Source organism: Bufo gargarizans, chromosome 3 (assembly GCF_014858855.1).
Source record: "Bufo gargarizans isolate SCDJY-AF-19 chromosome 3, ASM1485885v1, whole genome shotgun sequence".
Classification (NCBI taxonomy): domain Eukaryota; kingdom Metazoa; phylum Chordata; class Amphibia; order Anura; family Bufonidae; genus Bufo; species Bufo gargarizans.
In genome coordinates, this window is record NC_058082.1 from 604592192 (window position 1) to 604736370 (window position 144179).

Below are 144179 nucleotides of genomic sequence, written 5' to 3' on the forward strand. Positions count from 1 at the left end.
GGGGTGTTTCTGTAAACTACAGAATCAGGGCCATAAATAATGAGTTTTGTTTGGCTGTTAACCCTTGCTTTGTAACTGGAAAAAAAATATTAAAATGGAAAATCTGCCAAAAAAGTGAAATTTTGAAATTGTATCTCTATTTTCCATTAAATCTTGTGCAACACCTAAAGGGTTAACAAAGTTTGTAAAATCAGTTTTGAATACCTTGAGAGGTGTAGTTTCTTAGATGGGGTCACTTTTATGGAGTTTCTACTCTAGGGGTGCATCAGGGGGGCTTCAAATGGGACATGGTGTCAAAAAAACTGTCCAGCAAAATCTGGCTTCCAAAAACCATACGGCGCACCTTTCACTCTACGCCCCGCTGTGTGGCCGTACAGTAGTTTACGGCCACATATTGGGTGTTTCTGTAAACGGCAGAGTCAGGGCAATAAAGATACAGTCTTGTTTGGCTGTTAACCCTTGCTTTGTTAGTGGAAAAAATGGGTTAAAATGGAAAATTAGGCAAAAAAATGAAATTCTCAAATTTCATCCCCATTTGCCAATAACTCTTGTGCAACACCTAAAGGGTTAACTGAAGTTTGTAAAATCAGTTTTAAATACCTTGAGGGGTGTAGTTTCTTAGATGGGGTCACTTTTATGGAGTTTCTACTCTAGGGGTGCATCAGGGGGCTTCAAATGGGACATGGTGTCAAAAAAACTGTCCAGCAAAATCTGGCTTCCAAAAACCATACGGCGCACCTTTCACTCTACGCCCCGCTGTGTGGCCGTACAGTAGTTTACGGCCACATATGGGGTGTTTCTGTAAACGGCAGAGTCAGGGCAATAAAGATACAGTCTTGTTTGGCTGTTAACCCTTGCTTTGTTAGTGGAAAAAATGGGTTAAAATGGAAAATTAGGCAAAAAAATGAAATTCTCAAATTTCATCCCCATTTGCCAATAACTCTTGTGCAACACCTAAAGGGTTAACGGAGTTTGTAAAATCAGTTTTGAATACCTTGAGGGGTGTAGTTTATAGAATGGGGTCATTTTTGGGCGGTTTCTATTATGTAAGCCTCGCAAAGTGACTTCAGAGCTGTAGTGGTCCCTAAAAATTGGGTTTTTGTAAATTTCTGAAAAATTTCAAGATTTGCTTCTAAACTTCTAAGCCTTGTAACATCCCCAAAAAATAAAATATCATTCCCAAAATAATTCAAACATGAAGTAGACATATGGGGAATGTTAAGTCATCACAATTTTTGGGGGTATTACTATGTATTACAGAAGTAGAGAAACTGAAACTTTGAAATTTGCTAATTTTTCCAAATTTTGGGTAAATTAGGTATTTTATTATGCAAAAAAATTAATTTTTTTGACTTTATTTTACCAGTGTCATGAAGTACAATATGTGACGAAAAAACAATCTCAGAATGGCCTGTATAAGTAAAAGCGTTTTAAAGTTATCAGCACTTAAAGTGACACTGGTCAGATTTGCAAAAAATGGCCTGGTCCTTAAGGTGAAAATGAGCCTGGTCCTTAAGGGGTTAAACATGACAATGAGTTCACTGTACTAAAATGGCCCCCACAGTCACCAGATCTCAACCCAATAGAGCATCTTTGGGAAGTGGTGGAACGGGAGCTTCGTGCCCTGGATGTGCATGCCTCAAATCTCCATCAACTGCAAGATGCTATCCTATCAATATGGGCCAACATTTCTAAAGAATGCTATCAGCACCTTGTTGAATAAATGCCACGTAGAATTAAAGCAGTTCTGAAGGCAAAAGGGGGTCCAACACCGTATTAGTATGGTGTTCCTAATAATTCTTTAGGTGAGTGTATATGCAATTACAAAATTATTCAGATCCCTGTGCTGGTTTGAAAACTGTAGAATATTTTTCATGGGAAAACCCTTTTTAGGCAATTACATGAGCATGTCAATTAAAAATCATATACATTTTGGGGAAAAAAATCTTAAATTCTACCGTATTAATCAATCCTAAATAATCTTATTCTGCTTTAGATCCTATTTTCATGTATCCTGGAAGATAGAAAAATGAGCGTGTGCGCTATAAATTTTTTTTTCATGATTTTTAAATAAAGTAAAGAGCTTCATTGCATCTTCAATACTTTTTCGTCTGCTAGAAAGAATTATTTTTCTGTTAGACTTTATCATCATTAATTCTCATTTTTGGTGAATTTTGTTTGTATAGATTTATACTCCCTCTTCTAACTGAGCAATCATTTACAAAATTATTGGAGATTGCTCTTCAGGTCAGCGTGGCAGTCTATTGATCTAACACATTAAGATGATAAGGTTGAATCTGAAGGTTCAATACTACAGTAGTACAGGAACCAAGCCTCTTTCCAACATGAGAATTAAATTGCAACAGAAGTAGGAGTGAGCAATTAATAATATGACATTAAAACAGAAAATGGCTTATATGTTGCGCTATTTAAAAATGTTACTGGATTGCCCAAGAGAAAATATCGCAGAGATCCACATGAAACAAATGACACATTTATCTGCTAAGGAATGTTTTATAGATACTATGTGCCATCTTAGCAGTAGATTATCTCTTGCTGAGATCAGCTCGATAGTGGTATTATTTATTGTAGCAGGAGAAAGGTAAGAAAAAAAATGCAGTAGGACTACTGTTGATTGAGCACCAAAGTGCTCGGGTGTTCGGGTGCTCGGGTCGAACACCTCGGGATGCTCGGGTGCTCTACTGAGCACCCGAGCACAATGGAAATCAATGGAAGAATCCGAGCATTAAACCAGGCACCCCCTGCTCTGAAAAGGGGAGGGTGTCTGGTTTATAGGAAAAGGTCAGAAATTGATGAAAACACCACCAAAATAGTTCAGGAACAGCATTGGGGGGGATGTCGGAATGCATCTAGGACTCCCGGGTCGCTGCTGGGAATGATGTTGTCCGAGTAGTACGCCACTTTTACAGACTGACATTAATACGCACAAAACCGAAGATAAAATCGATTTTAGAGGAAACATTGTTAGAAAACATTCTTTCCTGTATATTTACTTGTATATAAAGGGCAAGTGATGCCAAAAATTACAAGGAAAAGGCACTCCGATACAACCTGTATATCACACAATTAAAGGCTTCATTCACATTGTGATACAATTGTTCAGGTAGTGGGACTCATATACTCATAAAGCCTATGCACTAAGTGAAAAGGCTTCCAAAAATTACATGGAACCGGCACTCCAATACACCCTTAATTACACATAAAGGAGGGCATCATACACACATGATTGATGGCCTGCTGGTGACCCTCAAAAACATTAGGAGCAAGGGCCTGCTGGTGACCCTCTAAAACTTTACAGGCGAGGGTCTGCTGCAGACCTGACTCTCTAAAACATTAGGGACGAGTGCCTGCTGCTGATCTGAGCATCGAAAAAATTATGGGCGAGTGCCTGCTGCTAAGCTGACCATTGAAAAAAATATGGGCGAGAGCCTGCTGGTGAGCTCACCCTGTAAAACAGTATGGTTGAGGGCCTGCTGGTGAGCTGACCTTCAAAAACATTATATGCGAGGGCCTGCAGGTGAGCTGACTCTCTAACAGATTGTAGGTGAGGGCCTGCTGGTGAGCTGACCCTCTAAAACATTAGATGCGAGTGCCTGCAGGTGAGCTGACCCTCTAAAAGATTGTAGGGGAGGGCGTGCTGGTGAGCTGACCCTCTAAAACATTACATGCGAGGGCCTGCAGGTGAGCTGACTCTCTACAACATTAGAAGCGACAGTAGACTAATAAGCATGTTGATATTATGGAAGAGGAGGACGAGAAAAGGAAGATTGAACCATATACCCTTTTTTGTTTTGGAAGGGGTGCATGGGAATACAGTGTATTCAGTACATTATAGAAAACACATTTAACCTGTTGGGGACACATGACGTACCGGTATGTCATGATGCCCTGGTACTTAAGGAAGGACACATAAAGTATCGGCACATCATATGCATTTACGATCACCGCCACGCGGCGGGCGGTGTTTGGAACTGGGTGCCTGCTGAAATCAATCAGCAGGCACCCTGGGACAATGCGGGGGGGGGGGGGTCCTGTGACCCCCCCCCCCCCCCCCGTATTGGCGATCACAGCAAAACGCAGGTTAATTCAGACCTGCGGTTTGCTGCGTTTCTGGGTTATTCGGGTCTGTGGTGCAATAATACACCCCCAATCACAATCCTGCGATCCTGAGAGGTGATGGTGACATCACCTCTCAGGATCTCTTCTGATTGGCTGCAGGGCGGGAGGGAGGTTTAAACTTACTGCAGCTCAGCCTCCTCTTCCTTTCTGTGTCCGGAGCCCATGGAGAGAGGTGCCTGCATCAGATCTGTGCCCAGCAACCCCCATCTCTGCCCAGCAACCCCCTTCTGACAGATCACAGTGCCATCTGGCACTAAAAGGTACATAGGGACAGGATAGGGAAAGGTTAGATTAGGCAGGGATATTCAGGGAAAGTTTAGGGGGGGAAAACAAAAAAAAAGTTTAACTGTTGCATCACCCTGATCGGGTGTCTGGGGTCCATCGAACAGCTGTGTGACCCTAGACCCCCCAGGGGTGCTGCAGCTTGGGTTAACAGGCAATCAAAACTTATTATTTATTACCCTGATTCTGAAGTTTACAGAAACCCCCCTATATGTGGTCGTAAACTGCTGTATGACCCAACGGCAGGGCGCAGAAGGAAAGGAACGCCATATGGTTTCTGGAGGCCAGATTTTGATGGTCTTTTTTTTTGGGCACCATGTCCAATTTGAAGAACCCCCTGATGCACCCCTAGAGTAGAAACTCCATATAAGTAACCCCTTCTAAGAAACTACACCCCTCAAGGTATTCAAAACTTACTAACTTTATTCACCCTTTAGGTGTTCCTCAACAGTTTATGGCAAATGGAGATGACATTTCAGAATTTCTATTTTTGGTAACCTTGTCTCACAAAAATGTAATATAGAGCAACCATTCATATGTACCCTATAAATAGTCCCAACAAAACTGCCACCTTATCCCGTAGTTTCCAAAATGGGGTCACTATTATGGAGTTTCTACTCTAGGGGTGCATCAGGGGGGCTTTAAATGGGACATGGTGTAAATAAACCAGTCCAGCAAAATCTGCCTTCCAAAAACCACACGGTGCTCCTTTCCCTCTACGCCCTGCCGTGTGCTCGTACATTAGTTTACGACCACATATGGGGTGTTTCTATAAAATACTGAATCAGGCCAATAAATATTGAGTTTTGTTTGGCTGTTAACCCTTGCTTTGTTACTGGAAAAAATGGATTAAAATGGGAAATTTGCCAAAAATTTGAAATTCTGAAATGTCATCTTTATTTGCCAATAACTCTTGTGGAACACCTAAAGGGTTAACAAAGTTTGTAAAATCAGTTTTAAATACCTTGATGGGTGTAGTTTCCATTTTTAGGTGGTTTATATTATGTAAGCTTCACAAAGTGACTTCAGACCTGAACTGGTCCTTAAAAAGTGGGTTTTGGAAAATTTCTGAAAAATTTCAAGATTTGCTTCTAAACTTCTAAGCCTTGTAACGTCCCCAAAAAATAAAATGTAATTTCCAAAATGATCCAAACATGAAGTAGACATATGGGGAATGTAAATTAATAACTATTTTTGGAGGTATTACTATGTATTATAGAAGTAAAGAAATTGAAACTTGGAAATTTGCAAATTTTTCCAAATTTTGGGTAAATTAGTTGTTTTTAATAAATAAAAATGATTTTTTTTACTCCATTTTATAAGTGTCACGAAGTACAATATGTGATGAAAAAACAATCTCAGAATGGCCTGGATAAGTAAAAGCATTTTAAAGTTATTCACACATAAAGTGACACTGGTCAGATTAGCAAAAAATGTCCTGGTCCTTAAGGTGAAAATGAGTCTGGTCCATAAGGGGTCAAAGTACCTTTATGTTCTGCCGCTTTCCTCTGGTGGAGTAGAGAAGTCAGGGGCAATCTAGGCCTTGTTCATTTTTAATAAAGTCAACCTGTCAGCATTTTCAGATGACAGACGGATGCGCTTTTCAGTTATTATGCTCCCAACAGCACTAAATACCCGTTCTGACAAAACTCTGGCGGCAGGGCAGGCCAGCACCTCCAAGGCGTAGAGTGCCAGTTCATGCTACGTGTCCAGCTTGGACACTCAGTAGTTATGGCACAGAGGGATTATTGAGGATGCTGACATGGTCTGCTACGTACTTCTTCACCATCTTTCACATTCTTTCCCTTCTTGTGACACTAGGCCACGCGTCAGGGTGAGGGTGCTGGCGGGGTGTCATGAAACTGTCCCAGGCTTTGGAGAGTGTTGCCCTGACTCTGTTGGAACTGCTGTGTGTTTCCCTCGTCTCCCCTACTGAGTTGCCCAAGGAACTACGGACTTTGCTGCCAGCATTGCCAGCTAGAAATATTTGGAGACATTTTTTCACAAGGACCTTCTGGTATTGCACCATTTTGCTTGTCCTCTCCACCACAGGAATGAGAGATGAGAAGTTCTCTTTGTAGCTGGGGTTGAGAAGGGTGAACAACCAGTAGTCTGTGTTGTCAAAAATGCGTAAAACTGCATGGGTAATGGGAAAGGCAGCCTAACATAAAGTCAGCCATGAGTGCCAGAGTCCCAACAGGCAAGACTTCGTTGTCGTCTTCAGGGGGATGACTCTCAATCTCCTCATCCTCTTCCTCCTCTTCTGCTCATCCATGCTGAATAGATGGAATTAAACTTCCATAGATAATACCCTTTGTAGCGGAGGCAACCATCTCCTGCTCCTCCTCCTCCTCCTCATCATCCAATTTGCCTGAGAAGACGAAATTAGGGTGGTCTGGCTATAACACTGTGTAATGTCTTCCCCTGTTTCCACCTCTTCCACATGCAAAGTGTCGGCCTTAATAGTGAGCAGCGAGCGTTTGAGTAGACAGAAGTGGAATGGTGACGCAGATAATAGCGTTATCGCTGCTCACCATCTGTGTTAAATCCTCAGCATTGCGTAAAACCTCATAGAGGTCAGACATCCATGCCGACTACTCGCTTGTGAAAAGCGGAAGCTAACTGGAAAGGCGACAACCATGTTGCAGCTGGTATTCCACTACAGTCCTCTGCTGCTGACAAAGCCTGGCCAACATGTGGAACGTCGAGTTCCAGCGTGTGCTCATGTCACACAACAGTCGGTGAGCTGGCATTTGTAATCGCTGCTACAACATTGATAGACCGGCGGAAGCTGTCAATGACATGCGGAAATGGGCACACAGGCGGCGCACCTTCACCAGTAGCTCAGGCAAATTGGGGTAGGTTTTGAGAAACCACTGAACCACTAAGTTGAAGTCATGGGCTAGGCATAGGATGTGTGTGAGCTTCCCGAGCTCCAAAGCCACCACCAAGTTACAGTCATTATCAGACACAACCATGCCGGGTTCTAGGTTGTGTGGCGACAGCCAGAGCTCAGTCTGTTCTCTTATCCCCTGCCACAGCTCTGTGGCGGTGTGCTGTTTGTCACCTAAGCAGATCAGCTTAAGCACAGCCTGTTGACGCTTTCCCACTGCAGTGCTACACTGCTTCCAGCTACCGACTGATGGCTGACTGGTGCTGCAAGAGAATAATTCTTAGGCGGAAGTGGAGGAGGAGGCGGAGGAGGAGAAGTGGGGGTTGGAGCCACTAACGTAGGTGGTGGCAAAAACCCTGATGGAATTAGGGCCTGCAATCCTTGGCGTCGGTAGCACGTGTGCCATCACAGGGTATGACTCGCTTCCGGCCTCCACAACGCTCACCCAGTGTGCCATCAGGGAAATGTAGCATCCCTGGTCGAAAGTGGTTAAGTGGAACTTATCAGTAACTGCGTTGGTCAGGGCACGGGTGATGTTACAGGACACATGCTGGTGTAAGGCGGACACGGCACACCGTGATAAAAAGTGGTGTCTGGGGACTTGCGTAATGAGGGACGGCCGCTGACATCTGTCCACAAGCCTAAATGGCAACATTTCCAGGGCCAGTAATTTGGAAAGTTGTGCATTTAGTGCTATGGCCTGTGGGTGGGTGGCTGGGTATTTGCGCTTGCGTTCAAATGCCTGGGGTAAGGACATTTGTATGCTGCGCTCGGACATGGAAGTGGATGTGGTCGCTGATGGTGCTTGCGAAGGTCCAGGTGCAGGGTGGAAGGCATCCGGGCCTGCACCTTTAACAGGGATTGGCCAACACGTAACACAGCGGAAGAGGAGGCAGTGGTGTGACCTGCAGACACAGATTATGGACCCGGGCGTTCGGCCCACCTGTAAAGGTGCTTTGATGCCATGTGGCGGATCATGCTGGTGGTGAGGTTTCTAGTGTTCGCATCCCTGCAAATTTTTGTATGGCACAGGTTGCAAATTACAATTCTTTTGCTGTCTGCATTTTCAGCAAAAAAGCTACACAGGAGATGTACCCCAGTAAGGTGACTTTTCTTGTTTTGTAGAGATCACTTCTCATTTTATTATTATCAGGGGCAGGTTTATGGATCTTCCAACCTGTTCCAAATGGACCACAAAAGGGACAAAGCTTGTGCAAATGTGCCTCAAAGTCAACAATTATAGGGGTAGTCTGACTTCAGCACATGACATTTATCATGTATTGTGATTGTCCATATTGCTTCCTTTGCTGGCTTGATTTTCAGTATACACTGCTCATTTCCAGCAGTTATGCCCACCCTGTAATCCAGCAGCGGTGGCCGTGCTTGCACACCATAGGAAAAAACACTGGCCTCTCTGGTGGCTGAAACCATGGAAGTACGCATAAGAACACACGTGGAGTAGCTCCTGTCCTGGCCACCTCGAATTTACACTGCAGCGGTGACCATAATCCCTGGCTAAAAGCAGTGTATAAAGTAATAGAAAAATAAATCGAGTCTGTAAAGGAAGCAATATGGACAATCACAATACATTAGTAAGTGCTTTGTTGGAACTATGTCTATATGATAAATGCCATTAACTGAAGTCAGACGGCCCTTTTAACCCCCTTTGTGCACAATACTGCTTAGGTCATGAGGCAGAGCTAAAAATATTTTGTAAATGGGGATTGACATTTTTGAAAGTGAGGGTATGCAAATAAATGTAATGTTGCAAATAACACTGAATGACATCATAAACAATAGGTCATGACAGCTTACTTCCTACCCCTCCCAGCACCTTTACCTTGACATATCTTACAAAGCATGCCCACAAAATCCTCCCATAGATGTCAACACATTATTTATGAAACAAAAATAAACATCTCAGGAGGCTCACAGGGTATGAGTCTGTTCCCTGGCTTAAGTAAATGTCAAAATGGAATATCACAGAGGCTCAGGTAAGTGAAAGTCTATCTCCGGGTGCAGACTTGAAAGTTGCAAACAGGCAAATAGTGCCTTAAAAAAGTCCTTTAAGGAAAGTGGGACAAAATAAGCGAGGATTAGTCCTTTTTTCTGTATCGCTGAAACTCCAGATAAGTTAAGGGTGTCCTCAACGTTGAATTAACAGAGCTGTAAATTAACTTCTCGGCTGCTGGAGCAGGACATCTCTGTAATGGACTGGTGGCTGTCCTCTTGTAATCCTGTCGGATCTACGAAGCGGCTGAGGCTCTTCAGACCTTGATTCAAGGGAACTTGAGGTTTCCTGAGTTGCAATAACTTCAGCTTCTGGTTGAAGTGTTGGGGTGTTGGTTTTAGCAGGCACTAAGATGTTGATCCATGGAGTTAAGAACCATTGCAAAGGATCAGAGGCTAATAATGTTTTTCCCAAGGACTGTATTGGTCCCTCTGGCTCAGTTGGTTTTTCCAGTTCTGGCTCAATGGGTTGAATGTCTTCTGGAACAGCTTCTTCTTGCAAGGTTTCTACTGGAGTGTCTTCTTTACAACACAATCTTAGGCGATTTCGATGTACTACCCGGGGTTTGTCCTCTTAGGTAATCTCATACGTATACTTGAGAAAGAAGATATCCAGCACCTCGATTTTTCGTGCTTAAACAATGTTTATTCCATAAACCAAGTGTACAGCGGTAAAATCCTCAGAGTACAAGCCCCAATACGGTATACGCGTTTCAAACCCAGTGGTTCTTAATCATGACCTTCACAATAAATTTCTGAGGAAGCATATATATATAGGAGGGAACACAAAAAATCCCTCCCCCTTAAATCAGCTGGGTGGTGCAAACCATCCCAGGTGTTACAATCAAAGTGCTGACAGAAATTTAAATGCACAAAACAAATTTAAAATCTAACATGAGCCACTATGAACAGACATTTTATGACATTAAACCCAGCAAAAGAATGAGCAGTAACAGAACATTAATAATAAATATATAGGTAGGCAAATAAACACAGTTATAAATGAGTAGCAAAAAAAAAAAAAAAAAGCTCCATCTGAACATTCGTCAATACTTGCTGGCTGTAATCGACTATTGTTCATTCAGGCTATACAGTGATTTTTTTTTATTATTTTTTAGTGTTGCAACATGGTGTAGTTATTTAATGACTATTAATAAATATACATGAGTTCTTTTCTCAAATTTAGTCCTGCAGGACTTCTGGAATTCAGTTTTAGAATCCAGAAGGCTTCTCTTTGGTTTACAAGTTTTTTGAAGTCTCCACTAGAGTTGAGCGAACACCTGGATGTTCGGGTTCGAGAAGTTCGGCCGAACATCCCGGAAATGTTCGGGTTCGGGATCCGAACCCGACCCGAACTTCGTCCCGAACCCGAACCCCATTGAAGTCAATGGGGACCCGAACTTTTCGGCACTAAAAAGGCTGTAAAACAGCCCAGGAAAGAGCTAGAGGGCTGCAAAAGGCAGCAACATGTAGGTAAATCCCCTGCAAACAAATGTGGATAGGGAAATGAATTAAAATAAAAATTAAATAAATAAAAATTAACCAAAATCAATTGGAGAGAGGTTCCATAGCAGAGAATCTGGCTTCCCGTCACCCACCACTGGAACAGTCCATTCTCAGATATTTAGGCCCCGGCACCCAGGCAGAGGAGAGAGGTCCCGTAACAGAGAATCTGTCTTCATGTCAGCAGAGAATTAGTCTGCATGTCATAGCAGAGAATGAGGCTTCACGTCAGCCACCACTGCAACAGTCCATTGGCATATATTTAGGCCCAGCACCCAGGCAGAGGAGAGAGGTCCCGTAACAGACAATCTGGCTTCATGTCAGCAGAGAATCAGTCTGCATGTCATAGCAGAGAATCAGGCTTCACGTCACCCACCACTGCAACAGTCCATTGTCATAAATTTAGGCCCAGCACTAGTGTTGAGCGGCATGTCCCATATTCGAATTCGCGAAATTTTGTGAATATTCGAAAGAATATTCGTAAAATATTCGCGATTATTCAAATTCGTTATTATTTCGCATATGCGATAATTCGAATTTTCGCATCGCATAATACATATGCTATGCAAAATTCACATGTGCGCTAATGAAATCGCCTTACGAAGATTCGCAACTCAATTCAATCACTAATGTATGAATGCAATGCCCTTTGCCTCTGTTCTGGGACAAGTGTAGATATTCGCATGTGCGCTAATAAAATCGCCTTACGAAGATTCGCACCTCAATCACTTTCTAGGGAATGTGAGACTTTTGGGAATCAATCGAGATACAGTGGGGGGTGATGACAGTAGTTGACAGAGTACAGATCAATGTAATCTGTAAGGTGGAAAGTAAAATAAAAAATACGAATTTTCGTTAATCGAATTTTACGAAGTTCTACGTATTCGCGAATATGGTGCTATACTATATGAATGCACAGGCCTTTGCCTCTCTGTTCTGGGGACAAGTGTAGATATTTGCATTTGCGTTAATAAAATCGCCTTACGAAGATTCGCAGCTCAATTCAATCACTAATGTATGAATGCAAAGCCCTTTGCCTCTGTTCTGGGACAAGTGTAGATATTCGCATGTGCGCTAATAAAATCGCCTTACGAAGATTCGCAACTCAATTCACTAATGTATGAATGCAAAGCCCTTTGCCTCTGTTCTGGGACGTGCCGATATTCGCATGTGCGCTAATAAAATCGCCTTACGAAGATTCGCGCCTCAATCACTTTCTAGGCAATGTGAGTAAGATCTGAGCTGTTGGACCTTTGGGAAACAATCAATTATATGTGTACTGTAATTTTGTGGGGGGGGGGGAAAAAAACAAAAAACGAATATTCGTTTTTACGAATATATAGCACTATATTCGAAATATTCGCGAAATCGCGAAGTTGCGATATTCGCGAAAAAAATTTGCTTTTCGAATATTCGCGCTCAACACTACCCAGCACCCAGGCAGAGGAGAGAGGTCCCGTAACAGACAATCTGGCTTCATGTCAGCAGAGAATCAGTCTGCATGTCATAGCAGAGAATGAGGCTTCACGTCAGCCACCACTGCAACAGTCCATTGGCATATATTTAGGCCCAGCACCCAGGCAGAGGAGGGAGGTCCCGTAACAGAGAATCTGTCTTCATGTCAGCAGAGAATTAGTCTGCATGTCATAGCAGAGAATGAGGCTTCACGTCAGCCACCACTGCAACAGTCCATTGGCATATATTTAGGCCCAGCACACACACAGGCAGAGGAGAGAGGTCCCGTAACAGAGAATCTGGCTTCATGTCAGCAGAGAATTAGTCTGCATGTCATAGCAGAGAATGAGGCTTCACGTCAGCCACCACTGCAACAGTCCATTGGCATATATTTAGGCCCAGCACACACACAGGCAGAGGAGAGAGGTCCCGTAACAGAGAATCTGGCTTCATGTCAGCAGAGAATCAGTCTGCATGTCATAGCAGAGAATGAGGCTTCACGTCAGCCACCACTGCAACAGTCCATTGGCATATATTTAGGCCCAGCACCCAGGCAGAGGAGGGAGGTCCCGTAACAGAGAATCTGTCTTCATGTCAGCAGAGAATTAGTCTGCATGTCATAGCAGAGAATGAGGCTTCACGTCAGCCACCACTGCAACAGTCCATTGGCATATATTTAGGCCCAGCACCCAGGCAGAGGAGGGAGGTCCCGTAACAGAGAATCTGTCTTCATGTCAGCAGAGAATTAGTCTGCATGTCATAGCAGAGAATGAGGCTTCACGTCAGCCACCACTGCAACAGTCCATTGGCATATATTTAGGCCCAGCACACACACAGGCAGAGGAGAGAGGTCCCGTAACAGAGAATCTGGCTTCATGTCAGCAGAGAATCAGTCTGCATGTCATAGCAGAGAATGAGGCTTCACGTCAGCCACCACTGCAACAGTCCATTGGCATATATTTAGGCCCAGCACCCAGGCAGAGGAGGGAGGTCCCGTAACAGAGAATCTGTCTTCATGTCAGCAGAGAATTAGTCTGCATGTCATAGCAGAGAATGAGGCTTCACGTCAGCCACCACTGCAACAGTCCATTGGCATATATTTAGGCCCAGCACCCAGGCAGAGGAGGGAGGTCCCGTAACAGAGAATCTGTCTTCATGTCAGCAGAGAATTAGTCTGCATGTCATAGCAGAGAATGAGGCTTCACGTCAGCCACCACTGCAACAGTCCATTGGCATATATTTAGGCCCAGCACACACACAGGCAGAGGAGAGAGGTCCCGTAACAGAGAATCTGGCTTCATGTCAGCAGAGAATCAGTCTGCATGTCATAGCAGAGAATGAGGCTTCACGTCAGCCACCACTGCAACAGTCCATTGGCATATATTTAGGCCCAGCACACACACAGGCAGAGGAGAGAGGTCCCGTAACAGAGGATCTGGCTTCATGTCAGCAGAGAATCAGTCTGCATGTCATAGCAGAGAATGAGGCTTCACGTCAGCCACCACTGCAACAGTCCATTGGCATATATTTAGGCCCAGCACACACACAGGCAGAGGAGAGAGGTCCCGTAACAGAGGATCTGGCTTCATGTCAGCAGAGAATCAGTCTGCATGTCATAGCAGAGAATCAGGCTTCACGTCAGCCACCACTGCAACAGTCCATTGTCATAAATTTAGGCCCAGCACCCAGGCAGAGGAGAGAGGTCCCGTAACAGAGAATCTGGCTTCATGTCAGCAGAGAATCAGTCTTCATATCATAGCAGAGAATCAGGTTTCACGTCACCCACCACTGTTAGAGTCAATTTTCATAAATTTAGGCCCAGAACCCAGGCAGAGGAGAAAGGTCCCGTAACAGACAATCTGGCTTCATGTCAGCAGAGAATCAGTCTTCATATCATAGCAGAGAATCAGGCTTCACGTCACCCACCACTGCAACAGTCCATTGGCATATATTTAGGCCTAGCACACAGGCAGAGCAGAGAGGTCCCGTAACAGACAATCTGGCTTCATGACAGCAGAGAATCAGTCTGCATGTCATAGCAGAGAATCAGGCTTCACGTCAGCCACCACTGCAACAGTCCATTGTCATAAATTTAGGCCCAGCACCCAGGCAGAGGAGAGAGGTCCCGTAACAGAGGATCTGGCTTCATGTCAGCAGAGAATCAGTCTGCATGTCATAGCAGAGAATGAGGCTTCACGTCAGCCACCACTGCAACAGTCCATTGTCATAAATTTAGGCCCAGCACCCAGGCAGAGGAGAGAGGTCCCGTAAAAGAGGATCTGGCTTCATGTCAGCAGAGAATCAGTCTGCATGTCATAGCAGAGAATGAGGCTTCACGTCAGCCACCACTGCAACAGTCCATTGTCATAAATTTAGGCCCAGCACCCAGGCAGAGGAGAGAGGTCCCGTAACAGAGGATCTGGCTTCATGTCAGCAGAGAATCAGTCTGCATGTCATAGCAGAGAATGAGGCTTCACGTCAGCCACCACTGCAACAGTCCATTGTCATAAATTTAGGCCCAGCACCCAGGCAGAGGAGAGAGGTCCCGTAACAGAGGATCTGGCTTCATGTCAGCAGAGAATCAGTCTGCATGTCATAGCAGAGAATGAGGCTTCACGTCAGCCACCACTGCAACAGTCCATTGTCATAAATTTAGGCCCAGCACCCAGGCAGAGGAGAGAGGTCCCGTAACAGACAATCTGGCTTCATGTCAGCAGAGAATTAGTCTGCATGTCATAGCAGAGAATGAGGCTTCACGTCAGCCACCACTGCAACAGTCCATTGGCATATATTTAGGCCTAGCACACAGGCAGAGGAGAGAGGTCCCGTAACAGACAATCTGGCTTCATGTCAGCAGAGAATCAGTCTGCATGTCATAGCAGAGAATGAGGCTTCACGTCACCCACCACTGCAACAGTCCATTGGCATATATTTAGGCCTAGCACACAGGCAGAGCAGAGAGGTCCCGTAACAGACAATCTGGCTTCATGACAGCAGAGAATCAGTCTGCATGTCATAGCAGAGAATGAGGCTTCACGTCACCCACCACTGCAACAGTCCATTGGCATATATTTAGGCCTAGCACACAGGCAGAGCAGAGAGGTCCCGTAACAGACAATCTGGCTTCATGTCAGCAGAGAATCAGTCTGCATGTCATAGCAGAGAATCAGGCTTCACGTCAGCCACCACTGCAACAGTCCATTGGCATATATTTAGGCCTAGCACACAGGCAGAGGAGAGAGGTCCCGTAACAGACAATCTGGCTTCATGTCAGCAGAGAATCAGTCTGCATGTCATAGCAGAGAATGAGGCTTCACGTCACCCACCACTGCAACAGTCCATTGGCATATATTTAGGCCTAGCACACAGGCAGAGCAGAGAGGTCCCGTAACAGACAATCTGGCTTCATGACAGCAGAGAATCAGTCTGCATGTCATAGCAGAGAATGAGGCTTCACGTCAGCCACCACTGCAACAGTCCATTGGCATATATTTAGGCCTAGCACACAGGCAGAGCAGAGAGGTCCCGTAACAGACAATCTGGCTTCATGTCAGCAGAGAATCAGTCTGCATGTCATAGCAGAGAATCAGGCTTCACGTCAGCCACCACTGCAACAGTCCATTGTCATAAATTTAGGCCCAGCACCCAGGCAGAGGAGAGAGGTCCCGTAACAGACAATCTGGCTTCATGTCAGCAGAGAATTAGTCTGCATGTCATAGCAGAGAATCAGGCTTCATGTCAGCCACCACTGCAACAGTCCATTGGCATATATTTAGGCCTAGCACACAGGCAGAGGAGAGGTTCATTCAACTTTGGGTAGCCTCGCAATATAATGGTAAAATGAAAATAAAAATAGGATTGAATGAGGAAGTGCCCTGGAGTCCAATAATATATGGTTATGGGGAGGTAGTTAATGTCTAATCTGGACAAGGGACGGACAGGTCCTGTGGGATCCATGCCTGGTTCATTTTTATGAACGTCAGCTTGTCCACATTGGCTGTAGACAGGCGGCTGCGTTTGTCTGTAATGACGCCCCCTGCCGTGCTGAATACACGTTCAGACAAAACGCTGGCTGCCGGGCAGGCCAGCACCTCCAAGGCATAAAAGGCTAGCTCTGGCCACGTGGACAATTTAGAGACCCAGAAGTTGAATGGGGCCGAACCATCAGTCAGTACGTGGAGGGGTGTGCACACGTACTGTTCCACCATGTTAGTGAAATGTTGCCTCCTGCTAACACGTTGCGTATCAGGTGGTGGTGCAGTTAGCTGTGGCGTGTTGACAAAAGTTTTCCACATCTCTGCCATGCTAACCCTGCCCTCAGAGGAGCTGGCCGTGACACAGCTGCCTTGGCGACCTCTTGCTCCTCCTCTGCCTTGGCCTTGGGCTTCCACTTGTTCCCCTGTGACATTTGGGAATGCTCTCAGTAGCGCGTCTACCAACGTGCGCTTGTACTCGCGCATCTTCCTATCACGCTCCAGTGCAGGAAGTAAGGTGGGCACATTGTCTTTGTAGCGTGGATCCAGCAGGGTGGCAACCCAGTAGTCCGCACAGGTTAAAATGTGGGCAACTCTGCTGTCGTTGCGCAGGCACTGCAGCATGTAGTCGCTCATGTGTGCCAGGCTGCCCAGGGGTAAGGACAAGCTGTCCTCTGTGGGAGGCGTATCGTCATCGTCCTGCCTTTCCCCCCAGCCACGCACCAGTGATGGACCCGAGCTGCGTTGGGTGCCACCCCGCTGTGACCATGCTTCATCCTCATCCTCCTCCACCTCCTCCTCATCCTCGTCCTCCTCGTCCTCCAGTAGTGGGCCCTGGCTGGCCACATTTGTACCTGGCCTCTGCTGTTGCCAAAAACCTCCCTCTGAGTCACTTCGAAGAGACTGGCCTGAAAGTGCTAAAAATGACCCCTCTTCCTCCTCCTCCTCCTCCTCCTGGGCCACCTCCTCTTCCATCATCGCCCTAAGTGTTTTCTCAAGGAGACATAGAAGTGGTATTGTAACGCTGATAACGGTGTCATCGCCACTGGCCATGTTGGTGGAGTACTCGAAACAGCGCAACAGGGCACACAGGTCTCGCATGGAGGCCCAGTCATTGGTGGTGAAGTGGTGCTGTTCTGTAGTGCGACTGACCCGTGCGTGCTGCAGCTGAAACTCCACTATGGCCTGCTGCTGCTCGCACAGTCTGTCCAGCATGTGCAAGGTGGAGTTCCACCTGGTGGGCACGTCGCATATGAGGCGGTGAGCGGGAAGGCCGAAGTTACGCTGTAGCGCAGACAGGCGAGCAGCAGCAGGATGTGAACGCCGGAAGCGCGAACAGACGGCCCGCACTTTATGCAGCAGCTCTGACATGTCGGGGTAGTTGTGAATGAACTTCTGCACCACCAAATTCAGCACATGCGCCAAGCAAGGGATGTGCGTCAAATTGGCTAGTCCCAGAGCTGCAACGAGATTTCGCCCATTATCACACACCACCAGGCCGGGCTTGAGGCTCACCGGCAGCAACCACTCGTCGGTCTGTTGTTCTATACCCCGCCACAACTCCTGTGCGGTGTGGGGCCTGTCCCCCAAACATATGAGTTTCAGAATGGCCTGCTGACGTTTACCCCGGGCTGTGCTGAAGTTGGTGGTGAAGGTGTGTGGCTGACTGGATGAGCAGGTGGAAGAAGAGGAGGAGGAAGCCGAGAAGGAGGAGGTGGCAACAGGAGGCAAAGAATGTTGCCCTGCGATCCTTGGCGGCGGAAGGACGTGCGCCAAACAGCTCTCCGCCTGGGGCCCAGCTGCCACTACATTTACCCAGTGTGCAGTTAGGGAGATATAGCGTCCCTGGCCGTGCTTACTGGTCCACGTATCTGTGGTTAGGTGGACCTTGCCACAGATGGCGTTGCGCAGTGCACACTTGATTTTATCGGATACTTGGTTGTGCAGGGAAGGCACGGCTCTCTTGGAGAAGTAGTGCCGGCTGGGAACAACATACTGTGGGACAGCAAGCGACATGAGCTGTTTGAAGCTGTCTGTGTCCACCAGCCTAAATGACAGCATTTCATAGGCCAGTAGTTTAGAAATGCTGGCATTCAGGGCCAGGGATCGAGGGTGGCTAGGTGGGAATTTACGCTTTCTATCAAATGTTTGTGAGATGGAGAGCTGAACGCTGGCGTGTGACATGGTTGAGACGCTTGGTGACGGAGGTGGTGGTGGTGGTGTTGGTGGTACATCCCCTGTTTGCTGGGCGGCAGGTGCCAACGTTCCTCCAGAGGCGGAGGAAGAGGCCGAGGCGGCAGCAGCAGAATAGGCCGAGGCGGCAGCAGCAGAAGAGGTAGCAGGGGGAGCCTGAGTGACTTCCTTGGTTTTAAGGTGTTTACTCCACTGCAGTTCATGCTTTGCATGCAGGTGCCTGGTCATGCAGGTTGTGCTCAGGTTCAGAACGTTAATGCCTCGCTTCAGGCTCTGATGGCACAGCGTGCAAACCACTCGGGTCTTGTCGTCAGCACATTGTTTGAAGAAGTGCCATGCCAGGGAACTCCTTGAAGCTGCCTTTGGGGTGCTCGGTCCCAGATGGCGGCGGTCAGTAGCAGGCGGAGTCTCTTGGCGGCGGGTGTTCTGCTTTTGCCCACTGCTCCCTCTTTTGCTACGCTGTTGGCTCGGTCTCACCACTGCCTCTTCCTCCGAACTGTGAAAGTCAGTGGCACGACCTTCATTCCATGTGGGGTCTAGGACCTCATCGTCCCCTGCATCGTCTTCCACCCAGTCTTGATCCCTGACCTCCTGTTCAGTCTGCACACTGCAGAAAGACGCAGCAGTTGGCACCTGTGTTTCGTCATCATCAGAGACATGCTGAGGTGGTATTCCCATGTCCTCATCATCAGGAAACATAAGTGGTTGTGCGTCAGTGCATTCTATGTCTTTCACCGCTGGGGAAGGGCTAGGTGGATGCCCTTGGGAAACCCTGCCAGCGGAGTCTTCAAACAGCATAAGAGACTGCTGCATAACTTGAGGCTGAGACAGTTTCCCTGGTATGCATGGGGGTGATGTGACAGACTGATGGGGTTGGTTTTCAGGCGCCATCTGTGCGCTTTCTGCAGAAGACTGGGTGGGAGATAATGTGAACGTGCTGGATCCACTGTCGGCCACCCAATTGACTAATGCCTGTACCTGCTCAGGCCTTACCATCCTTAGAACGGCATTGGGCCCCACCATATATCGCTGTAAATTCTGGCGGCTACTGGGACCTGAGGTAGTTGGTACACTAGGACGTGTGGATGTGGCAGAACGGCCACGTCCTCTCCCAGCACCAGAGGGTCCACTAACACCACCACGACCATGTCCACGTCCGCGTCCCTTACTAGATGTTTTTCTCATTGTTATGGTTCACCACAACAACAAATATATTATTTGGCCCAATGTATTGTATTCAAATTCAGCGGGATATAAATTTGAGGCCTAGTATTTAGGCGCTGGGTGACCGGTATGGATTTAGTGACAGAATTAGACTTGGAAATGCACAGAAGCGTGTGTGTGAAGTTATTCTGAATGACCCTATGTGCACCTTCAATATGATCTACCCTTTTAGGGATAGATTTCAAATAGCTCTGATATAGCAGAAACGACTAAATTATGAAATTGCTAAATTGGGAATTGTATTTCAACCCAGAACAAAAAATGTGCTTTGACGGACACTAAATAACTTTCCCAGCCACAACACGACAGCGGTAACGAGAGATTTAGCGGGATATAAATTTGAGGCCTAGTATTTAGGCGCTGGGTGACAGGTATGGGTTTAGTGACAGAATTAGATTTGGAAATGCACAGTAGCGGGTGTGTGAAGTTATTCTGAATGACCCTATGTGCACCTTGAATATTATATACCCTTTTAGGGATAGATTTCAAATAGCTCTGATATAGCAGAAACCACTAAATTATGAAATTGCTAAATTGGGAATTGTATTTCAACCCAGAACAAGAAATGTGCTTGAACGGACACTAAATAACTCGCCCAGCTACAGCACTAGGGACAGATTTAGCGGGATATAAATTTGAGGCCTAGTATTTAGGCGCTGGGTGACAGGTATGGGTTTAGTGCCAGAATTAGACTTGGAAATACACAGTAGCGGGTGTGTGTGAAGTTATTCTGAATGACCCAATGTGCACCTTGAATATTATATACCCTTTTAGGGATAGATTTCAAATAGCTCTGATATAGCAGAAACCACTAAATTATGAAATTGCTAAATTGGGAATTGTATTTCAACCCAGAACAAGAAATGTGCTTGAACGGACACTAAATAACTCGCCCAGCTACAGCACTAGGGACAGATTTAGCGGGATATAAATTTGAGGCCTAGTATTTAGGCGCTGGGTGACAGGTATGGGTTTAGTGCCAGAATTAGACTTGGAAATACACAGTAGCGGGTGTGTGTGAAGTTATTCTGAATGACCCAATGTGCACCTTGAATATTATATACCCTTTTAGGGATAGATTTCAAATAGCTCTGATATAGCAGAAACCACTAAATTATGAAATTGCTAAATTGGGAATTGTATTTCAACCCAGAACAAGAAATGTGCTTGAACGGACACTAAATAACTCGCCCAGCTACAGCACTAAGGACAGATTTAGCGGGATATAAATTTGAGGCCTAGTATTTAGGCGCTGGGTGACAGGTATGGGTTTAGTGCCAGAATTAGACTTGGAAATACACAGTAGCGGGTGTGTGTGAAGTTATTCTGAATGACCCAATGTGCACCTTGAATATTATATACCCTTTTAGGGATAGATTTCAAATAGCTCTGATATAGCAGAAACCACTAAATTATGAAATTGCTAAATTGGGAATTGTATTTCAACCCAGAACAAGAAATGTGCTTGAACGGACACTAAATAACTCGCCCAGCTACAGCACTAAGGACAGATTTAGCGGGATATAAATTTGAGGCCTAGTATTTAGGCGCTGGGTGACAGGTATGGGTTTAGTGCCAGAATTAGACTTGGAAATACACAGTAGCGGGTGTGTGTGAAGTTATTCTGAATGACCCAATGTGCACCTTGAATATTATATACCCTTTTAGGGATAGATTTCAAATAGCTCTGATATAGCAGAAACCACTAAATTATGAAATTGCTAAATTGGGAATTGTATTTCAACCCAGAACAAGAAATGTGCTTGAACGGACACTAAATAACTCGCCCAGCTACAGCACTAGGGACAGATTTAGCGGGATATAAATTTGAGGCCTAGTATTTAGGCGCTGGGTGACAGGTATGGGTTTAGTGCCAGAATTAGACTTGGAAATACACAGTAGCGGGTGTGTGTGAAGTTATTCTGAATGACCCAATGTGCACCTTGAATATTATATACCCTTTTAGGGATAGATTTCAAATAGCTCTGATATAGCAGAAACCACTAAATTATGAAATTGCTAAATTGGGAATTGTATTTCAACCCAGAACAAGAAATGTGCTTGAACGGACACTAAATAACTCGCCCAGCTACAGCACTAGGGACAGATTTAGCGGGATATAAATTTGAGGCCTAGTATTTAGGCGCTGGGTGACAGGTATGGGTTTAGTGCCAGAATTAGACTTGGAAATACACAGTAGCGGGTGTGTGTGAAGTTATTCTGAATGACCCAATGTGCACCTTGAATATTATATACCCTTTTAGGGATAGATTTCAAATAGCTCTGATATAGCAGAAACCACTAAATTATGAAATTGCTAAATTGGGAATTGTATTTCAACCCAGAACAAGAAATGTGCTTGAACGGACACTAAATAACTCGCCCAGCTACAGCACTAGGGACAGATTTAGCGGGATATAAATTTGAGGCCTAGTATTTAGGCGCTGGGTGACAGGTATGGGTTTAGTGCCAGAATTAGACTTGGAAATACACAGTAGCGGGTGTGTGTGAAGTTATTCTGAATGACCCAATGTGCACCTTGAATATTATATACCCTTTTAGGGATAGATTTCAAATAGCTCTGATATAGCAGAAACCACTAAATTATGAAATTGCTAAATTGGGAATTGTATTTCAACCCAGAACAAGAAATGTGCTTGAACGGACACTAAATAACTCGCCCAGCTACAGCACTAGGGACAGATTTAGCGGGATATAAATTTGAGGCCTAGTATTTAGGCGCTGGGTGACAGGTATGGGTTTAGTGCCAGAATTAGACTTGGAAATACACAGTAGCGGGTGTGTGTGAAGTTATTCTGAATGACCCAATGTGCACCTTGAATATTATATACCCTTTTAGGGATAGATTTCAAATAGCTCTGATATAGCAGAAACCACTAAATTATGAAATTGCTAAATTGGGAATTGTATTTCAACCCAGAACAAGAAATGTGCTTGAACGGACACTAAATAACTCGCCCAGCTACAGCACTAAGGACAGATTTAGCGGGATATAAATTTGAGGCCTAGTATTTAGGCGCTGGGTGACAGGTATGGGTTTAGTGCCAGAATTAGACTTGGAAATACACAGTAGCGGGTGTGTGTGAAGTTATTCTGAATGACCCAATGTGCACCTTGAATATTATATACCCTTTTAGGGATAGATTTCAAATAGCTCTGATATAGCAGAAACCACTAAATTATGAAATTGCTAAATTGGGAATTGTATTTCAACCCAGAACAAGAAATGTGCTTGAACGGACACTAAATAACTCGCCCAGCTACAGCACTAAGGACAGATTTAGCGGGATATAAATTTGAGGCCTAGTATTTAGGCGCTGGGTGACAGGTATGGGTTTAGTGCCAGAATTAGACTTGGAAATACACAGTAGCGGGTGTGTGTGAAGTTATTCTGAATGACCCAATGTGCACCTTGAATATTATATACCCTTTTAGGGATAGATTTCAAATAGCTCTGATATAGCAGAAACCACTAAATTATGAAATTGCTAAATTGGGAATTGTATTTCAACCCAGAACAAGAAATGTGCTTGAACGGACACTAAATAACTCGCCCAGCTACAGCACTAAGGACAGATTTAGCGGGATATAAATTTGAGGCCTAGTATTTAGGCGCTGGGTGACAGGTATGGGTTTAGTGCCAGAATTAGACTTGGAAATACACAGTAGCGGGTGTGTGTGAAGTTATTCTGAATGACCCAATGTGCACCTTGAATATTATATACCCTTTTAGGGATAGATTTCAAATAGCTCTGATATAGCAGAAACCACTAAATTATGAAATTGCTAAATTGGGAATTGTATTTCAACCCAGAACAAGAAATGTGCTTGAACGGACACTAAATAACTCGCCCAGCTACAGCACTAGGGACAGATTTAGCGGGATATAAATTTGAGGCCTAGTATTTAGGCGCTGGGTGACAGGTATGGGTTTAGTGCCAGAATTAGACTTGGAAATACACAGTAGCGGGTGTGTGTGAAGTTATTCTGAATGACCCAATGTGCACCTTGAATATTATATACCCTTTTAGGGATAGATTTCAAATAGCTCTGATATAGCAGAAACCACTAAATTATGAAATTGCTAAATTGGGAATTGTATTTCAACCCAGAACAAGAAATGTGCTTGAACGGACACTAAATAACTCGCCCAGCTACAGCACTAAGGACAGATTTAGCGGGATATAAATTTGAGGCCTAGTATTTAGGCGCTGGGTGACAGGTATGGGTTTAGTGCCAGAATTAGACTTGGAAATACACAGTAGCGGGTGTGTGTGAAGTTATTCTGAATGACCCAATGTGCACCTTGAATATTATATACCCTTTTAGGGATAGATTTCAAATAGCTCTGATATAGCAGAAACCACTAAATTATGAAATTGCTAAATTGGGAATTGTATTTCAACCCAGAACAAGAAATGTGCTTGAACGGACACTAAATAACTCGCCCAGCTACAGCACTAAGGACAGATTTAGCGGGATATAAATTTGAGGCCTAGTATTTAGGCGCTGGGTGACAGGTATGGGTTTAGTGCCAGAATTAGACTTGGAAATACACAGTAGCGGGTGTGTGTGAAGTTATTCTGAATGACCCAATGTGCACCTTGAATATTATATACCCTTTTAGGGATAGATTTCAAATAGCTCTGATATAGCAGAAACCACTAAATTATGAAATTGCTAAATTGGGAATTGTATTTCAACCCAGAACAAGAAATGTGCTTGAACGGACACTAAATAACTCGCCCAGCTACAGCACTAAGGACAGATTTAGCGGGATATAAATTTGAGGCCTAGTATTTAGGCGCTGGGTGACAGGTATGGGTTTAGTGCCAGAATTAGACTTGGAAATACACAGTAGCGGGTGTGTGTGAAGTTATTCTGAATGACCCAATGTGCACCTTGAATATTATATACCCTTTTAGGGATAGATTTCAAATAGCTCTGATATAGCAGAAACCACTAAATTATGAAATTGCTAAATTGGGAATTGTATTTCAACCCAGAACAAGAAATGTGCTTGAACGGACACTAAATAACTCGCCCAGCTACAGCACTAGGGACAGATTTAGCTGGATATAAATTTGAGGCCTAGTATTTAGGCGCTGGGTGACAGGTATGGGTTTAGTGCCAGAATTAGACTTGGAAATACACAGTAGCGGGTGTGTGTGAAGTTATTCTGAATGACCCAATGTGCACCTTGAATATTATATACCCTTTTAGGGATAGATTTCAAATAGCTCTGATATAGCAGAAACCACTAAATTATGAAATTGCTAAATTGGGAATTGTATTTCAACCCAGAACAAGAAATGTGCTTGAACGGACACTAAATAACTCGCCCAGCTACAGCACTAAGGACAGATTTAGCGGGATATAAATTTGAGGCCTAGTATTTAGGTGCTGGGTGACCGGTATGGATTTAGTGACAGAATTAGACTGGGATATGGCCAAAAAATAAACAGACTATTGCTGGTTAAATGCACTTGGTGTGACAGCTTCACCCTGATGTAGGCTTTAGCCAAAAAACAACCACACCATTGAGGGTTAAATGCACTTGGTGACAGGCGCAGCTTGCCCCTGATTTAGTATATGGCCAAAAAATGAACAGACTATTGCTGGTTAAATGCACTTGGTGTGACAGCTTCACCCTGATGTAGGCTTTAGCCAAAAAACAACCACACCATTGAGGGTTAAATGCACTTGGTGACAGGCGCAGCTTGCCCCTGATTTTGTATATGGCCAAAAAATGAACAGACTATTGCTGGTTAAATGCACTTGGTGTGACAGCTTCACCCTGATGTAGGCTTTAGCCAAAAAACAACCACACCATTGAGGGTTAAATGCACTTGGTCGCAGCTTGTGCTGGCGCACCACAAGACACAAAATGGCCGCCGATCACCCCAGAAAAATGTGACTGACAAACGGTCTGGGCAGCCTAAAAACAGTGAGCAATTGAGGATCAGCAGCTCAATGATCCACAGCTGCAGATCTATCAGTTAATCAAGTCCTTTGGAGGAGTTAATCTGCCTAATCTCGCCCTACTGTCGCAGCCGCAACCTCTCCCTACGCTAATCAGAGCAGAGTGACGGGCGGCGCTATGTGACTCCAGCTTAAATAGAGGCTGGGTCACATGGTGCTCTGGCCAATCACAGCCATGCCAATAGTAGGCATGGCTGTGATGGCCTCTTGGGGCAAGTAGTATGACGCTTGTTGATTGGCTGCTTTGCAGCCTTTCAAAAAGCGCCAAGAAAGCGTCACAAAAGCGCGAAGAAAGCGACGAACACCGAACCCGAACCCGGACTTTTACGAAAATGTCCGGGTTCGGGTCCGTGTCACGGACACCCCAAAATTCGGTACGAACCCGAACTATACAGTTCGAGTTCGCTCATCCCTAGTCTCCACCTTTTGTGGGCAAAAACACTTGTTCTATGGCATAAGCTGTGAATGATGACAAGCTTCTATTATGAGCCGTGATAAAGTGTTTTGCTGCACTTGATATGTTTACATATGCAGGGTTTATTATATAGTTGATATGTTCCAGTAACTTTACTTTGAATTTTCTGGTTGAGCATCCTACATATATTAACTGACAAGCTTTGCATTCAATGATATAGACAATTCCCGATGTATTACAATTGATGTAAGTTTTGATCGGATATTTATTGGTACTATCAGAATCTTGAAAATATTTTTTGGGTGTTACATAATGGCAAGCTTTACATGGGGAGTTGCCGCATCGTGTAAAACCTGTATATCGCAACCAACAGGTCCGCGATTGTCCCACCGATTTTTGGCTGAAAAGTAAGGGAGACAGAGAGGCAGCCAGTGACATAGGTCTCCTGGATACCACCCTTTGCCCTCCTCTCAGTATTTTATATAACTGTGGATCCTCATATAGGATAGGGATACATCTGGAGACCACTTTCTCTATCAATGGAAACTGATTGCTAAAGGTGAGCACAAGTGTTGGAATGTTAGAGGATTTATCTTTGTAACTTGGTTTGGTCTCATTGTCTTTTGCCTGCCTTTTTTCAATATATTTTTTCTTATCTATTTCTTTTATATTAGATTTTTTATGGATTAAGGGGGTTCCAAACAATAAGTCCTGTCGTTTTTTTCTTTCCGCTATATTTTTAGCTCTTAAAGTCATCCATAGTGGATATCCTCTCTCCTTTAATCTGTCAGTGATTACTCGTATTTCATCACAGAAATCAGAGTCTCTACTGCAATTACGCCTAGCTCTGAATATCTCACCCACTGGAATAGCCTTTATTGTGTTAAGTGGATGGTGACTATTGGCTCTTAGTACTGTATTTCCCGATATGGGTTTGCGGTAAGTCCGAGTACATATTACCTGACCTGGAATACCAGTCAAAGTCACATCCAGGAAATTCATTTTATAAGCATCATGGGCTCCAACAAATCGCAGTCCATATGGGTAACTATTCAGATAGTCTAGAAAGGAGGGTATGGCAGATTATTGAGTTTGGGTCTAAATTTTATTCCTACCACTGACTTTGATCTGTTCTCAACCCTACTAGGTATTAACAAATTTATTAGACTACTGACGGTGCAAAAACACTTCAGTGAGGTTGGGAACAGTTCAGACTCAGTGGAGGATGCAGTTTCTGAACAACACAAAAATCATTATACAGGTCTTTCATTTCGGGAACAAGTTACCTTGTTGCATTTACATGATTTTCAGGAAGTTTCAGATGATATGTGTGAACAGAATATAGAAAAATTTAAAGTGAAAAATCCCACCTTTTATCCCCTTAAATCACGTACTAGTGGAATGGACACGTTCCAAGAAGGGAATAGAAAGGGAATTAAATGAAATATATGATGACACCATGGGGTATAAAAACAGCTATAAGAATAATAATCTCACTAGATTACAAAAAATTGCTATAAAGGAACTGCAGGATAGAGAGGATATCATCATTAAAATGGCGGATAAGGGCGGCGCGGTGGAGGTTTTAGACAAAATAGTATACCAACAACACATGTTACAGATTTTAATGGATACTACCACATACTGCAGGTTGGATTCCAATCCTTTGGAGCCCTACTGCAAGGAGTTAACTGACATTCTGCAAGAAGGCAGAAATATGGGAATTTTTTCCCATAGTGATTTTCAATATTTAAATGTAGAATGTCCAGTTACTCCTATTATACATGCCTTACCAAAGGTTCACAAAGGTCTTTCTCCACCACCGCTCCGCCCTTTAGTGTCAGGAATTGGCTCCTTAACAGAGAGATTGGGTCAATGGCTGGATACAGTTCTACAACCATTAGTTAAAAGAATACCGGGATATATTAAAGATACGGGAGACGTATTGAGAAGTTTTTTTTTTTTAAAATGGTCCCAAAATTATATATGGATGACAACTGATGTAGTCAGCCTGTATCCGTCCATTCCCCACCGAATAGCACTAATAGCGTTGGAATATCATTTACACCGCTACAGTAGACATGGTGACGTTTTCATTGATTATGTATTGAAAATAACTGAATTTTTGTTCACACATAATTATCTTAGTTTTGATGACAAATTTTATTTGCAAATTTAGGGTGTGAGTATGGGAGCAAAATTTTCCCCGTCATTTGAAAACGTCACCATGTCGTACTGGGGGGAACGCTATATCTATGGCACTGACAATCCCTTTGGTGAATGTATAGATTGGTATGGCAGATACATCGATGACCTGTTGCTCATTCGGTCTGCCGATGTATCTGCCATACCCTCCTTTCTAGACTATCTGAATAGTAACCCATATGGACTGCGATTTGTTGGAGCCCATGATGCTTATAAAATGAATTTCCTGGATGTGACTTTGACTGGTATTCCAGGTCAGGTAATATGTACTCGGACTTACCGCAAACCCATATCGGGAAATAAAGTACTAAGAGCCAATAGTCACCATCCACTTCACACAATAAAAGCTATTCCAGTAGGTGAGATGATCAGAGCTAGGCGTAATTGCAGTAGAGACTCTGATTTCTGTGATGAAATACGAGTAATCACTGACAGATTAAAAGAGAGAGGATATCCCCTATGGATGACTTTAAGAGCTAAAAATATAGCGGAAAGAAAAAAAATGACAGGACTTATTGTTTGGAACGCCCTTAATCCATAAAAAAATCTAATATAGAAGAAATAGATAAGAAAATATATATTGAAAAAAGGCAGGCAAAAGACAATGAGACCAAACCAAGTTACAAAGATAAATCTTCTAACATTCCAACACTTGTGCTCACCTTTAGCAATCAGTTTCCATTGATAGAGAAAGCGGTTTCCAGATGTATCCCTATCCTATATGAGGATCCACAGTTATATAAAATACTGTGAGGAGGGCACAGGGTGGTATCCAGGAGACCTATGTCACTGGCTGCCTCTCTGTCTCCCTCACTTTTCATCCAAAATTCAGTGGGACAATCGCGGACCTGTTGGTTGCGATATACAGGTTTTACACGATGCGGCAACTCCCCATGTAAAGCTTGTAATTATGTAACACCCCAAAAATATTTTCAAGATTCTGATAGTACCAATAAATATCCGATCAAAACTTACATCAATTGTAATACATCGTGAATTGTCTATATCATTGAATGCAAAGCTTGTCAGTTAATATATGTAGGATGCTCAACCAGAAAATTCAAAGTAAGGTTATTGGAACATATCAACTATATAATAAACCCTGCATATGTAAACATATCAAGTGCAGCAAAACACTTTATCACGGCTCATAATTAGGGATGAGCGAACCCGAACTGTGTAGTTCGGGTTCGTACCGAATTTTGGGGTGTCCGTGACACGGACCCGAAACCCGGACATTTTCGTAAAAGTCCGGGTTCGGTGTTCGTCGCTTTCTTGGCGCTTTTTGAAAGGCTGCAAAGCAGCCAATCAACAAGCGTCATACTACTTGCCCCAAGAGGCCGTCACAGCCATGCCTACTATTGGCATGGCTGTGATTGGCCAGTGCAGCATGTGACCCAGCCTCTATTTAAGCTGGAGTCACATAGCGCCGCCCGTCACTCTGCTCTGATCAGTATAGGGAGAGGTTGCAGCTGCGACGTTAGGGCGAGATTAGGCAGTGATTAACTCCTCCAAAAGACTTCATTCAGAGATCGATCTGCAGCTGTGGATGATTGAACTGCTGCTATTGAATTGCTCACTGTTTTTAGGCTGCCCAGAGCAGTTTTTCAGTCACTTTTTTCTGGGGTGATCGGCGGCCATTTTGTGTCTTGTGGTGCGCCAGCACAAGCTGCCACCAAGTGCATTTAACCCTCAATAAGTGTGGTTGTTTTTTGGCTAAATCCTACATCAGGGTCAAGCTGTCACACCAAGTGCATTTAACCATCAATAGTCTGGTTATTTTTTGGCCATATACTACATCAGGGGCAAGCTGTCACCAAAGTGCATTTAACCCTCAATGGTGTGGTTGTTTTTTGGCTAAATCCTACATCAGGGTCAAGCTGTCACACCAAGTGCATTTAACCATCAATAGTCTGGTTATTTTTTGGCCATATACTACATCAGGGGCAAGCTGTCACCAAGTGCATTTAACCCTCAATGGTGTGGTTGTTTTTTGGCTAAATCCTACATCAGGGTCAAGCTGTCACGCCAAGTGCATTTAACCAGCAATAGTCTGGTTATTTTTTGGCCATATACTACATCAGGGGCAAGCTGTCACTAAGTGCATTTAACCCTCAATGGTGTGGTTGTTTTTTGGCTAAATCCTACATCAGGGTCAAGCTGTCACACCAAGTGCATTTAACCATCAATAGTCTGGTTATTTTTTGGCCATATACTACATCAGGGGCAAGCTGTCACCAAGTGCATTTAACCCTCAATATTGTGGTTGGTCAAGCTGTCACACCAAGTGCATTTAACCATTAATAGTGTGGTTATTTTTGGCCATATCCCAGTCTAATTCTGTCAGTAAACGTATACCTGTCACCCAGCGCCTAAATAATAGGCCTCAAATTTATAGTCAGCTACATCTGTGGTTATTGCTGTGGCTGGGCAAGTTATTTAGTGTCCGTCAAAGCACAGTTTTTGTTCTGGGTTGAAATACAATTCCCAATTTAGCAATTTCCTAATTTAGTGGTTTCTGCTGTATCAGAGCTACTTTAAATCTATCCCTAAAAGGGTACATAAGATTCAAGGTGCACATAGGGTCATTCTGAATAACTTCACACACACGCTACTGTGCATTTCCAAGTCTAATTCTGTCAGTAAACCTATACCTGTCACCCAGCGCCTAAATAATAGGCCTCAAATTTATATCCAGCTAAATCTGTCGTTACTGCTGTGGCTGGTCAAGTTATTTAGTGTCCGTCAAAGCACAGTTTTTGTTCTGGGTTGAAATACAATTCCCAATTTAGCAATTTCCTAATTTAGTGGTTTCTGCTGTATCAGAGCTACTTTAAATCTATCCCTAAAAGGGTATATAAGATTCAAGGTGCACATAGGGTCATTCTGAATAACTTCACACACACGCTACTGTGCATTTCCAAGTCTAATTCTGTCAGTAAACCTATACCTGTCACCCAGCGCCTAAATACTAGGCCTCAAATTTATATCCAGCTAAATCTGTCGTTACTGCTGTGGCTGGTCAAGTTATTTAGTGTCCGTCAAAGCACAGTTTTTGTTCTGGGTTGAAATACAATTCCCAATTTAGCAATTTCCTAATTTAGTGGTTTCTGCTGTATCAGAGCTACTTTAAATCTATCCCTAAAAGGGTATATAAGATTCAAGGTGCACATAGGGTCATTCTGAATAACTTCACACACACGCTACTGTGCATTTCCAAGTCTAATTCTGTCAGTAAACCTATACCTGTCACCCAGCGCCTAAATACTAGGCCTCAAATTTATATCCAGCTAAATCTGTCGTTACTGCTGTGGCTGGTCAAGTTATTTAGTGTCCGTCAAAGCACAGTTTTTGTTCTGGGTTGAAATACAATTCCCAATTTAGCAATTTCCTAATTTAGTGGTTTCTGCTGTATCAGAGCTACTTTAAATCTATCCCTAAAAGGGTATATAAGATTCAAGGTGCACATAGGGTCATTCTGAATAACTTCACACACACGCTACTGTGCATTTCCAAGTCTAATTCTGTCAGTAAACCTATACCTGTCACCCAGCGCCTAAATACTAGGCCTCAAATTTATATTCAGCTAAATCTGTCGTTACTGCTGTGCCTGTATTAGTGTAATACGGTACCTAAATAGATAGCCAGATAGTGTTAGGTGTCTGTAAAAAAAGGCCTGAATTTGAATTCAATACATTGGGCCAAATAATATTTTTGTTGTTGTGGTGAACGATAACAATGAGGAAAACATCTAGTAAGGGACGCGGACGTGGACATGGTCGTGGTGGTGTTAGTGGACCCTCTGGTGCTGGGAGAGGACGTGGCCGTTCTGCCACAGCCACACGTCCTAGTGTACCAACTACCTCAGGTCCCAGTAGCCGCCATAATTTACAGCGATATTTGGTGGGGCCCAATGCCGTTCTAAGGATGGTAAGGCCTGAGCAGGTACAGGCATTAGTCAATTGGGTGGCCGACAGTGGATCCAGCACGTTCACATTATCTCCCACCCAGTCTTCTGCAGAAAGCGCACAGATGGCGCCTGAAAACCAAGCCCATCAGTCTGTCACATCACCCCCATGCATACCAGGGAAACTGTCTGAGCCTCAAGTTATGCAGCAGTCTCTTATGCTGTTTGAAGACTCCGCTGGCAGGGTTTCCCAAGGGCATCCACCTAGCCCTTCCCCAGCGGTGGAAGACATAGAATGCACTGACGCACAACCACTTATGTTTCCTGATGATGAGGACATGGGAATACCACCTCAGCATGTCTCTGATGATGACGAAACACAGGTGCCAACTGCTGCGTCTTTCTGCAGTGTGCAGACTGAACAGGAGGTCAGGGATCAAGACTGGGTGGAAGACGATGCAGGGGACGATGAGGTCCTAGACCCCACATGGAATGAAGGTCGTGCCACTGACTTTCACAGTTCGGAGGAAGAGGCAGTGGTGAGACCGAGCCAACAGCGTAGCAAAAGAGGGAGCAGTGGGCAAAAGCAGAACACCCGCCGCCAAGAGACTCCGCCTGCTACTGACCGCCGCCATCTGGGACCGAGCACCCCAAAGGCAGCTTCAAGGAGTTCCCTGGCATGGCACTTCTTCAAACAATGTGCTGACGACAAGACCCGAGTGGTTTGCACGCTGTGCCATCAGAGCCTGAAGCGAGGCATTAACGTTCTGAACCTTAGCACAACCTGCATGACCAGGCACCTGCATGCAAAGCATGAACTGCAGTGGAGTAAACACCTTAAAAACAAGGAAGTCACTCAGGCTCCCCCTGCTACCTCTTCTGCTGCTGCCGCCTCGGCCTCTTCTGCTGCTGCCGCCTCGGCCTCTTCCTCCGCCTCTGGAGGAACGTTGGCACCTGCCGCCCAGCAAACAGGGGATGTACCACCAACACCACCACCACCTCCGTCACCAAGCATCTCAACCATGTCACACGGCAGCGTTCAGCTCTCCATCTCACAAACATTTGAGAGAAAGCGTAAATTCCCACCTAGCCACCCTCGATCCCTGGCCCTGAATGCCAGCATTTCTAAACTACTGGCCTATGAAATGCTGTCATTTAGGCTGGTGGACACAGACAGCTTCAAACAGCTCATGTCGCTTGCTGTCCCACAGTATGTTGTTCCCAGCCGCACTACTTCTCCAAGAGAGCCGTGCCTTCCCTGCACAACCAAGTATCCGATAAAATCAAGTGTGCACTGCGCAACGCCATCTGTAGCAAGGTCCACCTAACCACAGATACGTGGACCAGTAAGCACGGCCAGGGACGCTATATCTCCCTAACTGCACACTGGGTAAATGTAGTGGCAGCTGGGCCCCAGGCGGAGAGCTGTTTGGCGCACGTCCTTCCGCCGCCAAGGATCGCAGGGCAACATTCTTTGCCTCCTGTTGCCACCTCCTCCTTCTCGGCTTCCTCCTCCTCTTCTTCCACCTGCTCATCCAGTCAGCCACACACCTTCACCACCAACTTCAGCACAGCCCGGGGTAAACGTCAGCAGGCCATTCTGAAACTCATATGTTTGGGGGACAGGCCCCACACCGCACAGGAGTTGTGGCGGGGTATAGAACAACAGACCGACGAGTGGTTGCTGCCGGTGAGCCTCAAGCCCGGCCTGGTGGTGTGCGATAATGGGCGAAATCTCGTTGCAGCTCTGGGACTAGCCGGTTTGACGCACATCCCTTGCTTGGCGCATGTGCTGAATTTGGTGGTGCAGAAGTTCATTCACAACTACCCCGACATGTCAGAGCTGCTGCATAAAGTGCGGGCCGTCTGTTCGCGCTTCCGGCGTTCACATCCTGCCGCTGCTCGCCTGTCTGCGCTACAGCGTAACTTCGGCCTTCCCGCTCACCGCCTCATATGCGACGTGCCCACCAGGTGGAACTCCACCTTGCACATGCTGGACAGACTGTGCGAGCAGCAGCAGGCCATAGTGGAGTTTCAGCTGCAGCACGCACGGGTCAGTCGCACTGCGGAACAGCACCACTTCACCACCAATGACTGGGCCTCCATGCGAGACCTGTGTGCCCTGTTGCGCTGTTTCGAGTACTCCACCAACATGGCCAGTGGCGATGACGCCGTTATCAGCGTTACAATACCACTTCTATGTCTCCTTGAGAAAACACTTAGGGCGATGATGGAAGAGGAGGTGGCCCAGGAGGAGGAGGAGGAGGAAGAGGGGTCATTTTTAGCACTTTCAGGCCAGTCTCTTCGAAGTGACTCAGAGGGAGGTTTTTTGCAACAGCAGAGGCCAGGTACAAATGTGGCCAGCCAGGGCCCACTACTGGAGGACGAGGAGGACGAGGATGAGGAGGAGGTGGAGGAGGATGAGGATGAAGCATGGTCACAGCGGGGTGGCACCCAACGCAGCTCGGGCCCATCACTGGTGCGTGGCTGGGGGGAAAGGCAGGACGATGACGATACGCCTCCCACAGAGGACAGCTTGTCCTTACCCCTGGGCAGCCTGGCACACATGAGCGACTACATGCTGCAGTGCCTGCGCAACGACAGCAGAGTTGCCCACATTTTAACGTGTGCGGACTACTGGGTTGCCACCCTGCTGGATCCACGGTACAAAGACAATGTGCCCACCTTACTTCCTGCACTGGAGCGTGATAGGAAGATGCGCGAGTACAAGCGCACGTTGGTAGACGCGCTACTGAGAGCATTCCCAAATGTCACAGGGGAACAAGTGGAAGCCCAAGGCCAAGGCAGAGGAGGAGCAAGAGGTCGCCAAGGCAGCTGTGTCACGGCCAGCTCCTCTGAGGGCAGGGTTAGCATGGCAGAGATGTGGAAAAGTTTTGTCAACACGCCACAGCTAACTGCACCACCACCTGATACGCAACGTGTTAGCAGGAGGCAACATTTCACTAACATGGTGGAACAGTACGTGTGCACACCCCTCCACGTACTGACTGATGGTTCGGCCCCATTCAACTTCTGGGTCTCTAAATTGTCCACGTGGCCAGAGCTAGCCTTTTATGCCTTGGAGGTGCTGGCCTGCCCGGCGGCCAGCGTTTTGTCTGAACGTGTATTCAGCACGGCAGGGGGCGTCATTACAGACAAACGCAGCCGCCTGTCTACAGCCAATGTGGACAAGCTGACGTTCATAAAAATGAACCAGGCATGGATCCCACAGGACCTGTCCATCCCTTGTGCAGATTAGACATTAACTACCTCCCCTTAACCATATATTATTGTACTCCAGGGCACTTCCTCATTCAATCCTATTTTTATTTTCATTTTACCATTATATTGCGAGGCTACCCAAAGTTGAATGAACCTCTCCTCTGTCTGGGTGCCGGGGCCTAAATATATGCCAATGGACTGTTCCAATGTTGGGTGACGTGAAGCCTGATTCTCTGCTATGACATGCAGACTAATTCTCTGCTGACATGAAGCCAGATTCTCTGTTACGGGACCTCTCTCCTCTGCCTGGGTGCTGGGCCTAAATATCTGACAATGGACTGTTGCAGTGGTGGCTGACGTGAAGCCTGATTCTCTGCTATGACATGCAGACTGATTCTCTGCTGACATGAAGCCAGATTCTCTGTTACGGGACCTCTCTCCTCTGCCTGGGTGCTGGGCCTAAATATATGACAATGGACTGTTGCAGTGGTGGCTGACGTGAAGCCTGATTCTCTGCTATGACATGCAGACTGATTCTCTGCTGACATGAAGCCAGATTCCTCTGTTACGGGACCTCTCTCCTCTGCCTGGGTGCCTGGGCCTAAATATATGCCAATGGACTGTTGCAAGTGGTGGGTGACGTGAAGCCTGATTCTCTGCTATGACATGCAGACTGATTCTCTGCTGACATGAAGACAGATTCTCTGTTACGGGACCTCTCTCCTCTGCCTAGGTGCCTGGGCCTAAATATATGCCAATGGACTGTTGCAGTGGTGGCTGACAGTGAAGCCTGATTCTCTGCTATGACATGCAGACTGATTCTCTGCTGACTTGAAGCCAGATTCTCTGTTACGGGACCTCTCTCCTCTGCCTGGGTGCCTGGGCCTAAATATATGCCAATGGACTGTTGCAGTGGTGGCTGACGTGAAGCCTGATTCTCTGCTATGACATGCAGACTGATTCTCTGCTGACATGAAGACAGATTCTCTGTTACGGGACCTCTCTCCTCTGCCTGGGTGCCTGGGCCTAAATATATGCCAATGGACTGTTCCAATGGTGGGTGACGTGAAGCCTGATTCTCTGCTATGACATGCAGACTGATTCTCTGCTGACATGAAGCCAGATTCTCTGTTACGGGACCTCTCTCCTCTGCCTGGGTGCTGGGCCTAAATATATGCCAATGGACTGTTGCAGTGGTGGCTGACGTGAAGCCTGATTCTCTGCTATGACATGCAGACTGATTCTCTGCTGACATGAAGCCAGATTCCTCTGTTACGGGACCTCTCTCCTCTGCCTGGGTGCCTGGGCCTAAATATATGCCAATGGACTGTTCCAAGTGGTGGGTGACGTGAAGCCTGATTCTCTGCTATGACATGCAGACTGATTCTCTGCTGACATGAAGACAGATTCTCTGTTACGGGACCTCTCTCCTCTGCCTGGGTGCCTGGGCCTAAATATATGCCAATGGACTGTTGCAGTGGTGGCTGACGTGAAGCCTGATTCTCTGCTATGACATGCAGACTGATTCTCTGCTGACATGAAGACAGATTCTCTGTTACGGGACCTCTCTCCTCTGCCTGGGTGCCTGGGCCTAAATATATGCCAATGGACTGTTCCAGTGGTGGCTGACAGTGAAGCCTGATTCTCTGCTATGACATGCAGACTGATTCTCTGCTGACATGAAGACAGATTCTCTGTTACGGGACCTCTCTCCTCTGCCTGGGTGCCTGGGCCTAAATATATGCCAATGGACTGTTCCAATGTTGGGTGACGTGAAGCCTGATTCTCTGCTATGACATGCAGACTGATTCTCTGCTGACATGAAGCCAGATCCTCTGTTACGGGACCTCTCTCCTCTGCCTGGGTGCTGGGCCTAAATATATGCCAATGGACTGTTGCAGTGGTGGCTGACAGTGAAGCCTGATTCTCTGCTATGACATGCAGACTGATTCTCTGCTGACATGAAGCCAGATTCCTCTGTTACGGGACCTCTCTCCTCTGCCTGGGTGCTGGGCCTAAATATATGCCAATGGACTGTTGCAGTGGTGGCTGACGTGAAGCCTGATTCTCTGCTATGACATGCAGACTGATTCTCTGCTGACATGAAGACAGATTCTCTGTTACAGGACCTCTCTCCTCTGCCTGGCTGCTGGGCCCAAATATATGACAATGGACTGTTGCAGTGGTGGCTGACGTGAAGCCTGATTCTCTGCTATGACATGCAGACTGATTCTCTGCTGACATGAAGACAGATTCTCTGTTACGGGACCTCTTTTCCTCTGCCTGAGTGCTGGGCCTAAATATATGACAATGGACTGTTGCAGTGGTGGCTGACGTGAAGCCTGATTCTCTGCTATGACATGCAGACTGATTCTCTGCTGACATGAAGCCAGATTCTCTGTTACGGGACCTCTCTCCTCTGCCTGGGTGCCGGGGCCTAAATATCTGAGAATGGACTGTTCCAGTGGTGGGTGACGTGAAGCCAGATTCTCTGCTATGTGACCTCTCTCCAATTGATATTGGTTAATTTTTATTTATTTTATTTTAATTTTAATTCATTTCCCTATCCACATTTGTTTGCATGGGATTTACCTACATGTTGCTGCCTTTTGCAGCCCTCTAGCCCTTTCCTGGGCTGTTTTACAGCCTTTTTAGTGCCGAAATGTTCAGGTCCCCATTGACTTCAATGGGGTTCGGGACGAAGTTCGGATCGGGTTCGGATCCCGAACCCGAACATCCAGGTGTCCACTCAGCTCTATTGAAAACCTTTTTCCCTTTGACAGTGATGATGTCTTGGTGGGCAAGAGAGAAGGATGGCATCTCTACCTCTTCCCAAACATCTTCTTGTGAAGTAGGGTCTTCTTTGGTCGGCAGACGGGATAATGCTTCCGCATTTTCGTTTGCTTTTCCTGTTCTGTACTTTATGGTAAAATTGTAGTTAGCAAGGCGTGAGGCCCATCTTTGTTCCAACGCCCCTAACTTGGCGGTGTTAAGATGTGCTAGTGGGTTGTTATCTGTGAAGGCCATGAAGGGTGTTGCAGCAAGGTAATCTTAAAATTTTTCTTTAACAGCCCACACGAGTGCGAGGAATTCCAATTTGAAGGAACTATAGTTTTGGTAGTTCCTTTTAGCACCTCTAAGAGATCTACTAGCGTAGGAAATGACTCTTTTTTTTCCCTTCTTGTACTTGAAGCCTGATTCTCTGCTATGACATGCAGACTGATTCTCTGCTGACATGAAGACAGATTCTCTGTTACGGGACCTCTCTCCTCTGCCTAGGTGCCTGGGCCTAAATATATGCCAATGGACTGTTGCAGTGGTGGCTGACGTGAAGCCTGATTCTCTGCTATGACATGCAAACTGATTCTCTGCTGACATGAAGACAGATTCTCTGTTACGGGACCTCTCTCTTCTGCCTGGGTGCCGGGGCCTAAATATATGCCAATGGACTGTTCCAATATTGGGTGACGTGAAGCCTGATTCTCTGCTATGACATGCAGACTGATTCTCTGCTGACATGAAGACAGATTCTCTGTTACGGGACCTCTCTCCTCTGCCTGGGTGCCTGGGCCTAAATATATGCCAATGGACTGTTCCAATGTTGGGTGACGTGAAGCCTGATTCTCTGCTATGACATGCAGACTGATTCTCTGCTGACATGAAAACAGATTCTCTGTTACGGGACCTCTATCCTCTGCCTGGGTGCTGGGCCTAAATATCTGACAATGGACTGTTGCAGTGGTGGCTGACGTGAAGCCTGATTCTCTGCTATGACATGCAGACTAATTATCTGCTGACATGAAGACAGATTCTCTGTTACGGGACCTCTCTCCTCTGCCTGTGTGCTGGGCCTAAATATATGACAATGGACTGTTGCAGTGGTGGCTGACGTGAAGCCTGATTCTCTGCTATGACATGCAGACTGATTCTCTGCTGACATGAAGCCAGATCCTCTGTTACGGGACCTCTCTCCTCTGCCTGGGTGCTGGGCCTAAATATATGCCAATGGACTGTTGCAGTGGTGGCTGACGTGAAGCCTGATTCTCTGCTATGACATGCAGACTGATTCTCTGCTGACATGAAGACAGATTCTCTGTTACAGGACCTCTCTCCTCTGCCTGTGTGCTGGGCCTAAATATATGCCAATGGACTGTTGCAGTGGTGGCTGACATGAAGCCTGATTCTCTGCTATGACATGCAGACTCATTTTCTGCTGACATGAAGCCAGATCCTCTGTTACGGGACCTCTCTCCTCTGCCTGGGTGCTGGGCCTAAATATATGCCAATGGACTGTTGCAGTGGTGGCTGACGTGAAGCCTGATTCTCTGCTATGACATGCAGACTGATTCTCTGCTGACATGAAGACAGATTCTCTGTTACAGGACCTCTCTCCTCTGCCTGGCTGCTGGGCCCAAATATATGACAATGGACTGTTGCAGTGGTGGCTGACGTGAAGCCTGATTCTCTGCTATGACATGCAGACTGATTCTCTGCTGACATGAAGACAGATTCTCTGTTACGGGACCTCTTTTCTTTGCCTGAGTGCTGGGCCTAAATATATGACAATGGACTGTTGCAGTGGTGGCTGACGTGAAGCCTGATTCTCTGCTATGACATGCAGACTGATTCTCTGCTGACATGAAGCCAGATTCTCTGTTACGGGACCTCTCTCCTCTGCCTGGGTGCCGGGGCCTAAATATCTGAGAATGGACTGTTCCAGTGGTGGGTGACGTGAAGCCAGATTCTCTGCTATGTGACCTCTCTCCAATTGATATTGGTTAATTTTTATTTATTTTATTTTAATTTTAATTCATTTCCCTATCCACATTTGTTTGCATGGGATTTACCTACATGTTGCTGCCTTTTGCAGCCCTCTAGCCCTTTCCTGGGCTGTTTTACAGCCTTTTTAGTGCCGAAATGTTCAGGTCCCCATTGACTTCAATGGGGTTCGGGACGAAGTTCGGATCGGGTTCGGATCCCGAACCCGAACATCCAGGTGTCCACTCAGCTCTATTGAAAACCTTTTTCCCTTTGACAGTGATGATGTCTTGGTGGGCAAGAGAGAAGGATGGCATCTCTACCTCTTCCCAAACATCTTCTTGTGAAGTAGGGTCTTCTTTGGTCGGCAGACGGGATAATGCATCCGCATTTTCGTTTGCTTTTCCTGTTCTGTACTTTATGGTAAAATTGTAGTTAGCAAGGCGTGAGGCCCATCTTTGTTCCAACGCCCCTAACTTGGCGGTGTTAAGATGGGTTGTTGATAGTGGGTTGTTATCTGTGAAGGCCATGAAGGGTGTTGCAGCAAGGTAATCTTAAAATTTTTCTTTAACAGCCCACACGAGTGCGAGGAATTCCAATTTGAAGGAACTATAGTTTTGGTAGTTCCTTTTAGCACCTCTAAGAGATCTACTAGCGTAGGAAATGACTCTTTTTTTTTCCTTCTTGTACTTGTGACAAAACAGCTCCCAGGCCTTTCTTACTTGCATCTGTGTAAAGATGGTATGGCTGTTGATAATCCGGATAACCTAAGATTGGTGGTTCTGTTAACTTCTTCTTCAGGAGCTGGAAGGCAATTTCTCTGTCAGTGTTCCATTCAACTAGTATTGGAGATTTCTGATATCTTTTAGGATGCCCTCTCAAAAGTTCCAATATTGGCTCTGCAATTTGGGCAAAGTGAGGAATGAAACGTCTGTAATATCCTGAAAAACTGAGGAAACTTCTTACTTCACCGTAGTAGGGGTAGGCCAATTTTAGACTGCAGCTATCTTCTCTGGATCCGGTTTAACACCTTCAGAGCTGACAATATGCCCTAATTATTTAACTTCTGGCTTCAGTAGATGACACTTGGATGGTTTGACTTTTAGTCCATGCTTAATGAGAACTTGAAAAACTTCGGCCAGATGTTTCAAGTGATCTTCATAAGATTTGGAGTAGATGATGACATTGTCTAAGTACAACAGAACAGTTTAAAAAAATTTGTGGCCCAGACAGCGCTCCATTAACCTCTGAAAAGATCCAGGCGCATTGCAAAGTCCAAAGGGCATGCAGTTGAACTCAAAAAGGCCCATAGGGGTGGTAAATGCAGTCTTCTCACGATCTTCTGGTGCCATTGGTACTTGCCAGTATCCACTGGTTAAATCAAGAGTAGAGAAGTAGGCTGAAGATCCTAAAGCTGTCAAAGATTCCTCTATGCGTGGTAAAGGGTAAGCATCTTTGTGAGTAATTTGGTTGATTTTTCTGTAGTCCACACAGAATCTGATGTTGCCGTCTTTTTTACGGACAAGGACTAGTGGTTCAGCCCATGGGCTATGGCTGTTTTTGATAATATTGGAGTCTTTCATCTCCTGGATCATTTGTTTTATGGATTGGTACATAGTAGGTGGTATAGGCCGATACCTTTCCATGATCGGTGGGTGTGAACCTGTAGGGTTGAAGTCCTTTATGATATCCACTTTCCGATAATCTGTAGAATGCTTACTGAAGGCACGGTAATGCTCCTTCATGACTTGCAATAGTCCTTTCAATTGGTGTTCTGGTGTGGAAGCATCTCCCACATAAAGTTCTTTCCACCAGGGGGTGTTTAAATTCTGGCCCTGTGGTTGTTGTTTCTTGGGATCTGTAGTCACGCTGATGACATCCTTAAATGTAACTTGAATCAGCTGTGCAATGGGATGGTATTTTGTTAATGTTACACTGTGATCACTCAAGTTGAGGAGACGAATAGGCACTTTTCCTTCAGAGACGGTTACCAGGCTTTTTGCAGCTCTAACTAAAGGATAGTCTTCAAAGACAACTGGCTCTACCAAGGCTTGGTAGTCTTGACCTTGAATTCCGACTACAGCTCGGCACCACAAGAGGGTTTAAGTGTTGGGTTTGAGAATCACAGGTTGATTATCTCGGATGCGGACACAGCAGATTTCTCCTTTTTCATTGGCAAATTTCTGTTGTGCGCTCAGTACACAAATGGTTTGTTGGATTACTTTCTTGGAAGCAGAAGAAGCAGTAGGCACTGACTGGTGTAAGACTTCCAGCATTTTAACATAACAATTCCTGAGGACATTCATTCCTAGGACTATTGGAGGGTTATTGTTATTTTCTTTGACTTGTACCACAATAATGCCTTGTTGGGATAGGATAGTTCCTCCTACTCGAATGGTAGGTTCCCAGTAACCCAGTATTGGAACAGGTTTGCCGTTACTAGCTATGAGACTCAGACAGGATTCTGGGGGCTGGGTAAGCTGATTTTGGTCCCAGTATTTTTAAAATGTAGTTTGTTGGATGGTAGTGACTTGGGATCCTGTGTCAACTAGGGCAACAAAAGGAACTCCATTTATTTGAAGTGTCACTTCTGGACGGGATCCTACATATCTTGGCATCCAATAGGGATCTTCTGGACCTATTGATCTACCTCCCGAGGGGTGGTCCTTGACCTCGGGGGTCGCCCGTTTAACTGCCAGCAGGTAGCTTCAGTATGGTCTGGCTTGTGACAGTATGTGCAATTAGGCCGCTTGGGGGTACTAATGCGGTCAGGTGGGTGTCCGCCTGAATTTCTAGAATAAGTCTCTTTAGATTCAGGGGAAAAGAGCCTTTTGGACACAGGTTTCTCATCCTCCAGCAATAGTGGCTTTTCCCATTGTTCCAATTTTTTGCAAACTTTCTCCAGACTTTTAGTCAGAAATTGGACTTGCTCAGTAAGGGCAGCAACTGCGTCAGGAATTGGGGCTTGGGTTGCCTGACGACAGGTAAAGGTTTCACAGGGGTGACCGGCTGTGTTGCTGGCACTACAGCGGATACAACGGGTTCTGTTGGTGAACTTTTTCCGAGTATAGTGATAGCTAATTCTTTGAAGTCTAAGAAAGCAGCACTTGGATGCTGGGCGGCTAACATACTTAGTTGGCTTTTTAAATTGTCTGTATTGACACCTTCAATAAATTGCTCTTTCAGGGTTTTGTCCTGATTCTTTGCCTCACGGGGGTCTACTTGAACAACAGCTCTAAGGGCTTCCTGCAAAGATAATGCAAAGTCTCTGAGTGACTCACCCGTTTGCTGCTTCTTGCTGAAGAACCTCATCTTGACCTCTGACACAGTCCTGGGTTCAAAGGTGGCGTAGAGACGTTCAAATATCTGCTCCAGTGTCCTTCTTTCTGAGCTTGGCCAGGACTTCACTTCTCTGAGAGTAGCTCCTTCCAATTGCGCAAGGAGAATCTCCATTTGCTGTTCTGGGGATACAGGATACATTCTGAACACAGCAAGCAATTTTTCTTTAAAGTCCCTTAAAGTGTGAACTTCTCCAGAATACTGTGGGAACCAGGGGGCCCCAAAATAATAAGGCATAGTTAAAGGCAATAAACTTGGTGCTGCAGCAGTTGGTATTGCGCTGGGACCGGCTGCGGCTGCCGCAGGGGGTCCGCGGTGGTCAGATTGCACGTTATCTTCTTGCACAGACATGGTGACAACAGGTGAATTATAGTTAAGTAAGTCAATTGTGGCTGTAGATACTTTTTATGCGGCGTTGCCATGGGCAACTGCTATTTTGCGGTGTATGGCTGTTGAGGAAGGGTTGAGACGTATGCATATATATATCCATACATGCATGCAAATACGTGCGTGCATGTGTGATATATATGCATGCACTGACTGCCACATCATAGGATGATGTGCGCAGATGTGCCCAGCATCTGCGCACGTCTGCCCCTAGTGGTCCACAGGGACTCATCGTGGCCCCTGTAGAAAATATGTGCCCCCAAATAAATATATATATAGATAAATATATAGGAAACGAAAAAAGGACAGCACTCCAAGTAAAAGTGATGATGATTTAATCACCCATGTGCAGGCAACGTTTCAGCTCATACAAGAGCCTTTATCAAGCAATGAACACAGTAAAAGAAGGGGCATATATAGGCCAACCCCTATGACATCACAAAATAATCAATTAACAATAAAGTGCAAATAGTGCATCAATAATGTATAGAAAAAATATACAAAAGTGTAGGACAGTGTAAAATACAATGACCAATCAATAATATATCCAATACATTATACAATACATGCATAATCGCACAGAACTGTATAAAGCTAAGTTGATTAATCAATACATATCAGGTGTATAAGGTATATACTAAGTGGGAAGGACAGAACGATGCTGCAAAAAAAGGAGGAGCGATAGCCTACCCTGTGTTACCAGCCATGTCACACACGCCATGTATCGCCATTACGGCGTTCGGATGGGTCCAGTGCGCAAGCGCCAAGTCACGTGAAGAGCAAGATGAGACTTCCGCAAATGACGCAGCCCGGACATGCGCATAGAGGTAAAGAGCTGCGTCGGCCATCTTGGAAATGGTACAAAGCCTCAGATGTAAAAAAAGCGCAGATAATAAACCGCATTGTACATGCGATACTCGTGTGGTGAAAATATGCGCAAAGAAGTAAAGAAACAATACTGCTAAGCAATATGTAGTTATTCATCACTGTGTGTGCGCCAGCCTGATAATGGACAGAATAGCGCTAAACGGAAATAATGCCGTTTGCCTGTTAGTGTGTCCATGGGGAACAAGAAAGAGGATGCATACATAAGATGCAGCCTATTTCGAGAAGGCACCAACTGGAACAAAATCCGCAACACAGCTGCAGGCATGTCACAAAAGGGCCCATAGTTCCCAATGGACACACAATCATTAAGGACACACAATGAACAACACAGTGCATTAAATAAGAAAAAAATGCATCCAGACTAAAAAACATGGACAATGTTTCAAGACATGTGGGCAATTGTGGAACACATCGGGTACGCTTCACCTCATCAACCTGCAGCATCATTCTTGTCTGTGAAAAAAGAGAAGGAGAAAATGAGAAACTGGCTAAATAGTGTTCATAATACACACAGTATCCTCAAGGGAAACACATAACGCATATATGACAATTGTGGGGCAAACTAATACTCTAAATATATAACCCCGGATTATAATCCGCATTGAGCCCATTGGGTCTCAGGCTATTGAGGGTATAGATCCAGAAAAGCTCTCTTTTCCTCAGAATCAACACCCTATTGCCCCCACGTCTGGGCATGGGAATGTGGTCAATAGCCCAACATTTAAGATCTCTTTCGGAGTGTTGAAACTCCGTGAAATGTTTGGCAATAGGGAGGTCTTTTCTTTTTTTGCGTATGGACAATCGATGATTGTTCAATCGCGTTCTGAGGTCCGTCGACGTCTCACCCACATATAGTAATTTGCACGGGCAAATCAGAACATAAATCACAAAGTTTGAACTGCATGTAAGATGGAATCGAATGGGGTAAGAAACTCCAGTAGTTGGATGGACAAAGGCAGGTCCCCTGCCCATATATTTGCAGTCAATGCAGCATAAACAGGGGAAACTGCCTTTGCCATGTGTAGTTAAAGAAGTTTGAACAGGCTTGGACCTAGGTCCAATGTCCGCTCTAACGAGTTGGTCACGTAAATTCCGAGATCGACAAAAAGAGAAGAGGGGAGGGGATCTAAATTCAGGGATCTCACTGTGACAGCCACCCAAAATCCCCCAGTGTCGCTTGATAATGCGGTTGATGGTCTCGCTTTGCTCCGTGTATTTGGAGATGAAGGGTATCCGACTGACAGATCCGTCCGACACCCTCCTCTCCAAAGTGCTGTTCCTATCTGTATTACGAACCTTAAGTATGTGAGAATCAAGGAGCTGGGTGGGATACCCCCTACTCTGGAATTTCCTGGACATATTGTCCAAAGCCAGGTCAACCTGATCAGGTTCAGACACAATGCGTTTCACCCTCAGGAACTGTGAAAAGGGCAAACTTTTAAGCATACTACGAGGATGCCCACTGTTAAAACAAAGAAGGGTATTTTTGTCCGTGGGCTTAGTGTATAACCGAGTATGTAGCTTACCCTGATTGTAAATGACTGTGGTGTCTAAGAACTGCAATTCAGTCTCAGAATGGACCAAGGTGAACTGAAGGTCTCTATTAATACTGTTGAGAAACTGATGGAATTCATCAAGTTGGGCAACGCTTCCTGTCCATATGAGGAAGATGTCGTCGATGTATCTCCACCACCGCAGCAATCGGCTGCGGTGGTGTGACACATGGACGACATCTTCCTCAAAGCACCTCATGAAGATATTCGCATACGTAGGTGCTACGTTAGAGCCCATGGCCACACCCCTTTGTTGTTGAAAAAACGTATCCTGAAAAAGAAAATAGTTGTGTCTTAAAATGATCTGTAAAAGATCAATGATGAACTGTCTAGCAGCCATAGAATACGATGAAGAGCCCAACATGCGTTCAATGGCACCAATACCCAAATCATGATCGATCGAGGTATATAACGAGGTGACATCGAACGATGCCAAGTGGACCTCATGGACACCAGTAAAATCAACCTCATTCAATCTACAAAGAAAATCCGTTGTGTCCTGTATATAGGACTCAGCCTCTGTAGCAAAGTCATGCAGGACTTTATCAAGGAAGATGGCGATGCAACTAAAGATGGAATCCGAACCGGACACAATTGGTCGTCCGGGCGGATCCTGAAGAGACTTGTGCACTTTCGGGAGAACATACAAAACAGGTGTGACCGGATGGTCAACAGTTAGAAAAGTGCACAAGTCATCATCAATAGTGCCAGCCAACACGGCATCAGCCAAACATTCCCTGATAAGTCTAGCAATCCCAAATTTGGGGTCAGTCTGGAGGACAGAATAAACATCCTTGTCATCCAGCTGACGTAGAATCTCACTAATGTATTTACTGGTGTCCATGACGACGACAGCGCCCCCCTTATCAGCAGGTTTAATAGTCAACGAAAGATCACGCCTAAGTTGGTCAAGTGCCTCAGCCTCCACTTTGGAGATATTAGGATGTTTAAAAACATAATCCCTGGATCTCAATTTGTAAGCATTAATATCAGATGTAACAGCGGAGATAAATGCATCAACAGAGGCCTCATTGACAATGGGAGTGAAATGGCTCTTGATGGACAGATCGAGGCGTCTCAGAGAGAATTCACTAGTCTGGGGCGCCGCGATCCGTGCCCTAGTATTGAACCAAACTTTTAACTTGATTCTGCGAAAAAATGCAGACAAGTCTGTATCCAGATCACACCAGTTAGGAGAGGACATAGGGCAAAAGGAAAGTCCTTTGTTCAGAACACTCACTTGAGATGGGGTGAGCATCTTGCTGGATAAATTGATGACAGTCACTTCTTCTTGTTCATCACAGATTTGCCGGTCTGAGCTCTGGTTTTGTTGATTCTGGGTACAGAATATATATATATATATGTATGTACAGTATATATGTAGAGGGAAGTGTATTCAATTCCCTATGAACTCTTATTAACAGTTCATCCCTCATGTTTAGAGTAAAACTTGTGCTGATAGCCTGTAGGATAACAGCTGATTAGTATCTAGTCCTCTTTTGTTCAGGCCCCAAACAATCAGACTCTCTGGCACCGTTTGTCAGGGGGCTTTCTAACCAAAGACATCATAAACCTGTTTTCCACACCTCTGCCCCATGGCCATGCTTCTCCTCCCAGAATTTTGGGACTAGGGGGGAGGACTCTGGGGATTTGAGGAAGGCACACTATGATGTCACATCCCTGAGGAGGGGGGAGGTGGGCTGTTTCTGAGGCTGATATAGGAGCCTGAAACCAGGAACAGGGGTCTCTTACAACCAGACTAGAATCAGAGACACATGGGAGAGAGCAGCTCCATGACGACCACCTGGAAAAGGCCTACTAACTCTGGAAGGATTAAGTATCTACCTGTGTAGCCCCTACCTACCAACACATCCCATTGCAATAACTATACCCATACCCCCTACAACCCCTTGCCCATAACTCACCACCCTATGATCCCTCTCCCTGTCATCCACTCACCTAACAGGAGCATCCCTGTTCCCTATACTCCTAACAGGAGCCAACCCTTTCATTGCTGGATCCCTACCCTTTAGTTCCCCTTACCCTAATCCTACTATACTTGCAAGGTATGAACCCTTGCATTGCTGGACCCCTACCCAATGTCTGTGGCCTGTATTCACCCCTGCAGGGCTACCAATCTTAGGGATAGAATTAGACAGGTGGGGTGGGCTGCTAATACGTGTGTGTGTGTATGTATTGTATATTGTGGGTGGAATTTGGAAACCATGTAGTGTAGTTTAGGATTGTATATTTAGTGCTGTATTGTTAGTGTATTGCGTGCTTAGTGTATTAGGTATCAATAAATACTGTGTTTTATGTACAACTATCCGTGTAACGTGTTGTTATTAACGATAGTTAGTTTAGTAAGGCGCATGCAGCTAGCGTAGTGATTAGTGTAAGGCAAAGTATTGTATTGTTGTTATATAAAGGTATAAATAGGCGGAGTCATCAATAGACAGTTCCTCCCATTTATGAATATTAATTATCAATATTTGCATAAATATTGGTGATTAATATTCCCCCTTTACAATGGCCCTTTAAATACTTGATACCGGCTGAATGCAATACCCTGGCAGCGCTTACTTAAGCTTCTGGTAGCGCTCCTGGCTAGCGGTGCTCCCTTTAGCTTAGTGGGGCAAATCGGAGTACTCACAGACTGTGTGCTCTATTTTGGGGGACGGCACGCAATGCGATCCGCTCTGGTAGCTCACCTGTGTAACTCTCGCGATACTTTGGGATACACGCACGTCACACTCTCCTACTGTGAGCGGCGTCTCCCTTTGATGTGGCCACAGGCAGAGGAGGTGGCGCTGCGTTTGCATACAGAGCTGGCCTCTCAGAAACAACACAGTAAAGGTAGGATGAGCTTTGACCAGACAAATTTGCATAAATGGGCGGCACACTATTTTCCCGCTCTTCAGGGGGTGTCGCTAACTTGTCCACAGTGATGGCACAGTATTTTTTTTCAAACAAGAGCTCCGGCGGCCATATTAAGTGCATATAAACAGTCTATTCACTGACAGCAAGCAGTTTTAGTGACACGCAAATGTTGGATTTTCTCACTTTTAACACTGCAATTTTTATGCTGGTGACTAGTATAGCACCTCCATATACAGTCATGTGAAAAAATTAGGACACCCTTTGAAAGCATGTGGTTTTTTGTAACATTTTTAATAAAAGGTTATTTCATCTCCGTTTCAACAATACAGAGAGATTAAAGTAATCCGACTAAACAAAGAAAACTGAAGAAAAGTCTTTTCAAGATCCTCTGTAAATGTCATTCTACAAAAATGCCTATTCTAACTGAGGAAAAAGATAGGACACCCTTGCCCCTAATAGCGAGTGTTACCTCCTTTGGCTGAAATAACTGCAGTGAGACGGTTCTTGTAGCCATCTACCAGTCTTCGACATCGGTCTGAGGAAATTTTACCCCACTCCTCAATGCAGAACTTTTTCAGCTGTGAGATGTTTGAGGGGTTTCTTGCACGTACAGCCCTTTTCAAGTCACCCCACAGCATCTCAATGGGATTCAAATCTGGACTTTGACTTGGCCATTCCAGGACTCTCCATTTCTTCTTTTTCAGCCAATATTTGGTTGATTTACTAGTATGTTTTGGGTCATTGTCATGTTGCATGGTCCAGTTCCGCTTCAGCTTTAATTTTCTAACTGATGGTCTCACATGTTCTTTAAGCACCTTCTGATACACAGTAGAATTCATCGTGGATTCTATGATGGTGAGCTGACCAGGTCCTGCTGCAGCAAAGCAGCCCCAAACCATGACACTTCCACCTCCATGCTTCACAGTTGGTATGAGGTTCTTTTCTTGGAATGCTGTGTTTGGTTTACGCCAAACATGTCCTCTGCTGTTGTGTCCAAATAATTCAATTTTGGACTCATCTGTCCAAAGAACATTATTCCAGAAGTCCTGGTCTTTGTCAACTTTATCTCTGGCAAATGTCAGTCTGGCCTCGATGTTTCTCTTGGAAAGCAAAGGTTTCCTCCTTGCACACCTCCCATGCAAGTTAAACTTGTACAGTCTCTTTCTGATTGTAGAGGCATGTACTTCTACATCAACAGTAGCCAGAGCCTGCTGTAGTTCTCGAGATGACACTTTAGGGTTTTTGGAGACCTCTTTTAGCATCTTGCGGTCTGCTCTTGGGGTGAACTTGCTGGGGCGACCAGTCCTGGGCATGTTGGCAGTTGTTTTGAAAGCCCTCCACTTGTAGACTATCTTCCGGACAGTGGAATGGCTGATTTCAAAATCTTTTGAGATCTTTTTAAATCCCTTCCCAGACTCATAGGCTGCTACAATCTTTTTTCTGAAGTCCTCTGACAGCTCTTTTGCTCTCACCATGGTGCTCACTCTCACTTCAACAGTCAGGAGCACACCAAACTAAATGTCTGAGGTTTAAATAGGGCAAGCCTCATTCAACATGCAGAGTAACGATCTACTAATTATGTGCACCTGGTGTGATATACCTGTGTGAGATCTGAGCCAATTTAAGAGGGAATACATGTGAGGGTGTCCTATCTTTTTCCTCAGTTAGAATAGGCATTTTTGTAGAATGACATTTACAGAAGATCTTGAAAAGACTTTTCTTCAGTTTTCTTTGTTTAGTTGGATTACTTTAATCTCTCTGTATTGTTGAAACGGAGATGAAATAACCTTTTATTAAAAATGTTACAAAAAACCACATGCTTTCAAAGGGTGTCCTAATTTTTTCACATAACTGTACTTTCCAAGCAATTTAAACAGTTCTGTAGCCCAAAACAGCGCACAATAAGCAAAAGTCTCTCAATCAAGTAAAGGGGCTTATTCACATGCGACAGTCTCAAATATGGAGCAAGGGTTAATATCCTGTTCGCGATGCCAATAAAAGATATGCAGCCAGCCAGTAGCGCTGGGGCAACACGTGAGGTGCACGGTGGACCGATGAGGGGCCAAATTATAACACACAGTTCATCAGTTTAGCCTCCCTGGGCTGGCAGCACAGTGTTGAGGTTGACAGCGCGAAATCCTCCGGGGCACGCTCTGTGGTAGGGAAGCATCAGCCAAGATGGTGGTTGAGGTGCCCTTGATGTTAGGGGTGCTTAGGGTGCTTGTTGCGGCTGAGTCCCTTGATGGTTTTTGTCGTGACACCAGTACCGTTAATGGTGGTACAACCAATAGTGGTAGTAATGAGGTAGACAGTGGTAAGATGCAACTCACAACTTTTACTGTTGATGACTTGGGTTGCAGCAGTACAAAAATACAGTCTCTTGATGTTAACAGAGTTGATTCTGCAAATCCACTGTTTCTAGACTTTTTAGGTTTGATTTAAACTTAGCCGGATATTTTCTATATCAGTGTAATTTGGTGAGGTTGCCGGAATCTATGGTATCCTTCACCTGAAGATCCCAAAGGTCCTTGATGCCTGATTTGTGGCTTTTGCCCTTTGGATAGATAAGTCCTTTTTCCTTGTCCCTTTCTGGACTAAACTCTCATCAGAGCAGAAGTGCTAGATCTGCACTCTTTCACTCTCAGCATCAGTCTACTACTCACTGATCTCCACACTGATCTCAACTGAACTCAACACTGTCCTGTCTCCACTGTCTTGTCTCCACTGTCTTTTCTCACTAGGCCTGACCTAGGTATATATATGACCTAAGTTTTATCCCCATCTAGTGGTGGGATGTATAATTACACCTAATCTGCCTGGTAACGGGGATTTTGCAGATACATTAATACAAAGTCATACAATACCGCACAATACAATTGTTAAGATAAAAAATGCTTTTAAGCAGTGCCCACACACACGTAGTGGGACGCTGCATGAGTACAGCATACAAAATAAATGGGTTCTTAAAACTGATACACTGTGTTAAAGCGAACCTGTCACCTCAAAAATGAATCTACACCCGCCAGCAGTACCTCATAATTGCCCACAGCATGTTAATAATCATATGTTTCATCCTGTTGTCTGATGCTGCATACGTTAAACGCAGTTTTATTCTCCATCAGCGCTATAGTGTCAGCGCCCTCCTTGCTTCAAGTCAAGGTCCCCACACCCCCTAACCATCCCCTCTTGCCTGACAGTGACAGCCTGCAGTGTGGCTGCGATTCCCCAAGACTCGCACATGCGCATTGCGCTGCTGAGACCCGACTAACAGCGGCAGCAGAAGATGGGATCTTTCATTACTTTAGAGCTCACCGCGCAGGTGCGAGACTTGGGGAATTACGGCTGCACTGCAGGCTGTCACTCTAAGGCAAGAGGGGATGGTTAGGGGGTGTGGTTACCTTGACTTCAAGCTGGCCGGTACTATAGCGCTGATGGAGAATAAAACTGCGTTTTTTTTTACTTATACATAGAGTTGAGCGAACACCTGGATGTTCGGGTTCGAGAAGTTCGGCCGAACATCCCGGAAATGTTCGGGTTCGGGATCCGAACCCGATCCGAACTTCGTCCCGAACCCGAACCCCATTGAAGTCAATAGGGACCCGAACTTTTCGGCACTAAAAAGGCTGTAAAACAGCCCAGGAAAGAGCTAGAGGGCTGCAAAAGGCAGCAACATGTAGGTAAATCCCCTGCAAACAAATGTGGATAGGGAAATGAATTAAAATAAAAATTAAATAAATAAAAATTAACCAAAATCAATTGGAGAGAGGTTCCATAGCAGAGAATCTGGCTTCCCGTCACCCACCACTGGAACAGTCCATTCTCAGATATTTAGGCCCCGGCACCCAGGCAGAGGAGAGAGGTCCCGTAACAGAGAATCTGTCTTCATGTCAGCAGAGAATTAGTCTGCATGTCATAGCAGAGAATGAGGCTTCACGTCAGCCACCACTGCAACAGTCCATTGGCATATATTTAGGCCCAGCACCCAGGCAGAGGAGGGAGGTCCCGTAACAGAGAATCTGTCTTCATGTCAGCAGAGAATTAGTCTGCATGTCATAGCAGAGAATGAGGCTTCACGTCAGCCACCACTGCAACAGTCCATTGGCATATATTTAGGCCCAGCACACACACAGGCAGAGGAGAGAGGTCCCGTAACAGAGAATCTGGCTTCATGTCAGCAGAGAATCAGTCTGCATGTCATAGCAGAGAATGAGGCTTCACGTCACCCACCACTGCAACAGTCCATTGGCATATATTTAGGCCTAGCACACAGGCAGAGCAGAGAGGTCCCGTAACAGACAATCTGGCTTCATGTCAGCAGAGAATCAGTCTGCATGTCATAGCAGAGAATGAGGCTTCACGTCACCCACCACTGCAACAGTCCATTGGCATATATTTAGGCCTAGCACACAGGCAGAGCAGAGAGGTCCCGTAACAGACAATCTGGCTTCATGACAGCAGAGAATTAGTCTGCATGTCATAGCAGAGAATGAGGCTTCACGTCAGCCACCACTGCAACAGTCCATTGGCATATATTTAGGCCCAGCACCCAGGCAGAGGAGAGAGGTCCCGTAACAGACAATCTGGCTTCATGTCAGCAGAGAATTAGTCTGCATGTCATAGCAGAGAATCAGGCTTCACGTCAGCCACCACTGCAACAGTCCATTGTCATAAATTTAGGCCCAGCACCCAGGCAGAGGAGAGAGGTCCCGTAACAGACAATCTGGCTTCATGTCAGCAGAGAATTAGTCTGCATGTCATAGCAGAGAATGAGGCTTCACGTCAGCCACCACTGCAACAGTCCATTGGCATATATTTAGGCCTAGCACACAGGCAGAGCAGAGAGGTCCCGTAACAGACAATCTGGCTTCATGACAGCAGAGAATTAGTCTGCATGTCATAGCAGAGAATGAGGCTTCACGTCAGCCACCACTGCAACAGTCCATTGGCATATATTTAGGCCCAGCACCCAGGCAGAGGAGAGAGGTCCCGTAACAGACAATCTGGCTTCATGTCAGCAGAGAATTAGTCTGCATGTCATAGCAGAGAATCAGGCTTCACGTCAGCCACCACTGCAACAGTCCATTGTCATAAATTTAGGCCCAGCACCCAGGCAGAGGAGAGAGGTCCCGTAACAGACAATCTGGCTTCATGTCAGCAGAGAATTAGTCTGCATGTCATAGCAGAGAATGAGGCTTCACGTCAGCCACCACTGCAACAGTCCATTGGCATATATTTAGGCCTAGCACACAGGCAGAGCAGAGAGGTCCCGTAACAGACAATCTGGCTTCATGACAGCAGAGAATCAGTCTGCATGTCATAGCAGAGAATCAGGCTTCACGTCAGCCACCACTGCAACAGTCCATTGTCATAAATTTAGGCCCAGCACCCAGGCAGAGGAGAGAGGTCCCGTAACAGAGAATCTGGCTTCATGTCAGCAGAGAATCAGTCTTCATATCATAGCAGAGAATCAGGCTTCACGTCACCCACCACTGTAAGAGTCAATTTTCATAAATTTAGGCCCAGAACCCAGGCAGAGGAGAAAGGTCCCGTAACAGACAATCTGGCTTCATGTCAGCAGAGAATCAGTCTTCATATCATAGCCTAGAATCAGGCTTCACGTCACCCACCACTGTAAGAGTCAATTTTCATAAATTTAGGCCCAGAACCCAGGCAGAGGAGAAAGGTCCCGTAACAGACAATCTGGCTTCATGTCAGCAGAGAATCAGTCTTCATATCATAGCAGAGAATCAGGCTTCACGTCACCCACCACTGCAACAGTCAATTGTCATAAATTTAGGCCCAGCACCCAGGCAGAGGAGAGAGCTCCCGTAACAGAGGATCTGGCTTCATGTCAGCAGAGAATCAGTCTGCATGTCATAGCAGAGAATCAGGCTTCACGTCACCCACCACTGCAACAGTCCATTGGCATATATTTAGGCCTAGCACACAGGCAGAGCAGAGAGGTCCCGTAACAGACAATCTGGCTTCATGTCAGCAGAGAATCAGTCTGCATGTCATAGCAGAGAATGAGGCTTCACGTCACCCACCACTGCAACAGTCCATTGGCATATATTTAGGCCTAGCACACAGGCAGAGCAGAGAGGTCCCGTAACAGACAATCTGGCTTCATGACAGCAGAGAATCAGTCTGCATGTCATAGCAGAGAATGAGGCTTCACGTCACCCACCACTGCAACAGTCCATTGGCATATATTTAGGCCTAGCACACAGGCAGAGCAGAGAGGTCCCGTAACAGACAATCTGGCTTCATGACAGCAGAGAATCAGTCTGCATGTCATAGCAGAGAATGAGGCTTCACGTCACCCACCACTGCAACAGTCCATTGGCATATATTTAGGCCTAGCACACAGGCAGAGCAGAGAGGTCCCGTAACAGACGATCTGGCTTCATGTCAGCAGAGAATCAGTCTGCATGTCATAGCAGAGAATCAGGCTTCACGTCAGCCACCACTGCAACAGTCCATGGTCATAAATTTAGGCCCAGCACCCAGGCAGAGGAGAGAGGTCCCGTAACAGACAATCTGGCTTCATGTCAGCAGAGAATTAGTCTGCATGTCATAGCAGAGAATCAGGCTTCATGTCAGCCACCACTGCAACAGTCCATTGGCATATATTTAGGCCTAGCACACAGGCAGAGGAGAGGTTCATTCAACTTTGGGTAGCATCGCAATATAATGGTAAAATGAAAATAAAAATAGGATTGAATGAGGAAGTGCCCTGGAGTCCAATAATATATGGTTATGGGGAGGTAGTTAATGTCTAATCTGGACAAGGGACGGACAGGTCCTGTGGGATCCATGCCTGGTTCATTTTTATGAACGTCAGCTTGTCCACATTGGCTGTAGACAGGCGGCTGCGTTTGTCTGTAATGACGCCCCCTGCCGTGCTGAATACACGTTCAGACAAAACGCTGGCTGCCGGGCAGGCCAGCACCTCCAAGGCATAAAAGGCTAGCTCTGGCCACGTGGACAATTTAGAGACCCAGAAGTTGAATGGGGCCGAACCATCAGTCAGTACGTGGAGGGGTGTGCACACGTACTGTTCCACCATGTTAGTGAAATGTTGCCTCCTGCTAACACGTTGCGTATCAGGTGGTGGTGCAGTTAGCTGTGGCGTGTTGACAAAAGTTTTCCACATCTCTGCCATGCTAACCCTGCCCTCAGAGGAGCTGGCCGTGACACAGCTGCCTTGGCGACCTCTTGCTCCTCCTCTGCCTTGGCCTTGGGCTTCCACTTGTTCCCCTGTGACATTTGGGAATGCTCTCAGTAGCGCGTCTACCAACGTGCGCTTGTACTCGCGCATCTTCCTATCACGCTCCAGTGCAGGAAGTAAGGTGGGCACATTGTCTTTGTAGCGTGGATCCAGCAGGGTGGCAACCCAGTAGTCCGCACAGGTTAAAATGTGGGCAACTCTGCTGTCGTTGCGCAGGCACTGCAGCATGTAGTCGCTCATGTGTGCCAGGCTGCCCAGGGGTAAGGACAAGCTGTCCTCTGTGGGAGGCGTATCGTCATCGTCCTGCCTTTCCCCCCAGCCACGCACCAGTGATGGACCCGAGCTGCGTTGGGTGCCACCCCGCTGTGACCATGCTTCATCCTCATCCTCCTCCACCTCCTCCTCATCCTCGTCCTCCTCGTCCTCCAGTAGTGGGCCCTGGCTGGCCACATTTGTACCTGGCCTCTGCTGTTGCAAAAAACCTCCCTCTGAGTCACTTCGAAGAGACTGGCCTGAAAGTGCTAAAAATGACCCCTCTTCCTCATCCTCCTCCTCCTCCTCCTGGGCCACCTCCTGTTCCATCATCGCCCTAAGTGTTTTCTCAAGGAGACATAGAAGTGGTATTGTAACGCTGATAACGGTGTCATCGCCACTGGCCATGTTGGTGGAGTACTCGAAACAGCGCAACAGGGCACACAGGTCTCGCATGGAGGCCCAGTCATTGGTGGTGAAGTGGTGCTGTTCTGTAGTGCGACTGACCCGTGCGTGCTGCAGCTGAAACTCCACTATGGCCTGCTGCTGCTCGCACAGTCTGTCCAGCATGTGCAAGGTGGAGTTCCACCTGGTGGGCACGTCGCATATGAGGCGGTGAGCGGGAAGGCCGAAGTTACGCTGTAGCGCAGACAGGCGAGCAGCGGCAGGATGTGAACGCCGGAAGCGCGAACAGACGGCCCGCACTTTATGCAGCAGCTCTGACATGTCGGGGTAGTTGTGAATGAACTTCTGCACCACCAAATTCAGCACATGCGCCAAGCAAGGGATGTGCGTCAAATTGGCTAGTCCCAGAGCTGCAACGAGATTTCGCCCATTATCACACACCACCAGGCCGGGCTTGAGGCTCACCGGCAGCAACCACTCGTCGGTCTGTTGTTCTATACCCCGCCACAACTCCTGTGCGGTGTGGGGCCTGTCCCCCAAACATATGAGTTTCAGAATGGCCTGCTGACGTTTACCCCGGGCTGTGCTGAAGTTGGTGGTGAAGGTGTGTGGCTGACTGGATGAGCAGGTGGAAGAAGAGGAGGAGGAAGCCGAGAAGGAGGAGGTGGCAACAGGAGGCAAAGAATGTTGCCCTGCGATCCTTGGCGGCGGAAGGACGTGCGCCAAACAGCTCTCCGCCTGGGGCCCAGCTGCCACTACATTTACCCAGTGTGCAGTTAGGGAGATATAGCGTCCCTGGCCGTGCTTACTGGTCCACGTATCTGTGGTTAGGTGGACCTTGCTACAGATGGCGTTGCGCAGTGCACACTTGATTTTATCGGATACTTGGTTGTGCAGGGAAGGCACGGCTCTCTTGGAGAAGTAGTGCCGGCTGGGAACAACATACTGTGGGACAGCAAGCGACATGAGCTGTTTGAAGCTGTCTGTGTCCACCAGCCTAAATGACAGCATTTCATAGGCCAGTAGTTTAGAAATGCTGGCATTCAGGGCCAGGGATCGAGGGTGGCTAGGTGGGAATTTACGCTTTCTATCAAATGTTTGTGAGATGGAGAGCTGAACGCTGGCGTGTGACATGGTTGAGACGCTTGGTGACGGAGGTGGTGGTGGTGGTGTTGGTGGTACATCCCCTGTTTGCTGGGCGGCAGGTGCCAACGTTCCTCCAGAGGCGGAGGAAGAGGCCGAGGCGGCAGCAGCAGAATAGGCCGAGGCGGCAGCAGCAGAAGAGGTAGCAGGGGGAGCCTGAGTGACTTCCTTGGTTTTAAGGTGTTTACTCCACTGCAGTTCATGCTTTGCATGCAGGTGCCTGGTCATGCAGGTTGTGCTCAGGTTCAGAACGTTAATGCCTCGCTTCAGGCTCTGATGGCACAGCGTGCAAACCACTCGGGTCTTGTCGTCAGCACATTGTTTGAAGAAGTGCCATGCCAGGGAACTCCTTGAAGCTGCCTTTGGGGTGCTCGGTCCCAGATGGCGGCGGTCAGTAGCAGGCGGAGTCTCTTGGCGGCGGGTGTTCTGCTTTTGCCCACTGCTCCCTCTTTTGCTACGCTGTTGGCTCGGTCTCACCACTGCCTCTTCCTCCGAACTGTGAAAGTCAGTGGCACGACCTTCATTCCATGTGGGGTCTAGGACCTCATCGTCCCCTGCATCGTCTTCCACCCAGTCTTGATCCCTGACCTCCTGTTCAGTCTGCACACTGCAGAAAGACGCAGCAGTTGGCACCTGTGTTTCGTCATCATCAGAGACATGCTGAGGTGGTATTCCCATGTCCTCATCATCAGGAAACATAAGTGGTTGTGCGTCAGTGCATTCTATGTCTTTCACCGCTGGGGAAGGGCTAGGTGGATGCCCTTGGGAAACCCTGCCAGCGGAGTCTTCAAACAGCATAAGAGACTGCTGCATAACTTGAGGCTGAGACAGTTTCCCTGGTATGCATGGGGGTGATGTGACAGACTGATGGGGTTGGTTTTCAGGCGCCATCTGTGCGCTTTCTGCAGAAGACTGGGTGGGAGATAATGTGAACGTGCTGGATCCACTGTCGGCCACCCAATTGACTAATGCCTGTACCTGCTCAGGCCTTACCATCCTTAGAACGGCATTGGGCCCCACCATATATCGCTGTAAATTCTGGCGGCTACTGGGACCTGAGGTAGTTGGTACACTAGGACGTGTGGATGTGGCAGAACGGCCACGTCCTCTCCCAGCACCAGAGGGTCCACTAACACCACCACGACCATGTCCACGTCCGCGTCCCTTACTAGATGTTTTTCTCATTGTTATGGTTCACCACAACAACAAATATATTATTTGGCCCAATGTATTGTATTCAAATTCAGCGGGATATAAATTTGAGGCCTAGTATTTAGGCGCTGGGTGACCGGTATGGATTTAGTGACAGAATTAGACTTGGAAATGCACAGAAGCGTGTGTGTGAAGTTATTCTGAATGACCCTATGTGCACCTTCAATATTATATACCCTTTTAGGGATAGATTTCAAATAGCTCTGATATAGCAGAAACCACTAAATTATGAAATTGCTAAATTGGGAATTGTACTTCAACCCAGAACAAAAAATGTGCTTTGACGGACACTAAATATCTTGCCCAGCAACAACAGTACAGCGGTGGGTAACGAGAGATTTAGAGGGATTTAAATTTGAGGCCTAGTATTTAGGCGCTGGGTCACCGGTATGGATTTAGTGACAGAATTAGACTTGGAAATGCACAGAAGCGTGTGTGTGAAGTTATTCTGAATGACCCTATGTGCACCTTCAATATTATATACCCTTTTAGGGATAGATTTCAAATAGCTCTGATATAGCAGAAACCACTAAATTATGAAATTGCTAAATTGGGAATTGTACTTCAACCCAGAACAAAAAATGTGCTTTGACGGACACTAAATATCTTGCCCAGCAACAACAGTACAGTGGTGGGTAACGAGAGATTTAGAGGGATTTAAATTTGAGGCCTAGTATTTAGGCGCTGGGTCACCGGTATGGATTTAGTGACAGAATTAGACTTGGAAATGCACAGAAGCGTGTGTGTGAAGTTATTCTGAATGACCCTATGTGCACCTTCAATATTATATACCCTTTTAGGGATAGATTTCAAATAGCTCTGATATAGCAGAAACCACTAAATTATGAAATTGCTAAATTGGGAATTGTACTTCAACCCAGAACAAAAAATGTGCTTTGACGGACACTAAATATCTTGCCCAGCAACAACAGTACACCGGTGGGTAACGAGAGATTTAGAGGGAATTAAATTTGAGGCCTAGTATTTAGGCGCTGGGTCACCGGTATGGATTTAGTGACAGAATTAGACTTGGAAATACACAGTAGCGGGTGTGTGTGAAGTTATTCTGAATGACCCTATGTGCACCTTCAATATTATATACCCTTTTAGGGATAGATTTCAAATAGCTCTGATATAGCAGAAACCACTAAATTATGAAATTGCTAAATTGGGAATTGTACTTCAACCCAGAACAAAAAATGTGCTTTGACGGACACTAAATATCTTGCCCAGCAACAACAGTACAGCGGTGGGTAACGAGAGATTTAGAGGGAATTAAATTTGAGGCCTAGTATTTAGGCGCTGGGTCACCGGTATGGATTTAGTGACAGAATTAGACTTGGAAATACACAGTAGCGGGTGTGTGTGAAGTTACTCTGAATGACCCTATGTGCACCTTCAATATTATATACCCTTTTTGGGATAGATTTCAAAGAGCTCTGATATAGCAGGAACCACTAAATTATGAAATTGCTAAATTGAGAATTGTATTTCAACCCAGAACAAGAAATGTGCTTGAACGGACACTAAATAACTCGCCCAGCTACAGCACTAGGGACAGATTTAGCTGGATATAAATTTGAGGCCTAGTATTTAGGCGCTGGGTGACAGGTATGGGTTTAGTGACAGAATTAGACTTGGAAATACACAGTAGCGGGTGTGTGTGAAGTTATTCTGAATGACCCTATGTGCACCTTCAATATTATATACCCTTTTAGGGATAGATTTCAAATAGCTCTGATATAGCAGAAACCACTAAATTATGAAATTGCTAAATTGGGAATTGTACTTCAACCCAGAACAAAAAATGTGCTTTGACGGACACTAAATATCTTGCCCAGCAACAACAGTACAGCGGTGGGTAACGAGAGATTTAGAGGGAATTAAATTTGAGGCCTAGTATTTAGGCGCTGGGTCACCGGTATGGATTTAGTGACAGAATTAGACTTGGAAATGCACAGAAGCGTGTGTGTGAAGTTATTCTGAATGACCCTATGTGCACCTTCAATATTATATACCCTTTTAGGGATAGATTTCAAATAGCTCTGATATAGCAGAAACCACTAAATTATGAAATTGCTAAATTGGGAATTGTACTTCAACCCAGAACAAAAAATGTGCTTTGACGGACACTAAATATCTTGCCCAGCAACAACAGTACAGTGGTGGGTAACGAGAGATTTAGAGGGATTTAAATTTGAGGCCTAGTATTTAGGCGCTGGGTCACCGGTATGGATTTAGTGACAGAATTAGACTTGGAAATGCACAGAAGCGTGTGTGTGAAGTTATTCTGAATGACCCTATGTGCACCTTCAATATTATATACCCTTTTAGGGATAGATTTCAAATAGCTCTGATATAGCAGAAACCACTAAATTATGAAATTGCTAAATTGGGAATTGTACTTCAACCCAGAACAAAAAATGTGCTTTGACGGACACTAAATATCTTGCCCAGCAACAACAGTACACCGGTGGGTAACGAGAGATTTAGAGGGAATTAAATTTGAGGCCTAGTATTTAGGCGCTGGGTCACCGGTATGGATTTAGTGACAGAATTAGACTTGGAAATACACAGTAGCGGGTGTGTGTGAAGTTATTCTGAATGACCCTATGTGCACCTTCAATATTATATACCCTTTTAGGGATAGATTTCAAATAGCTCTGATATAGCAGAAACCACTAAATTATGAAATTGCTAAATTGGGAATTGTACTTCAACCCAGAACAAAAAATGTGCTTTGACGGACACTAAATATCTTGCCCAGCAACAACAGTACAGCGGTGGGTAACGAGAGATTTAGAGGGAATTAAATTTGAGGCCTAGTATTTAGGCGCTGGGTCACCGGTATGGATTTAGTGACAGAATTAGACTTGGAAATACACAGTAGCGGGTGTGTGTGAAGTTATTCTGAATGACCCTATGTGCACCTTCAATATTATATACCCTTTTAGGGATAGATTTCAAATAGCTCTGATATAGCAGAAACCACTAAATTATGAAATTGCTAAATTGGGAATTGTACTTCAACCCAGAACAAAAAATGTGCTTTGACGGACACTAAATATCTTGCCCAGCAACAACAGTACAGCGGTGGGTAACGAGAGATTTAGAGGGAATTAAATTTGAGGCCTAGTATTTAGGCGCTGGGTCACCGGTATGGATTTAGTGACAGAATTAGACTTGGAAATACACAGTAGCGGGTGTGTGTGAAGTTATTCTGAATGACCCTATGTGCACCTTCAATATTATATACCCTTTTTGGGATAGATTTCAAATAGCTCTGATATAGCAGGAACCACTAAATTATGAAATTGCTAAATTGGGAATTGTACTTCAACCCAGAACAAAAAATGTGCTTTGACGGGCACTAAATAACTTTCCCAGCTACAACAGGACAACGGTAACGAGAGATTTAGAGGGATTTAAATTTGAGGCCTAGTATTTAGGCGCTGGGTGACAGGTATGGGTTTAGTGACAGAATTAGACTTGGAAATACACAGTAGCGGGTGTGTGTGAAGTTATTCTGAATGACCCTATGTGCACCTTCAATATTATATACCCTTTTTGGGATAGATTTCAAATAGCTCTGATATAGCAGAAACCACTAAATTATGAAATTGCTAAATTGGGAATTGTACTTCAACCCAGAACAAAAAATGTGCTTTGACGGACACTAAATATCTTGCCCAGCAACAACAGTACAGCGGTGGGTAACGAGAGATTTAGAGGGAATTAAATTTGAGGCCTAGTATTTAGGCGCTGGGTCACCGGTATGGATTTAGTGACAGAATTAGACTTGGAAATACACAGTAGCGGGTGTGTGTGAAGTTACTCTGAATGACCCTATGTGCACCTTCAATATTATATACCCTTTTTGGGATAGATTTCAAAGAGCTCTGATATAGCAGGAACCACTAAATTATGAAATTGCTAAATTGGGAATTGTATTTCAACCCAGAACAAGAAATGTGCTTGAACGGACACTAAATAACTCGCCCAGCTACAGCACTAGGGACAGATTTAGCTGGATATAAATTTGAGGCCTAGTATTTAGGCGCTGGGTGACCGGTATGGATTTAGTGACAGAATTAGACTGGGATATGGCCAAAAAATGAACAGACTATTGCTGGTTAAATGCACTTGGTGTGACAGCTTCACCCTGATGTAGGCTTTAGCCAAAAAACAACCACACCATTGAGGGTTAAATGCACTTGGTGACAGGCGCAGCTTGCCCCTGATTTTGTATATGGCCAAAAAATGAACAGACTATTGCTGGTTAAATGCACTTGGTGTGACAGCTTCACCCTGATGTAGGCTTTAGCCAAAAAACAACCACACCATTGAGGGTTAAATGCACTTGGTGACAGGCGCAGCTTGCCCCTGATTTTGTATATGGCCAAAAAATGAACAGACTATTGCTGGTTAAATGCACTTGGTGTGACAGCTTCACCCTGATGTAGGCTTTAGCCAAAAAACAACCACACCATTGAGGGTTAAATGCACTTGGTGACAGGCGCAGCTTGCCCCTGATTTTGTATATGGCCAAAAAATGAACAGACTATTGCTGGTTAAATGCACTTGGTGTGACAGCTTCACCCTGATGTAGGCTTTAGCCAAAAAACAACCACACCATTGAGGGTTAAATGCACTTGGTCGCAGCTTGTGCTGGCGCACCACAAGACACAAAATGGCCGCCGATCACCCCAGAAAAATGAGACTGACAAACGGTCTGTGCAGCCTAAAAACAGTGAGCAATTGAGGATCAGCAGCTCAATGATCCACAGCTGCAGATCGATCAGTTAATCAAGTCCTTTGGAGGAGTTAATCTGCCTAATCTCGCCCTACTGTCGCAGCCGCAACCTCTCCCTACGCTAATCAGAGCAGAGTGACGGGCGGCGCTATGTGACTCCAGCTTAAATAGAGGCTGGGTCACATGGTGCTCTGGCCAATCACAGCCATGCCAATAGTAGGCATGGCTGTGATGGCCTCTTGGGGCAAGTAGTATGACGCTTGTTGATTGGCTGCTTTGCAGCCTTTCAAAAAGCGCCAAGAAAGCGTCACAAAAGCGCGAAGAAAGCGACGAACACCGAACCCGAACCCGGACTTTTACGAAAATGTCCGGGTTCGGGTCCGTGTCACGGACACCCCAAAATTCGGTACGAACCCGAACTATACAGTTCGAGTTCGCTCATCCCTACTTATACAGCATCGGACAACAGGATGAGACATATGATTATTAACAGGCTGCGGGCTACTATAAGGTACTGCTGGTGGGTGTAGATGCATTTTTGAGGTATCAGATTCCCTTTAAGCCTGAGGCGATGGTGTAGATATTCAGAGATTAGTAAGAGAGAAGTCATGCTCCACCCCCCCCCTCCTCAGGCCCTGAGCTGGAGAACACATGTATCACAAATGTTTTCCAGTAGTGTTCCTTTAAGTTTCATAACATTAATTCACAGTACTAAGCCATGTACCATATTAGCATGTACTGTATATTGATTTGTCTGAAATGGGAATTTCCTGTTTAAAATCCCTTAAAATTAGCACAGATAATACAATTTCTATTTTATTTATTAAATGCTAGGACTTAAAATACTGAGAATTATGATAAATTCCCAGAATACTGGCAACAGTTGTTAAGCCCTACCTCAATAAACCCTTTCAAACACAATATGAAGGGTAACAGAACACATGGTCCGTTGAACTGACTGAGACAGCAAGAAGTAATAAAGAAACATATTTCTCTAGGGGGAAAGGGCTTCTTTTCTGTCATTTACTAGAGAATTGCAGCACAAAAGAAAACTTCAAGCATGATGATGTTAAAAATGAGTTTAAATGTCAGTAAACTGCATTACTCTGCTCTAAAAGAAAAAAATCCTTTCATGGGTCTAGCCCTATCAGGCTGAAATTTCAGTTTATCATTATACACTTCGGGGTAAGAAATGCTCTAAAAAAAATTCGGGCTCAGATGCATTTGATTTGAGTTTCCGTAAGTACTGATTTCTTTGACCCATTACAATTACCTGTTACTATTTGCTCAACTGGTTATTATTAAGCTTCTTTGGTTACTTGATCATTTAAAGGGAATTTCCACTTTATCTAAAATTTTCACAATAGATTTTAGCACAAAGGCAAACGTTTACTTGGTTAAGCTTTGCTATATTGCAATAACTCTCATTGGACGATTCAATTTAGAGACATCTGTTTCCTGGTTGCGCTCTTTTCCAGCACATTTCCTAGGAGAAAATTAGTCTAAGGGGCTCTCATGTCTGTGAATGAGTGTAAAGGCTGGAGCTTCTTTTATGAAATTACACCAATCACATTAACTGTTGTTCAGAAGTCAATGGAAGGTCACTCAATGGTCACCATGTAGACATGCTACTGTTTTATGAAATGTGAACAGCCATTATGAGCCATTAAAGGGTTATCCCATCATGAAATATAATATTAATTGTATTGTGTATTGTGTAGGGATCTCTGTACTTGCGGTGGGGTTGGCAATGGCAGACTCTCAGACTTCGGGGGTTAAAAGTCCAATCAATGTTTATCTATCTTCCTCATAAACATGACAGACATGCAGCAGAATACAGGGCGTCCAAGTTATTAGTCATGTGGGGTGAAGCCAGAGTACATAAATCATAACAAACGTCAAAGAAAACACCTGCATGTCCAAGCGCTAACTATACAGAGAACTTCCTTCTCTCACCTATGCCTTCAGCATGTCAAAAGGATCTGGCTTTGCACAGCCACACGGTTAAATAGCCAGCATACTCTGACCCAGACAGAAGCATCTATTTATTCCCTAGTAACGATCCCAGTAGCCACACCTAGAATCTTCTCAGGCTAGAGGGAATAGCTGTACTGGAGTAATGGTGTGAAATAGTAGGTCACACTTAGAAATTAGCGAATCGAAGTTCACAAAGTGGAATGCGATCCAAATCTCAGGAAAAATTGTCCCGAAGTTGAATTTCCTCGCACTTCGTGGTACCAAATGGGATTTTTTTCTAAAATTGCTGCTGCAAGTGTTAGAAAGAAAAAGTAAGAAACCTAGGAACAAGGGAGCACTCACAATGCCATGCAGACAGCCAACCAGCAGCTATCCAGCACTTGTGATGTCACAGCTAGAGATGAGCAAATTTTTTCTTATGAAATTTGTTCACACCTCGTTTGGTGGTAAAAGGTGAATTGCGTTATGGATTCCGTTACCATGGATCATAACGCAATTCTATGATGGAATGCATAATGGAATGCCTTTAAATTTATGTTATGACAGAATGAATAACGGAATGCCTCTAAAGGCATTCTGTTATGCAGTCCATCATAGAATTGCATTATGGTCCCTGGTAACAAAATCCATAACGCAATTCACCTTTTACCACCAAATGAAGTGTGAACGAATTTCAAAATATTAAAATGTAAAGTATTATAGTGGCTCACTTTACTCAAATACTATTGGTAAGGGTGCTTGGCTAATAAGTGGCTCACCCAGTCACTTGAAGGCTTAAAAGTGTTAATCAAATATTTGTTAAACCAGCACACACCATCTAAAACACATCTAAAACCAAGTGATTAAATAACTAAATTGTATTCAATAAATGTTAAAATATTGATGAATAATCTAAAAAGTCGGTAGACATACAAATTCTTGAAATCACATATACATATAATAATACAATATAAAATATGAAATAATATATACAAAATATAAAAAATCGAATGCGTGCACGTTATTATTGGTCAATAAATATATGTATGAATAATTGATCCAATATGGAATCCTTATACTGTCTGATTAAATCGATGGATGAGAGATAAATAATACAGTCGAAGTATTCAATGTTCAAAGAATGTACCAAGTACGGAATATTCGAGCAATATAGTATTCAAAGTTAGTCTTGTTAAATGTTCGAATGGAAAACGACAGTACTTTATAAGTAAACTTCAATCTTTCCAATTGTGAAACACTCAATTTACTTGCAAATATTTGTAAGGTGATACTCACTGTTTAGTTGCTTTGGCATCTTTACGAGAGGTGTTCTCGTGGTATATAAAGACTTACCCTCCTTGTTGTTTCGATATATTCTATATGTCTCAAATCTTTATGTAGCAGCCGTAAAATGTAGATTTTTGTGGTAAAGGCTGGCGTCTCACGTGGTGCTCTGTCCAATGACTTGAATGGTGGAGCTTGAGTTGTATGTCGCGTGATATATGGAGGAGGTAGCAATCTAGACTTGAGTTTTCAAATCTCGAATAGAGAATTTTAGTAATACTTGTAATCTCTTGTAGATATTGCAGTCAATACAGGGTATTTGTGGGTAGGTATGATTTTCTTTGTTTCTGTCAGACGCGTTTTGAGGACTTCTAACCTCTTTCTCTGTGTAAATTCGCTCATCTCTAGTCACAGTTTTATAAAAAGCTTTCTTCTTCCCTATCCCCGCCATTTTACAGTGAAGTGAATGCAGGGAGAGACATTACAGGTAGAGATAAGAAAAATCGAATCAGATAAAGTGGAATTCGATCCGAATTTCAGGAAAAATTCAAATGGCAACGAATGCAAATTTCCTAGTGCTTTGTGGTAACAAATCACAATTTTTCCTAAAATGGCGGCTAAACGTGTGAGGACATGGGGCAAGGAACTCTGGGAAGGCGGGCTGAGCCATAATGTCATGCATGCAGCCAATCAGCATATATGTGTAAATTAAATTTAGCCTCTATTTCTGAAAAGTTTCTGATGGGATTCAAACTCACAACCTTCTACATTACAGCCCAGAATGTTAACCACTACACTATAGATCTGCATGGCCAGGTCCGTAAAAAAAGAATAAAAAAAAAATGAGACTTCTGCTGTATTGGAATATGGTACTTACTACATAGCTATGTATGGAGTCAGAGAATGGACTCCTAAGCCGGACTAGAGTCCCCACACCCTCCCCTCTTCAGAGCAGGGGGTGCCTGGTTTAATGCTCAGGTTCTCCCATTGACTTCCATTGTGCTTGGGTGCTCTGTAGAGCACCCGAGCATCGGGAAGTGTTCTACTCGAGCACCAGAGCACACGATTACTTTGGTGCTCGACCAACACTAGGTGCAAGTGCTATGTTCAAAAGCCTTTAGTGGCTTGTATCTGTGGAAAAATAAAAATATATATGCATTTCACTTCTGCAGTTATTTGTGTAGAAAGAGTTTAGTGGCCTATATCAGTACAAAAAGGAAAAATATATATGCATTTCATTTCTGCAGTTATATGTGGTGAAAGCGTTCAGTGTCCTATTTCAGTACAAAATGGAAAAAAATATACACCCTTCACTGTTGCATTTATTTGTGAAAGAGTTTAGTGGCCTATTTCAGTACAAAAAGGAAAAAATATATGCATTTCACTTCTGCAGTTATATGTGGTGAAAGCGTTCAGTGTCCTATTTCAGTACAAAAAGGAAAAAAAAATTACTCACTTAACTGTTGCATTTCTTTGTGAGTAAAGAGTTTAGTGGCCTATTTCAGTACAAAAAAGACAAATATATATGCTTTTCACTTCTGCAGTTATATGTGGTGAAAGCGTTCAGTGTCTTATTTCATTACCAAAAGTAAAACATTATACACACTTCACTGTTGCATTTATTTGTGGTGAAAGACTTTAGTGGCCTATTTCAGTACTAAAAGAAAAATATATTCTCAGCTCACGTCGGTGGTAGTAATGATCGAGCAGCAAAGTATTCGGGTATTCGAGCTGAACACATTGCTATATTCAGTGTGGGAGACAACCAGACACCCCCTGCTCTGAAGAGGGGAGGGTGCCTGGTCTGTTAGAAAAGGTCAGAAAGTGACAGAAACACCACCAAAATGGATTGGGAACAACATGGGGATGATGTCTTGATGCATCTTGGACTCCCAGGTCGCTGCTGGGAACCATGTTGTCCGAGATGTACGCCACTTTTACAGACTGGCAAAAATACGCACAAACCCCCCCCAAAAAAATCTATTTTACAGGAAAAATTGTTAGAAAACAATTCTTACCTGTATATTCAATTGAATATAAAGTGCAAGTGCTGCAATAAAATTACAAGCAAGAGGCACTCCAAAGCAGCCTGTATATCACATAAAGTAGGGCCTCATTCACATTGTGGTACAATTGTAGTGGGACTCCTACACTGATAAAGCCTATGCACTAAGTGAAAGGCTGCCAAAAATTACAAAGGAACCGGCAGTCCAAAACACCCTTTGTTACACATAAAGGGGTGCATCATACACACCCTTGAAATATTATGATTAATGGCCTGCTGATCTGACCATCTAAAACATTAGGAGCGAGGGCCTGCTGCCTGCATTGGTGACTCTAGATAACCTCTGGGCGATTGCACGTCCCCGAAACGGCAACGATCCATTTGGATGTCTGCCCTATCAACTTTCCATGTTCTTTTCTGCTCCTACCATGGTGATCACGGGTAATGGGGAATCAGGGTTTAATGCTGGATAGGGAGCTTAAAGAGGACCTTCCAATAGAATAAAACATCTAAACTAACTATACAGACATGGAGAGCGGTGCCCAGGGATCTCCCTGCACTTAATGTGATACCTGGGCGCCGCTCCTGTTCTCCCATTATAGCCTCCGGTATCTTCATAGTTAGGCTCCACCCAGGCGAACCTGCCGGCGTCTCCGTTTCCCAGGCTGTAGCGCTGGCCAATTGCAGCGCTCAGCTCATAGCCTGAGAGAAAAAAAAGCCTCTCAGGCTATGAGCTGAGCGCTGCGATTGGCCAGCGCTACAGCCTGGGAGAAGGAGACGCCAGCAGGTTCCTCTAGGTGGAGCCTAACTATGAAGATACCGGAGGCTATACCGGGAGAACGGAGCGACGCCCAGGTATAACAGTAAGTGCAGGGAGATCCCTGGGCACCGCTCTCCATGTCTGCTTAGTTAGTTTACATGTTTTATTCTAGTAAAAGGTCCTCTTTAAGAAAGGGATACAACATCCAAGGCTGTAATCTGATTGGGTGGAGATGGTGGGTCAAGTTATTAAAGCAGAAAAATCGAAGCAAGGCAGGAGGCGCGCTGCAATTACCCACTCCCGACTCGGAGAGGTAGTGACGATAAATAAAAATACAGGACTGATGCCTTGTTATTGAAATGAGCAATACAAAATTACAGGGAATGTCACTGCGGTATTTTGGGTGAGGAAACGTTATACAGAAGAGGCCCTGCTGCCGCTTTGTTGACTCTAGATAACTTCTGCCTGATCGCACGTCCCCGTGACTGTCCACAATCCATTTGGATATCTTCCCTATCAACTTTCGATGTTCTTTTATGCGCCTACCATGGTGATCAATGAGAACGGGGAATCATAGTTCGATTTCGGAGAGGGAGCCTGACAAACTGATACGGCTACTACTTCATAGCAAGGCAAGCATGAGTTGCTGACCTGCATGTGAGCTAAACCAGTAAAAGATTTTAGGTGTGGGCCTGCTGGTGAGCTGTGATGAAACCGACAAACCCAACTTGAATTTGATGGCTGCATTAATCTGCAGGTGATGGTGATACAGCTCTACAGATTGTTTCCATCTGCATATTTCTAAGCAATCTTAGTTTTTTATCCAGACTCAGTCATTGTGCCACTATGTAGCCTCCTCATGCTGCCATCTCCACACCATGTCACCTTGCCACTCATTTTTATCACCATGCTGCTAATGCTATCGCTGCTTAAAATGCCTTAAAGATGACCTTTCACCGATCCTGACATTGTGAACTAAGTATACAGACATGGAGAGCGGCGCCCGGGGATCTCGCTGCACTTACTATTATCCCTGGGCACCGCTCCGTTCTCCTGCTATGCCCTCCGGTATCTTCGGTCACTAAGTTATAGTAGGCAGAGATTTTGTTCACTAAGTTATAGTAGGCGGAGTCTGCCCTTGTTCTGATGTAGCCCTGGCCAATCGCAGCGCAGAGCTCACAGCTTGGGAGGTTATTTTCTCCCAGGCTGTGAGCACTGCAATGCGATTGGTCAGCGCTACAGCAGAACAAGAGCAGACTCCGCCTACTATAACTTAGTGACCGAAGATACCGGAGGGCATAGCGGGAGAACGGAGCGGCGCCCAGGGATAATAGTAAGTGCAGTGAGATTCCCTGGGTGCCGCTCTCCATGTCTGTATAACTTAGTTCACAATGTCAGGATCGGTGAAAGGTCCTCTTCAAACTGATCACCAGGCCCACAATCTAATTAAAGTTTTACTCACAAAACCAAAGTAAAAAATCGATTTTATAGGAAAAATTGATTGAAAACATTATTTTCTGTATAGTTACTTGTATATAAAGTGCAAGTCCTGCCAAACATTACAATGAGGACGCATTCCGATACAACCTGTATATCACATAAAGGAGGGCCTCATTCACATTGAGTTGCGGGCCTGCTGGTGAGCTGACCAAGTAAAAGATTTTAGGTGCAGGGTCTGCTGCTGAGCTGACCCTCTAAAACATTAGGAGCGAGGGCCTGCTGCTGAACTGACCCTCTCAAACATTAGGGGCGAGGGCCTACTGCTGAGCTGACGCTCCCAAAACATTATATGCAATGGCCTGCTACTGAGCTGACCCGTCTAAACATTAGGGGTGAGGGCTTGCTGCTGAACTGACCCTCTAAAACATTATGGGCTGAGTGCCTGCTGCAGAGCTGACCCTATTAAAAAAAAATTGAGTGGAGGGAATATAGACAATCTGGATGAGGAGGAAGAGGACGAGAAAACAAGATTCAACCATATACTCTTTTTTTGTGGTGGAAAAGGTGCATTGGAATACACTACAGTAGATTGAGTACATTATAAATAATAGATTGAAATTGCCTTTATGTTCATCATCAGCTCAGCTCTCCTCTGGAGGAGTTGAGAAGTCAGGGGCAATCCAGGCCTTGTTTATTTTTATCTGAGTCAACCTGTCAGAATTGCTAGTTGACAAGCGGATACGCTTATCTGTTATAATGCCACCAGCAGAACAAAACGCTGGTGGCAGGGCAGGTCAGCACTTCCAAGGCATAGAGCGCAAGTTCATGCCATGTGTCCAGCTTGGACACCTAGTCGTTTTAAGGCACTGAGGGATCATTTAGGACGCTGACATGGTCTGCTATGTATTCCTTCACCATTTTCCAAAACTTTTCCCTCCTTGTACCACTAGGCCGCGCTTCAAGGTGAGATTGCTGGCGGGGTCTCATGAAAGTGTCCCATGCCTTGGAGAGTGTTGCCCTGCCTTTGTTGGAACTGCTGTGTATTCCCCTCGTCTTCCTTCCTCGGTTGCCTAAGGAAGTACGGACTCTGCCGCCAGCGCTGTCAGATGGAAAAGTTCCATGGGTACTACCCTCTGTAGCAGAGGCAACTGCCTCCAGCTCCTCCTCCTCCTCTTCATGGTCCAATTCGCGCTGAGAAGACAAACTGAGGGTGGGCTGGCTATCACCCTGTGTAATGTCCTCCCCTATTTTCTCGTCTGCCACATTCAGAGCGTGGGATGGTTACACTGATAATAGTGTTATCATCACTAACCATCTGTATGGATTCATCAAAGTTTTTTAAAACCTCACAGAGGTCTGGCATCAATGCCCACTCCTCACTTGTGAATAGTGGCAGTTGACTCGAAAGGCAACGACCATATTGCAGCTGGTATTCCACAACTGCCCTCTGCTTCTTACAAAGCCCGGCCAACATGTGGAACGTAGAGTTCCAGCGCGTGCTCATGTCACACAATAGTCAGTGAGCTGGAAGCCGAAAGCGCTACTGCAGCGTTGACAGACCGGCTGAAGCTGTGGATGACTTGCAGAAATGGGCACATACGCGGCGCGCCTTCCCTAGTAGCTCTGGCAAATTGGGGTAGGTTTTGATAAACCGCTGAACAACTAAGTTTTAGATGTGGGCTAGGCATGAGATGTGTGTCATGTTGCCAAACTCCAAAGCCGCCACCAAGTTAAGGCCATTGACAGACACAACTATGTCTGGTTGCAGGTTGAGTGGCGAGAGCCACAGCTCGGTTTGGTCACTTATACCCTGCCACAGCTCTACGACGGTGTGCGGTTTGTCCCCTAAACAGATCAACTTCAGCACTGCCTGTTGACGCTTACCCACAGCAGTGCTACAATGCTTCCAGCTAGCGACTGATGGCTGACTGATGCTGTAGGTGGAAGTGTAGGAGGAGACGGCGGAGGAGGAGAAGTGGGGGTTGGAGACAGTAATATAGCTTCTGGCGGAGACCCTGATGGACGTAGGGCCCCCAATCCTGGGCATGGGTAGCACGTGTGCCATCCCAGGGTACGACTCACTCCCAGCCTCCACAACATTCACCCAGTGTGCTGTCAGGGAAATGTAGTGTTGAGCCTTCGGCAGGGGATTGGCCAGCAGTGCGTAGCACAGGGGAAGAGGAGGCAGTTGTGTGACCCGCAGTCCTAGATTGTGGACCCAGACGTTCGTCCCACTTTTTAGGGTGCTTGGATGCCATGTGGCAGGATCATGCTGGTGGTGGTGAGGCTTCTGGTGTTCATGCCCCGGCTCATTTTGGTACGGCACAGGTTGCAAACTACCACTCTTTTGTTGTCTGCACCTTCCTAAAAAAAGCGCCATACTGCGAACACCTACCCCTTGGCAAGGTAGATTTACGCATGGGGGTGCTCAGTGTAACCGTTGCGGGCCTGTTTGGTGTGGGCCAACTTTTCCCTTTTGCAACCCCACTGCCTCTTCCAGCCTGTTGTGGTGCTTCTGATCCCTCCCCCTCTGTACTGCTATACTCGCTCGGCTTTTCACTTCCCATGTTGAGTCAGTGACCTCATCATCAACCACCTTCTTTTCCAATTCCTGACTCTGCTCATCCTCCTGAGTTCACCTAACCACAACCTCAGTGATTGGTAACTGTGTCTCATCATCATCCACCTCGTGAACGAATGATTGCCATTCACCACCGTCATCTTCTTGAGACTGTGAAGGCTCAAAGGTTGGGAATCAGGGCACAATATCTCAGGTCCCTCTTCAAGCGTGCTGGGCGCGAGAGCCAAATGTAATTGTGCCGCTGGATAGAGCTCCTCGGAATATCCAAGTGTGGGATCACTCGTTTGGCAAGCCTCTCCATGGTGGGAGGAAGGATGATCAGAGAGAGTATTCGGTTGACTAGACTCTTGGCTACAGAGACTGGAATTGGTGGAACAGAGGGTGGTGCTTAACCGACTGGAAGCATTATCTTCAGCAATCCAACCGACCAACTGTTCGCACTGGTCCAACTTGGACAGTGTTGTCCTGCGCCGCCCAGCTAAGTTGGACATGAAGCTGGGTACAGTTAATGTTTTATTTTTTTCTGGTGCACTGGCAGCAGGCACAGTTTCATTGCGCCCAGGGCCACGGCTTCTGCGTGCACCATCAGCATCACGCTCATTTCACCATCCCTTAGTGATCGCCTTCTTCATTTTAATTGTTCTGTCACTAGATGTGGCGCAGATTGTTTTACAGTCTACTAAAGAAACTGTTTTCTGATGCAGGACAGTATATGTCACAGAAACACACAGAATATGGACACTAGATTAGGCCCAGATTTTTGTAATCTGTGGTACAGACACTGTTTTCTGATGTAGTTTATATTTATATTTTTCACTATATCTGGCCCTGACAACCACACAATGTATTGAAGCACAGATCACTTAATTCACAGATTGCACCGTTGTGGATAGATTAGGGGAAAAATTTTTATTGCTTTCACTATTATTCTTCCTATCTCTGCCCCTGACACACAGAAAAACTTGTAAAGACCTTAGACTTGAGTAAGACCTAGGCTTGAGAAAGACCACACAGGTCGAAACGTCGCACTGTAATAAATCTTTGGATATTGAAGACAAGAGACTGCTGCGGTTTTTTACAAGTTTATCCATGTTTAGGGGAGTTTTGGACTGGCTTCTAACACGGCTGGCACCACCACATTAAGGAATGGTATTTATCTTTTTTTTTCCATTGTGCTGCTACACTTAGTTTTTTTCTATGGCCCTGACACACAGAAGCACAGATGTCACAAGTCACTGCAGACACCCTCTATATATTGTAGAAAAAGAATCGCTATTTTGCAAAGTATGTAAAAAAAAAAAAATTTAGTACTACTTTGCTAAAATAAATTGCTACCAGCCACACACAATAGTCCTTAAAAGGACTTTTGGGTCTTTAAAAAACGTTATTCAGTTGAATAAAATACGCTCACAAACTCCCTACACTATCTGTCCCTTCCTAAGCGCAGCTCTCCCTGACTCGCAATGAGCCGAACCCGCGTCATTGGGTGCTATATAGCACCCGATGAAGCGTTCCAGCCAGCCAATCACTGTAATGCCAGCAGCCAACATAGGTACTGGCATTACAGTGATAACAGTACTTACCTGCATGTTTATTGGCTGCTTAGGAGCCACGAAACGTGCGGGAAGGAGACTCGAGCATGGCGCTCGAGCACATGTGGTACCCGGCCGAGCATGCTTGCTCATCACTAGTTGGCGGTTATATGTGTTGAAATCGTTTAGTGTGCTATTTCAGTACAAAAAGAAAAATACATTCTCAGTTCACATCGGCGGTTATATGTCTTGAAAGCGTTTAGTGGCCTATTTCAGTACAAAAAGAATAATACATTCTCAGTTCACGTCGACGGTTATACAGTCCTGATCAAAAGTTTAAGACCACTTGCAAAATGGCAAATAATCATATTTAGCATGGCTGGATCTTAACAAGGTTCCAAGTAGAGCTTCAACATGCAACAAGAAGAAATGGGAGTGAGATAAAACATTTTTTGAGCATTCAATTTAATGAAAACAACAAATAAACTGAAACAGGCTGTTTTTCAGCTGATCAAAAGTTTGGGACCACATGCCTTTAAAAGGCCAAATCTGTGCAAAGATGTTGATTCATTGTAATTTTCTGTCAGGTAGCCACACATGGCAAAGGCAAAAAAAAATCTCCCTTTTTGAACGTGGTCGGGTTGTTGAACTGCATAAGCAGGGTCTCTCACAGCGAGCCATCGCTGCTGAGGTGGGACGCAGTAAGACAGTCATTTGGAATTTCTTAAATGATGATGAGGGTTATGGAACAAAAAAAGTCAAGTGGAAGACCCCCAAAAAAAATTCACCAGCACTGAGCCGGAGGATCAGTGTCAAGACACTGTCAAGACACTGGACGATCCTCGACCCAAATTAAGACCCTTACTGGTGCTGACTGCAGCCCCATAACCATCAGACGGCATCTGAGACTGAAGGGCTTCAAAAACAAAAAACGTCTTCAAACACCTCGTCTCCTTTGAACACCACAGAACTGCTTATTTGGACTTTGCAAGAGAGCACCAAACATGAGATATTCAAAGGTGGAAGAAATTTTTATTCTCTGATGAGAAAAAATGTAACCTTGATGGTCCCGATGGTTTCCAACGTTACTGGCATGACAAGCAGATCCCACCTGAGATGTTTTCTATGCGCCACAGTGGAGGGGGCGCCATAATGGTCTGGTGTGCTTTTTCCTTCAGTGGAACAATGGAGCTTCAGGAAGTGCAGGGGCGTCAAACGGCCGCTGGCTATGTCCAGATGTTGTAGAGAGCATTCCTCATGACTGTGGGCTCTCGTCTGTGTGGGAACGACTGGGTTTTTCAACAGGACAACGCTACAGTACACAATGCCCGCAGGACAAGGGACTTCTTCCAGGAGAATAACATCACTCTTTTGGCCCATCCTGCGTGTTCCCCTGATCTAAATCCAATTGAGAACCTTTGGGGATGGATGGCAAGGGAAGTTTACAAAAATGGACAACAGTTCCAGACAGTAGATGGCCTTCGTGCGGCCATCTTCACCACTTGGAGAAATGTTCCCACTCACCTCACGGAAACGCTTGCATCAAGCATGCCGAAACGAATTTTTGAAGTGATCAACAATAACGGCCGAGCTACTCATTACTGAGTTCATGTTTGGAAGTTGGATTTCTGTTTTTGGGGGGTTTATTTTTTATTTTTTGGAGGTGTGGTCCTAAACTTTTGATCAGCTGAAAAACAGCCTGTTTCAGTTTATTTGTTGTTTTCATTAAATTGAATGCTCAAAAAAAATATTTCTCTCACTCCCATTTCTTCTTTTTGCATGTTGAAGCTCTACTTGGAACCTTTTTAAGATCCAGCCATGCTAAATATGATTTTTTGCCATTTTTCAAGTGGTCTTAAACTTTTGATCAGGACTGTATGTCTTGAAAGCATGGCTGGGAGTCAGCAGGGTGGCAGCAATGGAGGTTGGGAGCCAAATGTGCCCGGGTAGACCACTTGCTTTGCAGCAGCCTACCTGCCCAGGAAGTAGTGGTGCAGGGGTTCACTGAAGCAGCGGCGGTAGCAGTCAGCCAGTGCAGTAGTTATATGTGATATTTTTAGAAATGAGCGAATCGAAGCTGACCAAGTCAAATTTGTTCCGAATTCCTGGAAAAATTTGATTCTGAACGAATGCAAATTTCCTCGTGCTTCGTTGTAACGAATCGCAATTTTTCCTAACATGGCGGCTAGCCGGCTATAATAGCGGCTAAAATGGCGGCTACATGTGTGAGGACAAGGGGCAAGGAACTCTGGGAAGGCGGGATGACCCATAATGCCATGCATGCAGCCAATCAGCAGCCAGCCAGCCCGGTGATGTCACAGCCCTATAAATACGGCGGCCATCTTATAGTCTAGCACGAGACGTGTATGAAGGCGCTAGGGAGAGTGAAACAAAAACGAATTGTTAAAAATAGGGTTGAGCGAATCCGAACTGTAAAGTTCAGGTTCGTACCGAACATTAAGATTTTTTTACCCTGGACCCGAACCCGAACTTTTTAGTAAAAGTTTGGGTTTGAATTCGGAGCTCGGGAGTTGTTGGCGCTTTTTGAAAGGCTGAAGAGCAGCCAATCAACAAGCGTTTAACTCATGTGCCCTTAGAAGCCATCACAGACATGCCTACTAATGGCATGGCTGTGATTGGCCAGAGCAGCATGTGACCCAGCCTCTTATAAGCTAAGGGTCAAGTAGCGCTGCACGTCACTCTGCTCTTACTAGTGTAGGCATAGGCTGCTGCTGCTGTGAGGGAGAGCATAGGAAAGAATTTGTTATCAGAAGTGCTTGTTAACTCAGCGATCTACGGCAATCTTGTTTTGTGGGTGCAGTGCACCATTTTTTTTACTCTGCCCTGAGCCCAGTGATACAGAAAACAAACTTTATCCGTCTGTTAGTTAGGTGGGCGTGGGCGGCCATTTTGTGCAAGTTCAGTGCACCAACACAGCATATGTGCATTTGTGACAGTCAAATACAAGGTTTAAATACTGCAGTTATATTCAGGGTTAAAAAAAATCACAAATTTTTTGCAAGACCCTACATCTGGGGCCTTTGCTGCATTTGTCACAGTGAAATACAAGCTTTAAATACTGCAACTATAATGTGGGTTTAAAAAAACACCAATTTTTTGCAAAACCCTACATCTGGGCCTTTGCTGCATTTGTCACAGTAAACAAGCTTTAAATACTGCAATTATATTCTGGGTTTAAAAAAACACTATTTTTTGCAAGCTAATACATTTGCGGCCTTTGTTGCATTTGTGACAGTCAAATATAAACTTGAAATACTGCAGTTATATTCTGGGTTTAAAAAACACCAATTTTTTGGAAGACCCTACATCTGGGGCCTCTGCTGCATTTCTGTCACGGTAGGTAGGTAAGCAGGAAAATAACCAAACACAGGGAAAACAATCAGAGCAATATACTAGGTCCAAAAGCTAGGGAGAAAAGGATCACCTCCTAGTGATCCCTAAGGCTTTCCCTATACTGCTGTGCACATGTGCATACCCTTATGGTGGATATGTACATGCCCTCGTGGCTAAGTCAATATACCCTGGGAACACTCTGAGCAGTAGGGAAAGGGGAAGAGGTGACCTGCTTCTTCAAACAGGAGGAAGCAAGCGTCTCTCTAGAGGCCTAGATAAAAGACACCAAGGGAAGAAACAGAGAGGGCTTATCTTGAGCTGAGCTGAAGCAGATGATCCACAACACATCCAAAGCCCATAGGAATGAACTATAACCCGCACAGGCCACTAGGAGAAGGAGGAATAAATAGCCCCGCTAACAATCAACCCAGCACACCTGAGGGAAGGTGGATCCAGCTAAAACCTGAACCAAAACAAGAGAAGAAGCAGACATGTGCAGCCAGCCTGGCAGATCTCTGCAGATTCACAGGGCAAGGCGTGACAATTTCTGACAGTGAAATACAAGCTTTAAATACTGCAATTATATTCTTGGTTTAAAAAAACACCTAATTTTTGCAAGACCCTACATCTGGGGCCTTTGCTGCTTTTCTGACAGTGAAATACAAGCTTTAAATACTGCAATTATATTCTAGATTAAAAAAAATATCATTTTGGGCACGATAATACATTTGTGTCCTTTGCTGCATTTCTGGCAGTCCAATACAAGTGTTAGATACTGTTGTTATATTCTGGTATAAAAAAGAAAAAACATTTTTGGCAAGATAATACATTTGCGGCCTTTGCTGCATTTCTGACAATCCAATACAAGTGTTAGATATTGCTGTTATATTCTGGTATTAAAAAAATGCCCATTTTGGGCAAGAGAATATATTTGCTGCCTTTGCTGCATTTGTCACAGTGACATATAAGCTTTAAATACTGCAATTATATTCCTGGTTTAAAAAAACACCTATTTTTTGCAAGATCCTACATCTGGGGCATTTGCTGCATTTCTGACAGTGAAATACAAGCTTCAAATACTGCAAATATATTCTGGGTTTAAAAAAACACCCATTTTGGGCAAGATAATACATTTGCGGCCTTTGCTGCATTTCTGACAGTCAAATCAAAAATTGAAATACTGCTGTTTTTTTCTAGGTTTAAAAAAACACCAATTTTTTGCAAGACCCTACATCTGGGGCCTTTTCTGCATTTGTCACAGTGAGGCTGGGTGGGAGATGCTGCTGACGATGATGGAAGAGGATGTGGCACAGGAGGAGGAGGGTTTCCGGACAGTCATTCACAAGTGGCTCCGAGGGTGGGGTCCTGCTCTCACAAACGCCAAGTACACAATTGTCCTGCCAGGGCACAGTTCTGGAGGATGACAAGGCTGAGGATGAGGAGGAGGAGATGGAGGAGTATGTACCTTGTTCACAGCAGGGTGGCACCCAGACCAGCTCATGACCATCACTGGTGCGTGGCTGGGAGGATACAGAGGATACAGACGATACACCTCCCACAGAGGACAGTTTTTCGTTGCCTCTGGGAAGCCTGGCACACATGAGCGATTACATGCTGCAGTGTCTCCGCAACGCCCTCCGAGTTGCCCACATTCTAACTTGTGCTGATTACTGGGTGGCCATGCTGCTGGATCCCCGTTACAAGGACAACGTACCGTCCTTAATTTCATCACTGGAAAGTGATCGTAAGATGCGCAAATACAAGCACATGCTGGTAGATGCACTGCCGGTGCGGGGGGCACAGTGGAAGCACAAGGCGAAGGCAGAGGAGGAGGAAGAGGTCGCCAATGCAGCTGGGGCACCGCCAGCACCTCAGAAGGCAGTGTTAGAATGGCCGAAATGTGGAAAAGCTTTGTCAGCACGCAACAACAACCAGCACCACCAGCTGATATAGAACGTCTTAGCAGGAGGCAGCATTTCACCAACATGGTGGAGCAGTATGTGTGCACATGCCTACACGTACTGAATGACGCTTACCCTTTATGCCATGGAGGTGCTGGCCTGCCCTGCAGCCAGTATATTATCTGAACGTGTGTTTAGCAAGGCAGGGAGCGTTATCACAGACAAGCGCAGCCGCCTGTCCAGAGCCAATGTGGACAAGCACACGTTCAATAAAATGAACCAGGCATGGATACCACAAGTAAACCTACAAAACCTCTCTGTCTATACTTAACAGCACAACATTCCACCTGGACAAACATCCAATATCGTAGCAAAAAAAGTGGAGATCATATATCCAAAATAATATCAATTTATTATGTGTTAAAATATGTAGAAAAAAAAAGGACAAGATGGAAAACAGTATACAGAGAAGCGAAGGGCAAAATATACACAGCTGAGCTCTCATGTATCTCCACAAGGCAATTCAGCACTTGGTGGGTATCAGGTCAGATACTGTGACTCACAGGCATCCAAAACTGTGGCATCCAATACTGATGATAAATACCACCCCATAAGGGGACTGAGTAACGCGATACACATTGGAATATCCCTGGATATCCGTGTGATACACAGCAGCGTCCTGAGCGGTCATAGGCAACACATAACTGACAGGCTTAGAACAATATATCCACAGCCTAGTCTATGACACAGTACATATATATAAACAGCCTAAAGGATAGCGTAGGCCTAATATGAATGCGGTATATGGTAAACCATGCACTGGTGTCTAACTACACATAACGCAGGACGTACCTGAAGACATGATGATAGCCCAGAGTAATAAGTAACCCTAAGCGCAAGACCTCGACGTGTGTTTCACCTCAGCGGCTTCGTCCTTACCTTGTACAGAATAGACATGTATACCGGCCTTACCCAGCCATAGTTATACTACAGCAGAATTGCTCATTGTTGTATTTTTGATATTTCCCACTCTTTTGGGGTGTACCCTAATAAATAAATTAAATTAAATTAAAACCAAAAACTAGTGTTGGCTACCTCGTCCTCCTCCACCGCCGCTTCCACCCACACCGCTTCGTCCACCGCCTCCTCAAACTCGTACTCCATATGGACTTCCACCTCATGAATCAAGTTTTTATTTTTTTATTTGTACGTATTTTATTTTATTTTATGTAATTTCACTAATTGGTCTGTAAAATTTTTGGGTGAAATTCACCAATTTTTGGGTGTGATATACCACTGCTATACCTAGTAGACAGGTTAAAAAAATTCACAAATTTGTCTGTTACATTTTCTGGTGAAATTCACCAATTTCTGGGTGTGATATACCACTCCTATACCTAGTAAACAGGTAAAAAAATTCACAAATTTGTCTGTTACATTTTCTGGTGAAATTCACCAATTTTTGGGTGTGATATACCACTCCTATACCTAGTAAACAGGTAAAAAAAAAATCACTAATTTGTCTGTTACATTTTCTGGTGAAATTCAAAAAATTTGGGGTGTGATGTACCACTGCTCTACCTAGTAGACAGGTTAATAAATTTCACAAATTTTTCTGTTACACAAATATATCAGGGGTCAGTACAGAGATCTATCCCATTATCTATTTATCCCCAGGACTGTGACTGTGACGAGGGGACATCCTCTGCGGCTGGAGGAAAGAAGTTTTGTACACAAACATAGAAAAGGATTCTTTACTGTAAGAGAAGTGAGACTATGGAACTCTCTGCCTGAGGAGGTGGTGATGGTGAGTACAATAAAGGAATTCAAGAGGTGCCTAGATGTATTTCTGGAGCGTAATAATATTTCAGACTATAGCTACTAGAGAGGGGTCGATGATCCAGGGAGTTAGTCTGATTGCCTGATTAGAGTCGGGAAGGAATTTTTTATTCCCCTAAAGTGGGGAAAATTGGCTTCTACCTCACAGTTTTTTTTTGCCTTCCTCTGGATCAACTTGCAGGATAACAGGCCGAACTGGATGGACAAATGTCTTTTTTCGGCCCTATGTAAAATGTTACTATGTTACATTCTTGAGTTGACATTTTAAAAATTTTTACGTGAATAAAGCCCTGCTCTGCATAGGTGACTGGGACCGAATTTTTTAAAAATAATCTGTTCCATAGGTGGGTGACATTAACCCATTTCTGGCAATGAAAAACCCCTACTCTGCATAGGTGACAGGGAATTAAATTTCTAAATTTCGTCTTTAATTGGCCCTTTCCTTCGATCCTTCTGCTTTAATAACTTTTCCCATATTTCCACTTGATGAAAATAAAATTTCATCCATTTATCTCCCTTGGATGTGGTCTCTCTTTCTCACGCTCCCTCTCCAGCGTGGAACCCTGATTCGCTGATAACCGTGATCAACATGGTAGGCTCAGAAAAGAACATCGAAAGTTGATAGAGAAGATATCCAAATGGATAGTGGATGTCACAGGGACGTGCGATCAGGCAGAAGTTATCTAGAGTCAACAAAGCGGCCTCTCCTGTCTAACGTTTCCTAATCCAAAATACCACAGTGACATTCCCTGTAATTTTTAATTAATCATTCAAATAACAGGGCATCTTACGAGTCCTGTATTGTTATTTATCGTCACTACCTTCCAGAGTCGGGAGTGGGTAATTGCCGCGCGCTTCCTCCTTTCCTTCAGTTCTTCTGCTTGATAATTTGTCCCACATTTCTGCTAGATCAAAATAAAATGTAATCCATTGATCTCCCTTGGATGTGGTCTCTCTTTCTCACGCTCCCTCTCCGGCGTGGAACCCTGATTCACCGCTAACCGTGATCAACATGGTAGGCGCAGAGAAGAACATTGAAAATTGATAGAGCAGATATCCAATTGGATCATGACGCGACAAGGTGGGGCTGTATGTTTGCACACACCTACACAAACTGACTGATGGGTCTGCCCCCTGCAACTTCTGGGTCTCCAAATTGGGCACATGGCCTGAGCTTGCCCTTTACGCCTTGAAGGTGCTGGCCTGCCCTGCAGCCAGTGTATTGTCTGAACGTGTGTTTAGCACGACTGGAGGGGGTTATCACAGGTTATATTTCCCAATGTTTTGGGGTGTAAAAAAATAAAAATACATTTAAAACCAAAAGCAGTGTAGGCTACCTCCTCCTCCACCGCCGCTTCCACCTACACCACCACATCCACCGTTTCCTCAAGCTCCTTCTCCATATGGACCTCGTCCTCCTAGATCAAGATTATTATTTTTTATTAAAGTCATTTCCCTATCCACATTTGTTTGCAGAGCACTTGCCATGCTCTTAACCACATTTTGATGCCATTTGCCCTCCTACTCTTTCCATGACATTTTTACAGTCATTTTAGTGCTCAAGAGTTCGGGTCAAGTTTGGGTCTCGAACTTGAACTTTTTCGTGAAGTTCGGCTGTGTCCGATTAACTCTACTGCTGACCAATGGATTACTGACCAAATGCTGAACGTGTGAAGGTGGATGCTCAAAAGACAGGATCTATTTTTTAGGGGTTGTTCTTATGACGGATCAGAAGAAGGGGAAAAATAAACAGTGACGTCAACACAAATTTACTGTTGACACACTCTCCACTCTGTCATGGGCTACTACTACTACTACTTGTATCATCGTGTACCAGAGTAGGTTCTGTAGAAATCTATGTGGAATCAGCTGATGACGGTGGAGAAGCGGTGCGCTCCTTATAGTACAATCTTGGGCCAATGCGCGGTTCTTTATACCCGACGCTAACATTGACCTGTAAGGCTTCACACTTGCGTTATTTGGTCAGTTTTGGCCCCTTAACTGACTAAATAAGTTAAGTATGAAGCGATTCTAAGAGTGACAAATGTCATCTGTCATCCAGGCGCAAAGTAACTATTTCACTATCACAGTGGACTACCCATGCATGTTTCTACCCCAATATACAGGCTCTCTGCAGCCAGGAAATAGCAGTTTTTTTTTTAAACATGATTAGTCACGAATAAATTCAGATCGAATAGAATCTTTTTAGAAAATTTGGCAAACCACCCGAATCGAATGTTTTAAAAGTTTGCTCATCTCTAGTCCAACTAGCCAACCTACCTACCAGTCCAAAAAAATTCCATAGTATGGTACCACATAGTATGGTGTTTAAAATGTATAGCAATGTGCTGACTGCTGCTTTTCGACACACGCTTACTCTCACACTTTGTTCTGTCAGGAACTTACCTAGGCATCATCCAGTGCTACCTGTTTTCAGAAGGTTGCTGTGCTGACCACCAAAACCCTAAAGCCATGCCACTCAGCTTTTTGGTTCTGTTTCGAATCCCAGAATTAGGTGGGGTTTAAGTCTGACATTTTCTCTTTGCCTTCACCTATGATTTTGTTTCTGGCTCCTGTTAGCTCAGTGTGCTTAAAAATTTACTACAGTTATATTAGACTTTCCCATGTACTGGCTTTGGCTTATCTCTGAATTAATTTTATGTCTATTGATGTGGCCAAAATGGTCTCTGCTGAAGAACTGACTTTGGCCTATATTTGTATTAAACCCATCTCTACTGATTTGGCTCCCACTGACTATCCTGGCTTAGCCTCTGATTTATACTTCTTTCCAGCTACTTCAGTTTTCTGCCACCCTACTCCGCAGACATAACCTGAGATGGTTCCCTAACAGCCAAACCCAACCTGCCTTATGGCGGGCCCTGATGATCACCTAGGGATAGTCTTACTGATCTACTTTCCAGAGTAGTAAAAGAAGATAGGTAGCAGATAAAGATTTTGCTGGCGGTGGCCCTATATGGTGACTACGTATTCTTCCTCAGCTTTGCATCTTAAAAAGTTCACTGCATAGCAGTGCAGCACGCCAGACCTGCAGGGTATTGCGAAGTGAGATCATGGTTATGGGCAATCGAGGGTTACTCACTGCTTGAAGGAGAACCCTGGGCAGGCATGCGGCAGTGAAGGAGAGGCTGACACAAAGTTCCTCTGAGGCACACTCTGTATGTAGGGACCAGGCCTGATGGTGGATGAGGTGCCCTGGATGTTGCAGGTGTTTTGAGTGCCTGCGGCAAGGTCCCTTTAATTATCGTGACGTCAGTGACTGTAACGGTGGCACACCGGTTTCCAGAAGCAATAAGTGAGGTACACAGATGGAATTGTGAACCAAACGTTACTTTACTTAAAACAGTCCAACTTTGTACAATGAGATGGTAATGCAGTCCCTTATATCAATGCTCCACAAGCAGGCTTATGATAATAATGGCAGGCAATATTCTGGCAAGATACCCGGAGGGTAATAACAATACGCACACTCAGACCAGGCTGTACCTTCTCCTCAGAAATAATGTACACTGTTCCTCTTGATCTCCTGGCTGGCTTTCTATTCCAAGGCCCGTATGCCTAACTGCTGGCTTTTATCCTTGGTACTTAATCTTCCTCCCGTATTGACCCTTGCTCTCACTTTGTAGTTCCTCTGCCCATCAGCTTACTTATCTGAGCTGGTTGCACTGGCACTGCTTGGCTTGAAGGTAGCTGCCGGTTGCTCCCAGGAGGCAAGTTCTTCTACTGGGGTGATTCTTCTGAGCTAAATTTAGACTCAGGAACTTCAGGCTGACTAGGCTACTGTCATGGTCTTACCTCCTTGCTGTTCCCTTCGTTTGACATGTGCTGGCGGCCATCTTGGTTTCTGGGTTTTCTTGTAGCCTCCCACCCTGCGGCTCCTCCTTCCCACTGGGAGGAGCTGGATGCCCAGCTCATATATATAGGAGGTCTGTGGCTTCAGTTCCTTGCTTGGTCCTCCTGTGTTCACAGGCTTCCAAGACTGCTGCTGCTTCTGGTTCCTGATCCTGGCCTCGTCTGACTACCCCGTTGGTTCCTGATTCCGGCTTCGTCTGACTACCCCGTTGGTTCCTGATTCCGGCTTCGTCTGACTACCCCGTTGGTTCCTGTTCCTGGCTTCGTCTGACTACCCTTCTGGTTCCTGACCTCTGTCTCCGCAAGACCCTGCTTCGGTTTAGCCATCCGTTCGGACTTTGCTTACGGCTTGCTCTTCAATAAAACCTTCTTATTTTCCACTTATCTCTTGTTGTACGTCTGGTTCATGGTTCCATGACATTAGGACCAAGCCATGAATTCTGACGGTACAGGGCCACCCTCGCTACCTACGCTGGTTGCCAGACTTGATCAGCAGGATCACCTGTTGGGTCGGCTCGCTGTGGCGTTGCAAACCCTGCTTGAACGCACGGCTCATTTAGCTTCCGTTGCCGATGGGTCGGTTGTCGCTCCTGGGCCCGCTCCTACTGCCGCTCCGGTTGTTGCGCCAGAGTCTACCCTGACACCTGTTGCTGCGCCTGTGGTGTTTCAGGGTATGACCGGTTCTGCCCCCCTTCCACAGCGCTTTGGGGGAGAGCCAACTCATGCCTTTCCTACTGAGAGATCAAGGGTGGGCTTCTTGATCTCGCTGCTCTCGGACAAGGCCTTGGCCTGGGCCAGCCCTTTATGGGAGAACAACAATCCGGTGGTTGCCGAGTTTTCCGGTTTTGTTGCTTCTCTTCGGAAGGTATTCGATGTGCCGGCTCGTGCTGCCTCTGCTGCGAAGCTCCTTATGTCCATCAGACAGGGTTCACGATCCGTAGCTGAATACGCCATTGAGTTTCGTACCCTGGCAGCAGAGGTGGGCTGGAATAATGAGGCTCTGGTCGCTGCTTTCTCTCATGGTCTCTCGGATGCCTTGAAGGATGAGGTTGCAGCTAAGGACCTACCAGTGGAGCTCGAGTCTCTTATTTCTTTCCTGATTTTGATTGACACCAGACTCAGGGAGAGACCTTCCTTTAAGGAGAGCCTGCGGAGGTCTCCTAACAGATTGGCGCCTACGTTTGCTGTCCCACCCGTGCCTCCCTCTCCTCCCACGCCTCCTGGGGATGACTTGTCTGGGGGTGAACCCATGCAGCGGGGGTTTGCTCGCCTGTCTGAGGGGGAGAGGGTACTCCGGAGACGCGAGGGCCGATGCATGTACTGTGGTCTCGGTGGGCATTTTCGGTTGGCATGTCCGAACCGTCCGGGAGAACGCTCGCACCTGAGGTCCTGTCGGGGGCAGATCTTGGGTGGAGTCTCCTCGTCCCCGGTTTCCCGTGTTGACAAACCACTGATCACAGTTGTCCTCTCCTGGGTCGGGGGCTCGGTGACGACCCAGGCGTTGGTGGACTCTGGTGCTGGTGGTTTGTTCATTGATAGAGTGTTCGTTGCCGCCAATTCCATTCCTCTGCAGCCTCGAGGTTCCCCACTGGCTCTTGAGGCGATAGACGGCAGACCCCTTCTGCCGCCACACGTGACTCATGAGACCCTTCCAGTGGGGATAGCCATTGGTGCCGTTCACAGAGAGTCGGTCTGTCTCCAGGTTATTTCGTCTCCACACTACTCGGTGGTCTTGGGGTACCCCTGGCTCCAGAAGCATAATCCGACTTTCGATTGGAGATCGGTCGAGATCCTCTCGTGGTCACCGCAGTGTGGGGCTAGTTGCATCCATGGGCCTGTCAAGTTGCTGTGTACTTCCTCGGACTCTCTGTTGCCTCCTGAATACGAAGAGTACCGGGATGTATTCGATAAGGTGCGCGCGGTTGCCCTACCTCCGCACCGCCCATACGATTGTGCCATAGAGTTACAATCCGGTGCCGTTCCTCCTCGTGGCAAAGTCTATCCACTGTCGGTAGCGGAGAATGAGGCCATGGAGGAGTACGTGAGGGAGGCGCTTTCACGCGGACACATTCGCAAATCCTCGTCCCCGGCAGGGGCTGGATTTTTCTTTGTGAAAAAGAAGGGCGGCGAGTTGAGGCCTTGCATCGATTACAGGGGTCTCAATCGCATCACGATCAAGAACGCTTACCCGATACCCTTGATTTCCGAGCTGTTCGATCGCCTCAAAGGGGCCACGGTCTTTACCAAACTCGACCTGAGGGCGGCATATAACCTGGTAAGGATCAAGGCGGGCGATGAGTGGAAGACCGCGTTTAACACCAGGACCGGTCATTATGAATCCTTGGTTATGCCCTTTGGGTTGTGCAATGCGCCCGCAGTCTTCCAGGAATTCATCAACGATGTTTTCCGTGACCTGTTGCAGCAGTGTGTGGTGGTCTATTTGGATGACATCTTGGTATATTCTGCATCCATGGAGGCCCACATTCTGGATGTCAGACGAGTGTTGCAACGCTTACGAGAGAACAAGCTGTTCGGTAAGCTTGAGAAATGCGAATTTCACCGATCCCAGGTAACCTTCTTAGGTTACATTATTTCCGCTGAGGGGTTCTCCATGGATCCTGAGAAGGTTTCGGCTGTCTTACAGTGGCCCCAGCCCAGTGGGCTTCGTGCCCTGCAGCGCTTTTTGGGCTTCGCCAATTATTATCGGAAGTTCATCAGGGACTTTTCCATGCTAGCCAAGCCTCTCACGGATCTGACCAGGAAGGGCAGTAATCCTCAGGTCTGGCCGCTCGAGGCCATCCGAGCTTTTGAGGCTCTAAAGTCCGCCTTTGTGTCGGCTCCGATTCTGTCGCATCCCAACCCTGGGTTGCCTTTTGTCCTCGAGGTGGACGCGTCTGAGACGGGAGTAGGCGCCCTCCTGTCTCAGCGTAGAACACCAGAGGGTCCTCTGCTTCCTTGTGGGTTTTACTCCCGGAAACTGTCTTCCGCGGAGTGCAACTATCAGATTGGTGACAGGGAGTTATTGGCCATCGTGCAGGCCCTTAAAGAATGGAGGCACTTGCTCGAGGGCTCGGTGGTTCCGGTTCTTATCCTGACGGACCACAAGAATCTGACCTACCTCTCTGAGGCCAAGAGATTGACACCACGTCAGGCCAGATGGGCTCTGTTCTTGTCACGTTTTAATTACGTGGTCTCCTACCTACCCGGCTCCAAGAACATCAGAGCGGATGCCTTATCACGGCAGTACTCCGAGCTGTCCGGGGAGGAGTCGATTCCGACTACGGTCATACCCCCGAATCAGATCCTGGCCGCTATTCGCACCAGCCTGACTTCTCCTCTGGGTGAGCAGATTTTGGCGGCTCAATCTGGTGCTCCCTCTGGGAGACCCAACGGCAGATGTTTTGTGCCTGAGGAGTTGCGCACTCGGTTGTTGCGAACCTACCATAACTCCAAGGCCGCGGGGCACCCTGGAAAGAATCAGCTGTCCTGGGCGGTTTCACGTCTGTTCTGGTGGCCTTCTCTACGTTCCGACATCGCCGCATATGTAGCGGCATGCTCCGTTTGTGCCCAGAGTAAGTCCCCTCGGCACCTTCCGTTGGGCCTTTTGCAACCCATAGCCACCGGGGAGCGTCCATGGTCACACCTGGGGATGGATTTCATTGTGGACCTCCCTGCATCCCGAGGCCATACGGTCATTCTCATGATTGTGGATCGGTTTTCCAAAATGTGCCACTGTGTTCCTCTCAAGAAGTTACCCTCTGCACAAGAGTTGGCCTCGATTTTTGCCAGGGAGGTCTTCCGGTTGCACGGTTTGCCCAAGGAGATTGTGTCGGATCGGGGGAGTCAGTTTGTGTCTAGGTTCTGGCGCGCCTTTTGCTCCCAGTTGGGGATTCATCTCTCTTTCTCCTCGGCCTACCACCCTCAGTCCAATGGGGCCGCAGAACGATCCAATCAGGCCTTGGAGCAATTCCTTCGTTGCTATGTCTCCGATCACCAAGACAATTGGGTTGACCTCCTGCCTTGGGCTGAGTTTGCCAGGAACACGGCGGTGAACTCTTCCTCTGGGACGTCTCCCTTCATGGCCAATTATGGGTTCCAACCTGCCGTGTTACCGGAGGTATTCTCTCCCCAGGATATTCCGGCTGTGGAGGATCACCTTTCCGTCCTACGTGCTTCTTGGGTACAGATCCAGAGGTCCCTTGAGGTCTCTGCGCAGCGCCAGAAACTCCAGGCTGATCGCAGACGAGCGCCCGCTCCTTCCTACCAGGTCGGAGACCGCGTATGGTTGTCCACCCGCAACCTCAACCTTCGAGTGCCCACTCCCAAGCTGGCGCCTCGCTTTGTTGGTCCCTTCCGAGTGCTTCGCAGGGTAAACCCGGTAGCCTATGCCCTTGCGCTTCCTCCTGGCATGCGGATCTTCAACGTGTTTCATGTCTCCCTGTTGAAGCCACTGGTGTGTAATCGTTTCACTTCCTCGATTCCTCGGCCTCGTCCGGTCCAAGTGGGCAATCGTGAGGAGTATCCTGGACTCACGCCTGGTCCGCGGCCGGGTGCAGTTTTTGGTCCATTGGCGTGGTTATGGTCCAGAGGAGCGTTCCTGGGTTCCCTCCGCAGATGTCCATGCTCCTGCTTTGCTCCGAGCCTTCCACGCACGCTTCCCTCAGAAACCGTTCCTTACTCAGCGGAGGAGGGGCCCTTGAGGGGGAGGTACTGTCATGGTCTTACCTCCTTGCTGTTCCCTTCGTTTGACATGTGCTGGCGGCCATCTTGGTTTCTGGGTTTTCTTGTAGCCTCCCACCCTGCGGCTCCTCCTTCCCACTGGGAGGAGCTGGATGCCCAGCTCATATATATAGGAGGTCTGTGGCTTCAGTTCCTTGCTTGGTCCTCCTGTGTTCACAGGCTTCCAAGACTGCTGCTGCTTCTGGTTCCTGATCCTGGCCTCGTCTGACTACCCCGTTGGTTCCTGATTCCGGCTTCGTCTGACTACCCCGTTGGTTCCTGATTCCGGCTTCGTCTGACTACCCCGTTGGTTCCTGTTCCTGGCTTCGTCTGACTACCCTTCTGGTTCCTGACCTCTGTCTCCGCAAGACCCTGCTTCGGTTTAGCCATCCGTTCGGACTTTGCTTACGGCTTGCTCTTCAATAAAACCTTCTTATTTTCCACTTATCTCTTGTTGTACGTCTGGTTCATGGTTCCATGACAGCTACACTTCTAGCCACCTGGACTGAACTACCTCTTCCCTGTCTGGGCCTAGCTATATATCCCTCTAGGCTAAACTACACCCTAACAGGCCTGATACCCAGATAACACAGGGAAAATAAACATAACACATCACATTAATGCAACGGACATATTAACTCTTGTGTAGTGTCCACCTTTACCTAGTGGGACACTACATACCCCCACGCTATGACGTTGCCCATCCTCGGCGCAACATAAATGGGTCTGCCCAGCTGGAAACTGCAACCTGAAAGACAAAATAGCAAACAGGCATATACAACAATTACTACTTTAGCAGCATAAACATATCAAGCAGTTCTACTGGAAAATGCGGTGAAAAGGGGCGTTGTTCTCTTCTCTCAGGATAGCACAAGGGAACAGGGGGCGCTGACCTGGCACAGCAGATCAAGGATAACCAGGATAGTCCATAATAATAGTCCATAGAAAATGCAAATATAACATAAGTCCTTGGAGGCTCAAAGAATAAAAATGCGTCCGTACCCAGGCTTGTAGAAGATTAAACAGGGGTTTCCCGTGAGGGGCTACCTGGGCCCAAAATGTAGTCCCCAAATCACAGGTGGGTGCCCCTTAGTAGACCGCGTGGATCTCCTTACTGGCAGAGGTTCTTCTTGCCTTGGCTCAGGAAGGTCAGAGGAGCCCACAGGCTCTGGAGCTACTTCAGGTGCTCTCTGGGACAAGTTGTCCTGGGGTTGAGAACTACGAGAAACCGAAGCTGGTACCACCAGGTTTAACCAGGGCGTGAGAAACCAATGGAGTGGATCTTTGTCATGTATCAAGTTCTCAACAGCCTGCATAGGATCAACAGGTGGAGCTGGCAATTCAGGCTCAGGAAGCTCTGGCTCAATGTCCTCTGCTGCAGGTTCTCCTTCTATACAAGGCTTTAAATGATTTCTATGTACAATTTGGGAGCCTTTACTGTCTCTGGAGATTTGGTAAATGTGAGCTTCAGCATTAGGAATGGCAGAAATGACATAGGGAATCCTTTTCCACTTACTGTCCAATTTACTGGTTCGGTGGTTGTTCTTTAACCACACCATGTCTCCTAGAGCTATAGGTTCTGCATGAGCAGCCAGTCAGCAGGCAACCTCCCTTGACGGCCGAACATTAGATAGAAAGGTGTGTACCCGGTGGAGCAGTGAATTGTGTTATTATAGGCAGGGGCGTAACTAGAAGTGACTGGGCCCCACAGCAAATATTTGTAAGGGCCCCCCTCAGCGCGCTTCGCACCTCCCTCCTCCTGTGTAAACCCCACTCCTTTGGCACAGTGTAGCGGTATACTGTATATTGTGTGGCACAGTGTAGAGGTATACTATATATTGTGTGGCACAGTGTAGCGGTATACTGTATATTGTGTGGCACAGTGTAGCGGTATACTGTATATTGTGTGGCACAGTATAGAGGTATACTGTATATTGTGTGGCACAGTGTAGCGGTATACTGTATATTGTGTGGCACAGTATATAGGTATACTGTATATTGTGTGGCACAGTGTAGCGGTATACTGTATATTGTGTGGCACAGTGTAGAGGTATATTGTGAGGCACAGTGTAGCGGTATACTGTATATTGTGTGGCACAGTGTTGAGGTATATTGTGAGGCACAGTGTAGCGGTATACTGTATATTGTGTGGCACAGTGTAGCGGTATATTGTGAGGCACAGTGTAGAGGTATACTGTATATTGTGTGGCACAGTGTAGCGGTATACTGTATATTGTGGGGCACAGTGTAGCGGTATACTGTACATTGTGAGGCACAGTATAGAGGTATACTGTATATTGTGTGGCACAGTGTAGCGGTATACTGTATATTGTGTGGCACAGTGTAGGCTATATGTGTATAACATAAACATACTCCACATGAACACTTACAATTACTTGGCTTGGTCCTTGGGGATCTCGGACACCACTTCCACACTTTGGCCGGGGGCTCGGCGGAGCTGATGTTGTGTTTTATCCTAATGAGAAAGATTTTATAATAAGGATTTGGAGAAGGGGCAGAGGGATAGCAGAGCAGGGAGAGGCCGGTGCCGCTACTAGGGGGTCATACCATGGGGCAGTAATAAAACCCACCATAATGCCCCCCCCCCCCCCCCAGTAGTAATAATTCTCCTTATAATGTGACAGTGCAAAAAATACCCCCTTGTAATGCCCCCAGTTGAGCTAATGTCCCCATAGTGCCCCAAAAAATGTGCCAGTATAAAATACCCCTATATAGTGCCCCCAGTAACTTCCCCCATAGTGCTCCTCTCCCCCCTTCCTCTCTCCCTCCCCCCTCCCTATGTGCCAGTATCAGGTGCCCCCCCCCCATGTGCCAGTATCAAGTGCCAACCCCCCCTCTCCCCTCCAGGTGCCAGTATCAGGTGCCTCCCCCCCCCCCCCTATGTCCCAGTATCATAGTGCCATCTCCCCCCCCCCCACCACCACCACAAAAAAAGTGCCAGTATCAAGTGCCTCTCTCCCTCCCCCCCCCCCCCAATGCCAGTATCAGGTGCCTCTCTCCCTCCCCCCCCCCATGCCAGTATCAGGTGCCAACCCCACTCCCATGTGCCAGTATCAGGTGCCAACCCCCCCCCCCCCCCAGGTGCCAGTATCAGGTGCCAACCCCCCTCCCCCCATGTGCCAGTATCAGGTGCCTTCCGCTCCCCCATGGCAGTAACAGTCGGGTATTAAAAAAAAATAATAAACACTTCTACTTACCTCCATGTCAGCGATGCGATGCAGCCTCTTCCTGTGTCCCGCCTTGTATTCTGTCCCGCCCTGTATGCCCTTATATGGAGTCAGTGCTTGTATTTGAGAAAAGAGTCTGCTGGTATTCGAACCCAGGACCTTCTGCTTCAGAGGCAGAGCAGCTATCCACTAGACCATAAGAGCTGCCTTGAGGCTGAGTGAAAAAATATGAGACTTCTACTGTTATAGCTGGCTAAGTGTACATCTATACACATGGCAGCTGTTCATATATAGAGATGTAGCAGAGCTGAATGTGCAGGGACAGCTGTCATATACAGATATAGCAGTGCTAGGTGTGTTTGGGCAGCTGTCATGTGTATAGATGTATTTTTTTTTTTTTACAGTCAGTTGTAATGCAGCCTTTATGGCTGTGAGGGTAAATGCTTTGCCACTGATTCACTTATAGATTGGAGGTTGTGGGTTCGAATCCCAGACCAGGAGACTTTTAGCAGACAGTAAAATTAGATCACTCTAGCGGCTGTGAAGGGGCCCTGAACACGATATTTATCTAACTTCAAAATAAACTGTCACACACGCTGCTTGGGGCGCCGGGCCCCCTTGGCAGCCCGGGCCCCGAAGCAGCTGCTTCCCCTGCTTCCCCGGTAGTTACGCCACTGATTATAGGTATACATGAGTTGTGGCAACAGAGTAGGCCCATCACCCCTTGTCTCAGGGGATACTGCTCTCAGCATTTCAATAAGAGTTTGATTCATCTTTTCACCGTTACCTTGCGGATGATAGGCGGTAGTCCGGACTTTCTGGCAATTGTGCAGCAGGCACATCTCTTGGAACAGCTGTGACTCAAACGCAGACCCTTGGTCGGTGAGGATCCTCTATGGACAGCCGTAGGGCAGGAGGAAATGCTCCCAAAACGCCTCTGCTGTCGTCTTAGCTGTCAGGTCCTTCACAGGCACTGCTACGACAAACTTAGTGGAGTGATCAATAATGGTCATGGCATAAGTATACCCTGAGCGACTTGGCTCCAACCTCACATGATCAAAAGCAACAAGCTCTAAAGGAGTTTTACTCACGATAGGATGGAGAGGCGCCCTCTGGTCATAGCGTTCACTTCACCCCACAGCACAGGCAGTGCATTCTCTGCACCATTTCTCAATGTCTTCTCTCATCCCGATCCAATAGAATCTTCTGCGAATGGTGGCCTTAGTCTTCTGCACGCCGAAGTGTCCGGACTGGTTGTGATACATTTCTAACACCAGACTGGCATCTCGACGTGGTATGAGGATCTGATATATCCTATCACAGGACACTGGATCCAGGCTCCTCCTAAGCAACAGGCCCTTTTGGAGGAAAAGTTGGTGGCGATGTCTCCACAGTCTCATTAGTTCTGTGGACTCTCTCAGGAGTTCTCCCACTGGTAAGGAAGTCAAGCGGTTCACTGAGGACTCTACTTTTGGACTGGAGCTTAATCCACCTTTCTTGGTCGCCCCTGGACTCAGGAATATCTAATGAGGAAGGAACAGCAGCGGAAAGGTTTTCAGTGCGAACATTATCCTGCTGGGCAAATTTATTGTAAAACGCCGGCATTTCCACTTCTTCCCAGGCATCCTTTGGTTCATCTGGGGCTTCTGTAGTGGGGAGCCGAGACAGGGCATCAGCGTTATCATTGGAGAGGCCTGCCCGGTATTTCACAGTGAAGTCATAGTTGGCCAGGCGGGAGGCCCATCTTTGCTCCAGAGCCCCCAACTTGGCTGTATTCAAATGCGCCAGGGGGTTATTGTCCGTGAAGGCAACAAACGGTGTGGCAGCGAGATGGTCTTTAAATTTTTCAGTCACGGCCCACACTAAGGCAAGGAACTCCAGCTTGAAGGAACTATAATTCTGATTGTTTTTCTCAGCTACCTTCAGGGATCTGCTGGAGTAGGCAATCACCCTCTCTTTGTTGTCTTGCACTTGGGCCAACACAGCTCCCAGGCCTCTTTTACTGGCATCCGTGTAGAGGTGGAACGGCTTCTGATAATCTGGGTAACCCAGGACAGGGGGTTCAGTCAGCTTCTTTTTTAGGAGCTGGAAGGCAATCTCCCGTTCTTCATTCCATTCAACAGGGATAGGAGTCTTTGGACTCTTCTTGGGATGCCCCCTTAGGAGTTCCTGGATCGGATCCGCAATTTACGCAAAATGCGGGTAGAAGCGCCTATAATATCCTGCAAAGCTGAGGAAAGTTCTCACCTCTTTTACGGTGGTGGGGGTTGGCCAATTACGGACAGCAGCAAGTTTATCAGGATCAGGCTGGACTCCTTCGGCACTGACAACGTGCCCTAGGTACTTTACTGCTGGTTTCAGCAGGTGGCACTTGGACGGCTTGATTTTAAGGCCATATTTAATAAGGACTTGAAATACTTCAGCCAGATGCTTTAAATTGTCCTTATACGTCTTGGAATATATAATGACGTCATCCAGGTATAGTAGTACAGTCTCAAAATTTATATGGCCTAAACAACGCTCCATCAGCCGCTGGAATGTCCCTGGAGCGTTACACAGTCCAAACGGCATATAATTAAATTCAAACAGGCCCATAGGTGTAGTTAAAGCGGTCTTTTCCTGATCCTGCCAGTACCCGCTAGTTAAATGCTGAGTGGAGAAGTAGGCTGATGACCCCAGGGCAGTCAAGGACTCCTCAATGCGTGGCAATGGATATGCATCTTTGTGGGTGATTTGATTGATTTTTCTATAATCTATAATCTTTTTTTCGAACAAGGACTAGGGGTGCAGCCAAGGGACTATGACTGTCCCGGATTATATTAGAGTCTTTCATTTCTTGTATCATCTCTTTCACAGACTGATAGGTAGTAGGTGGTATGGGTTTGTGTCTCTCCTTGATAAGAGGATGAGAGCCAGTGGGGATGGTGTGTTGGATTACACTGACCTCTCCGTAGTCCGTGGAGTGCTTGCTGAAAGCCTTGTTATGTTCTCTCACTAGATTCAGAACTCCCTCTATTTGCTCCTTTGGGGTGGATTCGTTCCCCACAGGAAGTTCTTCCCACCAGGATGTTGTAGGGGCGCTGGCAGTGACGCTGCTGCTCTGTGAGGTCTGGAACGTCTCTGTGGCAGGCAGGCAGATCACATCCTGGAAAAGCTGAGCAACGGGGCAGTGTTTAAAAAGAGTAACGGGGTGATCACCAAAGTTAATTAAACGGACAGGCACTTTACCTTGAGACACGGTCACCAGACTCTTGGCTGTCCGTACGAAGGGATGATTCTCAATTTGAATAGGTTCCACTAGGGCTTGCTAGTCCTGGCCCTGGATCCCTAACACAGGATGATCTGGGAATTTGGAGGCAAAATTACCAGCCGGTTATCCCGGATCCGGACAGTACAGATTTCTCCTTTTCTGTTGGCGAACCTTTGCTGAGCACACAGCACACTGATAGTCTTTTGAATGACTCTTCTGAAAGTGGGCGTGGCTGAAGATATAGTTTGGTTCAAAGCTTCAAGCACTTTGGAGTAACAATTTTTAAAGACATTAGTCCCTAGGATCACAGGGTGTCCTCCTTTATCTCCTACTTGTACCACAATCACATCTTGCTGTGGTAAGGTGGCTTCTCCCACTTGAAGAGTAGGTTCCCAGTACCCATGGATTTCACTGGCTCACAGTTGCTGGCAATGATATCTAGCCAGGACTCTGGTGGCTGGGTGAGGAGACTTGAATCCCAAAACTTGTCAAAGGCAGGTTGTTGGATGGTGGTGACCTGAGACCCAGTATCCAGCAGGGCTTCAAATGGTATCCCGTTGATACAGATGTTAATTTTTGGATGAGATCCTACGTATTTAGGCATCCAGCTTGGATCCTTTGGACCTACTGTTCTACCTCCCGAGGGGCGGTCCTCTGCCTCAGGGGTTGCCCGTTTAACTGCCAGCACATTGATTCAGTATGTCCATATTTTTTACAATAGGCGCAGACAGGCTGTTTGCGATTTCAGGACTGGTAACTTGGTCATCCATCAGGTTCTTTGGGGTATACATCTCTATATGCAGGCGGGAGCCTGGGAGGAAAACGGACTTCATCTTCCAGTAACACCGGTCTCTCCCATTCCTCTATTTTCTTGCATACTTTCTCTAAGCTCAGAGTGAGATAGTTTACTTGTTCCATTAGTGCTGCCACTACATCTGTTACTGGAGACTGAGTGACTTGACTGACTCCAGCCGGCCCCTCATTGACAGTCTTTGGCTGAGGCCGCTGGCCCTGTGGCAGGGTTCTGGCCTAGTATACTGATGGCCAGCTCTTTAAAGTCCAAAAATGTACAATTGGGGTGTTGAGCTGACAGCATCCTCAGCTGGCCCCTTAAATGCTCAGTACTTATACCCGCAATGAACTGTTCTCTAAGAGTCCTGTCCTGACCTCAGCTTCTTTGGGGTCCACCTGGACCACAGCCCTCAGGGTCTCTTGCAAGGACAGCGCAAAATCGCGGAGCGACTCCTGAGGCTGCTGCTTCCTGCTGAAAAATCGCATTTTAACTTTGGACACCGTTCTGGCCTCAAATGTGGTGCCGAGGCGATCAAAGATCTGCTCCAGGCTACTCTTTTCAGAACGGGGCCATGACATGACTTCCCTGTGGGCGGCCCCTTCTAACTGAGATAGGAGGATCTCCATTTGTTGTTCAGCAGATATAGGGTAGAGTCGGAATAAGGGCAGTATCTGGTCTCTAAAGTCCTTTAATTTATGAGCTTCCCCTGAATATCGTGGGAATCAGGGGCCCCCAAAATAATACGGCATGGTCAGTGGCATCAGGCTTGATGCTGCCGCGGCGGCAGGTGCCCTATTGTCAGCTGCGGGCACTTCAGAGGGCACATCTGGGGCCGCCTGCCCTGCTTCTTCAGGTGCGGACACAGTGTTACTAGATGGGTATGGCCCTTTAAATGACAGCGGATAGGACCGGAGCTGAAATGGCAGATTTTTTTTTTCTTACGTCAAGTGTCTTGTCGCTAGTGGGGGACCCTCTCCGGTACCCTGGCAGGGGTCGGGGCCGCTCCGGTATAGTACTCAGAAGGGGGCCGGTGAAGGGTAACGTTTGCACTTACTCCGGCGGTGCTCGCTCCAAATCTCACGAGATGCGCGGTGACGTCAGACGGGAGTCTCACGCGCGGCGTCAGAAGGTAGGCTCGGCCTCTTGGAGCTCTGGGATTGAAGGTAGGCGGTATCTTCTTTACAGACAGGACGGTGTTTTTTTCCTCCTCACAGGCTGGGCGGTACCTTCCCTTTGTCTTTTTCGCGCCAAACGGATACAACGAGGCGCACCAGTAATCCAGTCAGATTAAGCGGCCATCTTTGAGCAAATCGCTGTCTATTCACTGACAGCAAGCGGTGGCTGAATAAGCAGCAAACAGTCTATGCAATATACAGTTTTCACACCGCAAATTATTACAATTCTTTGGCCCAGAAATTTCAAATAAACGGTTAGGGCTTAGTCACTTTATAGGCATATAACGGCACACAGTTTTTATATTCCACAATGGCTCAGGAATGATCGTATCCTGTTCGTGACGCCAATTTATGCAGCACGCCAGACCTGCAGGGTATTGCGAAGTGAGGTCACGGTTATGGGCAATCGAGGGTTACTCACTGCTTGAAGGAGAACCCTGGGCAGGCATGTGGCAGTGAAGGAGAGGCTGACACAAAGTTCCTCTGGGGCACACTCTGTATGTAGGGAGCAGGCCTGATGGTGGATGAGGTGCCCTGGATGTTGCAGGTGTTTTGAGTTTCTGACTAGTCCTACTGGTCGAAAGTGGAGGATGCAGACTCGGAGCGTGGGCGGCTGACGCGCAGACATGCGGTTCAAGTGGCTGAGGTGAGGGCTGGCTCTGGCTGCCTATGGCTGGGGAGAGGGGACTGTAGCGGTGTGTTCAAAGCCCATTTACGGCATTTAGCCAAGATACCAGCTGGCAGCTGCATTATTTAATAGTGTGGTTGATGACGAAGACAGCCACCTATCTTCACCTTGCTCAGAGTCGCCTTCCGTTCTTCCCGTTGTTTCAAGGTGGTCGCCGTTCCGCTCAGTTCCACATCTCGACCATCGCTGTCACTGGCTGCTCCTGTTTCCCCTCAGCACGGCCGGCGGCGTCTCCCGCTCACTCCTCATGACCGGGGTGTAGTCCTCAGCAGCTAGTAAACTTATTTACCGGAGCCGTTCCTGAGCTGTTTATTTCTGAAGATAGCTAACAGATGGTTAGTACATTTGTGCCAGTGTAGGAAATGCATGAATCTAAATGTCTGTGTATTAAAGAAGATTGTTAAATTGTACAGGGGTCTGTAACACAAGAAGGTGAAAGTACATATTGTGGGGTGTGTATGTGTATTAGACAGAAGGTAGGGATACGTATCTTGTGAAGTTTGGGTATTACAAAGTTAGTGTAGTTTTGGGCTTACAACTTATGAAACCCCAAAGTCACAATTTTAAGGTACCCTTTGCTTAGAGGGTATGGACTAATTAGCTGACTATAGTGTAACACTTTGAGCTTAGAATATTGAACCTTTTTCGCAAAATTCTATTTTTAAGCCGCATTAATGCAATTCCTTTTAATTTGCATTATTGAAATAAATGGACTTTTGCACGATAGTTAAATTTTTCGAGTTTCACCTGTACAAAATGATAACATTTGTGCTGCCATGTTTTTACTTAGTGGTCTTTACCTTGCAACTCCACAGCAGTAGTAAAACTACAAGTCTCAGCATTCCCTGAAACCCTCTAATACTGTACATTGTTATATCTTCTTCAGTATAGTCATCCTTAGTGATAAACGAACATTGGCCGGGATGATTCGCAAACGCGAACGCGCATTCGCGACGGGCCCCATTCACTTTAATGGCAGGCGAACCTGAAAAACATTCAGGTCATATTTGCAGTCAGCAAACACCTACTAGAAGAACACAAATAATCCCACAACATGTACAGTGATATACAAGAGGGGGATCATTGGAAAAAATTCCCACCAAAAAATATGGATTTTAATTAGGGGCCATTTTTATGCATCTTAAAGGGAAACTCTTAAAAATTAGGCATTCACCTGACAGAAAAGAACTTGTGATTCTGTGGCTGGGGGTACATTAGGCGGTCACTGGAAAAAAATAGAACTGTAGGCCACTGGAGTAGAGGCCCCAAAAATTAGGCATTCATCAGAGACAAAAGAACTTGTGATTCTGTGGCTGGAGGTACATTAGGCAGTCACTGGATAAAAAATTACTGTAGGCCACTGCAGTACAGGCCCCAAAAATGTGGCATTCACCAGACAGAAAATAACTTTTGTGGATGTGGCTGGAGGTACATTAGGTGTTCAGTGGATAAAAATGTTACTGTAGGCCACTGGAGTAGAGGCCCCAAAAATTTGGCATTCATCTGACACAAAAGAACTTTGGCTGCTGTGGCTGGAGGTACATTAGGCATTCACTGGATAAAAATGTTACTTTAGGCCACTGGAGTACTAGCCCAAACATTTTGACATTCACCAGACAGAAAATAATTTTGTCTGATGTGGCTGGAGGTACATTAGACGTACACTGGATAAAAATGTTACTTTAGGCCACTGAAGTACAGGCCCCAAAAATTTGGCATTCGCCTGACACAAAATAACTTGTGATTCTGTGAATGGAGGTACATTAGGCGGTCACTGGATAAAAATAGAACAGTAGGCCAATGGAGTACAGGAAATGCACCAAAATGATACGCAACTGACAATACTAGCTAATTCCTCAAGCCGATGTTAAAAGCTGAGAACTTTGCCAATATCTTCCAGTCAGGAAGATATCGGAGCCCCTCATGCACCACATCACGGTGTCTCAGCACGCATGGGGTCCTACCACTAAAACACCTGTGGTGTGTGAACAGGGTCTGAACAATGCTAGAAATTAACTCACAGCCAGGCTCTCACATGCCTCCATAGTGATATCATCAATGCATTGTGAGGTAAAATAAAGCTGTGAGCCGTACCCACAACAGACCATGTGACACAGAAGCTACCAGGTGCAAAGGAATGTTACCAATAAAATAAAGTGCCACATTTCATATACGATACATATACGTATATGGAATGTGCCACTTCATTTTGTTGGTAACATTCCTTTGCACCTGGTAGCTTTTGTGTTACATGGTCTGTTGTGGGTGCGGCTCACAGCTTTATTTTACCTCACAATGCATTGGTGATATCACTATGGATGCATGTGAGTGCCTGGCTGTGAGTTAATTTCTAGCATTGTGTTAAAGACAAAAGCAGAGTTATTTACTGTGACATCATGTTTTGGATGTCATATAACTGTTATATTTTGTGTTCACAGAAGCAGAAAAAGATAATATGCCTTTAAGATTCATTTTGTAATGTAAGGTAAGCTCAGTGACACAGCAGAAACAACAGAAAGCATAGTGTTAATCTGTTGTTGCTGGGCAGAATTCTATAGTTAAAGTGACAGTACAGATACTGAAGAGAGAAATATGTCCACCATTTTATGTTGAATGACAAGATTGAACAGTTGAACCACCATCTTATGCATACCGCCATTTTGTGATATCTTTTCAACACGTTTTTTGTACATGGACAATCTGCTGCGGAGGCGGCAGTATTATATATGAAGAAAAGTGGAAGTTAATAAAGACGTTAATTGAAACATTTGGCATGCTCTTTAAACTTACTGTTTCCATAGAACGACGCTAGAGGAATTACAGAGTAATAGACAGTCGGGTTAGACTAAAAGTCAGAGATATCAAAATTCTTCTAATGCCACAGCACAAACAGCACTTCCTAGTGCTGCTCCTGCCACATTAGGTAGTCCACACTGTCGTGAGCTAGGTGAGTGCGCCTATCGGTCACAATCACTCCTTAACGTCTTTTCGGACAGGACACTCGACAAAGGGCAAGCCAAGATAGAGTTCAATTGCAAATTGTGCCAGCTCTGGCTACAGGTCAAGCCTGCACAACCAGTAGTCAAGGGGTTCCTCGCTTCTTAGAGCATCCACATCGGCCGTTAAACCCGATGTAGTCGGACACCTGTCGGTCTAGGCGTTCCCTGAGCCTTGATCCGGAGGACGGCTGTCGATTGGGTTGGCTGCAAGAATGATCTCATATCTGTAGTGACCAACACATCTTCAAACCGCCCTCTTCTTGCAGGCACGGTAGGATTGGTACCCGCACCTGTTTCGCTGTGGGTGGAAATCTGCCAGTGCCCGCAACAGCAGAATGCAGCATCTCTCGCAGCAAGGCCTGGAAATACTGCATTCTGCCAGCCCACTGTGATGCTGGTAACATGTCCGCCATTTTGTATTTGTACAGGGGGTCGTCCTCGGTCTCCTCCACCAGCCACAGACAACACCATGGATCCCTGAAAAGTTTGAAGTCCCCCTTAAAGCCTGCTCTTCTTGCTCCTCTTCCTCCTCCCCCAGCCACCATCCTCCTCTGACTCCTCTTCAGACTCCTGCTGACTTTTCTCAGATGGAGTAGTCCCCCTGGGAATTCATTCAGCATTGCGACTTCCTCATCTTCCTGCTCCTTGACAGCTTGATTAATGACACAACGCAATACACGCTTCAGAAAGAAGGCACAAGGTACGATGTCACTGATGGCACCCTGCCTGCAACTAACCAGTTTGGTGATCTCATAAAACGGCTGCAAAAGTCTGCATGCATCATGCATGAGCAGCCACTGGCGCAGTGAAAAGATACCAAACTCCCCAGAACCTGTCCTGCTGCAGAGTTCGTACAAGTAGTCATTAAAGGCACGTTGCTGCTGGAGCAGCCTATCAAGCATATACATGGTGGAGTTCCAGCACGTCAGGCTGTCACAAACCAGACGTCTGACGGGCAAGTGGTGTCGCCGCTGAACGTCAGCAAGGCGAGCCATGGCCATGTAAGATCTTCTGATATAGCCAGAGATTTTCCTGGCCTGCCAAGAAACATCCCGGACCCCAGGGTATTTGGCAGTGAATCGCTGCATGACTAAATTCAGGACATGTGCCATGCACGGCACATGTGTCATTTTGTCCTGTTTCAGCGCGCTCAGCAGATTGGCACCATTGTCGCACACCGATTTACCAACTGTCAAATTGAGCAGGGTCAGCCACTGACCGGCCTGTGACCGCAGAGCTGAAAGCAGAGCAGGACCAGTGTGGCTCTTGGCTTCCAGGCAAAATATCCACAGCACAGCATGGCAACGTCTCACCTGGTACGTCGAATAGGTTCTGGGGAGCTAGGATGGCGCAGCGGAAGAAGCAATAGCAGTGGAAAAGGAGGAGTCAGCCGAGGAGGAGACGAAGGTCGGAGAATGAGGAGGAGAAGAAGAGGCATGCCTGCTTGCAATCCGTGGCGGTAACACCAAATCCACATGGGAGCCACAGGTTACATGCTTGACGGCCATCAGAAGGTTCACCCAGTGGGCAGTAAATTTTTTGAACCTTCCCTGCCCGTATTTACTAGACCACGTGTCTGTGGTCAGATGTATCTTGGCACCGACACTGTGTGCTAGAGATACATTCACTTGCCGCTGAACGTGGCCTCAGAGCTCTGGGATGCCCTTCTGGGAGAAATATTTTCTTCCGGGGACCTTTTATTGCGGTGTGCCAATGGCCACAAATTTTCTAAAGGCCTCCAAGTCCACCAGTTTATATGGCAGTAGTTGGCGGGTTAGCAGTTCCGACAAGCCAGCGGTCAGCGTTTGGGCAAGAGGATTGTGAATGCTCAAAGTTCGCTGCGAACCGCAAGGCCATCACTAGTCATCCTTCCTTTCTTTAGAAAGCACTCTGCTGGTGAACAGTCATAGCTAGAACAGAGAAGAGCACATGGTGTTATCGATTTTTTTTTCAATATTCTCTCGTTGGGTGATTTCATTTCCCATTTATTTTAATTTACTTTAATACCAATTGTAAAATGCATGGAGCTACTCCCACTGATGTCACCGGACCTAGCCGCTGTGCATTCTTATGCATCAAATTGATTGTGAACACCTCACACTCCTCTGCATTTTATGACTGGTTTAATGACACACTTACACTTCTTATCGGCTTGAGTGCTCCAATTTCAATACATGCATAATGCGAAGAATATACTTAGAATGGGAGTCAAACTCTATTTAAATCATTGAATATACAGTGAGGGAGGTGCAGTTTATTGTGCATTTAATGGCAAGTTTCATATAGTAATATCTAAGGGAATTGAAATATCTTATATATTAAAAGCTGCTTCTGCCAGCCTCATAGAATTTGCATGGCACTGTGCATGCTCAACCTGGGCTCCATTTAAACCATTCTTCAAGTTTTGCTGGTGAGGAGGAATGGTGGAATCTGGAACATAGTCCAAGTGATAATGGCGGCTTCAGGGATCAAACAGTTATCTCCTATCAGGGTAGATAGATTGGTAGTAAAACCTCTGTTGACTAATATTGCTTTCTGGAGGAGTACAATAGGTGGCGGTATACATTAGATTAATGCTGGATAAAACTGCCAATTTTGGAGGGACTCCTGACCAATTAATGTGTATTGGGTTGTCCCAATACTTTCTTCTGATGGCAAGAAGGGTTTGGCATGTTGTGTTTAACATGCCTGGTCCTTTTGTTTTCAAGAGATGTTAAAAAGGACAAAAGTATTATGACAGAGGAGCAGGAACGTAAGATAAGAGTAGTAGTGGCTCTGGCTGGAATAAATATTCACAGTGGCAATCCTCAAACCAATGCTCTCTAGGACCAGGGCTGTGATAGGATGGTGCACCCTTTCTTCCCTCAGGGCACACCCTGATGTTGGGGTTCCTGCTTGATGGTAGTTGGGGTGCCCTTGGTGTTGTGAGTTTAATGCAGGTACAAGGAGGGAGATGTAAGTGCAACTGTCCGTGTATGATGCTGGAGTCAGTATCAAGGCCTATACTATAGTGCAGAATGTAGTACAGTTGTAGTACTGTACTTCCAACAGTATCAAAACAAAGTTCCAAATAATTGACAATGCACATCTCTCTAAATACTAATGTATAGATGTAGGCCAGGATGGGGATTGTAGTACTTCTTCCCTCCATCTTTCCAAAGTCTCTCTCTGCAGAATCTAAACAAAATAACACTTGCAGTGGTGGCAAAATTACTCTTGCAGTGGTGGCTGTTCCCAAAGTAGGGCTACAAGACAGAAATAGGGTTGGCCCAGATTGGAGGTGTGGAAGAGTGTTTTAACAATGTCCTTATCACTGTAACAATGTCCTTTATCAGCCTTGATCAGCAAATACCTTACTGACTGACTCCAGTGTTTGGTAATGCAGATTCTGAACCCTCTAGTTCTTTCCTTTTTCTTCTCCTGGAGTACTGTAAAGTAGTGAGGACTTCTTCTTGGTAGATAATCCTCAGAGAGATGGATTTCCTGGAACTCAAGCTTAGTACTCTGAGGAGTGACCACATGTCACAACCCCTCACTTCTTCTGCTAACATACACTTCCTCTAAATAACATTACTTAACAGGAACAGTTTGTAAGCACTCTATTTTGGGTTACTGCATATTAAAAGAAATGCAAAAAAACAAGAAACAATGGCTATATTAGTAAGTGCCATATAGTCATCTGATATATACATTGGTCACAGGTAGCTAGAAAGTGGCCAACCACTTAAGGCATTGCGGTAAGGTGCAGGGTACCGTATTGGATGGCAGATAAGTGTCACCGAGGTTCCTGGCCTCTGTGAAGTAATAGCCGGGTTTTGTGTGTTAATAGCAGAGGCTGTTGACACCTTTAATACTTAGTATGGCTGCAAAGCCAAGCTAGGATTTAAATTCCCAGGCAGCAACCTTAGCTGTGAGGAGAAGGAAGGAGACCACAGTGAGTCTGGGTGATTTTTGAAGTGTGTGGAGCTGAGGCCTGGACCCCGACACAGGCGTACAGAGGACCCAGCATCTTGTGGGAATACTTTATGTGGCTGTGCGATCGGCCAGGACAGAACTCATTCAAGTAAAGGAGCCAGGTGAAGATCTGTGTTATTTTGTGTGTGAACTAACACCAAGTGACTGTTTTGCTTTTATGTTTGAGCAAGTGTAAAATAAATGCTCTTTTGCTTTGTTACCTGGACTCCATTTGCCTCTATACTGCACCCGCACCCCTGTCTACCAGAGTAAATCCCCTCCTTGTAGTGAGGCTGGCCTGAGGGCCGGGAAAGTTTTGTTTTGCCGTAAACACCGGTGGATGTCATATATTAAGCCGGCAAAGCTGCGCCCTGAGTTTCCTGACAAGATGGAGGCTGTTGTGAAAGCTCTCGTGGATGCTAACCTGCAGCAGCGGGAGGCGAACAAACAGCAGCAAGAAACAAATCAGCTTCTGTTACAACATGTAATGGCGTTGCAAGCAGCAGGAGCAACCCCAAGCACTTTTGATGCCAGGAAAGTGGTTCGTAGCGCCATTCCAAAGATGGGTCCCTCTGATGATATCGAGAACTACCCGGCCGTGTTTGAGAAAGTCGCCATCCAGGAGAAGTTGCCCCTAAACCAATGGGCTGAGATTATCACTCCATTCCTGTTGTCTGGACTCCAGCAGGTTTTCTTTGATCTGCCCGAGGACCAAGTGTCTGATTACCAGGTAGTTAAAGGTTGAGATATTGGCCAGACTGGGGGTGAACGTTTTGCTACTGGCTCAGCAGGTGCATCAGTGGGAGTTTAACCCAGCTGAACCTGCCAAACCCCAGTATAATGACTTATTGCATCGGTTACAAAAATGGCTGCAGCCAGAGACACTGAGCCCCGCTGCTATGCTTGACCGGTTGTTGGCTGACATATTTTCGAGGGATTTTCCATACACTCTTCAACTATGCTTAGTCGTGACTCTTTGTGTCGCATGCAGTTGTCAGCGGTCTGCTCTTTGTTGTCTACCGCAGGTGAGGGCAGTTAGTTTGTTGCCTCACGTGTGGTTGCCGCTGGCAACATGCATGATGTTGTTGGCAGTGTAGCACCCTGAGCTGGTTGCTAGGGGGCTCGCTGTCAAGGCATGCGGTTGCATCTTGCAACGTGTGTTTGAATGTGTTCACTTTCTATGTTTGGTGTGCACGGGATTTAGTTGTGTGTGCATTTCCCCTTTAAGTGACACTTACCTTGTCTGGTGTTGGAAGGGTCAACTCCTTTCCTAGTATGTGTGTGCGGCTGTTTGGGCTATTTAGCTTCTGCTGGATGCCTGTAGCTGAGGGGTACTTCAGCCATGCTTTATGCTGGAGTCATCCTCCTGGTCTTTATATGCCATCTATCCAGTGAGGGCCACCCTTGTGGTCATAAATATATGTATGATGTTAAGAAGATGTTTTTATGCTCTCTATGTTGTTTGCAGCTATGGGTGTCCTGGGTACCTGTGTGATTTGTGGTGTGTGCTGTGTCCTTAATGTTAAAGTGGACATCAGTACTGGTGCACGGGTTCCAGTCAGCGTGTCTGTGGCAGGTAGGTGTGATACTGGTTTAACTCACCTGCCATATCCATATGCTGTATATGTTTCCCCTCTCCTTGCTTGCCTTTGGCCAGTGAGACTCCTGTTCGTCCGTGTCTAGGAGGAACAAGTTGTCTTACCCTGCTACTAGTCCAGGGATTTCCTGAGGGCTAGTAGGGACCCTAGGTTACGTAGTATGAGCCCTCCTACCATCTGGGTTGGCTTATACGGTTAGGAGTCAGGGTCAGAATTAGGGACGCGCTAGGAGGTGACATGCTCCCTGATTCTGTCGTCCTGGCCTAGCAGCTACCCTTATCCGATTGACATCGCACGGTTGAAGGTTTTCCCACTCTCATCCGTGACAATCCACCTCTGAGGAGGAGGAGACAACCCCACTAAATGTGATGGGGGGAGACTTAGAGGAGTTGACACCAGGACTGGAGTTGGCAGACCTCAACATCTCTGGTGAAAATTTTGGTACTGCAAAGAACCGGGATCCCACCCTGACTCGGGCCTGGGAAAATGTGGTCATAGTAGAGGGTGAGCCGCAACAATTGAGGGCGGAATCTATGTTTCCCATGTTTGTTGTTCGCCAATAATTGCTATACCGGGAAAATCAGTTACTAGGGGAGCAAATTGAACAGTTGGTGGTGCCCAAGCCTTACCATCAGCTCGCATTAGAATTAGCCCACCAACATGTTCTTGGGGGTCTCCTGGGCCATCAGAAAACACAGGACCGAGTTCTACAGCGGTTTTACTGGCCCAGTGTGTTTAACCCCTTAAGGACTCAGCCCTATTTCACCTTAAGGACCAGGACATTTTTTGCAAATCTGACCAGTGTCAATTTAAGTGCTGATAACTTTAAAACACTTTGACTTATCCAGGCCATTCTGAGATCGTTTTTTCGTCACATATATTACTGGTAAAATGAAGTAAAAAAAATTAAATATAAAATATAAAAAAATACCAAATTTACCAAAAGTTTGTGCAAAAATTGCAAATTTCCAAATTTCTATTTCTCTACTTCTATAATACATAGTAATACCTCCAAAAATAGTTATTACTTTACATTCCCCATATGTCTACTTCATGTTTGGATCATTTTGGGAATAATATTTCATTTTTTGGGGATGTTACAAGGCTTAGAAGTTTAGAAGCAAATCTAGACATTTTCAAAAACCCAATTTTTAGGGACCAGTTCAGGTCTGATGTCACTTTGCGAGGCTTACATAATAGAAACCACCAAAAAATGACCCCATTCTATAAACTACATCCATCAAGGTATTCAAAACTGATTTTACAATTTTTTTTAACCCTTTAGGTGTTCCACAAGAATTAATGGAAAATGCCGATACAATTTCAAAATTTCACTTTTTTGGCAGATTTTCCATTTTAATATTTTTTTCCAGTTACAAAGCAAGGGTTAAAAGCCAAACCAAACTCAATATTTATGGCCCTGATTCTGTAGTTTACAGAAACACCCCATATGTGGTCGTAAACCGATGTACGGGCACACGGCAGGGCACAGAAGGAAAGGAATGCCATACGGTTTTTGGAAGGCAGATTTGGCTGGACTGGTTTTTTGACAACATGTCCCATTTGAAGCCCCACTGATGCTCCCCTAGAGTAGAAACTCCCAAAAAGTGGCTCCATTTTAGAAACTATGGGATAGGGTGGCAGAATTGTTGGTACTAGTTTAGGGTACATATGATTTTTGGTTTTTCTATATTACACTTTTTGTGAGGCAAGCTAACAAGAAATAGCTGTTTTGGTATCGTTTATATTTTTTGTTATTTACAACATTCTTCTGACAGGTTAGATCATGTGATATTTTTATAGACCAGGTTGTCACGGATGCGGCGATACCTAATATGTATACTTTTTTTATTTATGTAAGTTTTACACAATGATTTCATTTTTTTTAGTGTTTCCATAGTCTGAGAGCCATACATTTTTCAGTTTTTGGGCGATTACCTTGGGTAGGATAGGATTTTTACGGGATGAGATGACGGTTTTATTGGCACTATTTTGGGGTGCGTGTGACTTTTTGATCGCTTGCTATTACACTTTTTTGTGATGCGAGGTGACAAAAAATTGTTTATTTAGCACAGTTTTTATTTTTATTTTTTACGGTTTTCATCTGAGAGGTTAGGTCATGTGATATTTTATAGAGCTGGTCGATACGAATGCGGCGATACGAAATATGTATACTTTTTTATTTCTGTAAGTTTTACACAATAACAGCTTTTTTCAATTACAAAAAATGATGTTTTAGTGTCTCCATATTCTGAGCCATAGTTTTTTTTAGCTTTTGGGCGATTGTCTCAGGTAGGGGCTCATTTTTTGCAGGATGAGGTGCCGGTTGGATTGCTACTATTTTGGTGGGCAAACGCCTTTTTGATCGCTTGCTGTTGACAAACAAATTGTTTATTTTGCTATTTATTTTTTATTTTTTACGGTGTTCATCTGAGAGGTTAGGTCATGTGATATTTTTATAGAGCTGGTCGATACGGACGCGGCGATACCTAATATGTATACTTTTTTTTGCCCCCCATTCTTTACCAATTTTTTTTACTTTATTTGGGGAAAATGACGTTTTTGTTTATTTTTAATTAAAACTTTAATTTTTTTGGGGGGAAAACTTTATTTTTTCAACTTTTTTTTTCACTTTATTTTTTGTCCCACTTTGGGACTTGAACTTTGGGCGGTATATTCCTTTACAATGCATTCCAATACTTCTGTATCTCACAGGCTCTTCACCGAAAGGCAGCGCAATGCCTTCCATGCCATTGGGTCCCCCCCACAGCCGCATGGGGACCCTATGGCACCGCCACACAGCCGGCGCAACCGCATGTAAAGCCGCAAACCGCAGGTCTAGATTGACCTGGGGTTTGCAGCGATCGCCGATACGGCGTAGTGACAGGATGCCCGCTGAATGATTTCAGCGGGCATCCTGTTCCGATTAACCCCCGCCGCAATGTACCCGTACGTCATGGGTCCTTAAGGACTCGGGAAACATGCCGTACTGGTACATAATGCGTCCCTAAGGGGTTAAAGAGGTGGCACAGTATTGTGAGTCTTGGCCAACTTGCCAGATTACTAGCCCCCAGCCCCCTTTCCGTAGTCCCTTGGCACCCCTCCTGATCATCGAGGTACTGTTCGAGTGTATCGCGATGGACCTCGTAGGCCCCGTCCCGAAGTACACTAGAGGTCGCCAACACATCCTAGCAATCTTGGATTATGCCGCACTGTACCCCGAGGCGGTGCCACTTTGTCATATGTCAGCTAAGTTAATAGCCCGGGAGTTAATGGAGATGTTCTCCCGAGTGGGGCTCCCTAAAGAGGTGTTGACTGACCAGGGGACCCCGTTTATTTCCAAGGTCATGAGGAAGCTATGTAAATTGTTCCGCATAAAACAGTTGCGGACGTCCGTGTACCACCCGCAACTGTTTTAGAAAGGTTCAACTAGACCCTAAAAAATACGTTAAAACGGGTGGTATCTAAGGATGGGAAGGAATGGGATCTTCTGTTGCCCTATCTTATGTTCGCGGTGCGAGAAGTGCCCCAGGCATCGACGGGGCTCTAGCCCTTCGAACTGTTGTATGGTCGGCATCCGCGAGGTCTGCTGGACATAGCCAAAGTGGCGTGGGAACAACAACTTACTCCCCATAAGAGCCTGATTGAGTATGTCACCCAGATGCAGGAACGGATGGAGGCGGTGCTATCACTGGTAAGGGAACATATGGAAGACACCCAGCGAGCCCGAGGGGGGGGTATATTCGCCAGGCTTGGGTGCAGAACTTTAACCCTGGAGACCGGGTTCTGGTACTGGTCCCGACAGTCGACAGTAAATTCTTGGATAGGTGGCAGGGTCGATACGAAATACTTGAGAAAATGGGAACGGTGATCTACAAGGTACACCAGCCCGGACGAAGGAAGCTGGAGCAGGTGTACCATGTGAATTTATTAAAGCCCTGGCGAGATAGGGAGACCAGTCCGGACGGCCATTCTCGGCCTGGGTTTTTAGGGTTAGAGTGTCCAGTTCCCCGGTCTAACTCGGGAGCAGCTGTTGCCACGATAAAGTTTGCTAACAATTTGTCCTCCAAACAGGCTCAAGAGGTCAAGGAGTTCGTTAGAAGGAACACGGATGTGTCCTCGGACCTTACGGGGCACACCTCTGTCATCCACCATGACATTGTCACGAAACCTCGGGTCAGGGTCCGGTTGAGACCATATCGGGTACCTGAGGCCTGCCGACAAGCCATTTCGGAAGACGTGCAACAGATGTTACAATCAGATGTCATCAAGGAGTCGAAAAGCAAGTAGGCTAGTCCAATAGTCTTGGTGCCCAAGCCGGGCGGACCCTACGCTTCTGTAACGACTTCCACAGACTTAATAAAGTCTCCAAATTTGATGCGTACCCTATGCCCCGTGTGGATGAGATGATTGAGAGACTAGGACAAGCCCGGTAGTTTTCTGTGCTAGACCTCACAAAAGGGTACTGGCTTAACGGAGTCTGCCAAAGAAAAAACTGGCTTTTGTTACACCGCAAGGCCTGTATCAGTATAAGGTATTACCCTTTGGTCTGCATGGAGCCCCCGCCACTTTCCAAAGGTTAATGGATATTGTGCTGTGACCCCATCGTCAGTACGCCGCGGCCTACTTGGACGATATCTTCGTCCACAGTACCGAAGGGGAGAGTCATTTACCTAAGGTGCAGGCTGTAGTGGACTCCCTTAGGAAGGCAGGCTTAACCGTGAATCCGAAAAAATGCGCAGTAGAGTGTCACGGACGGTGTACAGGAAACAAGGCAAAGCAACATGTATAAACGACTCGCTGGATCCAAAAACTAAGGAACCAAGGGAGACCCCTGCAGAAGACCTGGCACTTTCCCTGGCTGCTCAGCCTATGCAAAGATCCGAATGGTGGAGGTTTGCATATCCACGAACCTTGACTATAAAGCCCTGAGCACTCTACAATAGTGAGGGGACACGACCACCGGCTCCCTACACAAGATACGGAGGGAGTCAGGGTCACCTGGGATCCAGCAAACAGAAAATAACAGATAAAGGTACAACACTTAGCTTTGAAGCAAACAGGAGGACAGAGTCAGCGTGCACACACACTCCAGGAAGAAGTATAAGCCGCCCAGAAAAGCCTTCTGGGGAAGAATTTAAAGGGAAGCAATTAGTCCAACACATGACAGCTGAGAGAGGCTAACGAGAGGAGGAGCTGAATACCACAACACAGAAACTCAAGGAGGAGGTTCTGAAAGGCCTCTGTCAGAGCTTCTCAGCTGTCTGGTTGTGACACTCTGTCAGAGCTTCTCAGCTGTCTGGTTGTGCCAGTACCCCTCCCTCTACGAGTGGACTCCAGACACTCAGAACCCACCTTCTCAGGATGGGACCTATGGAAAGCCCTGATGAGACGAGAGGCCTTAATGTCCGTCACTGGGACCCACATCCTCTCCTCAGGACCATACCCCTCCCACTGAACAAGGTACTGAAGAGAACCGCGGACAAGACGAGAATCCACAATCCTAGAGACCTGAAATTCAAGATTCCCATCAACCATAATCGGAGGAGGAGGCAAAGGCGAGGGTACAATGGGTTGAACATAAGGTTTCAATAAGGACTCATGAAAAACATTATGGATCTTCCAAGTCTGAGGAAGATCAAGACGGTATGCAACAGGATTGATGACAGACAGGATTTTGTAAGGCCCAATAAACCTAGGACCCAACTTCCAGGAGGGAACCTTCAATTTGATATTCTTGGTAGACAACCACACCAGATCACCAACATTCAGGTCCGGACCAAGCACACGTCTCTTATCAGCCACACGCTTATATCTCTCACTCATGCTCTTTAGATTATCTTGAATCTTTTGCCAAATAGATGACAAAGACGAGGAGAATCTGTCCTCATCAGGTAAACCAGAAGACCCCTCTCCCGAGAAAGTCCCAAACTGTGGATGAAACCCATATGCACCAAAAAATGGTGACTTATCAGAGGACTCCTGACGACGGTTATTTAAAGCAAACTCAGCAAGGGACAAAAAAGAACACCAATCCTCTTGATTCTCCGCCACAAAACAACGAAGATATGTCTCCAGATTCTGATTGACGCGCTCTGTCTGGCCATTCGACTGCGGGTGGAAAGCAGAAGAGAATGACAACCGAACCCCCAAGCGAGAACAGAAAGCCTTCCAGAATCTGGAAACAAACTGCGTGCCCCTATCAGAGACTATGTCTGAAGGAATACCGTGCAATTTGACAATGTGATCAACAAATGCCTGCGCCAGCGTCTTAGCATTGGGCAAACCAGGAAAAGGGATGAAATGCACCATTTTGCTAAAACGGTCCACCACCACCAGAATCACAGTCTTCCCCGAGGAACGAGGCAGGTCCGTTATGAAGTCCATGGACAGATGTGTCCAAGGACGGGAAGGAATGGGTAAGGGAAGGAGAGGACCTGATGGCCGTGAATGAGGGACTTTGACACGAGCGCAAGTCTCGCAGGCTGCCACAAAACCCTCAACCGACTTACGAAGCGCAGGCCACCAGAATCTCTGAGCGATGAGATCCAGTGTGGCTCTTACCCCCGGGTGCCCAGCAAGGACCGTATCGTGGTGTTCTTTAAAAATCTTGTGTCTTAAAGCGAGAGGCACAAACAACCTCCCAGGAGGACAAAGATCAGGAGCCTCTGACTGGGCTGCCTGCACCTCTGCCTCCAATTCAGGAAAAAGAGCAGAGACCACCACACTCCAGGAAGAAGTATAAGCCGCCCAGAAAAGCCTTCTGGGGAAGAATTTAAAGGGAAGCAATTAGTCCAACACATGACAGCTGAGAGAGGCTAACGAGAGGAGGAGCTGAATACCACAACACAGAAACTCAAGGAGGAGGTTCTGAAAGGCCTCTGTCAGAGCTTCTCAGCTGTCTGGTTGTGACACTCTGTCAGAGCTTCTCAGCTGTCTGGTTGTGACATAGAGTTAGAGGAGGCCAAGTATCTGGGATATGTAATTGGACGCAGAGTTATAAAACCTCAGGTACACAAAATTAAGGCAATCAGAAATTGGCCCCGGCCCGTCACTACTCGGCAGGTAAAATCATTCCTGGGAATTGTGGGATATTATATGAGGTTTGTGCCCCACTTTGCCACAATAGCTGCGCCACTGACAGGGTTATTAAAGGGGCGTAAGTCAGGGACGGTCTGCTGGAATTACCAAGCGGAAAAGGCCCTGTGTGGGTCACCGGTTTTGGTAACCCCCGATTTCAAGAAGGAGTTCATAGTTCAGACCGACGCCTCTGAGGTTGGCCTTGGGGCTGTACTGTCTCAGGAAGTCAATGGGGAGGAGCATCCCGTTGTCTTCTCAGCAGTAAACTCACCCCAGCCGAGACCAGGTATACTATTGTGGAAAGGAAGTGCCTCGCCATTAAGTGGGTACTCTAGGCTCTCCGTTACTATCTGTTGGGCAGAAGCTTCCGCCTGGCGACTGACCACTCCCCTCTCAAGTGGATGAGCCAGGCCAAAGAAAGGAATGCCCGAGTCACCAGGTGGTCTCTGTCTCTACAGAATTACACATTTGTGGTGGAGCAGAAAGCTGGCCAATTACTGAAGAATGCGGACGCCCTCTCCCGGGTACACTGTTTTTTGGGTGTCCACAAAGGGGGGGGTATGTGGTAAGGTGCAGGGTACCGTATTGGATGGCAGATACGTGTCGCCGAGGTTCCTGGCCTCGGTGAAGTAAGAGCCGGGTTTTGTGTGTTAACAGCAGAGGCTGTTGACACCTTCAATACTTAGTATGGCTGCAAAGCCAATCCAGGCCGGTTTTTATTGGGAGTAAGTAAAGAGTTGGGCGGGTGCCTACTCCCAACGTTCCAGAACCAGGTGTTGGATCTGGGATTTAAATTCCCAGGCAGCAACCTCAGCTGTGAGGAGAAGGAAGGAAGGAAAGGGACACCAGCGATCTGCTGGGAAGACTGGAGGGAATTACCTTGGAGGATGACTGCCTCCTGGGCTCTATTGATGTGGAGGCATTGTACTCATCCATCCCACATGATCTAGGGATAAGGGGAGTGACAGAATTCCTTGCGACTAGAGGCTGTCAGTTCATCAAACACAATGCTTTTGTTATGAGACTGTTGTATTTTACCCTAACCTGCAATTATTTTATCTTCGATGGATCCTTTTACCACCAGCTCAGGGGCACCGCGATGGGGAGACCCTGTGCCCCATCGTATGCCAATCTGTTCCTGGGCTGGTGGTAAAGGGAGGTGGTGTTCACCGACCCCCCTAGCCCACTCACCATACTAGTGGTGATGTGGGCCAGATATATATAGATGATATCTTTGTTATCTGGCGGGGGTCGGTGGGCACCTTCTCTAATCTGGTGGACACCCTCAATGTAAACAGTTTGGGACTTCGGTTCACGTACGAGACGTCTGCACTCTCTCTGCCCTTCCTTGACATCCGGATTGATAGGGGACCGGAGGGTGAACTCTACACACAAACTTATAGAAAACCGACCGCTACGAACTCTTTGTTGGAGTGGGAGAGTTTCCACCCCGGTCCCCTAAAACAGGGGATTCCAACAGGTCAGTACCTGAGGATGAGAAGGAACTGTTCCTCCATCCATCAGTTCGAGGAACAGACAGGGGACCTCCGTCAGAGATTTCTAGCAAAGGGCTTCCCAGACCATGTCCTGCGCAAGGCATATCAGAGGGCCTTGACCTCCGACCGCACAGGGCTGCTACACCCACAGGGATCCCGCAGTGAGGAAAGGGTGATACGCCTGATAGGCACCTTTGACATGGGGGCTGATGAGATTAAAAAGATCCTGAGGAGAAACTGGGGAACTTTGCTACTCGATCCAGATATTGCAAAAATGGTGACTCCAAATGCCCAAGTAACATATCGGAGGGGGCGCAACATAGGAGACCATGTGGTGCATAGCCACTACTCGGGCACTGTCACCACGCCGACTGGATGGCTAAGAGCACCACATAGCTCCTACCACTGCAGTGGATGTGTTGCTTGCCCCTATATCAAGCAGGGGCATAACTTCATCAGTTATGTAACAAAAAAGCATATACCATCAAACAATTTATAAATTGCCGAACGAGAGGGGTGATTTATCGAGTGCAATGTGTGTGTGGCTTGGAATACATTGGCAAGACTAAGCGGGAGCTACGCAGGAGGATAGGAGAACACTTGGGGGATCTACGTCATGAAAAGGACACCCCCCTGGCACGCCATGTGACAACCTGCCATGGCGGTGACTACTCGCAAGTTTGCTTTATGGGCATTGAGATCGTCCTACCCCCAAATAGGGGAGGCGACTGGGACCAAAAGATCCTACAAAGAGAGACCTGGTGGATCTTTCAATTAAAAACTGTCCACCTACAAGGATTAAATGAACAGTTCTCATTTAGCTGTTTCATCTGAGCCTACCCCCTACCTCCTGCGTGGCGACCCGTCTTGTGCCATTCTGACTGGTCTTGCCACTGCACTTGTTTCTAACGTAGTATACACATTAACTGCATTAACTTCTCCCCTGTACAACATGTCAGGGGATCTAGTAAAAATACATGGTCTGAGTCTTTTTGATCTCCACTGGCCAAAATACTTTAAAGGGTCACGCCGCGCCACTCAGGTGTGAATAACAGCGGCTTCCCGGTCTATGAATGAATCTGGAAGTTCATTCATCTATAGTGTGGGCTACCCCTATCCCTGTAGGGCATTCCCACACACTATCTCCACTTAGGTCTCATATGTAGAAATTAGGTTAACATCCTCTTGAGACCGAAGCAGAGGGGACCGGTGGTGTAACTGAACCATTTTGAGCACGCCCCTCATCGTGACAGCCTCCCCATCAGTCTCTCTTGGTCCTAGTACTGTTCGCAGGACCTGCGATCACATGACACCCCCACGTGACCATGACGTTGTGGTCACGTGGTGGATGAGCTGATCGGGAGGAGAGGTGGAGCTACAGTGACGCGCACGGCTTTAAATGGTGCAGCGACGCCGGCGCCCGTTGCGATACTGCCACACGCGGGACTCAACGCACTGACTGGCGTGAAACTACAACCAGTCCATACTGTGGGAACAGGTCCACTGACCGGTGTCTCCTGACGAGATAAGTAATATCCTTCTACCCCCATCTGTGACTGCGGCTAATGTCATGATAATGCTATATTGCCACACAATGGGAGTTTATGAAGTTTGAATCCTACTTCTATCAGTTGCTGTACACTAATCACTGCTGAATACATTTGTTTGAAATGCCAGTGACCTGCCCTTATCTGTGGGTCGGACATTGATATTAATGCTGATATCAACCTTGTGGGCCCCTGACAAACTGCCATACATCAGGGAAACGCATCGGGGCACCAATGAATATTGATTACTCCAGCATAATTCAGCAATGAGTGTTGGGTGATACACGGCTGTGACACCCACTAACACTCCCTCTTGCAGGACACCGGTCCTTACCGGCCCCGTGTTACTGTACACAGTGGTTTCCCAGGGCTCTGGGAGCCCATCTGTGGGTGCTGTACTTGATTGAGCACTAGGGATCTCCTCCCCACACACATAGGGGCAATATAGGAGGTTGCAGTATACCAGGAGAAGGGCCCTTTGATTAGGGTAATATTAGGGGCTGAGACCCAGCATCCCCTCCCCCCTTTTCCCTATACCCTCCCTAGTACTACCGTATACGCACCACGATTGGGGTGCTCGCCCACCCCAATTCTTTATTCTTGCACCAAAGTGCACCTAAGGGCATTTATTTTATTATAAGTAACAATAAAAGTAATTTTTTAAAGGATACCAATTTCCAGAAAATATCTACATAATCATAAGGTACCTATTACTCGAACTGCCAATCTCTAAGCTAGTTGTACAGAAGGAAGGAAAACCACAGTAAGTCTGGGTGGTTTTTGAAGTGTGTGGAGCTGAGGCCTGGACCCCGACACAGGCGTACAGAGGACCCAGCATCTTGTGGGAATACTTTATGTGGCTGTGCGATCGGTCAGGACAGAACTCATTCAAGTAAAGGAGCCAGGTGAAGCTCTGTGTTATTTTGTGTGTGAACTAACACCAAGTGACTGTTTTGCTTTTCAGTTTGAGCAAGTGTAAAATAAATGCTCTTTTGCTTTGTTACCAGGACTCCATTTGCCTCTATACTGCACCCGCACCCCTGTCTAAAATCCCCACAGCGTATTTTAGTGCATCAATAGCAGTGTATATTTTGTTCACATTCAGGGAATGTCCAATTGCGCCTATATTTTTTCCATACAAAACCTCTTGGAATTTTTCTTCAGTTTATAAGTGAGCATTGTAATTAGAGTTGAGCGAACACCTGGATGTTCGGGTTCGAGAAGTTCGGCCGAACATCCCGGAAATGTTCGGGTTCGGGATCCGAACCCGATCCGAACTTCGTCCCGAACCCGAACCCCATTGAAGTCAATGGGGACCCGAACTTTTCGGCACTAAAAAGGCTGTAAAACAGCCCAGGAAAGAGCTAGAGGGCTGCAAAAGGCAGCAACATGTAGGTAAATCCCCTGCAAACAAATGTGGATAGGGAAATGAATTAAAATAAAAATTAAATAAATAAAAATTAACCAAAATCAATTGGAGAGAGGTTCCATAGCAGAGAATCTGGCTTCCCGTCACCCACCACTGGAACAGTCCATTCTCAGATATTTAGGCCCCGGCACCCAGGCAGAGGAGAGAGGTCCCGTAACAGAGAATCTGTCTTCATGTCAGCAGAGAATTAGTCTGCATGTCATAGCAGAGAATGAGGCTTCACGTCAGCCACCACTGCAACAGTCCATTGGCATATATTTAGGCCCAGCACCCAGGCAGAGGAGGGAGGTCCCGTAACAGAGAATCTGTCTTCATGTCAGCAGAGAATTAGTCTGCATGTCATAGCAGAGAATGAGGCTTCACGTCAGCCACCACTGCAACAGTCCATTGGCATATATTTAGGCCCAGCACACAGGCAGAGGAGAGAGGTCCCGTAACAGAGAATCTGGCTTCATGTCAGCAGAGAATCAGTCTGCATGTCATAGCAGAGAATGAGGCTTCACGTCAGCCACCACTGCAACAGTCCATTGGCATATATTTAGGCCCAGCACACACACAGGCAGAGGAGAGAGGTCCCGTAACAGAGAATCTGGCTTCATGTCAGCAGAGAATCAGTCTGCATGTCATAGCAGAGAATCAGGCTTCACGTCACCCACCACTGCAACAGTCCATTGTCATAAATTTAGGCCCAGCACTAGTGTTGAGCGGCATGTCCCATATTCGAATTCGCGAAATTTTGTGAATATTCGAAAGAATATTCGTAAAATATTCGCGATTATTCAAATTCGTTATTATTTCGCATATGCGATAATTCGAATTTTCGCATCGCATAATACATATGCTATGCAAAATTCACATGTGCGCTAATGAAATCGCCTTACGAAGATTCGCAACTCAATTCAATCACTAATGTATGAATGCAATGCCCTTTGCCTCTGTTCTGGGACAAGTGTAGATATTCGCATGTGCGCTAATAAAATCGCCTTACGAAGATTCGCACCTCAATCACTTTCTAGGGAATGTGAGACTTTTGGGAATCAATCGAGATACAGTGGGGGGTGATGACAGTAGTTGACAGAGTACAGATCAATGTAATCTGTAAGGTGGAAAGTAAAATAAAAAATACGAATATTCGTAAATCGAATTTTACGAAGTTCTACGTATTCGCGAATATGGTGCTATACTATATGAATGCACAGGCCTTTGCCTCTCTGTTCTGGGGACAAGTGTAGATATTTGCATTTGCGTTAATAAAATCGCCTTACGAAGATTCGCAGCTCAATTCAATCACTAATGTATGAATGCAAAGCCCTTTGCCTCTGTTCTGGGACAAGTGTAGATATTCGTATGTGCGCTAATAAAATCGCCTTACGAAGATTCGCAACTCAATTCACTAATGTATGAATGCAAAGCCCTTTGCCTCTGTTCTGGGACGTGCCGATATTCGCATGTGCGCTAATAAAATCGCCTTACGAAGATTCGCGCCTCAATCACTTTCTAGGCAATGTGAGTAAGATCTGAGCTGTTGGACCTTTGGGAAACAATCAATTATATGTGTACTGTAATTTTGTGGGGGGGGGGGGAAAAAACAAAAAACGAATATTCGTTTTTACGAATATATAGCACTATATTCGAAATATTCGCGAAATCGCGAAGTTGCGATATTCGCGAAAAAAATTTGCTTTTCGAATATTCGCGCTCAACACTACCCAGCACCCAGGCAGAGAAGAGAGGTCCCGTAACAGAGAATCTGGCTTCATGTCAGCAGAGAATCAGTCTGCATGTCATAGCAGAGAATGAGGCTTCACGTCAGCCACCACTGCAACAGTCCATTGGCATATATTTAGGCCCAGCACCCAGGCAGAGGAGGGAGGTCCCGTAACAGAGAATCTGTCTTCATGTCAGCAGAGAATTAGTCTGCATGTCATAGCAGAGAATGAGGCTTCACGTCAGCCACCACTGCAACAGTCCATTGGCATATATTTAGGCCCAGCACACACACAGGCAGAGGAGAGAGGTCCCGTAACAGACAATCTGGCTTCATGTCAGCAGAGAATCAGTCTGCATGTCATAGCAGAGAATGAGGCTTCACGTCAGCCACCACTGCAACAGTCCATTGGCATATATTTAGGCCTAGCACACAGGCAGAGCAGAGAGGTCCCGTAACAGACAATCTGGCTTCATGTCAGCAGAGAATCAGTCTGCATGTCATAGCAGAGAATGAGGCTTCACGTCACCCACCACTGCAACAGTCCATTGGCATATATTTAGGCCTAGCACACAGGCAGAGCAGAGAGGTCCCGTAACAGACAATCTGGCTTCATGACAGCAGAGAATCAGTCTGCATGTCATAGCAGAGAATGAGGCTTCACGTCAGCCACCACTGCAACAGTCCATTGGCATATATTTAGGCCTAGCACACAGGCAGAGCAGAGAGGTCCCGTAACAGACAATCTGGCTTCATGACAGCAGAGAATCAGTCTGCATGTCATAGCAGAGAATGAGGCTTCACGTCAGCCACCACTGCAACAGTCCATTGGCATATATTTAGGCCTAGCACACAGGCAGAGCAGAGAGGTCCCGTAACAGAGGATCTGGCTTCATGTCAGCAGAGAATCAGTCTGCATGTCATAGCAGAGAATCAGGCTTCACGTCAGCCACCACTGCAACAGTCCATTGTCATAAATTTAGGCCCAGCACCCAGGCAGAGGAGAGAGGTCCCGTAACAGACAATCTGGCTTCATGTCAGCAGAGAATTAGTCTGCATGTCATAGCAGAGAATCAGGCTTCATGTCAGCCACCACTGCAACAGTCCATTGGCATATATTTAGGCCTAGCACACAGGCAGAGCAGAGAGGTCCCGTAACAGACAATCTGGCTTCATGACAGCAGAGAATCAGTCTGCATGTCATAGCAGAGAATGAGGCTTCACGTCACCCACCACTGCAACAGTCCATTGGCATATATTTAGGCCTAGCACACAGGCAGAGCAGAGAGGTCCCGTAACAGACAATCTGGCTTCATGTCAGCAGAGAATCAGTCTGCATGTCATAGCAGAGAATCAGGCTTCACGTCAGCCACCACTGCAACAGTCCATTGGCATATATTTAGGCCTAGCACACAGGCAGAGGAGAGAGGTCCCGTAACAGACAATCTGGCTTCATGTCAGCAGAGAATCAGTCTGCATGTCATAGCAGAGAATGAGGCTTCACGTCAGCCACCACTGCAACAGTCCATTGTCATAAATTTAGGCCCAGCACCCAGGCAGAGGAGAGAGGTCCCGTAACAGACAATCTGGCTTCATGTCAGCAGAGAATTAGTCTGCATGTCATAGCAGAGAATCAGGCTTCATGTCAGCCACCACTGCAACAGTCCATTGGCATATATTTAGGCCTAGCACACAGGCAGAGGAGAGGTTCATTCAACTTTGGGTAGCATCGCAATATAATGGTAAAATGAAAATAAAAATAGGATTGAATGAGGAAGTGCCCTGGAGTCCAATAATATATGGTTATGGGGAGGTAGTTAATGTCTAATCTGGACAAGGGACGGACAGGTCCTGTGGGATCCATGCCTGGTTCATTTTTATGAACGTCAGCTTGTCCACATTGGCTGTAGACAGGCGGCTGCGTTTGTCTGTAATGACGCCCCCTGCCGTGCTGAATACACGTTCAGACAAAACGCTGGCTGCCGGGCAGGCCAGCACCTCCAAGGCATAAAAGGCTAGCTCTGGCCACGTGGACAATTTAGAGACCCAGAAGTTGAATGGGGCCGAACCATCAGTCAGTACGTGGAGGGGTGTGCACACGTACTGTTCCACCATGTTAGTGAAATGTTGCCTCCTGCTAACACGTTGCGTATCAGGTGGTGGTGCAGTTAGCTGTGGCGTGTTGACAAAAGTTTTCCACATCTCTGCCATGCTAACCCTGCCCTCAGAGGAGCTGGCCGTGACACAGCTGCCTTGGCGACCTCTTGCTCCTCCTCTGCCTTGGCCTTGGGCTTCCACTTGTTCCCCTGTGACATTTGGGAATGCTCTCAGTAGCGCGTCTACCAACGTGCGCTTGTACTCGCGCATCTTCCTATCACGCTCCAGTGCAGGAAGTAAGGTGGGCACATTGTCTTTGTAGCGTGGATCCAGCAGGGTGGCAACCCAGTAGTCCGCACAGGTTAAAATGTGGGCAACTCTGCTGTCGTTGCGCAGGCACTGCAGCATGTAGTCGCTCATGTGTGCCAGGCTGCCCAGGGGTAAGGACAAGCTGTCCTCTGTGGGAGGCGTATCGTCATCGTCCTGCCTTTCCCCCCAGCCACGCACCAGTGATGGACCCGAGCTGCGTTGGGTGCCACCCCGCTGTGACCATGCTTCATCCTCATCCTCCTCCACCTCCTCCTCATCCTCGTCCTCCTCGTCCTCCAGTAGTGGGCCCTGGCTGGCCACATTTGTACCTGGCCTCTGCTGTTGCCAAAAACCTCCCTCTGAGTCACTTCGAAGAGACTGGCCTGAAAGTGCTAAAAATGACCCCTCTTCCTCCTCCTCCTCCTCCTCCTCCTGGGCCACCTCCTCTTCCATCATCGCCCTAAGTGTTTTCTCAAGGAGACATAGAAGTGGTATTGTAACGCTGATAACGGTGTCATCGCCACTGGCCATGTTGGTGGAGTACTCGAAACAGCGCAACAGGGCACACAGGTCTCGCATGGAGGCCCAGTCATTGGTGGTGAAGTGGTGCTGTTCTGTAGTGCGACTGACCCGTGCGTGCTGCAGCTGAAACTCCACTATGGCCTGCTGCTGCTCGCACAGTCTGTCCAGCATGTGCAAGGTGGAGTTCCACCTGGTGGGCACGTCGCATATGAGGCGGTGAGCGGGAAGGCCGAAGTTACGCTGTAGCGCAGACAGGCGAGCAGCAGCAGGATGTGAACGCCGGAAGCGCGAACAGACGGCCCGCACTTTATGCAGCAGCTCTGACATGTCGGGGTAGTTGTGAATGAACTTCTGCACCACCAAATTCAGCACATGCGCCAAGCAAGGGATGTGCGTCAAATTGGCTAGTCCCAGAGCTGCAACGAGATTTCGCCCATTATCACACACCACCAGGCCGGGCTTGAGGCTCACCGGCAGCAACCACTCGTCGGTCTGTTGTTCTATACCCCGCCACAACTCCTGTGCGGTGTGGGGCCTGTCCCCCAAACATATGAGTTTCAGAATGGCCTGCTGACGTTTACCCCGGGCTGTGCTGAAGTTGGTGGTGAAGGTGTGTGGCTGACTGGATGAGCAGGTGGAAGAAGAGGAGGAGGAAGCCGAGTAGGAGGAGGTGGCAACAGGAGGCAAAGAATGTTGCCCTGCGATCCTTGGCGGCGGAAGGACGTGCGCCAAACAGCTCTCCGCCTGGGGCCCTAGCTGCCACTACATTTACCCAGTGTGCAGTTAGGGAGATATAGCGTCCCTGGCCGTGCTTACTGGTCCACGTATCTGTGGTTAGGTGGACCTTGCCACAGATGGCGTTGCGCAGTGCACACTTGATTTTATCGGATACTTGGTTGTGCAGGGAAGGCACGGCTCTCTTGGAGAAGTAGTGCCGGCTGGGAACAACATACTGTGGGACAGCAAGCGACATGAGCTGTTTGAAGCTGTCTGTGTCCACCAGCCTAAATGACAGCATTTCATAGGCCAGTAGTTTAGAAATGCTGGCATTCAGGGCCAGGGATCGAGGGTGGCTAGGTGGGAATTTACGCTTTCTATCAAATGTTTGTGAGATGGAGAGCTGAACGCTGGCGTGTGACATGGTTGAGACGCTTGGTGACGGAGGTGGTGGTGGTGGTGTTGGTGGTACATCCCCTGTTTGCTGGGCGGCAGGTGCCAACGTTCCTCCAGAGGCGGAGGAAGAGGCCGAGGCGGCAGCAGCAGAATAGGCCGAGGCGGCAGCAGCAGAAGAGGTAGCAGGGGGAGCCTGAGTGACTTCCTTGGTTTTAAGGTGTTTACTCCACTGCAGTTCATGCTTTGCATGCAGGTGCCTGGTCATGCAGGTTGTGCTCAGGTTCAGAACGTTAATGCCTCGCTTCAGGCTCTGATGGCACAGCGTGCAAACCACTCGGGTCTTGTCGTCAGCACATTGTTTGAAGAAGTGCCATGCCAGGGAACTCCTTGAAGCTGCCTTTGGGGTGCTCGGTCCCAGATGGCGGCGGTCAGTAGCAGGCGGAGTCTCTTGGCGGCGGGTGTTCTGCTTTTGCCCACTGCTCCCTCTTTTGCTACGCTGTTGGCTCGGTCTCACCACTGCCTCTTCCTCCGAACTGTGAAAGTCAGTGGCACGACCTTCATTCCATGTGGGGTCTAGGACCTCATCGTCCCCTGCATCGTCTTCCACCCAGTCTTGATCCCTGACCTCCTGTTCAGTCTGCACACTGCAGAAAGACGCAGCAGTTGGCACCTGTGTTTCGTCATCATCAGAGACATGCTGAGGTGGTATTCCCATGTCCTCATCATCAGGAAACATAAGTGGTTGTGCGTCAGTGCATTCTATGTCTTTCACCGCTGGGGAAGGGCTAGGTGGATGCCCTTGGGAAACCCTGCCAGCGGAGTCTTCAAACAGCATAAGAGACTGCTGCATAACTTGAGGCTGAGACAGTTTCCCTGGTATGCATGGGGGTGATGTGACAGACTGATGGGGTTGGTTTTCAGGCGCCATCTGTGCGCTTTCTGCAGAAGACTGGGTGGGAGATAATGTGAACGTGCTGGATCCACTGTCGGCCACCCAATTGACTAATGCCTGTACCTGCTCAGGCCTTACCATCCTTAGAACGGCATTGGGCCCCACCATATATCGCTGTAAATTCTGGCGGCTACTGGGACCTGAGGTAGTTGGTACACTAGGACGTGTGGATGTGGCAGAACGGCCACGTCCTCTCCCAGCACCAGAGGGTCCACTAACACCACCACGACCATGTCCACGTCCGCGTCCCTTACTAGATGTTTTTCTCATTGTTATGGTTCACCACAACAACAAATATATTATTTGGCCCAATGTATTGTATTCAAATTCAGCGGGATATAAATTTGAGGCCTAGTATTTAGGCGCTGGGTGACCGGTATGGATTTAGTGACAGAATTAGACTTGGAAATGCACAGAAGCGTGTGTGTGAAGTTATTCTGAATGACCCTATGTGCACCTTGAATATTATACCCTTTTAGGGATAGATTTCAAATAGCTCTGATATAGCAGAAACGACTAAATTATGAAATTGCTAAATTGGGAATTGTATTTCAACCCAGAACAAAAAATGTGCTTTGACGGACACTAAATAACTTTCCCAGCCACAACAGGACAGCGGTAACGAGAGATTTAGCGGGATATAAATTTGAGGCCTAGTATTTAGGCGCTGGGTGACAGCTATGGGTTTAGTGACAGAATTAGATTTGGAAATGCACAGTAGCGGGTGTGTGAAGTTATTCTGAATGACCCTATGTGCACCTTGAATATTATATACCCTTTTAGGGATAGATTTCAAATAGCTCTGATATAGCAGAAACCACTAAATTATGAAATTGCTAAATTGGGAATTGTATTTCAACCCAGAACAAGAAATGTGCTTGAACGGACACTAAATAACTCGCCCAGCTACAGCACTAAGGACAGATTTAGCGGGATATAAATTTGAGGCCTAGTATTTAGGCGCTGGGTGACAGGTATGAGTTTAGTGCCAGAATTAGACTTGGAAATACACAGTAGCGGGTGTGTGTGAAGTTATTCTGAATGACCCAATGTGCACCTTGAATATTATATACCCTTTTAGGGATAGATTTCAAATAGCTCTGATATAGCAGAAACCACTAAATTATGAAATTGCTAAATTGGGAATTGTACTTCAACCCAGAACAAAAAATGTGCTTTGACGGACACTAAATATCTTTCCAAGCAACAACAGTACAGCGGTAACGAGAGATTTAGCAGGATATAAATTTGAGGCCTAGTATTTAGGCGCTGGGTGACAGGTATGGGTTTAGTGACAGAATTAGACTTGGAAATACACAGTAGCGGGTGTGTGTGAAGTTATTCTGAATGACCCAATGTGCACCTTGAATATTATATACCCTTTTAGGGATAGATTTCAAATAGCTCTGATATAGCAGAAACCACTAAATTATGAAATTGCTAAATTGGGAATTGTACTTCAACCCAGAACAAAAAATGTGCTTTGACGGACACGAAATATCTTTCCAAGCAACAACAGTACAGCGGTAACGAGAGATTTAGCAGGATATAAATTTGAGGCCTAGTATTTAGGCGCTGGGTGACAGGTATGGGTTTAGTGACAGAATTAGACTTGGAAATACACAGTAGCGGGTGTGTGTGAAGTTATTCTGAATGACCCAATGTGCACCTTGAATATTATATACCCTTTTAGGGATAGATTTCAAATAGCTCTGATATAGCAGAAACCACTAAATTATGAAATTGCTAAATTGGGAATTGTACTTCAACCCAGAACAAAAAATGTGCTTTGACGGACACTAAATATCTTTCCAAGCAACAACAGTACAGCGGTAACGAGAGATTTAGCAGGATATAAATTTGAGGCCTAGTATTTAGGCGCTGGGTGACAGGTATGGGTTTAGTGACAGAATTAGACTTGGAAATACACAGTAGCGGGTGTGTGTGAAGTTATTCTGAATGACCCAATGTGCACCTTGAATATTATATACCCTTTTAGGGATAGATTTCAAATAGCTCTGATATAGCAGAAACCACTAAATTATGAAATTGCTAAATTGGGAATTGTACTTCAACCCAGAACAAAAAATGTGCTTTGACGGACACTAAATAACTTTCCCAGCTACAACAGGACAGCGGTAACGAGAGATTTAGCGGGATATAAATTTGAGGTCTAGTATTTAGGCGCTGGGTGACAGGTATGGGTTTAGTGACAGAATTAGACTTGGAAATACACAGTAGCGGGTGTGTGTGAAGTTATTCTGAATGACCCTATGTGCACCTTCAATATGATCTACCCTTTTAGGGATAGATTTCAAATAGCTCTGATATAGCAGAAACCACTAAATTATGAAATTGCTAAATTGGGAATTGTATTTCAACCCAGAACAAAAAATGTGCTTTGACGGACACTAAATAACTTTCCCAGCTACAACAGGACAGCGGTAACGAGAGATTTAGCAGGATATAAATTTGAGGCCTAGTATTTAGGCGCTGGGTGACAGGTATGGGTTTAGTGACAGAATTAGACTTGAAAATACACAGTAGCGGGTGTGTGTGAAGTTATTCTGAATGACCCAATGTGCACCTTGAATATTATATACCCTTTTAGGGATAGATTTCAAATAGCTCTGATATAGCAGAAACCACTAAATTATGAAATTGCTAAATTGGGAATTGTACTTCAACCCAGAACAAAAAATGTGCTTTGACGGACACTAAATATCTTTCCAAGCAACAACAGTACAGCGGTAACGAGAGATTTAGCAGGATATAAATTTGAGGCCTAGTATTTAGGCGCTGGGTGACAGGTATGGGTTTAGTGACAGAATTAGACTTGGAAATACACAGTAGCGGGTGTGTGTGAAGTTATTCTGAATGACCCAATGTGCACCTTGAATATTATATACCCTTTTAGGGATAGATTTCAAATAGCTCTGATATAGCAGAAACCACTAAATTATGAAATTGCTAAATTGGGAATTGTACTTCAACCCAGAAAAAAAAATGTGCTTTGACGGACACTAAATAACTTTCCCAGCTACAACAGGACAGCGGTAACGAGAGATTTAGCGGGATATAAATTTGAGGCCTAGTATTTAGGCGCTGGGTGACAGGTATGGGTTTAGTGACAGAATTAGACTTGGAAATACACAGTAGCGGGTGTGTGTGAAGTTATTCTGAATGACCCTATGTGCACCTTCAATATGATCTACCCTTTTAGGGATAGATTTCAAATAGCTCTGATATAGCAGAAACCACTAAATTATGAAATTGCTAAATTGGGAATTGTATTTCAACCCAGAACAAAAAATGTGCTTTGACGGACACTAAATAACTTTCCCAGCTACAACAGGACAGCGGTAACGAGAGATTTAGCAGGATATAAATTTGAGGCCTAGTATTTAGGCGCTGGGTGACAGGTATGGGTTTAGTGACAGAATTAGACTTGAAATACACAGTAGCGGGTGTGTGTGAAGTTATTCTGAATGACCCAATGTGCACCTTGAATATTATATACCCTTTTAGGGATAGATTTCAAATAGCTCTGATATAGCAGAAACCACTAAATTATGAAATTGCTAAATTGGGAATTGTACTTCAACCCAGAACAAAAAATGTGCTTTGACGGACACTAAATAACTTTCCCAGCTACAACAGGACAGCGGTAACGAGAGATTTAGCAGGATATAAATTTGAGGCCTAGTATTTAGGCGCTGGGTGACAGGTATGGGTTTAGTGACAGAATTAGACTTGAAATACACAGTAGCGGGTGTGTGTGAAGTTATTCTGAATGACCCAATGTGCACCTTGAATATTATATACCCTTTTAGGGATAGATTTCAAATAGCTCTGATATAGCAGAAACCACTAAATTATGAAATTGCTAAATTGGGAATTGTACTTCAACCCAGAACAAAAAATGTGCTTTGACGGACACTAAATAACTTTCCCAGCTACAACAGGACAGCGGTAACGAGAGATTTAGCAGGATATAAATTTGAGGCCTAGTATTTAGGCGCTGGGTGACAGGTATGGGTTTAGTGACAGAATTAGACTTGAAAATACACAGTAGCGGGTGTGTGTGAAGTTATTCTGAATGACCCAATGTGCACCTTGAATATTATATACCCTTTTAGGGATAGATTTCAAATAGCTCTGATATAGCAGAAACCACTAAATTATGAAATTGCTAAATTGGGAATTGTACTTCAACCCAGAACAAAAAATGTGCTTTGACGGACACTAAATAACTTTCCCAGCTACAACAGGACAGCGGTAACGAGAGATTTAGCGGGATATAAATTTGAGGCCTAGTATTTAGGCGCTGGGTGACCGGTATGGATTTAGTGACAGAATTAGACTGGGATATGGCCAAAAAATAACCACACTATTGCTGGTTAAATGCACTTGGTGACGGGCGCAGCTTGCCCCTGATGTAGTATATGGCCAAAAAATGAACAGACTATTGCTGGTTAAATGCACTTGGTGTCACAGCTTGACCAACCACACTACTGAGGGTTAAATGCACTTGGTGACGGGCGCAGCTTGCCCCTGATGTAGTATATGGCCAAAAAATAAACAGACTATTGCTGGTTAAATGCACTTGGTGTGACAGCTTCACCCTGATGTAGGCTTTAGCCAGAAAACAACCACACCATTGAGGGTTAAATGCACTTGGTGACAGGCGCAGCTTGCCCCTGATTTTGTATATGGCCAAAAAATGAACAGACTATTGCTGGTTAAATGCACTTGGTGTGACAGCTTCACCCTGATGTAGGCTTTAGCCAAAAAACAACCACACCATTGAGGGTTAAATGCACTTGGTGACAGGCGCAGCTTGCCCCTGATTTTGTATATGGCCAAAAAATGAACAGACTATTGCTGGTTAAATGCACTTGGTGTGACAGCTTCACCCTGATGTAGGCTTTAGCCAAAAAACAACCACACCATTGAGGGTTAAATGCACTTGGTGACAGGCGCAGCTTGCCCCTGATTTTGTATATGGCCAAAAAATGAACAGACTATTGCTGGTTAAATGCACTTGGTGTGACAGCTTCACCCTGATGTAGGCTTTAGCCAAAAAACAACCACACCATTGAGGGTTAAATGCACTTGGTGACAGGCGCAGCTTGCCCCTGATTTTGTATATGGCCAAAAAATGAACAGACTATTGCTGGTTAAATGCACTTGGTGTGACAGCTTCACCCTGATGTAGGCTTTAGCCAAAAAACAACCACACCATTGAGGGTTAAATGCACTTGGTCGCAGCTTGTGCTGGCGCACCACAAGACACAAAATGGCCGCCGATCACCCCAGAAAAATGTGACTGACAAACGGTCTGGGCAGCCTAAAAACAGTGAGCAATTGAGGATCAGCAGCTCAATGATCCACAGCTGCAGATCGATCAGTTAATCAAGTCCTTTGGAGGAGTTAATCTGCCTAATCTCGCCCTACTGTCGCAGCCGCAACCTCTCCCTACGCTAATCAGAGCAGAGTGACGGGCGGCGCTATGTGACTCCAGCTTAAATAGAGGCTGGGTCACATGGTGCTCTGGCCAATCACAGCCATGCCAATAGTAGGCATGGCTGTGATGGCCTCTTGGGGCAAGTAGTATGACGCTTGTTGATTGGCTGCTTTGCAGCCTTTCAAAAAGCGCCAAGAAAGCGTCACAAAAGCGCCAAGAAAGCGACGAACACCGAACCCGAACCCGGACTTTTACGAAAATGTCCGGGTTCGGGTCCGTGTCACGGACACCCCAAAATTCGGTACGAACCCGAACTATACAGTTCGAGTTCGCTCATCCCTACTGAAAATGTAATTGACAATTTATTTATTTTTGTTAACCAGCCTACTAGGTATAGCAGTGGTACAATACACCCAAAAATTGGTGAATTTCACCAGAAAAATGTAAATGTAAAAGTAGTGAAATGATATAAAATAAAACACGTACAAAAACAAATAAATTGATTTATGAGGTAGAGTTCCATATGAAGTAGGAGTTTGAGGAGGAGGTGGACGTAGCGGAGTAGGTGGAAGCGGCAGTGGAGGAGGACGAGATAGCCAGCACATGCTTTTGGTTTTAATTTAATTTTTTAAAATTAAGGTACACTCCAAAAGAGTGTGAAATATCCAAAATACAAACATGAGCAATTGCGCTGCAGCATAACAATGGCTGCTTAAAGCCGGTATACATGTCTATTCTGCACAAGGTATGGACAAGTCCTGAGGGATCCATGCCTGGTTCATTTTAATAAACGTGAGCTTGTCCACATTGGCTGTGGACAGGCGGTTGCGCTTGTCTGTGATGACGCCCCCTGCCGTGCTAAACACACGTTCAGATAATACACTGGCTGCAGGGCAGGCCAGCACCTCCAAGGCGTAAAGGGCAAGCTCAGGCCATGTGCCCAATTTGGAGACCCAGAAGTTGAAGGAGGCAGACCCGTCATTCAGTACATGTAGGCGTGTGCACACATACTGCTCCACCATGTTGGTGAAATAATGCCTCCTGCTAAGACGCTCCATATCAGCTGGTGGTGCTGGTTGTTGTGGCGTGCTGACAAAGCTTTTTCACATTTCAAACATGCTAACCCTGCCTTCTGAGGTGCTGGCGGTGCCCCAGCTGCATTGACGACCTCTTCCTCGTCCTCTGCCTTCGCCTTGTGCTTACACTGTGCCCCCGCTGTCAGGTGGGAATGTCACCAGCAGCGCATCTACCAGTATGCGCTTGTACTCGCGCATCTTACGATCACGCTCCAGTGACGGAATTAAGGACGGTACGTTGTCCTTGTAACGGGGATCACGCAGCAGGGCCACTCAGTAATCAGCACAAGTTAGAATGTGGGCAAGTCGGCGGTCGTTGCGGAGACACTGCAGCATGTAGTCGCTCATGTGTGCAAGGCTGGCCAGAGGCAACGAAAAGCTGTCCTCTGTGGGAGATGTATTGTCTGTGTCCTCTGTATCCCCCATCCACACACCAGTGATGGCCATGAGCTAGTCTGGTTGCCACCCTGCTGTGAACATGGTTCCTCCTCTTCCATCTCCTCCTCCTTATCCTCCACCTCATCATCCTCCAGAACTGTGCCCTCGCTGGACAATTGTGTACCTTGGGTTTGTGGGTGCAGGAACCCACCCTCAGAGCTACCTTGGGAATGATTGGCCAGAAACCCTACAAAATGATCCCTCTTCCTCCTCCTCCTGTGCCATATCTTCTTCCATCATCGCCAGGAGCGTTTTTTCAAGGAGGCATAGAAGAGGAATAGTAACGCTGAGAACAGCGTTATCGGTACTGGCCATGTTGGTGGAGTACTCGAAACAGCGCAACAAGGAACACAGGTCTCACATGGAGGCCCAGTCATTGGTGGTGAAGTGGTGCTGTTCCGCTGAACGACTCACCTGTGCGTGCTGCAGTTGAAACTCCACTATCGCTGCTGCTGCTCGCACAGTCTGGCCAGCATGTGCAAGGTGGAGTTCCACCCTGTGGGCACTTCGCATATGAGGCGGTGAGCGGGAAGGCCGAAGTTACGCTGCAGCGCTGACAGGCCAGCAGCAGCAGGGTGAGAACGCCGAAAGACTGCACAGACGGCCCGCACTTTATGCAGCAGCTCTGACATATCGGGGTAAGTATTAAGGAATCTCTGCACCACCAAATTCAGCACATGCACCAGGCAAGGGATGTGCGTCAAACCGGCTATTCCCAGAGCTGCTACGAGATTTTTCCCATTATAGCACACCGCCAGGCCGGGCTTGAGGCTGACTGGCACAAACCACTCATCGGTCTGTTGTTCAGGGCCCGTCCACAGCTCCTGCGCGTTGTGGGGTTTGTCCTCCAAACAGATAAGTTTTAAAACTGCCTGCTGTCGTATACCCCTGGCTGTGCTGAAGTTGGTGGTGAAGGTGTTACGCTGTCCAGATGAGGAGCTGGTAGAGGATGAGGAAGCAGAGTAGGAGGAGGAAGCAACAGGAGGCAAACTGAAGCGCCCTGCAATCCTCGGTGGTGGAAGAACATGCGCCAAACTGCTATCCGCCTCAGGCCTAGCCGGCACTGCATTTACCCAGTGTGATGTTATGGAGATATAACGGCCCTGACCATGCTTACTGGTCCACGTATCCGTAGTCAGGTGCACCTTGCCACCTGATTTTGTCCCCTACTTGATTGTGAAGGGAAGGGATGGCTTGCCTTAATAAGTAGTGGTGGCTGGGCACGACGTACTGTGAAACAGCCACCGCCATAATGCCTTTAAAACTATCCGTCTCCACCAGACGGAATTACAGAAATTTAAAGGCCAGTAATTTAGAAATGCTGGCATTCAGGGCAAGGGATTGCGGGTGGGTAGAGGGGTACTTCCTCTTTCTCTCCAGCATTTGGGATATGGAGAGCTGAACGCTTCCGTGAGACATTGTGGAGATGCTTAGTGACCCAGGTGTTGGTGTTGCTGGCAGATCCTCTGTTTGCGGGGTAGCAGGTGGCACTGTCACTCCAGAGTTGGATGAAGAGGCTGTGACTGCAGCAGAAGAGGAAGCAGGAGGCAGTGGCGGATCCAGAGCCTGGTCTCGGGAGGGGCACTTTCAGATTATTTTCTGTCCGCCGCCACAAAACAATGGTACTTATAGAACAGACTAAGAAGACAGGGTGGCATTAGCAGGAGGTGCTCAAACCCACATGCAGTCGTGCATATATACAGGGGAGCAAATCCTGCACTTGTGGCCCGTTGCTAATGGCGATCCCCAGCAAAATGCATACGGTGGAGGATGCCCGCGGCGAACCACAAGTACCACAATAGACATCTCACACAAGGTAACAAGTGCGTATGTCAATCAATATAACAATATAACAAAACAATAACAAATACAGGTGCACTCTGCAGTCTCACTAAACCCTCAAACTGATTTTAAAATTGAGAGATTAGTCAACATGTCCTACGGTGTAGAACATGTCTAAGCCCGGGCACCACGTCAAGGTCTCTCAAGTAGCCCGAGACCTAACACTCTCCTACCTGAGCCGTATGGGCGATACCAGGAGCCAGTGGGCAAACTACAGGAGCATGAGGCCGACTCACAAACAGCTCACCAGTTACCTCCAGCATGTAACCATGCTTGCAATGGGAGGAGGGAGGAGTCTGTGAGTCCCACTCAAGACTGACTGATATGGCCCAGGCCTCACTTAGTATATATAGATTCCTGGAGGTGTATAAACTCCAATTTAAATGTGCCTGTTTTCCATCTACAGGCCACATTTAGGTGCACCTGTGAGGCCTGGGCCATATCAGTCAGTCTTGAGTGGGACTCACAGACTCCTCCCTCCTCCCATTGCAAGCATGGTTACATGCTGGAGGTAACTGGTGAGCTGTTTGTGAGTCGGCCTCATGCTCCTGTAATTTGCCCACTGGCTCCTGGTATCGCCCATACGGCTCAGGTAGGAGAGTGTTAGGTCTCGGGCTACTTGAGAGACCTTGACGTGGTGCCCGGGCTTAGACATGTTCTACACCGTAGGACATGTTGACTAATCTCTCAATTTTAAAATCTGTTTGAGGGTTTAGTGAGACTGCAGAGTGCACCTGTACTTATAGAACAGACTACACAGTGTAGCGGTATACTGTATATTGTCGGGCACAGTGTAGGCTATATGTGTATAACAAACATATTTCACATGAAAACTTACAATTACTTGACTTGACCCTTGGGGATCTCGGACGCCACTTCCACACTTTGGCCGGGGGCTCGGCGGAGCTGATGTGTTTTATCCTAATGAGAAAGATTTCATAATAAGGATTTGGAGAAGGGGCAGAGGGATAGCAGAGCAGGGAGAGGCCGGTGCTGCTACTAGGGGGGGTCATACCATGGTGGAGTAATAAAGCCCACCATAATGCCCCCCAGTAGAAATAATTCTCCTTATAATGTGACAGTGCAAAAAATACCCCCTTGTAATGCCCCCAGTTGAGCTAATGTCCCCATAGTGCCCCAGTATAAAATACCCCTATATAGTGCCCCTAGTAAATGACCCCATAGTGCTTCACACCCAGTAATAAGAGCCCCCCTGTGCAAGTGATAACAGCCCCCAGTGATAACAGCCCCCAGTGATAACAGCCCCTCTGTGCCAGTAATAACAGCCCCCAGTAATAACAGCCCCCTTTGCCAGTAATAACAGCCCCCCTGTGCCAGTAATAGCCCCCAGTAATAAGAGCCCCCCTGTGCCAGTAATAACAGCCCACAGTGATAACAGCCCCCAGTGATAACAGCCCCTCTGTGCCAGTAATAACAGCCCCCAGTAATAACAGCCCCCTTTGCCAGTAATAACAGCCCCCCTGTGCCAGTAATAAGAGCCCCCAGTAATAAGAGCCCCCCTGTGCCAGTAATAACAGCCCCCAGTAATAACAGCCCCTCTGTGCCAGTAATAACAGCCCCCAGTAATAACAGCCCCCCTTTGCCAGTAATAACAGCCCCCCTCTGCCAGTAATAACAGCCCCCAGTAATAAGAGCCCCCCTGTGCCAGTGATAACAGCCCCCAGTGATAACAGCCCCCAGTGATAACAGCCCCTCTGTGCCAGTAATAACAGCCCCCAGTAATAACAGCCCCCCGTTGCCAGTAATAACAGCCCCCCTGTGCCAGTAATAACAGCCCCCAGTAATAAGAGCCCCCCTGTGCCAGTAATAACAGCCCCCAGTGATAACAGCCCCCAGTGATAACAGCCCCTCTGTGCCAGTAATAACAGCCCCCAGTAATAACAGCCCCCCTTTGCCAATAATAACAGCCCCCAGTAATAAGAGCCCCTCTGTGCCAGTAATAACAGCCCCCAGTAATAACAGCCCCCCTTTGCCAGTAATAACAGCCCCCCTGTGCCAGTAATAACAGCCCCCAGTAATAAGAGCCCCCCTGTGCCAGTAATAACAGCCCCCAGTGATAACAGCCCCCAGTGATAACAGCCCCTCTGTGCCAGTAATAACAGCCCCCAGTAATAACAGCCCCCCTTTGCCAATAATAACAGCCCCCAGTAATAAGAGCCCCTCTGGGCCAGTAATAACAGCCCCCAGTGATAACAGCCCCTAGTGATAACAGCCCCTAGTGATAACAGCCCCCCTGTGCCAGTAATAACAGCCCCCAGTGATAACAGCCCCCCTGGGCCAGTAATAAGAGCCCCCAGTGATAACAGCCCCCCTGTGCCAGTAATAAGAGCCCCCAGTGATAACAGCCCCCCTGTGCCAGTAATAAGAGCCCCCAGTAATAACAGCCCCCCTGTGCCAGTAATAAGAGCCCCCAGTGATAACAGCCCCCCCTGTGCCAGTAATAAGAGCCCCCAGTGATAACAGCCCCCCTGTGCCAGTAATAAGAGCCCCCAGTGATAACAGCCCCCCTGTGACAGTAATAAGAGCCCCCAGTGATAACAGCCCCCTGTGCCAGTAATAAGCGCCCCCAGTAATAACAGCCCCCGCCAGTAAAAGTATTGTATATAATAAAAAATTCAAAAACACATACTTACCTCCATGTCAGCGATGCGATGCAGGCCTCTTCTGGCCTGTGTCTCACGCTGTATGGCTCAGGCAGCGCGATGACGTCATCGCGCCGCCTGCGCCGGCCTCTGATAGGCTGCAGGCACTTGGCCGGCAGCCTATCAGAGGAAGGGAAAGGGACACGCCTCTCCCTCCCCTGCCGCAGCACAGGCAGGCATCTGTATCGCTGTCCTGAGGACGGCGATACAGATGACTGGAGATGAGCGCTTCCACAATGGAAGCGCTCATCTCCCTGTGCCCTGCTGCCGCCGCCGCCGCCCGCCGCCAGCTCGGGGGGGGGGGGCAATTGCCCCGTTGCCCCCCCCCCCCTGGATCCGCCACTGGCAGGAGGAGCCAGAGACCTTTATTGGTTTTTGAGGTGTCTACTCCACTGCAGCTCGTGCTTTGCACTTAAATGCCTGGTCATGCAGGTTGTGCTCAGATTGAGAACGTTTATGCCTCGCTTCAGGCTCTGAATGCACAGTGTGCAAACCATTCGTGTCTTGTCGTCAGCACATTGTCTGAAGAACTGCCACGCCAGGGAACTCCTTGGAACTGGCTTTGGTGTGCTCGGTCCCCTACTGCGGTGGGCAGTAGGAGGAGTACTGTCTAGAGGACGGCCGCTCCGCTTTTGCACCCCGCTCCCTGTTCTGCTGTGTTGGTGGCTCTGTGCGACCACTGCCTCTTCCTCTGAACTACATAGGCCACTCGCATGACCTTGATTCCATGTGGGGTCGAGGACCTCATCGTCCTTCACATCATCTTACACCCAGTCTTCACCCCTGCCTTCCTTGTCGGTCTGCACACTTTCGAAAGCCCCATCAGTTGGCACCTGTGTTTCGTCATCATCAGAGACGTGCTGCGATGGTCCTCCCATGTACTCATCTTGAAAGATAAGTGTTTGGGCATCTCTTCCACTTCTGGGGCAGGGCTAGGTGGATGGCCCTGGGAAACCCTGCTAACAGAGTCATCAAAAAGCAGAAGAGACTGCTGCATGACTTGGGGCTCAGACTGCTTGGCTGATTGGCAAGGGGGTGAGGTGAAAGACTGATGGACATCGACTGCAGGTGCCAACGGTGGTCTTTCAGCAGGAGACTGGGTGGGAGACAATGTGAAGGAACTGGATCCACTGTCAGCAACCCAATCTACTATCGCCTGTACTTGTTCAGGCCTCACCATTCGTAGAACCGCATTAGGCCCGACCAAATACCACTGCAGGTTTAGTCGCCTACTCGCAAAAGAGGAAGGGGGATCGACCACGTCCTCTCCCTGCAATAGGAGCTCCACCAGCCGCACCACGACCTGGGCCACTTCCCTTATTTGACGCTCTCCTCATATTTTTCGAATTTAGGATCTTGCCCTAAATGGGTGTTTAATTAATAGTAGAATTGAACGACAGTATGTAAAGGGTGTAACTCACACGGCCTGAACCAGACTAGGCCTCAATTAAAGATTTTTTTGCCCAAAATGGCTGTATTTAAAATGCCTGAATCAAAACCCTGTATGTAGAGGGAGTATCTCACACAGCCTGAAAAAGTGTAGGCCTGAATTCAATATTAGTGCACCAAATGGCGGTATTTCAAATGCCTAAATCAAACCCCTGTATGTAGAGGGTGTATCTTTCACGGCTTGACCAGTGTAGGCCTGAAATTAAAGATTTCTTTGTCCAAAATGGCTGTGTTTCAAATGCTTGAATCAAACCCCTGTAAGTAGAGGGTGTATCTCACACAGCCTGAATTAAAGATTTCTTTGCCCAAAATGGCTGTATTTTAAATGCCTGAATCAAACACCTGTATGTAAAGGGTGTATCTATCAGGGACTGAACCAGTATAGGCCTGAATTAAATATTTCTTTGCACAAAATGGCTCTATTTCAAATGGCTGTATTTCAAATGCCTGAATCAACCCCCGGTATGTAGAGGGTGTATCTCACACGTCCTGAACCAGTGGAGGCCTGAATTCAATATTGGTGCACCAAATGGCTGTATTTCAAATGCCTGAATCAAACCCCTGTATGTATCATCGACAGTTCTGTGAGAAGGTGGACAGACGTCCTTCTCTACCTCTTGCATGATATTCATTGTTTTGGTTTCAATTTCTCATCTCATTTCCTTCTCACAGGTGTCACCTATTTAGACTAATCCTCTTTCCTTTATATTCCCTCCCATACTGCCTCACTTTGCGGTTTATACTGCTTCCTGGATTGAAGTGTTCACTGCTGGTGGCGTCTGCTGCTTGTTCAGATAAGTCATTTCATGTATTGTGTTTCCTTGCTGGCTTGATTCTAGGTGACCCTGACTCCCTCCGTATGAAGTGCAGGGAGCCGGTGGTTGGGTCTTTGTTCTTTTCCAGGTTTAATTTTGTTGTCACGTTCCGTCCTGGGGTTAAAAATGTGAAGGCGGATGTCCTGTCACGTTGTTTTCCGGGAGGGGGGAACTTTGAAGACCCGGGTCCCATTTTAGCTGAAGGGGTGGTCGTCTCTGCTCTTTATCCTGATTTGGAGGTAGAGGTTCAGGCAGCCCAGGCAGAGGTTCCTGATCTTTGTCCTCCTGGGAGGTTGTTTGGGCCTCTCGCTTTACGACACAAGGTTTTTAAGGAGCACCACGATACTGCTTGGAGATTCTGGTGGACCGGCTCTTCGTAAGACGGTTGAGGGTTTTGTGGCAGCCTGCGAGACCTGCGCTCGTACCAAGGTCCCTCATTCACGGCCATCGGGTTCTCTCCTCCCGTTACCCATTCCTTTACGTCCTTGGACGCATCTGTCCATGGACTTCATTACGGACTTGCCTCGTTCCTCGGGGAAGACTGTGATTCTGGTGGTAGTGGACCGTTTTAGCAAAATGGCGCATTTCATTTCCTTTCCTGGGTTACCCAATGCTAAAACGTTGGCGCAAGCGTTTGTTGATCACATTATTAAATTGCATGGCATTCCTTCAGACATTGTTTCTGATAGGGGCACACAATTTTTTTCCAGATTCTGGAAGGCCCTCTGTTCTCGTTTGGGGATTAAGTTGTCATTTTCTTTTGCTTTTCACCCGCAATCGAATGGTCAGACCGAACGTGTCAATCAGAATCTGGAGACATATATCTGAGCTGTTTTGTGGTGGAAAATCAGGAGGATTGGTATTCTTTTTTGTCCCTTGTTGAGTTTGCTTTAAATAACTGTCGCCAGGAGTCCTCTGATATGTCACCATTTTTTGGTGCATATGGGTTTCATCCACAGTTTGGGACATTCTCTGGAGAGGGGTCTTCTGGTTTACCTGATGAGGAGAGATTTTCCTTGTCTTTGTCATTTATTTGGCAAAAGATTCAGGGTAATCTGAAGAGGATGAGTGAGAGATATAAGCGTGTGGCTGATAAGAGACGTGTGCCTGGTCTGGACCTGAATGTGGGTGATCTGGCTTGGTTGTCTACAAAGAATATCAAACTGAAGGTTCCCTCCTGGAAGTTGGGTCCTAAGTTTATTGGGCCTTACAAGATCTTGTCCGTCATCAATCCCGTTGCCTTCCGTCTTGATTTTCCTCAGACTTGGAAGATCCATAATGTTTTTCACAGGTCCCTATTAAAACCTTATGTCCAACCCACTGTACCCTCCTCTTTGCCTCCTCTTCCGATTTTTGTTGATGGTAATCTTGAATTCCAGGTCTCTGGGATTGTGGATTCTCGCATTATCCGCGATTCTCTCCAATACCTTGTTCATTGGGAGGGTTATGGTCCTGAGGAGAGGATGTGGGTCCCAGTGGCGGACATTAAGGCCACTCGTCTCATCAAGGCTTTCCATAGGTCTCATCCTGAGAAGGTGGGTTCTGAGTGTCCGGAGTGCACCCGTAGAGGGAGGAGTACTGTCACCGCCAGTTCTGTCAGAACGTCTGACAGACGTCCTTCTTTACTTCTTGTATGATGTTCTTAGTTTTGGTTTCACTTTCTCATCTCATTTCCTTCTCCCAGCTGTCACCTATTTAGACTAATCCTCTTTCCTTTATATTCCCTCCCATACTGCCTCACTTTGCGGTTTATACTACTTCCTGGATTGAAGTGTTCACTGCTGGAGGCGTCTGCTGCTGCTTGTTCCGATAAGTCCTTTCATGTATTGTGTTTTCTTTCTGGATTGATTCTAGGTGACTCCCTCCGTATGAAGTGCAGGGAGCCGGTGGTCGTGTCCCCTCACTATTATAGAGTTTTCAGGTGTCACACAGTCTTAGATACGTGGGCATAAAATCGTCTACCTTTGAGACCCTTGTATGTGATTAGAAGTCAGGGTGAGCTATTAGTATTTTATAGGGGTCACCTATATGCTACTTAGTTTGGGATCAAGCCAGTCGGACGTTTATTCATAACTTCCAGCTATCTGCAACAAAGCTATATTGCCCAAAATGGTTGTATTTCAATTGCCTGAATCAAACCCCTGTATGTAGAAGGTGTATCTCACATGGCCTGAACCAGTGTAGGCCTGAATTAAAGATTTCTTTGCACAAAATGGCTGTATTTAAAATGGCTGTATTTCAAAAGCCTGAATCAAACCCCTGTATGTAGAGGGTGTATCTCACAGGGCCTGAACCAGTATAGGCCTGAATTAAATATTAACAGGGATTTAACTGTACACCGCTGTAATTTTACTGACACACATAATTCCCCTATATGTGGACAGAGCTGGTCTCTTGCGATAAAACATCTCTTTTACCCCCTATTTCAGATATTGAAGGACAATACCTCTGCTAGGGCCGAGTATGGATGTTAGGGACTCTATATACACCTTATATGTATATTCTGTAATAATTTTTTCCATGATTAGGTATTCCAGTAGGATAATGTCCCTCAACAACAAATATCCCTTAATTGCCTATCTCCTAAAAGGTCTGCTTATGATCTGTCCCTTTGGCATTGATCTTTATTGAACATGTTAATGGACAGGGATCTGACTGTGCACCGCTGTGTTTTTATGACACATAAATAAATAAAAAATGTTATGATTGGACAGAGCTGGTCTTTAGAGATGTCGCGAACATAACATTTTCCGTTCGTGAATGGCGAACGCGAATTTCTGCAAATGTTCGCGAACAGGCAAAGCGCCATTGACTTCAATAGGCAGGCAAATTATAAAACCCACAAGGACTCTTTCTATCCACAGTAGTGATGGAAAAGGTGTTTCAAGGGGACTAACACCTGGACTGTGGCATGCCGGAGGGGGATCCATGGCAAAACTCCCATGGAAAATTACATAGTTGACGCAGAGTTGGATTTTAATCCATAAAGGGCATAAATCTCCTAACAATCCTACATTTTTTTGAACAACGTGGTTTAAAACATCCAGTGTGTGTGTATACAGT